General features: G+C 42.7%; 2 protein-coding genes and 1 long non-coding RNA gene across 5 annotated transcripts; 2 read left to right on the forward strand and 1 right to left on the reverse strand.

The window, feature by feature from the left end:
* Positions 1–4,873: 4,873 nt before the first annotated feature.
* pih1d1 (PIH1 domain containing 1) lies at positions 4,874–28,422 on the reverse strand. Of its 2 annotated transcripts, none has more exons than XM_043679626.2 (11): positions 28,291–28,422; positions 21,480–21,586; positions 20,825–20,891; positions 18,098–18,283; positions 16,577–16,638; positions 14,088–14,169; positions 11,139–11,235; positions 9,813–9,863; positions 8,364–8,454; positions 6,089–6,232; positions 4,874–5,626 (listed from the first exon to the last, which is right to left on the reverse strand). In XM_043679626.2, exons 2-11 carry the CDS (start codon positions 21,555–21,557, stop codon positions 5,591–5,593), a joined length of 894 nt encoding a protein of 297 aa, XP_043535561.2. In that variant the 5' UTR covers positions 21,558–21,586; positions 28,291–28,422; the 3' UTR covers positions 4,874–5,590. The 2 variants fall into 2 exon arrangements, with proteins under 2 accessions (XP_043535561.2, XP_043535562.2); XM_043679627.2 differs by lacking the exon at positions 28,291–28,422 and adding an exon at positions 25,349–25,994.
* Positions 28,423–28,558: 136 nt separating this feature from the next.
* aldh16a1 (aldehyde dehydrogenase 16 family, member A1) lies at positions 28,559–93,984 on the forward strand. Of its 2 annotated transcripts, XM_043679624.2 has the most exons (17): positions 28,560–28,697; positions 39,047–39,149; positions 42,436–42,562; positions 43,912–44,090; positions 47,351–47,428; positions 67,249–67,433; positions 70,905–71,057; positions 71,656–71,853; positions 74,860–74,958; positions 78,050–78,186; positions 78,566–78,671; positions 79,230–79,390; positions 79,485–79,652; positions 80,042–80,246; positions 82,429–82,614; positions 86,024–86,149; positions 93,357–93,984. In XM_043679624.2, exons 1-17 carry the CDS (start codon positions 28,602–28,604, stop codon positions 93,528–93,530), a joined length of 2,481 nt encoding a protein of 826 aa, XP_043535559.2. In that variant the 5' UTR covers positions 28,560–28,601; the 3' UTR covers positions 93,531–93,984. The 2 variants fall into 2 exon arrangements, with proteins under 2 accessions (XP_087834385.1, XP_043535559.2); XM_087978259.1 differs by lacking the exon at positions 70,905–71,057 and having other exon boundaries at positions 28,559–28,697.
* An 8,564-nt stretch (positions 93,985–102,548) lies between these two features.
* On the forward strand, positions 102,549–112,894 carry LOC148141207 (uncharacterized). Its single transcript, XR_015752556.1, has 3 exons — positions 102,549–105,854; positions 106,714–106,805; positions 112,711–112,894. It is a non-coding gene; the product is annotated as an uncharacterized LOC148141207 (long non-coding RNA).
* The last annotated feature ends 31,285 nt before the right edge of the window (positions 112,895–144,179 follow it).

Consider the following 144,179-nt stretch of genomic DNA (forward strand, 5'->3'; position numbering starts at 1 on the left):
ATTGTAGGCGATGCTACACTGTGTGAACTGTGGCAGTTCAAGAAGGCAGCTCACCATCACCTTCTACAGGGCAAGTCAGAATGGGAAATAAATGCTCCCCATATAGTGACACCCAGATCCTGTGAATGAATAAATGAAAAACCTTTCCCAAGATCTGCAACAGATTAGCCTACTATTCTGTCAGAGGAAAGGCCAGCTCACAATAGAATACATGACTAAAGACATTATACAAGTTTTGAGAAAATTTGTAGCTTAGCTTGAGGTTCTGAATGCAAGTTTGCTTGCTGAGCTCAAAGGTTCATTTTGCAATGTTTCATCACCATACTAGTGACATCATCAGTGAGCTTCCGGTGAAGAACTGGTGTTAGTGACCCACTTTCTATTTATGTGTTTCAGTTTCCTTGGTGGTGATGTCATTTCCTGTTCTTTTTCTCAGCAGGTGGTAAATGGGGTCCAAGTCAATGTGTTTTTTGATGGAGTTCTGATTGGAATGTCAGTGCAGTGAAATGTTCAGATAGGTTGTCAAAGGGGTAAGTAGCATTAGAGAGGCGCAGGAGAGATGTAGGGAGGGAATTCCAAAAATGAAGGTTTTGAAAGCTCAATGCACAAACACTAATGTTGGAGGGATTCAAGTTTCAGCTAAATAAGAGGTTAGAGTTAGTGGGAAGAGCATTCCACACTCCTCATGATTCTGACTGAGGAAAATTTCTCCTCACCTGTGGCTTATAAAGAATATACCCTATTCTAAATTATTTTCCTCCAGTTTTAGTTGACCCATGAATTTGGATTCTACTAGATGTCAAGGTGGGATCTGAATTCATGCTTCTACAGTTTTAGTCTGGGTATATGGATTGCCAGCTCAGTGTGAGCACCACTACACCAGATCGCTCACACAGATATCTTTTAGTCTACCACTGTATTCAGTGCAATAGTATTTCCAATAAGTCCTATACTCTTCAATGAAAGGGCACAGGTGTAAAGCCCACATTCAGGTATAACTGAAAAAGTCTGTATAGAAAAGACAAAAACATTAAGGCAGGGAGTTAACTGCAACTCGACTGTCACTGCAGTTTCTACATTTACATTTTTCATGTCTCAAAAAAAATCCAGTGTTGAACTTCCAAAGTAACTGCCTTTATAGCGCCACGTGTGGGCCAAGAACAGCAAATATACTTCCTACAGTTTTCCCTCCTCCACCTCCCCTGCTCTGTCAGCTTCTCCTTTGATTTCACTCAGTTCCCCAGAATAGTTACTTTCTATGGTTTTTTTCTCCCTCAAAAGGGAGCTTATCAATCAGAATGTCCCAGTGACGGTGGTTCCACTGTTAAATCTATTTTTCCAAGTTTCCCTGATTTCATAATAGTATTCCAGCCCCTTCTTACCCCACACTGAATATGCCTCCAGGCTAAAATCCAGACCAAGGTGTGACTGATTCACAGCTATTAAGTTATGCTGTAACGTGCTCATGTTGCAGAATATCTAGACTGAAACAATTTTACTGACATTATGCCTGTGTTGATCTTTATAGCAAATGTTGCTTATAGTTTTTCATTTATCTTTGTACATGAAGAAAATGCAAATAAAAGATGTAAAAAGCTGTATCTTCACTCATATTATCAAATCTACCTTTCAGAGATATACACATTTAAACTGTAGCATGCAGTATGTCAAACTTCTAAGTCAAAGGTTGTAGGTTCAAACACAGAGATTAGGCAGATACTGCACTACAATAAAGAGTGTGGGCCACATGAGATGTGAGCATAGGAACAGAGGAGACCTTTCAGTCTCTTGAGCCTGTTCCATCATTCAATAACATCATGGCCGATCTGTGGCATAACTCCATTTACCTGCCTTTGACCTTAACACCTTTGCTTAACAAAACAAAAATTTGATTTGAAGAGGTTAAATCAAGGCCTGGGAGACAGTGAGGACAAGGCAAAAGTGAGGACTGCAGATGCTGGAGATCAGACTCTAGATTTGAGTGGTGCTGGAAAAGCACAGCAGGTCAGGCAGCATCCGAGGAGCAGGAAAATCGACGTTTCGGGCAAAAGCCATTCATCAGGAATGTAGGCAGGGAGCCACCTGCAGATGCTGGAAACCAGAGTAAAAAGTGTGGTGCTGGAAAAGCACAGCCGGTCAGGTAGCATCGGAGGAGCAGGAGAGTCGACTTTTCAAGCATCAGCTCTTTATCTTTCTGATGAAGAGCTGATGCTCAAAACCTCAACTCTCCTGCTTCTCAGATACTGCCTGACTGGCTGTGCTTTTCCAGCACCACACGTTTTTGACTTAAATCAAGGCTTGCCTACTTGAGGGGGTTAAAATGATCCTAAAACACAGGGAATTCTGCTGCCTAAGCCAACATTCTCCCTTCAACAATTACTGCCAAGATTTGCTTTGAACAAACTATTTGAGCCAACAGTACTACAAACTATTTCAATTGACTGCCACGAAAACCATTCCTAGCAGGTCAAGGTCTATTCTTACTCACTCGAGAGGAAATTTTGGCCCGTTTCTTTGCTCTCTTTTCAGGTTATGAAGAAACCGAGCAACAAACCATATATGCAAACCTCTTCCCACACCTGAATTGGCATGACTCTGAAGGGGCAGAGCTCCTTCAATTAATGCGTGACACCTGATGCTGTTTAATCATAATTGTTACAGCACAAGAGGCTGCCATTCAGGCTCTCATGTCTGTATGGGTTCTCCATGCTTTGTGCTGTTCTCCCACCTTCACCCTCTAACCCTACAGGTTGCTTCCCTTCAATTAAGTCCAATTGCTCTTGATTGAAAATGCTGGAGATCACAGCTGGTCAGACAGCGTCCATGGAAAGAAAGCTGGCTTGCTCTCTCTCCATGGATGCTGCCTGACCCACTGTGATCTCCAGCACTTTTGTGTTTTCAGTGCAGATTCCAGGATCTGCAGTAGTTTGCTCCTCCCCTTGGTTGAAGCTGCCTCCACCAGTCTTGGGTAGTGCATTCAAGACCTTGACCAGCCCAAATATCTGAATCGCTCCCTCAAAACTAGATATTGTAGAGGTATGAGATAGGCCTAGTTACAAGGAGGTCTGGTTTGATTTCAGTTGTTTAATTTGTTTTTCTGTCATCCAATTCACAGGCACATGCATTATGTCCTCTGCCTCCATTCTTCCCATCAATCTCTCTCAATTACCAATAAGATACCCTTTGCATTAAAACATTGCAATTACTAATACAATCAGTTCTCAATATACACTTAATGGAAGGTGCTGGGGAGTACTGCTGAACAAAGAGACCTTGGAGTGCAGGTTCATAGTTCTTTGAAAGTAGTCACAGGTAGATGGGATAGTGAAGAAGGCATTTGGTATGCTTTCCTTCATTGGTCAAAGCATTGAGTACAGGAGTTGGGAGATCATGTTGTGGCTGTAGAGGACATTGGTTCGGCCACTTTTGGAATATTGCGTGCAATTCTGGTCTCCTTCCTATTGGAAGGATGCTGTGAAACCTGAAAGGGTTCAGAAAAGATTTACAAGGTGTTGCCAGGGTTGGAGGATTTGAGCTAGAGAGAGAGAGACTGAATAGGCTGGTGCTGTTTCCCTTGCAGCATTGGAGGCTGAGGGGTGACCTTATAGAGGTTTATAAAATCATGAGGGGCATGGTTAGGATAAATAAACAAGGTCTTTTCCCTGGGGTCGGTGAGTCCATAACTAGAGTGGCACAGTGGCTCAATGGTTAGCACTGCTGCCTCACAGCACCAGGGACCAAGATTTTATTCCAGCCTTGTCTGTGTGGAGTTTGCACATTCTCCCCATAATCCAAAGATGTGCAGGTTAGATGAATTGACCATGCTAAATTGCACATAGTGTTCAGGGTGTGTCGATTTGGTGCATTAGTTCAGGGTAAATGTAGAGTAATAGGTTTGGGGAATGGGTCTGGATGGGTTACTCTTCGGAGGGTCAGTGTGGACTTTGTTGGGCCAAATGGCTTGTATCCACAGTGTAAGGATTCTACGATCTAGATGGCATAGGTTTAGGGTGAGAGGGGAAAGATATAAAAGTGACCTAAGGGGCAACCTTTACACACAGAGGGTGGTGCGTGTAAGGAATGAGCTGCCAGAGGAAGTGGTGGAGGCTGGTACAATTACAGCATTTAAAAGGCATCTGGATGGGTACATCAATAGGAAGGGTTTAGAGGGATATGAGCCAATTGCTGGCAAATGGGACTAGGTTAGGTTAGGATATCTGGTCGGAATGGACATTTGGACTGAAGGGTCTGTTTCTGTGCCGTATGACTCTTTGACTATTAATGAAAGCTGCGGCAACTGAAAAAAGTGCTCAGTTAAGCAAGACTGCATTCTTATTGACTCTATGCATCATTTAGAAAACAATTTTACTGACATCAAATAAATGCAGGGCAGAAGTAAAACCTGATAGAATGATGGGCAACCAACAACTTGTTGCATTTGAAAATGCCTTAAGGAACTGCCTCACAATTTCACTCCTGTATTAGAAGAATTTCATGAATTGTCAATTCAAAGCAGGTCCTGAAATGTTATTTCTAAGCTGTGAAATGGGCATTAATAACCAGATGAAAAATGTGAATGCTTTAAATCCAAAATAATAACATAAAACATAGGTCTGTTAGTGTCCGTGGAGCTTAGGTTTTAATGGGACTTTCAGGCTGGACCTAAGGGTCTGTTTCTGTGCTGTATGATTCTGACTCGATGAATCTGGCAGAGGGTGATTCTCAAGCTCTTTCTTCCTCCGATCGGCTGTTTGCAATAAAAAACTGGCATCCACGCTTGTAATCATTACCCATTGTATGTTGCTGCAAATAATACCAGAATGGGGGAGGAGGACAGTGTTGCTGTGATGGACACCAATATCAAACAGCTTGACAACTTTCACCATAAAATTTTATTCATATGAAGAGTGGCGACTTAAAGATGCAGTAGCATCTAGATGATATAACTGAATGTTATGGGTCTACCTAAACTCCACAGGCTCCAGTGGTTTAAGGTGGCAGCTCCCCATCTCCTTCTCAAGGGCAATTAGGGATGGCCATAAACATTGGCTAACCCCTTAATGAATATTAAAGATGTAATTTAGAGGGTTCCAGAATTCAAAACCTGCCATGACAATTCAATAAGAACGTGGAATAAAAAAGCTATTGAGAGTAACCGAAAGTAAAGGGAGGGAACATGTCATCCTTATTTACAATGGCCTCTCCGACTCCAAATCCACTGTGGCTAATCTCTTAACTGCACTCTGAACTGGGTAAGCTGCTCAGGTGAACTCCGGACTATGGTTCACCACCACTTCAAGGACAATGAGCAATGAATAAACGCTACCCCTGATAGTGACACGGTCAGCCTGTGAACAAATATCAAAAAATCTTTGGGTGAGATACTAGACAGTATTGAATTTCAATTGTTTTTCAGCTTCATTCACATGAACGAGAAAGTGAAAAGCAAATTGATAGTGAATGCCACGTTGCTGTCACGTAAAGTGACATCACAAATATGCAGTGCTGACCACTTGCATGCTGGGAATGCACAGTCGTTCCTCTTATCCAGTTTCTGCGAGTAATGATCATCCTGGAAGCAACTGTGGTCTTATGCTGGCTGCACCGGCATCGTTATTGTCAGAACCTGCCAGGAAACAATGCAGAAACTGATTTTTCTCGGATTTTGGAAAATACACTGGCTTCCTTCTGATGGCACCTTTTCACCCACATGTATTCTGCCACCTTTCGCACAAACCTCTTTTGCCGCATTATCAAACAAACGCCTCCTGTTTAGAAATTTACAGCTCATCTGTACTTGTACACATTCAGCACTGGATAAAGAGGGACAATTCGCTTTGGTCTGATATGATATGGTAGGGTTACCTTTGCGCTAGCATTGGTACTTGTACAATAAACATAAGGTAAAACCAAACAATTCTAACCATACTCAGTTCTGAACACTTATTGCCAATGTCATCTTGTGTATGTGTACATTGTTTAAAAAACAAAAATATTTTCACAATAGCTTTTAAGTTTCTCATGCCGGTCACAGACTATGGGTATCAGAAGGAGCGATGAACTGCCTGAATGTTTAATTTATCCTTACCCTGGTTTTCCTGTTGAACTGAGAGCCACTTTTCTCCTGAACAATGTTAAATGGGATGTAAATATCTAAGTGATAAAGGTCTGGCCGTGCCCACAATACAATCCGGTCTTCTCCAAGGTCGAGCAGTAATGATCCCACTGACTCCTGTGGCAGACAGGAAACACAACCTGTAATCCAAGAATCAAACTGCGTAACAGGAGGTTACTCGGCTCATCAAGTCTGCATCTGCTCTATCAGAACAGTCATCCTTATCGTGCAAGTTTGCAACTCTTTTCCCACATTCGGCAATAATCCCCTAGCCAACCTGCAAATTTATTCAATTCCCCTTGGAAAAATTGCTATTGAATCTGTTTCCATCATCATAACAGATAGCTCATTCCAAATCTGAACCATTTTTTACCTAATAAAGTTTTGTACTTGCCTCCTCTTTGCTTCTTTTGCCAATTATCAAAAATCTGGGCCCTTTGGTTAACTTTCCTTCTGTCACTGGAAACAGTTAGTATCTGACTCCTTTATAACTTGGAAAGCCTGCTAACAATACCTTCCTTCTCTACCATTTTCTGTCAGAATACCTGCAGTATTGTTCACCACTGGTCAGGCATGGAGGCAGGTGTTGAATCTACCCCAACTGGAAAAGGGATCAAAAATCCTGTTGTTTGGCACTGATCTGATTCACACCTCCACCCAAGGAGTCAGAGTTGCTGTGGGAAAAACACAGAGTCTAGAGCTAAGGATAGTGATGGGGGAAGATTACAATCTCTTTCCCTCACATAACTCACCAGGAAACTCTCCTGTTTTTAATCTACCTGCCACTTGCAGGTGTTAGAAGAATTGGCAAATTGATACTCTCCCTGCTTTGCTGCATTATGATCACACCTGCCTTGACCCATCAAGTCCTGGAGTGAAACTTGAACTTGGAGCATGACCTGAACCTAGAGCTTCTGGCTCAGAGATAGGGACACTACCCACTACCACAAATGAGCTTATGGGTATACTGGCATGTACTATCTATACGATTCACTGCAGAAATGCATCAAATATCATTAGACAGCATTGTTAAAACCCATAACTCCTCCTATCTAGCAGGACAAAAGCAAGAGATACATCAGAATACCAGCACCTACAAGACCCTCTCCAAGCCATTCACCATCCCGACTTCACTGTTACTGAGTCAAAATTCTGGAAATCCCCAATGGCTTTGTGGGATAACCAACAGAATGTGGACTGCAGTCATTAAAGAAGTCAGCTCACCACCACCATTTTAAGGACAGTTAGGGATGGCCAATAAATGCTGACTCAGCCAATGATGTCCATGCCCCAGACATGAATTAAAAATTGGGTTCAGGTTCTGCCCTGAAGAGATAAGCTTCTTATACTGAACGATGGTTTCATGCGCAATGACCTCCAATCATTTAGAGGGTCTTTTGTCACATGGAAGCCTAAACCATTAGTATAGGCAAACATCTGAGAGTGGAGGGTACCAGAAACAAGCCAATGCTGTCTCCACCGGGCATTCACATTCACTCTTGTTAGAGGGGTAATGGGGATTACAAAAGAACCTAACTGAACTCAGAAAGGCTGACTGGAACGGAGACTAATTTTATTCGAATCATGACACCTCTGACAAAACAATACTCCCCGAGCACTCCACTGGAGCGAGAGCTTTGATCAATTCCAGCCCTGGAACCTATAGCTTCTGACATAGGAGATAAGACAAAGTAAAAGAGAAGTAAACACGAACAACAATCAAACACAAGCATTCCTGCTTGCTTAGCAGAATTTCGGAGCGGCATGGTGGCTTAGTGGTTAGCAATGCTGCCTCACAGTGCCAGGGACCCGGGTTCAATTTCTGCCTTGGGTGACTGTCTGTGTGGAGTTTGCACATTCTCCCTGTGTCTGCATGGGTTTCCTCCAGGTGCTCTGGTTTCCTCCCACAATCCAAAGGTGTGCAGGTCAGGTGAAGTGGCCATGCTAAACTGCCCATAGTTTTAGGTGCATTAGTCAGGGGTAAATATAGGTTAGGGAATGGGTCTGGGTGGGTTACATTTCGGAGGGTCAGTGTGGACTTGTTGGGCTGAAAGGCCTGTTTCCATATTGTAGGGAATCTAATCTAATACTTTGGTGCCACACTAGATGTACTTTTCATTGTCAGTCATGGGTTAAGAATTGGTCTGCATTTTTTTGTAACTTTATCCTCAAATCCTAAATCATGGCCCTCAAGAGCTACCCACCGTCCTCTCCAAAACGCAGCTGTATAGGAATTAAAAATACTAACCACTTTTGGTAAGGAGATTTCTGCTACCAGGAAGCTGGGGTACTCATCTGCAGGCTCGGCCACGATTGTGTATTCTGGCTCCACACAGGTACTGTCAGAGCAGAGAAAAAGACAACATTAACAACTCCAGCAATCCACACTCTTGGTACACAGTCCTATTGTTCTGCCTGAATAAATAAAACAGCTGGCCAAGTTCCTCACATGAACATAGATTGTGGCTCTGGCAATCGGCAATTGGTATTCTATTAATTAGAAGTCTTGGGGTAAAACCATAAGAAATAGGAACAGGTAATGATCATCTCCAATAAGCGACAATCTAAACATTCCCCTTTGACATTCAATGATATTACTAGCCTCACAATCAGCATCCCTGGGGCGACCATTGATCAGAAACTAAACTGGACTTGTCACATATACACAGTGGCTACAAAGAGCAGGTCAGAGACTACGAATACTGCGGTGAGTAACCCACCTCCCGACTCCCCAAAATCTCCATACCAAGTCAGGAGTGTGATGGAATATTCCCCACTTGACTGCAGCTCCAACAACATTGGAGAAGCTCGACACCAGTGAGGACATAATAATGCACTTGATCAGCATCACATCCAGAGTCATTCACTTCCTCCACCACCACTCAGTAGCAGCAGTGCACACTGCAGAAATTCACCAAAAATCCTCAGAAAGTATCTTCCATGACCAAACCTATAGTGGGACAGCATGGTGGCTCAGTGGTTAGTGCCAGATATCCAGGTTCGATTCCATCCTTGGGCGACTGCGTAGAGTTCACACGTTCTCCCTGTGACTGCATGCTTTTCCTCCAGGTTCCTTCCACAGTCCAAAGATGTGCAGGCTAGGAGGATTAGCCATGGGAAATGCAGGGTTACATGGATGGAGCAGGGGTGCAAGTCTAGCTGGGATGTTCTTCGGAGGGGAGGGTCAGTGTGGATTCGATGGGCCGAATAGCCTACTTCCATACTGTAGGGATTCCATGATTCTATGACCACTTCCATCTAGAACAAAAGGGCAGCAGATACATGGGAACACCACCCCCTGGAAGTTCCTCTCCAAGCCACTCTCTATCCTGCCTTAGAAATGCATCACCATCCCTTCAGTGCCACTGGGTCAAAATCCTGGAATTCCCTCATTGTGAGTCAACCGACAGGATGTAGGCTGCAGTGGTTCAAGAAGGCAACTTTCTACCACCTACTCAAGGAAAACTAGGGACAGGCGATAAATGCTGGGCCCAGCCAGTGAAATGCACTTCCCAGGAGTGAAAAAAACAACACAGGAGTATGTTATTTATCCCTCAAACCTGCTCTGCCATTCAATAAGACTATGGATGATCTGAAATTCCTCATGCCCACCTTCTTGCCCTTTCCCCGTGACTCTCGATTCCTCTCATTAGTCAGTCACTTTCTCCCAATCTGAATTCAGATGAAGAAATCTTACCTTGCTATTTCTGATACAAGGGGTTCAGTGCAGGTCCCTGGAGATGAAGTGCTGCCAAAATAAAATTAGGGTTTAGTTTTGGTCAGGATTTGACCTTACAGTTTCCACTAGTTAGAATCATTACACTTGTGGAATTTAGAAAAAGCAAAAAGATCCTTCAGCTGTCTGCCCCCTGTATAACAAGATCCAAGACAACGTAACGTGCTCCATACAGACCCTATCCAACATTGTAAACACTGCAGAGTGACAGCAATGGTTATCACCTACAAGATGTACTCCAATAACTCCCCAAGGTTTATTCGACAGCACCGTCCAAACCCACAGCCTCTACTGCTTAGGTCAAGGGCAGATAACTCATGAGAACCTCACTGCCCGCTACAAGCTCTGCTCCATTGTCCTGAATTGGAATGATATCATAGTTTCTTCACGGTCACTAGACCAACATCCTGAAACTCCTTTCAGAACGGCACTGAGCAAACAAATGGTTTCCTTGCCAGTGATGTTCACGTCCCAACAATGAAAACATAATTTAAAGTAGTAACAACAGTCTTCAGAGCCCCAGCAGTAGCCGTGGTTATTTCTCTCAGCACTGCAGGATTGTGCGGGAGAAAACTGATTGAATCGGTACCTTCGAAGAGGTGATAGAGGCAAGGTGGGTTGAATGGACTGCTGTTGGTAATGTATTCAGACTAGGAGTGGGAGTGCCATTCCAAGCTTACAGCCTCTCCTGCTCCTTGATAAGATCATGGCAGATCCAATTGGGGCCTCAACTCTGCTTGCCCATTGACACCCACCTCCGAAATTGACACCACTGGCAGTCAGAAATCTAAGCCTGTCTATCTCTGCCTTCAACACATCCAATGGCCCAGTCTCTGGGAAGAGGATTCCACTGCCAATGACCTCTGAAAAAAGGTTTCCCCTCTTCCCCATCTTAAATTGGAAAAAAAATTTTAAATAATGTCTTTTCTTTCTTTTTGCTCCTACAAGGAGAAATCTTCTTTCAGTGGCTATTTGGTCAAGTCCCTCAGTATCTTCCAAGTTCCATTAAGATAATAATAGAAGGGGCGTGGGGAAAAAGCAGGAGATTGGTGTGAAGTGTGCATGCTTGTTTCCGAATGCTGAGATTCTGAAGATTACTTCTTTTAAACCCTTTGGGGGCAGGGGGTGAGTGGGTGAGGGGGTTGCTGGCATGACTTGCTCAGTCTTTCCTTGAAAGATAACCCCTTCATAAAACATAATCACACCCTGCCATCAGTGTGGTAGGCAGATCTCCATTGCAATGTTGCACAAGGTGCTATATAAAGGCAAGTTCTTCAGTCACTTTACCTGGATTCCAGTTCCTGGATAACAGGTTTCGATTTTGTTCTGATGTTTTGTTCCGTTACAGATCCCAGAAATTTCCTGTTCTTCAGCATCCGCCATTCTAGCAACAAAATTGTTAACAATTTCAGCTGCAAACACTAGTCTTTCATCTCTCGAATCAGAACTCAGATACAATGAGAGCCTTTGTTCTTTACTGGACATCTCATCAGACCTGTATTAGGCTATTCAGGTCAGCCCTGGGGTCCTCCATGACCTACTCAGTTGGTAGCAAGCCCATCGGCATCTGTTCAACAATTTCCTAATAAAAATAGTGATATGCTCAAACATGGAGTGTTAGTTCTTTTCCTTTACCAATCCTGCTCATGTACCTAAACCCACTAGATAATATTAGGATCCTTACAACCTGCAATTAAATTGGAGAAAGTTTGCACGGGTCAGGCCTTTGCCCATTGGCATTTAGGAGAATGAGAGATGATCTTATTGAAGTTCTTGAAGAGATGTGACAGGGTGAATTCTGAGAGGTATTTCCCCTTGGAGAGGGACTAGAACTTGGAGGCAGTTTAAGAACAAAGGGGCCTCACTTTTAAGATGAAGAAGAGAACTTTTTTTTTCCCTGGAGGGTTATTAGTCTATGGAACAATCCTTCCCAGCAGAAGAGATACCCTGTTGCTCTGCCTAGTATTTATTCCTCAGTCAGCACCACAACTACAATTATCTACTCATTACAGAGAAACCTCAATTATCCGAATATCAATTATCCGAATTTCGGATTATCCAAAGGAAATCTCGAGGTCCCAATAGAAACATTACATCAAAGAGGTGTTACCAACACAGATTGCGTCTTTTGTTTACAATGATTAAAAATGAACTCAGCTTACTGAAATGCTGTTGAGAACAGTGCTGGACATCAATGGGAGCCCAGGTACTGTCTCCAAATGACTGACCGCCCATGCTTTCTCTCTCTCCTCATACTTTCCCTGGAGTTCTACACAGGGGTGTACCCTAAACCCCTCTTCCCCAGATAATCTCTCCAACATTGTCCTGTACAGGGCAAAGGTGGAACTTGTCAAAACGTTCCAGTAAAAAGCTGTGTGTGTGTGTGCGCGCTATTTTGAGACTCATCCCCCAAAGGCAGCAGCAGTCTTACCGTTGGTATCCAGTCCGGCTACCCTGGAGAGGGGTGGGGGGTGGACAGGGAGCTCATGGGGATGGGAGCGGGGTGGTGGCAGCTGGGTCAAATGGGGGTGGGCGGGGGCATGGATGTGGGGGGCAGATATGGGTGGGGGCGAATGGGAGCGGTATTGGATAGGGTGGGGAGGCACGTGCTGTGTGCTGCTGCCTAGTCTCCTGAACGGGAAGCGGACTTAGCAAGTGCTTGCTGTGTCAATCCCATTGAGCTGATTGGGGTGGTGGCAGGCTTCACCAATGCTGCAGGTCCCTTACACACAAGTGTGTGTCTGCTCCGAAACAAACCCTGACACAGAGAGAGGGAGCAAGGAAATTTCAGAAAATTTCTAGCCCCAGAGGAGAGGTATTGAATCAATTAACCAAGTAATCAATTACCGGAATGAAATAGTGCCCACCCATCTCGTTCGGATATTCCAGGTTCCTCTGTATATCATTGCTGTTCACACGTTGACTGGTGCGTTTCCCATATTACGGCAGTGACTATATTTCAGGAGTATTTCACTGGCAACAAAGCACATTGAGACGTCCTCTAGTTGTGAAAGGTGGTATACAAGTGTGAGATCTCTCCACGTTCATTCAGCCCTGTGCTAACCCTGGTCAAGCCCATCATCTAGTGAGTAACTGCAGAATGATGCCAGAAATCAGCCCAATTCCTACCTGTTATAAAAAAAGGTAGGTGGTAACCAAGTATGGTGGGAGGAACATAAACACCAGCACAGATTTTTAAAATTCGTTCATAGGATGAGGGCTTCACTGGCTAGACCAGCATTTATTAACCATAACAGTCAACCACATTGCTGGGTGTCTGGAGTCACATGTAGGCCACATAAGTACAGCAGCTTCCTTCCCAAAAGGACAATAGCGAACCTGATGAGTTTTTACGACAATGGATTCATTGTTAGATGCTTAATGCCAGAATTTCATTGAATTCAAATTCCACCATCTGCCGTGGCAGGATTTGAACCTGGGTCCCCACATCATTACCTAGGTCTCTGGATTAACAGTCCAGTGATAAAACCACTAGGCTGTAGTCTCCCTGTAGTTAAGCCGAATGAAACAAACACAGAATGCTGAAGGAACTAGGCCGGTAGCATCTGTAGAGAGAAATAGAGTTAATGTCGAGAGCCTGGTATGACTCTGCTTCAGAAGAAAGAAGAGGAGCCATACCAGACTTGAAAAAATGAATTATTTCTCTCTCCACAGATGTTGTCAGACCTGCTGAGTTTTTCCAGCATTTTCTGTATTTATTTGATTTCCACCATCCACACCATTTCACTTTTATCTCAGCAAGGCCAAGTGGTTTGATTCTCAGCTGCAGATACTTCAGTGGTTGCACAAGGTGTTATATAAATGCAAGTCTTTCATTTCTTTCTTTAGCCAGATAAGACAAGGTAGCCCACTGACACAGAACACTGGCAATCTCCCATCTGGTGACTGGTAAATGGGAGAAACAAACCTCTTTCACACTTCCAGAAACAACAGTTGGAAAAAGTATTGGGCAGCTGACTCTCTCTGTCACCTACCAGCATCAGAGTGTAACAACCTAGGCAGGCTTCCTGGAAGGAGTCTCAACAATGAAGGAAATTTTGACGGAATGTTGGGTTGGTCACCTGGGGAGTAGCTCATTCTGCTCAAGTACCTTATCATTGACCCAAGCATCAGCAACTGTAGCTCAGTATTTGCAAGATCTGCTCAAAGTTTGGAAGGAGGTGGGATCTAAGTTTAGATGCAAGCATCAAACAGAGTGAATATTCAGGTAGTTACCTCGGGAAAGTTCCAAATTGTATTTGTTTTCCAGCCCCTCAAAGCCGATAGTAAGGAAGAATTCCATGAAGAGCTTGTTGTTCTGTGTCGAGAAAGTAAACACTTGGAATGAAATTACATAATCATTTTGAAAGGAAAGACGACTTGCATTCACTTGGTGCCTTTCATCACTTCTGGGACGTCCCAGAGTCCTTTCCAACCAATGCAGTGCTTTTGAAATAGAGTTACTGCTGCCATCTAGGTAAAGTGACAGCCAAATGTATATACAGTAAGGTTCCATAAACAACAACTTCGTGATGACCACTAATGGACAGGGAAAAACAGAGTTTTAAATCATTAACTCTGCTGTTCTCTCCATGATGCTGTCAGATCTGCTGAGTTTCCACAACACAGTTTTTAATTTCAAACTTCCAGTATCCACAGGATTATACTTTCATATGGACAAGACCTGCTTTTACAAGGGTAAATATTAGTCAGGACGCCTGGAAGAACTTGCCTGCTCTTCTCCAAAATTGTGGCAATTGCTTATTAAATGCCCTCATGGGGCAGGTAAGAATTTAATATCCGATCTGAAATCAATAGTAATTGACTTGCAAATGAAGATGATCAACAGAACTCACTAGGTCTAAAACAAGTTGGGACATGCAGAGGATGTGAAAGGCACTATGTAAATGCAAGTTTCTTTGACTCTTCACAATTCAAATAGTTAAGGGTAAACAAATCCTTGAATCAAACACTTCCTAAAGGAACACACATATGGCAGGAGAATAGTAAGCAACCAGACACAGTACTCCACAGAGACTAGAGCCGAGGTCACTGCACTGGTGAAACAGGCTGGAAACTGACTGTAAAGACTATCAACGGTGCTCAAGTATCTCACTGCTATTTTACACCTGTCCTAAAATTATTGGTGAATCCCTCTGGCGTTGCTACAGTTGTACGACCACAATAGACGCAATGTATTGTTCTGCTTTCAAGGCGCATTTGTATTCAAGAAGATCCACTCACCAATGCCACAAGTACTAAATAGTCACACATTCAGTGTTAGAAGTTAACCTAAGTTTAATGGACCTTTGCATTTAGAAGACATTTGTAAATTTGTGTCAGTAAAATATAACCATATTATTTCTTTATGCTTTTGACACGGTGCAAATGTAACTTATACTCTGAAAACTGGTATGCAGAGAAGCTTAGATGTATACACATGTGCACACACATGGATCACCATATATTATATATCACTCTTGGTAACTCTGCCTTCAACTCCAGAGACTCCATCTCAGGAATCCCCTCCATAAACCTCTCCTACCCCTTTTGTTCCATTAAGATTCTACCTAAAATGTACCTCTTTGATAAAGCTTTGGTCAACTAACATTATATCACCTCATGTGTCTCATTTTAATTTTTGCTCTGCAACTCCCAACTCTGCAGCTCAGGGCTAAACCTACACCAAGTCCTGTCACTTATCACCCATGTTCATTAAACTACAGTGCCTCCTGGTTGAAACCCTCCATTTGAGAGTTTAACTTTATTTCTATGGCCCTGCCTCTGCCCATCTCAGTCCCCTGTTCCAGCCTTACACAATAAACCTCCAAGGCGGATTTGTATTCAAGAAGATCCACCCACCAATGCCACACGTACCTCTAGCTATTGCCTCTTGCTAATCTTCAGCTTCAATCACTCTAAGCTTTGCCACCATTCTTCTGCCTGCTGCAGAGTTAGCTTCTGGAATCGGTCCCCCAAGTCCCTTCTCCACTCTTCTTTACAATGCTTGTTAGAATCGCCTTCTCTGATTGAACCTTCTGCTCATCTGTTTCATATCTCTTTCTTTAACCAAGTATCAAATGTTGTTTGACATCATTCCTGCAAAGTACCTAACATTTTATAACATGAAAAGCTGCAACATAAATGCAGGTAGCTATTGGTGATATCGTTCACCATACCCTCTTAAAACAAAAGCACGTGTGAAAGATATATCAGAACGTAGGCAACATACACTGCTCAATCTGAGTAATTTCTGAGATAGTTGTGCTGGGAAACTTCAGAGGGCATTACAAGTCAGCTGGAAAAGTGTGGATTGGATTCACAAGACTGGGTGGCAAATTTCCTTCCCTAAAGGGCATTAATGTGCCAGTCGTATTTCAAGGACAAGCCATCAACCTCATTGCTATTTATTTCAATGCCAAGCCTGACAAAATATCCAGGCTGAACTAGGGAATCCGGGATTATGGAGGTGGACACAGAGAAACTGGAAAATTGGAGTTGAGGGCACAGCCAATCAGCCATGAATCTGTTGAATCGCATAGCAAGCCTGATAGGCTGAATCGCCAATTCCTCCTCCTTTTTCTTATTATCTCCAGAATCCAGATGTCACAAAAACAGATTTACCAGATGCCACAAAGTGCAGACATCACATTTTCTGGCTTAGTGCTATAACCATGACACCAATTACATGGTGAGATCTATCAATACAAACCATAAGGCTGTACCTGAATTTTGTTGTAAAATTTTGAATTGATGACTATGTCATATGCAGTGCATCCATTACCACCTGTGAAAACAAGACAATTCTAATCATTCACAATCCAGCATTGTCACCCCCCCCCTCACAATTAATCTCTTTCTCACTCATAACAGTTGCCTTCCAGTACCTTGCCTAAAAGGACTTACTGTGAATTTGAGAAAGAAGGCCAGGAATCACTACCCAAGCTCAGTTTTGTTCTCACTAGACATTTACAGTAAATGTATGAGGGGTCTGGACAGAACAAAGAGATAAATTATTCCCATTAGTATAAGACCCGAGAACCAGATCAGTGACATGAGGAAACAATCATATGGAGTGAGTGGCAACTGAAAGCAGACTCACTTGTCACTTTTAAAAGGGAATTGATTCTTTATCTGGTGGCAAGGGGAACACGCAAGGAAGTGGAACCAACCATGTTGCTTTTGCAGAGACTCAGTAGGACATAGCCCCCTTCTGTGCTGTAGATGTTCTATAGTTAGCACAAACCAAGCCCCAAACGTCTTCAGCCACTTTGTCTACGATGCTCCCTCCTCATAAAGTCTGAGGATATTTGCTGATAATTGCACAATTTTCAGCTACATTTTGTCTCCTCAGGTATTGAAGCAATCTGTATCCACATGCAAAATACTGGACAACATTTAGGCTTGTTCTGACAAGTAACTTTGTGCCATACAATGACCATCTCCAACATGAGAGAATCTAACCATCACCCCTTGACATTCAATGGCTTTACTGTTGCTGAAATCCACACTATCTACAGTCTGGGGGTTACGGCTGACAAGTAATTAAAATAGATTAGTCAAACAAATACAGTGGCTACAAGAACAGGTCAGAGGTTGGGAATTTTGCATGGGATTGCTTACTTCCTAAATCTGCAAAGGCTGCCTACTATATGCAAGGCACAAGTTATGTGGATGATGGAATATCTAATCTTGGCTGGTTGAGTAGCAGGGGTTCCAGCTCCAAAATCACTATTCAGAATAAAACAGCCCACTTGTTTGGCATCCCATTCACCACTTAAACATTCACTGCCAACAATTGCAAGGTGGCAGCAGAATGTACCAGCTACAAGATGCATTGTAGCAATTCCCCAAGACCCCTTCAAAGTACCTCACAAATCCGTAATATCTACTATCTAGAAGGACAAGTGCAGCCGATGCCTGGGAACACAACGACCTGAAAGCTCGACTCCAAGCCACTCACCATCTTGACTTGGAACTATATCACGCTTATTCACTGTCACTGGGTCAATGTTCTACCCAATAGGACTGTGCAGGGCATAACAATCTTTGTGTTTGGTTGTTGCTCCTATATCTGAGGTTCAACCTCTCAAGGGTAATTTGGGATTATTTTAGGCTGGCCCAGCGACCCCACAACCTGTAGGCTCCAGAACATAAGCATTCACCACACCCCTCCCACCCCAGCCAGCAGACAGGGAAGAATTTAATTCGGGCTTCCTTTTTTTTCCCATTACACAAACACATACTGTTGTCAATTTCAGCGTGCGGTTCACCGAGGCTCATAGGAATTCTGTATCCGGAAGGATCATCGGATTCCAGCAGGGAGACCAAGCCCTCCTCAGAGAGGTCTGGCGGAGGTGGAATCTGATCAGACTTGCAAATATTAATGAAAACCTTTTCATTGGTCTTCGTCTTTGTCTTCACACAGAAGCCTGTGAAAAAGGTAATTTTTGTTTGCAAATGATTTAGCATTATAATGACACGAAACAGTAAGGTTCTATTCTTTGCAGACAGAGAGAACATGCACAGACATTGCATCTGTTTCTACTCAATTAAACAATTGACTGCCATTTGCTGGTTCATTTCTCGGGGGAATGTCTTGACCAGAGTCAATTGGCTTGGGTTAAATTTGAACAAAGCTTGGCAGTTAATTGTCAGTCATCTAACTGGTGCATTCTCCATGGAAACTCAGAATTCCATACAGTGTGGAAGCAGGCCATTTGGCCCATTGCACCAACCTTCCAAACAGCATCTTACCCAGACCCAGACCCAGACCCAAACCTCTCCCCTAACCCTGTAATCCTGCACTCCCCCTGGCTAATCCACCTAGCCTGCACATTCCTGGACACAATGAAGCAATTTGGAGTTGCCAATCCACCTAACCTGCATATCTTTGGACTGTGGGAGGAAACTGGAGTACCCAGAGGAAATCCATGCAGATATAGGGAGAATGTGCAAATTCCAGACAGTCGTCCGAGGCTGGAATCGAAACCAGGTCTCTGGTGCTGAGAGACTAGCAACTCCTCTTCTAATCAAATTTTACTTGCAAACCAATCACAATTTCATCCCTTGGTCGTAAGCTCAAGTCCCACTTCAAGGATCCAAACAGAAAATCTCGGGTGGCACTTCCAAGGCTGTACCTCGCTGACAGATACCATCTTTTGGCTTGGGTTTCAAATGGAGGCCCTGTCTGTGTTCTTGGGTAGCTTCAAAAGAGCCCATGATATTACTTTAATAACGACAAAGGAGATCTCCTCTGTGTCTTGTCTATTGTTTATCCACTGACAAATTTAACTAAATAGAAACAACCTAAGAATTCTCAGATTGTTGTTTGTGGGAACTTACTGTGAGTAAACTGGTTGCTGCATTTCCACAGTACAACAGTACCTACACTTCAAGAAGTTTTTCATTGATTGTAAAGTGTTTTGGGACAGCCTGAGATATGGAAGGGTGTTACATCAATGCAAGTGTTACTTTCGTTCAACTAGAGGGACTATAGCACAGCACGGACAATTGACTTCAGGAGAAGAAAGGACAAAACTAGAGGAGGTAGATGCAACAATGACACATGCACACACAGCATCTCACAGAAAAACAATTGCCTACATAGCTTTTACTTTTATTCATTTACCCCAATGTGGGTGTCACTGGCTAAGGCAGCATTCATTACCCATTCCTAATTGCTCAGAAGCAGCTAAGACCCATTGCTGTGGTTCGGGAGTCACATGCAGGCAAAATCAAGTAAAGATGGCATCTTTTATCCTAAAGGACATTACTGAACTGGATGGGTCTTTTTAACAATCGGCAATGGTTTCAAGGTCATCAACTTTAGATATTTATGGAATTCAAATTTCACCATCACCTTCCCCAGAGCAATTAGATATTGCTAATACTTGCTGGCTTAGCCAGTGAATCTCACATCGCAAAGGCTGATGAAATAAAAACATCTGAAACCGCTTACTGGGATATTATTTGTCTCGGAACACATCCTATAAACACAAATAATAGTTTTTACGGAACAAAACACAGCAGTAACATACATTGGTGGTTCTGTAAATTATTGACTAATACGGTAATGGTACAAAGAGATTGAAACATAGAAGACATGACAGGTCATTAGCAGACACAGACTGGAGGGCAAAGTGCAAGACAGATTACAAAACAATTACACTTCTGTTGACTTCTGCCAACAAAGAGCATATTGCAGCTTGTAAGGTAAAATGAATCACTATGTAAAGTGTGTCTGGAATCTACATACAGCATGTTTTTCTCCCCCTCCAACCTTATCATTATCACACATTAATACTTTGTAACATTTCAACGATGTCTTATTCCAATTGCTTGTTTTTACTTTCACTTCTTGAATTAAGAATTTGCAAGGAGAAAGTGAGGACTGCAGATGCTGGAGATCAGAGCTGAAAATGTGTTGCTGGAAAAGCGTAGCAGGTCAAGCAGCATCTAAGGAGCAGGAGAATTGACGTTTCGGGCATGAAGAAGGGATCATGCCCGAAACGTCGATTCTCCTGTTCCTTGGATGCTGCCTGACCTGCTGCGCTTTTCCAGCAACACATTTTCAGTTAAGAATTTGCAACTCAGACACAAAATGGATTTCAAATTGAGAACCAGCTAATCACTTCTGGAAAGAGGAGCAGTGTAAAGGAGAGAGACAAGATAAAGGACATTGTGCTAGAAAAACTCAGCAAGTCTGCTGGGACCTGTGGAGAGAGAAACAAACTTAATATTTCAAATCAAATATGATGCTCCTTCAGAACAGTTCTAAAAACAGGTGCCACGTTTCACTTGATACGCTAACTCTTTCTTTCTCCACCAATACTATGTTTTTCCAGCACTTTTGCTTTCTATTTTAGGTTTCCAGTATCCACAGGGTTTTGCTTTTACTGAAGGGAACAGTGCTGCTTGGTGTTTTTGTGGATTGTCACAGGGGGTGGAAAATGGAAGATGAGAGAGCCTACCTGGTTGTGGTCTGATCTGCTTGGATTCCTGTGCCATTGGAAGTTGATTCTGCATCTCTTTTGCAGCCTGAGGAAAAAGAAGAAAGCCATAATATTCAAAGGTCATACAGCATGGATATAGACCCTTTGATCCAACTCGTCCATGCTGACCAGATTTCTGAAACTAAACTACTGCCATTGACTGTGTTTGTCCCATATCCCTCTAAACCCTTCCTATTCATCTACTGTCCAAATGTCTTTTAAATGCTGTAATTGCACCCGCTTCCATCACTTCCTTCCATATACGCACCATCCTCTGTATGAAAAAGTTGCCCCTCAGGTCCATTTTAAATCATCCTTTTTCACCTTTCTATGCAGTTAACTATACACGTGTATAAAATCACCCTAGTAGTTGTACAAGCCCCCAGCAATTAGGTGGTACATAACATCTCCCCACAACTTCCTATTCCTCCAGTAAACAGTCCCTCCCATCCCCCTAAACCCAGCACCCAACTCCCCCCCAAACCCATCCCCAGCCCAGCTTCCACCTGACCGGACGGTGTGCGCAAGCTTCCAAAACACCCCGAGAACACGATGATCCACATCACTAGTCCCAATATTCATACTGAGAGCACTGAGTTTCAACGAGGATGCAAGGTGAGTTAGGAAAGCCTACCTGCAGTAGAAGCTGCTCATACAGTGCCTCTTCATTGTTCATCTCAGTCGAGAGCAGGCTTCCATCTGTTGTTGTCATGATTCAACTTGCTGAGAATGCCAGGTATGCTGTCAAAAATGGCCAAAGATGTGATCAACAAGGTCGAGAGGACTGAAAATTTATTTTCCATGTGAACATAGAAGTAGAACAGGAGAACGTGAGGACTGCAGATGCTGGAGATCAGAGTCAAAAAGTCATAGAGATGTACAGCATGGAAACAGACCCGCCCGTCCAACCCGCCCATGCCGACCAGATATCCCAACCCAATCTAGTCCCACCTGCCAGGCCCCGGCCCATTTCCCTCCAAATCCTTCCTATTCATATACCCATCCAGGTGCCTTTTAAATGTTGCAATTGTATTAGCCTCCACCACTTCCTCTTGCAGCTTCTATAAACGTACCACCCTCTGTGTGAAAACGTTGCCTCTTAGGTCTCTTTTATATCTTTCCCCTCTCACCCTAAACCTATGCCCTCTAGTTCTGGACTCCCCCACCCCAGGGAAGAGACTTTGTCTATTTATCCTATCCATGCCAATCATGATTTTATAAACCTCCATAAGGTCACCCCTCAGCCTCCGACGCTCCAGGGAAAACAGCCCCAGCTTGTTCAGCCTCTCCCTATAGCTCAAATCCTCCAACCCTGGCAACATCCTTGTAAATCTTTTCTGAACCCTTTCAAGTTTCACAACATCTTTCCGATAGGAAGGAGACCAGAATTGCAAGCAATATTCCAAAAGTGGCCCAACCAAAGTCAATGGTCCTGTACAGCCGCAGCATGACCTCCCGTCTCCTGTACTCAATATTCTGACCAATAAAGGAAAGCATACCAAACGCCTTCTTCACTATCCTATCTATCTGTGACTCCACTTTCAAGGAGCTATGAACCTCCATTCCAAGGTCTCTTTGTTCAGCAACATTCCCTAGGACCTTACCATTAAGTGTATAAGTCCTGCTAAGATATGCTTTCCCAAAATGCAGCACCTCACATTTATCTAAATTAAACTCCATTTGCCACTTCTCAGCCCATCTGATCAAGATCCTGTTGTAATCTGAGGTAACCTTCTTCACTGTCCACTACACCTCCAATTTTGGTGTCATCTGCAAACTTACTAACTGTACCTCTCAAGCTCACATCCAAATCAATTATACATCTGAACAGGTTGATTAAAAATCTCTGTAAGTTCTAATTGGTGACATTTTGGTACTGCGTTAGTGTATCCATCTCTGAGCCAGGAGACGCGGGTCCAAGTCCCACTCTGCCAGAGGTGTATAATAACATCTCCGAACAAGTTGCTTGAAATATATCTAAAAGTTATAATTGGGGGAGATGGTGCCATCGTGGTAATGTCTCAAGCTTGTGATCTAGAATCATGGCTGAATGATTTGGACTATGGCAGGTGGTGAAACTTAAATTCAATAAAAACCTAGAAGTATGCACTATCTTCATGTTAATTATATCCTCCATCATGTTCATGTGGTACTACCACTGTGCTTAATGGGGTAGAATCAGACTAGATCTAGCAAGTAAGAATTCGGCATGCATGATGTGCAATGTGCTATCAGCAGCATCAGAATTATATTCAATCACAATATGTAACCTAAAACGGCTTCGCAAATCCTGTACGCCACCTTTACCATCAAGCCAGAGTACCAATCCTGATTCAATGAGAAGTGCAGGAGAGCCCTCCAGGAGCAGCATCTCGCATACAGTCAGTTCTTCGATAATGCAATGGTTGCATTCCTGTGCAACCCCTTATTATAGAAAAACCGTGCTGTAGAAACAGTATTTAAAGTGTTGGCACTGTAATCATGTTACAGCCAACATAAATTTAAGTTTGAAACAACTGCAATTCGTCAATTGTCTTACAGCGAAACATGCATTATACAGAATGACCTAAAGTGCGGTGATGGAAAAGCACAGCAGGTCAGGAGGAGCAGGAGAGCAGACCTAATGAACGGCTGATGCCCAAAACATTGACTCTCCTGCTCCTTGCATGCTGCCTGACCTGCTGTGCTTTTTCAGCACCACACTTTTTGACTCTGATAAAAACAGAACAACCTGATAAAATTTTAGTTCACCTTTCGTTTGACATTACTTTTCTTTTGAAGTTGTTTTTGTTTTTGTTTCCTATTGTGCATGAGGAATGCAACAATGACAAAATGACTCCTGTCTTATAGATTATTCCTGATCTAACATCTAGCTGCTAAAGCTGATCTTTAGTTTAAATTTTAAATCCTAAAAGTTTGACCTTAAAACTTTCATCCCAGTTCACAAATCTTCTCAAGGCCTCATCCCTTCCAACTTTTTTACCATCTCCTCCAGCTACAAAAATTGTTAATATTCCAAACAGCCCCAACTTCACCTGCTTCATCATTGGCAGCCATTTCCTCACTTTCTTGGATTATAATCTCTGGGAGTGACTCCCTCAACTCCCTTTTGGAGTTCTTTAAATCCTACTCCAAGAGTTCACCTTTCCCAAGATCTTCCGAAGGGATTCCGTATTAAATTTTGTTTAATAAGGTTCCTGTGAGGCAGCATGGGATAATATATTACATTTAAGGAGCTATACAATTATAAGTTTGATTGTTTTTTCTGAACTACTCTTGTAAGGTCTTAGCTCAAGTACAATCTGGAGGTAAGTATTTTAAAGAAGTACAATTAATTCAATTAGTTCAGATTACTTTCCCAAATAATCATTCCAGATTAATCTGTTTTTCAGTTCACTCAGAGCATCCATGTTGCTGTGGTAACAAACACTTTTTAAACCTTTATGTTGCAATCTTGAGTTATAGATAACAATGCTGGAGGCTCCAATGTTCGTTTCATCATCATGTGGCTGACTAGGAATCTATTCAACTCTTACCACTTGCTGTTGGCACCTTGGCAAGATTTGCAAATTGATGATGAACTTGTTTGACTGCATTATGATCACCAATTCCTGGTGTGTGAATCAACCCAGAGCTTGTAGCTCAGAGGTAGAGACACTGCCATGAGACCTCCAGCACAGAATTAGTAGCTGCTTATAAATCCCCTCATTTAGAGAAATAGGCCTCTCAATCTAGCAAGGATTAACAGAAAATAGTAGCGCAGGTGCTTTTCATTTAACGCGTATATTGTTGTATAAGGTAATGGTTCTGAAGAGTTTCATGTGCATGTTATACTGTCTCCACCCATTTTATTGATGTCATACACAGTGTGGGTAGAGACAAGGAGTTCTATTCTAGCTTTCAGAGGGAACTGATGTAACTGTATCAGCTCCTCAAGGTCCTTGTAATTATACCTGACCAAATGTTGCTGTAATCCTAATCTGCGTTATCTGTGGGGGAAATCCAGGCAGAGATTGCCTGCAGGTAACATAAACCTGCTAATAATCCCCTATTTATCCTGACAGATCCAGAGGTACTACGCCATCCACTAGTACGTGTCAGTCATTGAGGTAAAAAACACATTAGCAGGCCAACCTTGTGAGGAGGCGGGCTCCATGCATAACAAGTATCAAGTATTCTATTTGCCGTCATGTCCTAAACATTGCTATCTGTACATAGTCAACAGCAGCATATCCTCCACCAATCAGGAGATAGTCCAAAGACAAAGGAGTATTGGTGGCAGCAAACGAGCCTTAACCAGTTCCACCAAGGTGTATACAATGTTAAGTGTCTCTCTGACAATCTTCTTACTGTGTGAGAAATATCATTACAATTCTAATTAAGCAACTTAGAAATGACAGGAATGCTTTCTATACTGTTTGGAATTGCTCAACCTCTGTCCCTTCTTCTTACTTAAGTCCATTGGAGTAGGATAGCTGGGGCAGGGGGAGGAGAATGGCCCACCTTAGTTTATTCTTTACCAGAAGAATCTTGCAATCCATCACCACATGAATGGTTCTGAAACAATTCTACGAGCACTGTTATCATTACTCAGACAGGTGTTGGTTGACAATCTTTGCTTTGAGTTTCCCAGCAGGCTTTAAATTTTGTCTTTATCACTTATACCATATGATACTCAGTCATACAGCATGGAAACAGAACCTTCAGACCAACTCATCTATGCAGACCAGATTTCCCAAACTAGATTCATCCCATCTGCCTGCATATTGCTTTAAACATGTCCCTATTCATGTACTTGTTCTAAATGTCTTTTAAATACTGTAATTGTGCCCGCCTCTACCACTTTGTCTGTCAGTTCATTCCATATACGCATGATCCTCTGTATGAAAACGTTGTATCTCAAGGACACTTTTAAATTTTCCCCTTTCACCTTAAAGTTATAGCTTTTCTATGCAGTTAGTTGTACACAAGCATATAAAAGTTTTACAAGCCTCCAGCAAGCAGGCAGGATACACTTTGTCCCCACAAACAATCTTTCCCCTCCCCCTGAGACACAACGCGAATCTCTGATGGAGAGTTGCCTAGACTTGACATGTTAGTTTGCTTTCGCTCCATGGATGCTGCCAGACGTGCTGTAATTTCCAGCATAATTTTGTTTTCAGTACAGATTCCAGCATCTGCAATAATTTGTTCTATCCCCAGTACCCAAACCCCATCCCCAGCATCCAACTTCCCCATCCTCCTGGTCCCCAGTACCCACACACCACCCTCCACAATCCCCACCAACCAATCTCCACCCTCGCCCACGATCCCCATCAACCAACCTCCACTCCCCCACCCATGATCCCCATCACCCAAACTCCACCTACCCCACGATCCCCATCAACCAATCTCCACCCTCCCTACGAACCCCATCAAACAACTCCACCCCTCCATCACCCACAATCCCCATCAACCAATCTCCACCCTCGCCCACGATCCCCATCAACCAATCTCCACCCTTGCCCACGATCCCCATCAACCAATCTCCACCCTCGCCCACGATCTCCATCAACCAATCTCCACCCTCGCCCACAATCCCCATCAACCAATCTCCACCCTCGCCCACGATCCCCATCAAACAACTCCACCCCTCCATCACCCACAATCCCCATCAACCAATCTCCACCCTCGCCCACGATCCCCATCAACCAATCTCCACCCTCGCCCACGATCCCCATCAACCAATCTCCACCCTCGCCCACGATCTCCATCAACCAATCTCCACCCTCGCCCACAATCCCCATCAACCAATCTCCACCCTCGCCCACGATCCCCATCAAACAACTCCACCCCTCCATCACCCACAATCCCCATCAACCAATCTCCACCCTCGCCCACGATCCCCATCAACCAATCTCCACCCTCGCCCACGATCCCCATCACCCAATCTCCACTCCCCCACCCACGATCCCCATCACCCAATCTCCACTCCCCCACCCATGATCCCCATCACCCAAACTCTACTCACCCCACGATCCCCTTCAACCAACCTCCACCCTTCCTACGAACCCCATCAAACAACTCCACCCCTCCATCACCCACGATCCCCATCACCCAACCTCCACCCGCCCCACGATCTCCATCAAACAACCTCCACCCACCCCACGATCCCCATCAGCCAACCTCCACCCCCCACCCCACGATCCCCATCAACCTACCTCCACCCACCCCACGATCCCCATCAACCAACCTCCACCATCCCCACGATCCCCATCAACCAACCTCCACCATCCCCACGATCCCCATCAACCAACCTCCACCCACCCCATGATCCCCATCAACCAACCTCCACCCCCCACCCCACGATCCCCATCAACCAACCTCCACCCCCCACCCCACGATCCCCATCAACCTACCTCCACCCACCCCACGATCCCCATCAACCAACCTACTCCCTCCCCACGATCCCCATCAACCAACCTCCACCCACCCCACGATCTCCATTACCCAACGTCAATCCCCCCCACGATCCCCATCACCCATCCTCCACCCTCCCCACGATCCCCATCAACCAACCTCCACCACCCCCACGATCCCCACCAACTGACCTCCACCCCCCCCCACCCACGATCCCCATCAACCGACCTCCAGCCTCGCCCACGATCCCCATCAACCAATCTCCAGCCTCGCCCACGATCCCCATCAACCAATCTCCAGACTCGCCCACGATCCCCATCAACCAATCTCCAGCCTCGCCCACGATCTCCATCAACCAATCTCCACCCTCGCCCACGATCCCCATCAACCAACCTCCACCACCCCCACGATCCCCATCACCCAACCTACACCCTCCCTACGATCCCCATCAACCAATGTCCACCCTCGCCCACGATCCCCATCAACCAACCTCCACCACCCCCACGATCCCCATCACCCATCCTCCACCCTCCCCACGATCCCCATCAACCAACCTCCACCACCCCCACGATCCCCACCAACTGACCTCCACCCCCCCCACCCACGATCCCCATCAACCGACCTCCAGCCTCGCCCACGATCCCCATCAACCAATCTCCAGCCTCGCCCACGATCCCCATCAACCAATCTCCAGACTCGCCCATGATCCCCATCAACCAATCTCCAGCCTCGCCCATGATCCCCATCAACCAATCTCCAGCCTCGCCCATGATCCCCATCAACCAACCTCCACCACCCCCACGATCCCCATCACCCAACCTACACCCTCCCTACGATCCCCATCAACCAATCTCCAGCCTCGCCCATGATCCCCATCAACCAACCTCCACCACCCCCACGATCCCCATCAAACAACCTCCACCCCCGCACGATCCCCATCGCCCAACCTCCACCCCTCCCATGAACCCCACCAACCAAGCTCCACTCCTCCATCACCCACGATCCCCATCACCCAACCTCCACCCTCCCCCCATTCCATGACCCACCAGCTGAAGCTCCGATCCGTTGCTATGCGCAACCTCCCAAGCCGCTCCGCGAATAACACACACCCTGAACAAAAGGGCCGGCGTCGAGAGTAAAACAAATAAAGGTGGGGCCACACTCCGCCTCCCCCCGCGAGCTACCTTAAGGAATGAAAATGGAAATTAACGATCTTGGGCTCGAGGGTTAGAAGGGGGAACCCTGGTCAGGGTGCGCTTTGACCTTCTCCCGGCGGACGGGGCCGGTGATGGAGGGCGGTGCCGTTGACCTGCTTCCGGCGGATGTGCCCCCGGGGGGCAGGCAGCGGGAGGGTGTCATGGCAGCAGGCGCCGCGAGCGAGAAGCTGAGTGTCGCTGAGATTTTCAGCACCATGAGCTACGGACCGGCCCCCGAGACCCCCAAGAACGCCCAGGTACGAGACGGTGGGGGGGATCTGGCCTCCTGTCGGCTTTGTTGTCGCAAATTCTGGTGAACTTTGCCCGTGCAAAGAGGGAGGGGGAGAACAGCTGTCACGTGCAGGGCGTCTGTCAAATTCAAAACTCTTCTCCTCCAAAGGCGGCGAAGGGTTTGCAGACCCCGCTCTGCCGATGCTTTGTTGGCTCTCCCTTTGTTCTGAGTGTCGTTGATTTTTGCCGCAAAAACGATGGCAGCCTGGTCCAGTTGAGGTGAATGGAAGGGTCTCGCTGCCCTTGTGGAGGAATGGTGTGGAGGTGCCAGTGTTGGGCAAAGGTTTAAACAAAATTCACTCAACACCAAGGTTATTTGGGAATACAAGCCTTTCAGAGCGCTGCTCCTTCGGCAGGTAGCTAGCGGGGCAGGATCATAGGGCACAGAGTTTATTGTAACTGAGGAGAAAGTGAGCCCTGGAGATCAGAGTCGAAACGTGTGGTGCTGGAAAAGCATAGCAGGTCAGGCAGCATCTGAGGAGCAGAAGTGTCGACGTTTGGGGCTTTCTGTCCCACCAGCTACCTGACGAAGCAGTACTCCGAAAGGCTTGTACTTCCAAATAAGTCTGTTGGACTATAACCTGGTGTTGTGATTTTCAACCTTGTAGGGAAAGACTTTGTGCGGCATCTTTTCCAACCCCTGGGGGCATCCTAAAACTCTTCTCTAGCAACAACGTATGGTCACTGTTGTAATTTCGTATTTGCGGCATTTAGTTGAGCACAGTAAAAGCTTCCTGCCAACAGCAATGTGATAATGAATATAATCTGTTTTCTGTGATGTGGGTCGATTGACAAATATTTGACCAGGACGTTAATCAAACTCTCTCGTCCACGTCTCTGAAATAGTGCTGTGAGATGCCTTAAGTTCACCTGAGGGGGAGAATGGGGTCTTGGTTTAATGTGTCATCTGAAAGGTGGCCCCTCTGATAACACAATGCTCCCTAATTGTAGTGTCTCCCAAGGCACCTGTGTTCTGGTACAGGAGTATTGCATGAGTGATAATTTCCGTCTTGGAGACAAGTGTTATCAACTGAACGATGACCCACCAAGAAATTTAAGTTCCTTTAATTCTGGCCTCTTATATATTCTTAGATCTATCTGCCATGTTGTTCATGTCTTTACATGCAAAGGTGCTGACCTCTGCTTTTAGTTTTCTAATTGGGTGTTGACATTTCAGAAGCTTCATAAATACATGTAGTTGTAATGCTGTTGACTAACTAGGGAAGTATTCTGTGAGCACAAGGTGCAATGTTAGACAATCTTTGAAAATACCTTTTTCACAATTCACTCATGATTAAAAAGAATCAGTTTGAAAGGATGGTGAAAGACTCAACTAGTTCATCATTTACACTCTTGAATTCTATTTTTCAGTATTACTGTATCCATTGAAGTTAAGTTAATTTTGGATCCATATACATTCCCAGAGCTGATCTGAATGAAGCCGAGCATAGAATGCACTCTGCCTTGACTTATCAGCCTTTGGTTGTATAATTAGTTAATAAATCACAAGACTGAGAGAACTAAGATTACTTGCTACTCAAGGTAGTTAATTTGTGTGCTCAGTGGAATTTTGATCATACTAGAGTTATACAAATATATGGAAGCATTTCATAGGGACGAAGTGATCAGAGTTTTGTTTCAGAGACTATTTGCTGAGTATATCCAGCTGGAACCCTGACCTGCTACTCCAGGAATAGGAGATTGAGTACATGAGGTAGATATGGAAGTGTTACAGTTCAATCAGGGAGTCTATAGGAGTGCTTTTTACACACGTACTTTGACCAGAGAGGATTGGTTAGCTCGGTTGGCTGGATAGCTGGTTTTCAGTGTAGTGATGCCAACAGTGTGGATTCATTTTGTGTTCTAGCTGAGGTATCTTTTCAACTTCTCCCCTCACTGGAGGTGTGTTCACCCTCAGATTAAATCACCACCAATTATCTTTTTCTAATGAGAGAGTCGCCCTATGGTCCTGAAGCACTTTTGTGATTATCAAGTCTGCACTGCCACTCAGTGGCTGACTTGACCTCAGCTTCACTTTCCAGCCTTTTCCCCTTGGTTTCCTGACATATTTTAATCAGTCAGTCTCAGCCTTGAATATACTTAATGACCTAGCCTCAACAACGTTCTGTGCGAAAGAATTCCATACATGCAACGCCCTCAGAAAACAATTCCTCCTCATCTCTGTTGTAAATGGGTGATCTTGGATGCATATTTCCCCATTGTTTCCCTTTTCATATAGTCTCAACCAATCTCTCCTCATCTACTCTGTCAAAGATCCCAATAATCTTTTATGTTTCAATAAAGTGACCTCTCATTCCTCTAAACTCCAGTAAGTTTGAACCCATTTCTCATCAGAAGAAAATCCCTCTGTACCTTCTCTGGACTGTCTCCAGTTCCAGTCTAAAATGGTTCGGTGTTCCAAACATAATCTGACTATTGCGAGATTGTATTGCTCCATTTCCTTTAAAATAAAGATCAACACTTCCCTAGTGCTTGTGTAACTTTGTGCATGAAGCAAAGCTAGCATCAAGTCCCTAAATGTCTATGTATTACAGCTTTCTGCAGTTGTTCCCTATTTAAGTAATCTTCCGGTCAGTGATTAACCGCACCACGTGATATTGCATTCTTTCAAGTTCTTGCCCACCTACTTAACCTGTCTAGAACCCTCTGTAGACTGTCAAGCTCACTATTTGCCTTCCCAGCTAATGTATCCCTTTACGCAGTTTGCCTGTGGCACAGATAGTAACCTTGAGATCATTACCTTAGAGATCCTGCATTTTTAGTTTAGCTCTTGACTGTACAAAATATTTCAGCAGAATCTCCTTTCTAGTCCTATAAATGTCAAATATACCAATTTAGACAATGACAAGTAGACCCTTGCCTTCCGTCTCAAAGTTCCTCTCCAGCCCCTGGTATCCATAATCATGGCTCCAGGCAGATAACAGCCTTTGAAACTGGTGCTCATTTCTGTAAAGAATGATACCTACCCTAATTATGCTGCCCCTTCACAACTGATACATCACTGCTGTCTCTGTGTCTCTCTATGGTGTCCAGCAGCTGATCTACTATCTGAATCTTATATTATTTAAATTATTAATTTTATAACACTTGTAACCTTGCTCTTTATGGCTGAAGAATTCCCACTGTTTACATTTTAGTGTAATCTTTTCCTTTTTTAATGCAGTGGGATCAATCTTTAAGAAAAAGAGGAAAAAATGATACGTACTAAACACAACTTAAACATTTCTTACTTTTAAAAACTGGAACTATTCATCAACCATCAGCTTTGTTTAGGCAAAACTAAGCATCTCTTCCTTTTGTTCAAATATTCTTCTTGAGACGCTGAACTCCGGAATTCTATTGTAAGTTGCACTAAGTTGGCCACTATGCATCCAATATAAAGGACATATCTGAGTTAGTTCATAAGGATCCTATTTCAACCAGTTCTTAATGAGGCTTCTTTTTCAATGTACTCCTTGAAAATAAACCTGCTCAAAGCTCCCAGTCATGAAATTTTAAACAGATTTCATTTTATGCCAACTACAAATTACAATCAAAATAAAGTAAATTAGACACTTTCTTATCCAGCAAGTGCACACACTCAGTTCAAAGTTTTGTACTCACGCCAACTGGCAGACCTAGAATCTCTCTCTCATTATTGATGTGTACTTAGAGGATTTGCAGGATTGAAATTTAACTTGTTTCATCATGTTTCTCGATTCTTGGGGTGTCACTCAAATGCTGAGCTTCTGCTTCAGAGGCAGGGATGCTGATCACTGAGCAAACTATATATAAAGAGTAAAATAAACATTGTTTCCTCTCCCGATTTGTAATTATTCACTGATGCTCAGTTTGGGTTCTCTCAGGACTACTTGATCTCTGACCTTATTACAGCATGGACCAAAGAACTGAACTTCTGAGGTGATGATGACTGCCCTTGTCAACAAAGTGGGTGTAGTATCAAGAAGTCCAAGCAGAACTGGAACCAATGAAAATTGTGGGAAAAGCTAATTGCTGCCTGGAGTCATACCTGGCCCAAAGGAAGATGGTTGTGTGTGTTGGAGGTCAATCATCTCAGTCCCATCACTCCTTTGCAGGAGTACCTCAATGTCATGTCCTAGCCCCAACCACCTTTAGTTGCTTCATCACACTCCTTCCCTGTGTCATCAGGTCAAAGTGGGGGTATTCCCTGGTGAGTGAACTGAATACATTTGACGACTACACCCGTCGGTATCCTATGCAACAAAACCTTCATTGATCCAGGCTTGGGGTGATGAGTGGCACGAACAACTCATTCTCCACATTTGCCATGCAATTACAATCTCAGACAAGAGAATCTGACATTTTATGGCATTAACCATCTGTGAATACACCATTATTGACAACCTGGGGTAACCACTAGCCAAACTGAACTGGGCCAGTCATATAAATTCTGTGGCTGCAAGAACAGGTCGAACTCTGGGAATTCCACAATGTGTAACTCATCTCCTGACTCTCCAAGGCCTGTCTCCCATCTTCAAGGTACAAGTCAGAAGTATAATGGAATACTCCCCCCTTGCCTGGATGAATACAGCTACAACAACACTCAAGAAGCTTAACACTATCCAAGACAAATATCCTGCTTGATTGGCACATCATTCACCACTTTCAACATTCACTCCCTCCACCGCCAATACACCGTGTCAGTAGTGTACACAATTTGCAAGATGCATTGCCAGACCTCACCAAGGCTCCTTCAATAGAACTTTCCAAATCCATAACCATCGCCATCTAGAATGACAAGGGCAGCAAATGTAGAGGAACACCACTACTGGTAGGTTCCACTTTTTGTACCATTCTGATTGGAATTGTATTGCTGTTTCTTCTGCCCCTTGCAGTGTCAGAATCCTGAAACTCCCTCCCCAATAGGACAGTACCTCACACAGATTGCAGTGGTTTAAGGAGGCAGCTGACTACCACTTTCCAAGACCATTAGGAATGGGCAATAAGTGCAAGCCATGTTCTCATGAACAAACAAAATTGCATTTAGAATTTTGCTTTCAGTGATTTAAAGCTATGCCTGTACGCTGTATATTTGTCTGTTTATGCAAAGGCACATTGTAGAAGTAGGCCATTCAACCTATTGACTTGCTTTGCCGATCAATGAAATCATGGTTGTTCAATGTCTTTTCAGACACTATCGCCATATCCTTTGTCATTGGTATTTAGCAATCTGTCAAGCTCTGCTTTACGCATACTCTGTGTCTGAGCTTCCACAGCCCTTTATATAAATCACGTCTATTGTATTATACCTTTCTTTTTGTACCTTTAGAATTACTTTTGCAACTATTGTCATGATTCAGTCATGGTTTTGTGACAGTAGGTAATGCCTAGAATTAGTGATGTTTGTGTTATTTTGTGTAAGTTGTAAAATACCTGTTCAGTCCTCCCACCACTGATGGTGCAGTGGCATAAGGCATCCAGCTCCACTTGCCATTTTGGCTTGTTGCACCAATCACAGCTAGAAGCTTTATTGCCACTCTGTGTCCTGAGGAATTTACCTGTTTGAGGTCTTGCAATGCATTCTGCAGAAATGTCAGTCTTGCCTCTTGACATCCCTGTTTAAAAATGCAGCGAGCAGCACCACTCACTAAGAATTTAGTGGCGTCAGCTTCAGTTAACCAGCAGAAAATAATTCTGGTCATCTAATTTTGCAAAGCTTCAAACCAAAGAACCAATACGAAAGGCGGCAATTGTCTTTTCTGCTTGTGCCGCATCTTTGAGAGCTATCCGAGCTCCATCCCATAATATATTTTGACTCTCTCAGCTCTGCAAATTGCTCATTTTCAAAGATGTGCCCAGATTATTTTGAAAGTTTGATTCCATCACTTGCTCATTAACATGGTAAGTTTTGGATCTTCATCTGCCTTTGTGTAAAAATAATATTTCTCATTTCCCTCTTGTTCACTTGCCAATTATTTTGAAACTGAGCTAGTGTCCCTACTAGAACCTGGGTTCAAGTCCCACCTGCTGCAGAGGCGTATAATGACATCTCTGAATAGGTTGATTAGAAAATACCTGTGACCTTTGGTTGCTGACTGTACTTTCTCTTATCAAAATCCCTGATAATTTTGCACATGATATCTTCCCTTAATGTTCTCTGTTCTAAGGAGTCCATTTATAAATTCTCAATTTTCCCACTTAACTTGTGACCTTGCTGGGAGTTCAGCATTGACACTTGTTCTTCCAAATATACAATCTATAGATTGTAAAAATACATTTCTGTGCAGTGTATTTTTCCTTGCATTCGCTTTCCATAAAGGGCTTTAAAGACCAAGTTTTAAGTCAAAAAGAATTGGAACTGAACAGTACTCAGCCACACTTATTACCTGCAGACCTGGCTCTTTCCTACTGACTGCTTTCTAACCTTTAGTCCACAAACCTAAGGTCACTTAAACTCTTGCCTGTATTCTCACTTGTACCAAGTCCTTTAAGTGGCTTAGTGTCAAACTTTGTTAACACTAAGGTATCTTGGAAAGTTTTATTGTTCAAAGGTGCTACAAGGATACAAAATGTTATGGCATGACACTCTAGTCTGTCTTCTGCTGGGCTATCATTGTAACCGTGTGACTGATTTGTTATATTTTCAATTAAATTGAATTTTAGACGTTTGCAACAATTTGACATCTGCAAATCCTCACAGCAACTTTTTAGATGTACATTTTACTTTACTTTCAGATTTGGAGCTACAAGTATTATCAATTCCAGCCTGATTTGACGATTTCAACTTCCTTAGCTCCAATAGTTATTTATACTTCAAACGGAGATTATCATCTGAAAAGCTTTGTTCTTGAGATCAAGAAAGGGATCAACAACTTTCTTAAAAAAAATAATCAGCTTTTAAAATACATTCTCAGGATGAGGGCATTGCTGGATAGGCCAGTATTTATTGCCCATCCTTAATTACCCAGATGGCGGTTAAGAGTCAACCACATTACTATGCATCAGGAATCACATGTAGTCCAGACTGGGTAAGGATAACATGTTCTTTTCCTAAAGGACATTAGTGAACTTCAGATAGTCAGTCAGTTGTAGGAAAAACAATGGATTTGTGGTCATCGTTGGATCCTTAATTCCAGATTTTTATTGAATTCAAATTCTACCGTCTGCCATGGTGGGATTTGAATCTAGGTCCCAGAACATTTTGTGAACAGTTTGATATTTTGACGCGTTGTCAGTGAGGACAGTGCATTTTTAAATGTGTGAAAAATTCTTCCTTTTTACAGGACTAAGGAAGGCAAATTGACCATTTGACTCACTCTGTTAGGGTTGAAGTGATAAAGGAGTATAAAATGAACAGCAGGCCATCTAATATTTGTGAAATGTCATATTCTTTTGTGGTAGTGATGTATTACCATTCACTCAATTTGTGATGTTGTGGCAGTGTAAAGTTTTTTTTTCCATTGTCTGCACTGGTGCTCTGCATAATGATGTTAGAGGCTCCAATATTCTTTGTCACCTGGCTGATCAGAGATTTCTCCAACTGGTGTGCGTTGCAAAGAATTGCAGGTTGGTACATCAACTACTTGGTTGTATTACAAACGCATCTTCCTTGGCCAAGTGATCCTGGAATGCAGTTTGAACTCGGGGCTTGCAGTCTCAATGCTACTCCCTGCCCCACAAGAACTTCAGATTGTCTTGTATCTAAGGATAAAATTTGGGTTGAGATCCCATCTGCAGTGGTTTTCCTTTTAAAGGGCTGTTGGCCACTCTTAGAATTGATGTCAGAATTTTTTGTTACTGGTGAAGACTTGGGCATCTACAAGCTGATTTTTGTTTTAACTGCAGAATCTGATTCCGATCTAATCAATGTGGGACTGATCATGCCAGCTCACTGGAGTCACTCATTAAGCAAATAGATCCTGTGACCAGATGGAAAACCTTATTGGGCGAGCATACAAGTGATCTGTTAATTTTTCTTGTCTCTCCATTCAGCTCCAGGTCTAAGTGCAGGTTTTTTGGGTTTGGAGGGGTCAAATAATTAACACAACATGTGGAGAAACAATCACCTTTTGAAGGCTGTGTAGTTGGCCTCTGATGATTAAACCTTTGAAAAAGACTTGTTCATGGGCTGTGGAGTTTGCTGGCAGGGTCAGCATTTGTCCACAATCTCCTGGAATGTGCCTTTTGTCTGGAAAAAGATGCAGTGGTTTTTGGCGCGGTTCATCCTGGTGAGAACTCCGTGCTCTATGGGCTGTTCCCCATGCCATACACAGAGACAAACATTAAACTGTTCCTGGAAGATCATCATCTCGGTAAAAGATGCTCTTTGATCTGCCTGAAACTTGTTGGTCTTCCAGTTGAAAGAGTTAACCCTGACCGAGTGTTGAGGACTGGCACGTTCCAATGTCCAGGACCACATGCTGAGGGACGCACTAAAGCCTGGGGCAGCTCCCACCGAGACACAGTGGGGAAAGGCCACCATCTGAGGTCATTCTGCCAAAGCTCAGCAGGGATGCATTCAGTTATGGAATCTTCTGATGCCTCAGATACAGTTAAGTGGTTGTTAGAAACCAAACTTAATTAAGAAATGCCTTTAGATTATTTGTAACTATTGAGAAAGTCAAATCCCAGTGTTTGTTTTCTTCTTATGCAAAAACTGTATAGAAATGAACTGATTCAGTAACTGTTTCCTTTTCCTATTACTACTAAAGTATATATTTGCAAAAAACAGGTCAGTTGCCCATCACTAATTGCCCTTGAAATAAGGATAGTTAAGAGTCAGACATGTTACATGTCAGCTCGACCATGTAGGGTGGCAGATTTCCTTCCCTAAAAGATGTTAGTAAACCAGATGGGTTTTTTAAAAGCAAAATGCGATGATAGTTTTGTAGTCACCATTCCTGAAGTTAGCTTTCAATTCAATGTTTATTAATTTAGTTTAAAGTCCATCAACAGCCTTGGTGGGATTTGAACCCAAGTTCCCAGAACATTAGCCTGGGCTTTTTAATTTGAAATTTGCCACTCTTAATTGGTTCTCCAAGTGCACAGGTTTTTGTGTTTCATCACATCTTGAATTTTCCTCCATGTGGGATGAGAAACCTAGCAGAGTTGTCCGTTGTGTTTTTAAAAAAAATCCTAAATCTTGTTCCTGATTTATAGAGCTGTAATATTGACTTCACAAATCACTCATGATGCAATACTGTAAATACATTATTTAAGGTTTTTGGATGAGATGGTAAAGCAAAGCTCCAGATTGCCCCTGTAATGGATACATAAGCTCCCATGGATATAGCTAATGTCCTGACCTATATTTAGATTTTATACATTCAAGTAACTTTACTTATTCAAGGCTGAGTTAAGCAACTTGTTGGTCTATCAGGGAGTCTGGTTTTATGAGAAACAGTCAAGTGGGATCAAGGCCATAATCATGAGCTATGATCTTATTGAATAGCAGAGCAGGTTCAAGGGGCTGAAGGGCTACCTCCTGTCTCTTCTTTAATGTTCCTGTTCTCCAGCTGCTATCACAGAAAATAAATTATTCGGCAATTTGTATTCGTAGGAGCTTAGTGTAGAAAATTTACTACTTTGTTGCTTACTTAACTGTAAAGCATTTTGCAACATCCCAGCGTCATGAAAGGTGTTATATAAATGCAAATCTCTTTAACAACAATTGTCCTAACTCTGGCCTCATAATTAAGCAATTCCTCAGTTTATCTAATTACCCACAGTGTGAAGGCAACATTTGATGTGGCTTTCAGAAAGGAGTCAATTAAGACAAGACAAGACAAGACGTGAGTTCTGATCTCTGGTTAGTGCTGAGTTGACTGATCTCCCTGTGAGGTAAAGAGTCAAATAAAAGCAGCCTTTAGCCATAAAGAGGTGAATCTCAACTTGCTTTCCACCCCGATCATCATTTGGTGTTTCTTGCTAACAATTTGGGGCATGCTTAGATTTGTTTGTCAAAATATTAACTTTGTCAAGGATAGTTGAAGGCCCCAAAAATATAGACGGCTTAGAGGGATTTCAGGAGAATTCTTTTCACCCAGAGATTGGTATGTACCTGGAACTCACTGTCTGAAAGAGTGGTAGAGGCAGGAACCATTCCAACATTTAAGTAATGTTTAGATGCACACGCGAAACAATGTAGCATACAAGGCTACGGGGCAGATCCTGGGAAATAAGTAACGGATGGCCAGTGTGAACATGATGGGCCAAAGAGCTGCTTGTTGTGTTGTAAAACCTGTCTTTAAGTGTTGGTGTCGAAGGATCAGGAGAGTAGCTCAATGAAGGGATGGAAAACATCTTTTTATTAAATACAGTTTTTTTGCATCAGGCCTGGCTGGATTATCACACACGATGCTTCGGTCATTTCATTGGAGGCAAATGGGTGAAGCCTGAAAACCGTAAGTTCTCCACATCAAAAAACCCTGCTACAGGTAAGAAGCACTTCTTTTCTCCAAATAGAAGCATACCACAACTTCCCATCTGCATCTTCATCTCTTGTCATTGGAGATTATGAAAACATTCAGTCTTATTTGCTGATTCCCCCTTTCTTCAACCAGTTACTACCTTTTTAAAAAAAAAAAAAATTTCTTCAAGGGGATATAGCTGGAAAAACCAGCATTTCTTATTAGAACTAAGAACAGTACAACACAGGAACTGGCCCTTCGGCCCTCCAAGCCTGCATTGATTCAGATCCTCTATGTAAACCTGCCGCCTATTTTCTATGGATCTGTATCCCTCTGCTCCCTGCCCATTCCTGTATCTGTCTACATACATCTTAAATGATGTTATTGCTCCCACCCCTACAACCTCCGCTGGCAATGAATTCCAGGCACCCACCACCCTCTGCATGAAGACTTTTCCGTTTGGCGGCACGGTGGCACAGTGGTTAGCACTGCTGCCCCACAGCGCCAGAGACCCGGGTTCAATTCCCGCCTCAGGCGACTGACTGTGTGGAGTTTGCACATTCTCCCCGTGTCTGCGTGGGTTTCCTCCGGGTGCTCCGGTTTCCTCCCACAGTCCAAAGATGTGCAGGTCAGGTGAATTGGCCATGCTAAATTGCCCATAGTGTTAGGTAAGGGGTAAAGGTAGGGGTATGGGTGGGTTGCGCTTCGGCGGGGCGGTGTGGACTTGTTGGGCCGAAGGGCCTGTTTCCACACTGTAAGTAATCTAATCTAATCTAATCTAATCTCCCCAAAACTTTTCCCTTCTCACTTTGAACTTGTGTCCCCTAGTAATTGAGTCCCTCACTCTTGGGGGGGAAAAAGTTTCTTGCTATCCACCCTGTCTACACCTGTCATGATTTTGTAGACCTCAATCAGCTCACTTTCCCCCCCCCCCCCCCCCCCCCCCCCAAAATCTCTTTCTTTCCAATGGAAATAATCCTAATCTACTCAACCTCTCCTCATAGCTAGCATCCTCCATACCAGGCAACATCCTTGTGAACCCCCTCTGCGCCCTCTCCAAAGTATCCACATCCTTTTGGTAATATGACGACCAGAACTGTACGCAGTATTCCAAATGTGGCTGAACCAAAGTTTTATACAACTGTAATATGGCCTGCCAACTGTTGTACTCAATACCCCCTCTGATGAAGGAAAGCATGCCATATGCTGCCTTGACCACTCTACTGATATGCGTTGCCACCTTCAGGGAACAATGGACTTGAACACCCAGATCTCTCTGTCCATCAGTTCTCCACAGGACTTTTTCATTTACTGTATAGTTTGCTCTGGAATTGAATCTTCCAAAATGCATCACCTCCCATTTGTCCAGATTGAACTCCATCTGCCATTTCTGTGCCCAACTCTCCAATCTATCAATGTTCTGTTGTATTATCTGACAGTCCCCTTCAATATCTGCTACTCCACCAATCCTAGTATCCCTAAATTGCCCTGGAACTAAGTGGCTTGAGGGCGATGACCAGTCAACTGTATTGCTGTGATTGTCTGAAATCACATGTAGGCTAGAACAGGTAAAGATGGCAGATTGCATTCCCTTAAGGACGTTAGTGAACCCGTTGGGGTTTCATAACAATCTGATAGTTAGTCACCATTTCTGAGACGAGCTGCAGTACCTGATTTATTTAACTTGCATCAGCTGCTGTGGCAGAGTTTAAATCTGTGTCCACTGAGCATAAGCCTGGGTTTGCCTCTAGATTACTAGTCCAGTACTAAGCACTACAACACTCCTTCCCTCTGCCTTAGGCAGGCAATAAGGTGATGGTACAGTGAGGCTTCACTGGGTACAGGGTAATGGTATTTCTTTGCCACTCAACACTTTATATGTTCCTGGAACTTACACCCTTCAGGTCTTGTGCATAGCTCGTGCTTCAGTATGTGCACTTGGTGAACAAAGCAATTTTTTCCTATTTGGCATTGTTTCACTTAAATGTGATTTTGTATACATTTGTATTGACACATAATACACAGTTAAATCTCCATACCAGCTCCCTTACTTGGATAGTTGATAAAGAGAGTAGTGGAATCCTGTCTTGTACTGAAAAGCCAGTTTGAGTTATAGTATTAGCTCCCATATATATTTTGAGTAGCCTGTGGTTGCTTTCCTGAGATTGTAATAGACAGTTTGGAATGCAATAATTTGTGCTACATTTCTTGGAGAAGGAGGAAAATGGCTCATTTCCGAGTCGGAAGTTTGAGAGGTCAAGTCTGTCATTCCTGGACTTGAGCACGTAGTTAGATTAACACTTCAGTGCTGTGCAGAGGGAGTGCAGTGTTGTCATGCCAGTGCTGTGTTTCTAACATAATAAATCAGATATAAATGTATGTCTGAAAGCTTCAGTGATAGGTGAATGGAACAGTGTAAATTAGGATATGGACATGTTTTAATTAAGTCATATTTGTACAGCGTGGACGACAGAATGACATTTATGGGGAACGTCAGAAGAGTTGAATCTGGAGGCAACAAAAACATAGATATGGATTTCAGCAGCAGAACTTAGTCATCAAACTCCCACAATGTGGAAATAGGCTATTTAGCCCATCGAGTCCGTAGAGACCCTTTGAAGAGCATCCCACTCTATCCCATAACCTGCCATTTACAATGGCTAATCCACCTAACCTGCATATCCCTGCACATTATGGGTCTACCTTAGTTGCACATCTTTGGACTGTGGGAGGAAACTGGAACACCCAGAAGAAATCTACACAGACACAGGGAGAACATGGAAACTTCACACAGTCACCTGAGGGTGGACTGGAACCCAGGTCCCTGGCATTGTGAGGCAGCAGTGTTAACCATTGAGCCCCCATGCTACCAACAATGGGATGAAATACAGGAGTAGATGTTCACTGCAGTTCTTTCATGAGCCATGTATCTTGTGATTAAGGGAGTATTTTAAAGGAATTAGTAGGGTACTTAGGGGAAAAAACACTTTATTTTGCTTGTGGCAGAGTCTAAGATAAGATGATAATGACAAAATGTGGTGGATGTGTAGAGCTCTCCTAAAAAATGCAGAAGCTGCTGGATAAATTAACCATCCTAAATCTGTGATAGACAGATATTTGCTAGCTGTGTGTCTGACAGAATGAGGGACCGAGGCAAGTAGATGGAGTTGCAAAGTGGCTGAAGCTTTGACAAAAATAAAGCATGATTGCATCGACTGGTGGAATAGTCCGCAGGGGCTGGCCACCTCCTGTAACTGTGCTCCTATCCAACCAAGGCATCAAACTTTCATTGAAAATATTTTATTCTTTCAAGGGGAATCTTTGGCCGACACTGTTGAAGGTGAGGAAGCAGATATAGAGCTGGCGGTGAAAGTTGCAAAGAGAGCTTTTGAGTCCTGGAGTAAGCTGCCTTGTCACGTGCGAGCAAGATATCTGTACAGGTATGATGCGCAGTGTCATGTTCCAGAAAGTAACTAAGTCACAGTGTGGGATGTGGGTTTGAATTACTTCCCCAGGCTATGGCATTGCAAATTACCCTTTGTTCGCGCAGAGGTGCTGTTTAAAATAAATTCAGGCAGTCTCATGTTGGCCTTTAGATCACAGCACAATGAACATTTAGCCCTAAATTTTGCAGAATCTGGGAACTGAGTCAGCAGCAGCAGCAATGACTCCATTCAGGCCCAATTGTTATCAAAATTTTAATTTGGTTACAAAAGCAACAAATTCTGGAAACACTAAACTGGTCAGGCAGCGTCAGTGAAGAGAAAAACCGTTTGCATTTCAGGTCAATGATCTTTCATCAGACCCGTGACCTTGATGAATGTGACAGCCCTGCTGAAAGATCATTGACTTGAAGGATTTACTGCCCTTCCCTGTCACCCCATGTTGACTGGCCTGCTGTTTATTTTAGCATTTTTAGCTTTTCTTGCATCTACAGTATTTTGCTTTTATACCAGTTTTGTCCAGGTTCTGCTTATTGTGCAAAGGATATTTTTTCAACTTTCAGCTTTGCTAAGCACTGTCTTGGTCACTTGTCTACCTAATTAGTGTCTCTGCACTGTTCTCATTAGCAGGCTCTTCAGAGATTTATTTTATTGGACATATAGGAAGAAAAGTTGTGTTTAAAATGTTTCAGTGCTCAACCATTTTACAAAATCTCATTAAAATAATTGGCTTTCAGTTCTGGGCAGATAATGAATCTCAAATCAATCTAGGTCATTCAGTAGAGGTATCAGCTCTCGGGTGATGAAGTCGTTGGTTGTTTATAAGAAACATAGAAGCAGGAGGAGGCCATTCAGCCTTTGAATCTTGACATAATCAGCAATTGAGGGACGTCCAGTTGTGCTGCGGAGCCAGTTATTCATTATACTAAATTATTGGGCTGATGGCAGTATCACAGATGCCATTAACAACTACAGTAAACTTGTACAGTATTGCAAATGTTAGGCACGTGCTGATCAGAGTTCCAACTGTTACATCCATTGATTTCCAGTCTTAATATGTGAAATGAGGCTGCAGTGTGCATAGAACTATGGAAATATTTGGCTTCCACCATTTGAGGTTATTAATGGTAAGTAATAGCCATAGCAGTCATTCAAATTTCCTTCTAGATTATAATGCATTTTTTGAATGGGTTTGGCTGGAGCCATTCTTGTATGCTACTATTAAGTTATTTTTTAAAATCCTCTCAGCACTGTGCATGTCATAACTTGCAAACTGTTATGTGAGTGGTTCAGGAACATATATTTTGGAATGCTGCAGACTATGGTGTGGTGTTCTGTTTTTGCAGTGTTGCCAGAAATGTTCAGAAGCACCAGAGACTATTGAGCGTGCTGGAGAGCTTAGACAACGGAAAGCCAATCCGTGAATCACGAGACTGTGATGTCCCGTTGGTAGTGCGACACTTCTATCACCATGCTGGCTGGGCACAGCTCATGGATGTTGAAATGAAGAACTGGAAGCCAGTAGGTCAGTATGAGTTCATCAGCAGACACACAAGCCACTTTGACAACAGATCTGCAAAAGCATGGTACTGAGGATGCCAGAAATCTGATGTGAGAGAAATGCATGAAGTGGCCGACAGGTGTGGCAGCAACTGTTGAGGGGGACACAAAGTTAATGTTTCAGCTCAGTGACCTTTCTTCAAAGCTGTTCCACCGACGTCATTTCAGAACACTGTTTGTTGTTTGAACAGACCTCTCTGTGGGTAGCACACTTGTTGCTGAGTCAGAAGCTTCAGGATTCGAGGCCCATTCCGTATTGTTGACCACCTAACCCAGGACGGAATGCAGCATTGAGCGAGTGCTGCACTCAGAGGTGACATAGTCACAGAGGTGTACAGCACAGGAACAGACCCTTTGGTCCAACTAATCCACACTAACCAGATATCCTAAATTAATCTAGTCCTATTTGCCCCATATCCCTCTAAACCCTTCCTATTCGTATACCCATCCAGATGCCTTTCTAATGTTGTAATTGTACCAGCTCCCTCCACTCCCTCTGGCAGCTCATTCCACACACGCACCACCCTCTGCGTGAAAAAGTTGCCCCTTAGCTCCCTTTTTAAATCTTTCCCTTCTAACCTTAAACCTATTCCCTCTGGTTTTGAGCTGCCCTACCCTGGGAAAAAAAGACCTTGATTATTCACCGTATCTATGCTCCTCATAATTTTATAAATCTCTCAAAGGTCATCCCTTGGCCTCTGACACTCCAGGGAAAATAGTCCCAACCTATTCAGCCTCTCCCTATACCTCACACCCTCTTTTCGAAACACTTTCTAGATGAGATGGTAAATTGAGACCACCCATACCAAATGCTTAAAATAGCTTGTGACATTATTTTTAAGAAGGACAGTGGCGTTACCCTCTATGTCCTAATCAATATTTATCTCTCTCCCTACATTATTAAAGCAATTTACTTGATCACAATGCTAATTATGAGAGTTTACTGTGCATTGCTTGATTGTAACATTTCCTACATTGGAATAGTGACTACATTTTTAAAAAAAGTTTTATTGTCTATAATGTGCCTTTAGCATCACAAGGTCAGGAAAGATTCTGAAAGAAGTCTAATTGGAATGAATCGTTTATCAAGCTCTCAGCTAGGCAGAAGACCATTTCATTGTGGAGAGTCATTCAGTACTTTATAATGCACACGATGCCTGTGTTTCCAAGGCACCTCCTTTTAATTGTTCTCTCTCAATCTGTACAAATGATACCCGGCACTGGGCCCTGACCTCTATGGAGATTTCCTAAATACCTTTTGTGCCATGTGTCATTATTCTATCCTACCACTAGGTGGAGGTAACAGACTGTGTTTAAATAAAAAACAGGAGGGTATAGTACAGTATTTTTGAGTCCGAGATCTCAAGCTTCAGAACTCAGTTTTAGTGAGGTCATTAAGTGAGATTAGTACAAACTCCCACCCAAAGCCCTTTTCAGATTTCCACATCACATCCATGAAATGCTGTTTATTTCTTGGTGTACTGCAGTGTATTGTAAACTGGTGTGCAAAATGAGATTGCACAAAAGGCACTGAATGTTGGAACACATGTTAAAGGCTTGAAAGGGGGAAAGACTTGGTAGTATTTTTGCTGCAAATGGCAGAGCCAAAACAGTTGGCATTCGATTCGATTCCCGACAGTGTGGAAACAGGCCCTTCGGCCCAACCAGTCCACACCGACCCTCCAAAGAGCAACCCATCCAGACCCATTTCCCTCTGACTAATGCACCTAACACTGTGGGCAATTTAGCATGGCCAATTCACCTAACCTGCACATCTTTGGACTGTGGGAGAAAACCGGAGCACCCGGAGGAAACCCACGCAGACACGGGGAGAACATGCAAACTCCACACAGAAGTCGCCCGAGGCTGGAATCGAACCTGGGACTCTGGTGCTGTGAGGCAGCAGTGCTAACCACTGAGCCACCGTGCCACCCATTGTGATGTGGTTGTTTCAGCAGAGGAGGAGACAGAGTCCTCAGGGCACTGCCTGACTAGCAAATTACTACCAACAGTATTTTTGTTGGTTTAGTTCTGTCAAATGTCCTCCTCCTACCTCCGTTTGAAGGCAGAGAGTTGTGTTCGAGTGGACTGTCACATACCAGTGATCCAACAATGCACCACATTCAAGTAGCCACAACTCATTGGAGCAGCAGTAGGCAATTCGGCCCATTTAATCGGCTCCACCATTCAATGAGTTGGTTGATCTGATAATCCTCAATTCCATTCTTCTGCCTCATCCCCAATAGACCATAAGATGAAGGAATAGCAGTAGGACTTACAAATGCCTGAGGTGTGTAGGGTTTGTTGTCAAACTCTTTGATCATGAAAGAAAAGCACCAAAGCTAAGCTGGGTTGTGTCATGTGACCACCCTCAACCAAACCTGACCTTTCACTTTCCACAAAGGCATCAGTAGTACAAACCCCTGCAACATGGACTTAGTTAGAGTCAAACTCTCATTACATCATATTCAGCAAAGACTCACAGAGCAGCCACTGCATGGGGTTTAGATACAGAATAAAGTTCCCTCCATGCTGTTCTCATCAAACACTCCCAGGGAAAGTACAACATGAGCTGAATACATAGCGTTCTGTCATCTCCTAGCTTAGACTCCGATAAAGTTACCCTAGACAAAGTATGATTTAGAAATACCAGTAATCTCCTTTTATACTGCTCCATTTAGGACTCCTAGATCAGCAGCAACAAGTGATACACACAATTAACTTGACCTCATCAAGCCTACTTGGATCATGCATAGTTTTGTACATTCCACCTAACCTTGGAGGAGCTTGCCTGTTCTACCAGTGCTATCCATGCCATTTTCCACACCATGCTCCCTTATGGCACCTTCATGGTGCTGGAAAAATGAGTATCAAATTCAGTTGAGTAAGTGTATCTACAAGGAGGTGGGATATCTTAAAACTGAGCATTTTAAGAACATAAGTAGCATTCATCACCTAAAACTAGTTTAGATGAGAGGATTATTACAGACAGCAGAGATGCTGTATTCTTTTTGTAAAATCCTCTCTGCCAACTATCTCCCATTTGTGTAATCTTAAATCAATTGCTTTTGCAGTAGATAGTTTTTCACCTTTGACGAAGGTTTATATGCTATGCAAAAATGTCATGGTTCTGCACAGTGAAGGTTGCAAAATCTTTGAATGTCCTGTCCTGTTATGTTTTGTTACACCGTTTAATGACAAACCTTTTCCTTCCTCTTTATTCAGGTGTTGTTGCAGCGATTGTTCCGTGGAACTTCCCTTTGATGTTGCTGACATGGAAAATTTGTCCAGCTCTCGCTATGGGTGAGACATGACACCTTAAAGGCATCTCTAGCTAGCAGCGATCATAATATAATCAGAATTACATCCCGTTTGGAAGGGAGAAAAGGGGTCTATGATTAAAAATTAAACTTAAAAAGTCAACAATTTGGGCATGAAAGCTGAGCTGGCTGAAGTGAAGTGTGATTTGAGACAAAGAGATCAGTAGAGAATCTGTGGCACACATTTTAAGGGATATTTCAGAATAAGTACCTTCCTAGTATAAAACATTCACCCATCATCTGTGAGGATCTAAAGTTAATGAGAGCATCAAACTTAAAGAAAAAGTATATCATTGTGTGAAGGGAGTGTCCGGTCAGATGACAGGTCAGAACACGAAGAGCAGAGAAGGACTAAAAGGACAAATGAATTAAAGCATGAGAGAAAGCTAGAAATGTGAAAACAGTAAGTAAGAGTTTCTACTAGTATCTAAAAGGGAAGAGAGTAGAGTGAGTGTTGGCCTTCAACAGAAGTTGGTAAGGAAATGGCAGATGAAATGAACAAATATTTTCCCTCTCTGTTCATATTAAAGCATGGAAAAGCATCCCAATGAAACCCATATATCAAAAGGTTGGTGGAAGAGGGGACCTTGTTGAAATCATCACGAGGGAAGCAATACAGAGCAAACTAAAGGAGCTAAGGTTGATAACTCTCTGGTTCCTGATGGATTCCATCTTGTGGTTTTGAGAGATGTGGCTAATGAGGTAGTGGATGTATTAGTGGTAATTTTCCTAAATTCACTAATTATGGAAAGTTCCATGAAACTTGAAAATAGCAAATGTTACCTGTTTATGGAAGCAAAGAGGGAGCAAGGTGGGTATAGCCCAGTTAGCTCAAGGCCTATCATGGGGAGGGTGTGATAATGGCCACTTGGAAATAATCAAAGTAACCTGGAAGAGTCAACATGGTTTTGTGAAAGGAAAATCATGTTTAACCAATTTATTGGATTTCTTTGAAAGGTTAAAATGTGCTGTGGGTAAAGGGGATCCCATTGTCGGACTGCACTAGGATTTTCAGAACGTATTTGACAAAGTTCCACATATAAAGTTATTGCGCAAAGTAGGATCTCTTGGGTTCAGGGGTAAACATGTTAGCATATTCTCTATTTTCTTTCAACTTGGCTGGTTGAAAGAAAATAGAGAATATGCATAGAGTCGTAGAGATGTACAGCATGGAAACAGACCCTTCGGTCCAACCCGTCCATGCCGACCGGATATCCCAACCCAATCTAGTCCCACCTGGTAGCACCCGACCCATATCCCTCCAAACCCTTCTATTCATATACCCATCCAGACGCCTTTTAAATGTTACTTCCTCTGGCAGTTCATTACGTACAAGTACCACCCTCTGAGTGAAAAAGTTGCCCCTTGGGTCTCTTTTATATCTTTCCCTTCTCACCCTAAACCTATGTCCTCCAGTTCTGGACTCTCCCACCCCAGGGAAAAGATCTTGTCTATTTATCCTTTCCATGCTCCTCATGACTTTATAAACCTCTGTAAGGTCACCCCTCAGCCTCTGATGCTCCAGGGAAAATCGCCCTAGCCTATTCTCAACCTCTCCCTGTAGCTCAAATCCTCCAACCCTGGCAACATCCTTGTAAATCTTTCCTGAACTCGTTCACTCCAATAGGAAGGAGACCAGAGTTGCATGCAATATTCCAAAAGTGGCCCAACTAAAGTCAATGATCCTGTGCAGCCACAACATGACCGCCCAACTCCTGTACCCAATACTCTGACCAATAAAAGAAAGCATACCAAGCATCGCCTTCACTATCCTATCTACCTGCAACTCCACTTTCAAGGAGCTATGAACCTGCACTCCAAGGTCTCTCTGTTCAGCAACACTCCCTAGGACTTAGCAGGATTTATACACTTAATGTTAAGATTTGCTTTCCCAGAATGCAATACCTCACATTTATCTAAATTAAACTCCATCAGCTACTTCTCAGCCCATTGGCCCATGCATAAATGGGTCTTTTTCAGATTGGCAGGATATGATGAGTGGGGTCCCACAGATGTCTGTGTTGGGCTCTCAACCTTTAATAATTTATTTTGATAATTTGGATGTAGGGCTTGAGGACATGATTGCTAAATTTTCAGATGACGCCAAGACAGGTTGGAAAATATATTGAATATGACACTACAAGTATGTAGACCAGTTAGACTCATTTTATGTCAGTGGGCAAAAATCTGGCAGGTGGAATATAATGGAGAGCGAAGTGAAGTTGTTCATGTTGATAGGAAGAATAAAAGAATAGCATTGTTTAAATGGTGAGGAATTAGAGAATTCTGAGGGACGGAGGATCCAGGTTTTTGACTGCTTAAGTGACAAAAGTTAATACACTAGTGCGGCAAGTGATAAAGAAGGCCAATGGATTTCTATCCTTTATGACTAGAGTAACTGAATATAAGAGTTACTTATATAGGGCGTTGATGAGACCACATCTTGGTCACTTTGCATAAGGAAGGGTGTAAAGACATGATCTTCTGATGCTGCTTGGCTTGCTGCTTTCTTCCAGCCACCTGCTTGTCTACCTTGGATTCCAGCATCTGCATTTTTTTTTGTTTCTGTATAGATTGATTACCAGATTGATTCCTGGAATGAGCAGATTGTCGTGTACGAAAAGATTGGGCCTATTTTCATTTAGTTCAGAACAGTGAGAGATGACATTATTGAATTATGTAGGATTCTGAGCGGTCTTGACAAGATGAATGTGCAAAGGACTTTTGGATCAGTCCAGAATTTTGTCATCCTTTTAGAGTAGAGATGAGGGCATTTTTTTGATGTAATGTGACTTTGAAACTATGCCTCAGAATGAAGCACAAGTGCTCTTATTGAATATTTTAAGGTAGATATTGATAAGTTCTTAAATGGAAACAGAAGTTGCTGGAAAAACTCAGCAGACCTGGCAGCATCGGTAGAGAGAGATCAGAGCTAATGTTCTGGGTTGTGACCCTTCCTTGGAACGTTAACTCTGATTTCTCTCCATCGATGCTGCCAGACCTGCTGAACATTTCCAGCAATTTCTCCCTTTTTGTTTCCAATTTACAACATCTACTTTTTTTTTTAATGTAGGTAAAGTTCTTGTTAGTAAGGGAGTCTGAGGCAATGAGGATGAATGAGAACCAAGAGGCCTATTCCATTTGTGTGTTCCACCACTTTGCTAAGGACTGAGAGTAGACAAGAGCAGTAATTGACTCGGTTGAATTTGTCCGACGTTTTGTAGACAAGGCATAGCTGGGCAATTTTTCACATTGTTGGTTTATGTGATTGTTGTAACTGCACTGGAACAGTTTGATTAAGGGCCCAACTAGTTAGCGAGTTTTGAGAAGATTTGCAACTCGGGTTGAGGTTCGGGATGTACGTTTGCTTGCTGAGCTAGAAGGTTCGCTTTCAGACGTTTCATCACCATATTAAATAACAGTGATGAAGCACTGGTGGCATGGCCTACTTTCTATTTGTGTTTCAGTTTCCTTGGGTGAGTGATGTCATTTCCTGTGGTGGTGCCATTTCCTGTTCTTTTTCTCGGGGTGATAAATGGGATCTAAGTCTGTGATTGTTGATAGAGTTCTGGTTGGAATGCCAAGCTTCTAGGAATTCTCATGTGTGTTTCTGTTTGGCTTGTCCTAGGATGGATGTGTTGGCCCAGTCAAAGTGGTGTCCTTCCTCATCTGTATGTAAGGATACTAGTGAGAGTGGGTCATGTCTTTTTGTGGGGAGTTGATATTCGTGTATCCTGGTGGCTAGTTTTCTGTCTGTTTGTCCAATGTAGTGTTTGTTACAGTTCTTGCAAGGTATTTTGTAAATGACATTAGTTTTGTTGTCTGTATAGGGTCTTTCAAGTTCATTAGCTTGTGTGTTGGTGGGTTTGTGGGACACCATGATGCCAAGAGGTTTGAGTGGTCTGGCAGTCATTTCTGAGATGTCTTTGATGTAGGGGAAGAGTTGCTAGGGTTTATGGACGTGTTTTGTCACATTGTTGGGGTTAGTTCCTGAGAAATCGGCGGACTGTGTTCATTGGGTACCTGTCCTTTTTGAAAACACTGTCTAGGTGATTTTGTGGGTTGTGGGTGTTGGAATGGTTGCCTCTGCAGTTCTGTATTTGGTCCGTATATGTTGTTTTCCTAGAGACGCTAGTTTGAAGCTCCCCATTGGCTGTTTTCTCTACTGTGACATCTAGGTTTGGCAGTTTGTTGTTTTCCAATTAAAGAATTCCAGAAAATGAAACCAGATGGGACCGACACCCCACGGTTCTACGGACTATCAAAAATCCATAAACCAGGAGCCCCCCCTCAGACCCATAGTCTCACTACCCGGAACACCAACTTACAGACTGGCCAAAGAACAACACGCAAGACTGAAATACCTCGTAGAAGTATCACAGCACTCCATCCACTCCACCTAGGAATTCCTAAAAATCATCAAAAACACCAAAATAGAGGAAGACGAAACAATGATCTAATTCGACGTAACAGCACTGTTCACCTCCATCAACATCGACCTGGCAAAGGAAACACGTACCACACTTTTAGAGGAGACCATCACACACACACCCCAACTGCCATCAATCACATTACCAATGAAAACATCATGAAGCTAGAGGACCTGTGCCTCACCACCCACTTCACCCTCAATAACATAATCTACAAACAACCATCGGCACACCGATGGGATCTCCGCTATCAGAACTCGTAGCAGAAGCTGTAATGCAAAGGCTAGAACAAACAGCCCTACCAACCATAAAACCAAAAATCTGGGTCCACTACGTAGATGACACCTTTGTCATCACAAAACAAAACAAGATAGAAGAGATATTTAACATCACCAACACCCTCACAGGCATACAGTTCACCAAGGAGGAAGAAACCGACAACAAACTCACATTCCTGGACGTCACAGTCGAAAGAAAGGACAACTGAGAACTACAAACCTGCGTATACAGAAAACCGACAAACACTGACCAAATACTTAACTACACCAGCAACCACCCCAACACACACAAACAAAGCTGTATCAGAACACTATTCCAATGAGCCACCACACACTGCAGCACAGACGAACTTCGGAAAAGAGAGGAGAACCACCTGTACAACGTATTCAAGAAGAACAGATACTCAAAAAATACAGTGCGCAGATTCCTGAAGGACAAACCACGACAAGCAGACCAAACACAGCCAGAAACCCTAACCACCTTACCATACATCAAAGAAGTCTCAGAAATGACAGCCAGACTACTAAGACCCCTCGGAATCCTAGTAGCACATAAACCCAGCAACGCTCTCAAACAAAAACTAACAAACTTAAAAGACCCAGTACAACCCATAGAAAAAAACCAACGTCATCTTCAAGATTCCATGCAAGGACTGCCACAAACACTACGTAGGACAAACAGGAAGAAAGTTAGCCACCAGGATACACTAATACCAGCTAGCCACAAAAAGACACAACCCTCTCTCCCTCGTAGCCCTACACACGGATGAAAAAAAACACCATTTTGACAGGGACCACGCATCTATCCTGCGACAGGCTAAGCAAAGACATGCCAGAGAATTCCTAGAGGCCTGGCACTCCAACCACAACGCCATAAACAAACACATAGATCTAAATGCCATCTATCAACTCCTCAGAAAACGAACAGGAAATGACAACACCACAAACCTCAGGAACCCCATCCAGGAGAAAGGTAGAAATAGAAAGCAGGAGACAACCGCTTCGCTTCTCTAGGACGTTGCCACTGGTGTTACCTAGCCAGGTAATGAAACGTCTGGATATCAAACCTACAGCTCAGCGAGCAAACCTACACCCTTTCCTCCTCTTTAGTGAATTTTATGATAGTAAGGGTATTGTTGATGGTCTTGAAGATTTCCTCTAATTTGTTTTGTTTAGTGATGACAAAGGTGTCATCCACGTGGTGGACTCAAAGCTTGGGTTGGATGGTTGGCAGAGCTTTTGTTCGAGTCTCTGCCTTACTACCTCTGCTTAAAAACCCTGATATTGGAGATCTGATGGGTGTTCCATTGGTTTGGCTGTAGGTTTTGTTGTTGAAGGTGAAGTGGGTGGTAAGGCGTAGGTCCGCTAGCTTGACGACATTGTCCTTGCTGATGAAGTTGGTGGTGTTTGGTGTATGTCTTTGGTTCTTCTAATTGCGTAGTCAGTGTTTCCTTGGCCAGGTTGTTGTTGATGGATGTGAATGGTGCTGTTAGGTCAAAGGAGACCATTATTTCATCCTCTTCTATATGTTGGTGTCTTTGGTCTTCAGGAATTCTTGGGTGGATGGATGGAGTGGAGGGCGTGAGTCTTTAAGTCTTTTAGTCTTTGGTGTAACTCGTTGACCAATTTGTAAGTTGATGTTCCAGGTAGCGAGACAATGGATCTGAGGGAGGGCTCCTGATTTGTAAATTTTGGGTAATCTGTAGAAACGTGGTGTGTTCGATCCGTCTGGTTTCATTTTTTGGAAGTTGGTCTTAAGTATTGGTCCAGATTTCTGAAGTTTTTTTGAGTAGAGCTGTGATTTGGTTCTCTAGTTATGGGGTTGGGTCTATCGCCACTTGTAAGTGTTGGTATGTGGTACCAGGCCTGCCAATCATCCAACCCAAACTTTGGGTCTGCCACGTGGCTGACACCTTTGTCATCACTGAACAAAACAAATTAGAGGAAACCTTCAAGACCATCAATAATATCCTTACTGGCATAAAATTCACTAAAGAGGAGGAAAACAACAACAAATTGCCATTCCTAGATGTCACAGTAGAGCGAATGCCAAAGTGGGAACTTCAAACCAGTGTCTACAGGAAAACAACACATTGTGACCAAATACTGAACAACAGAAGCAACCATCCCAACACCTGCAAACAAAGCTGCATTAGAACATTATTTCAACGAGTCACCACACACCGCAGCGCAGAGGAAAATCACCTCTACAGCATATTCAAAAAGAATGGGCACTCAATGAACACAGTCCACAGATTTCTTAGGAACAAACCCCAACAACAGACAAAACACGTCTAGAAACCCTAGCCACTCTCCCCTACATCAAAGACCTCTCGTAAATGACTGCCAGACTACTCAGACCTCTTGGCATCGTGGTGTCCCACAAACCCACCAACACACTAAAACAGCAGCTACTGAACTTGAAACACCCTATACAGACGACAAGCAAAACTAATGTTATTTACAAAATACCTTGCAAGAATTGTAACAAATACTACATTGGACAAACAGACAGAAAACTAGCCACCAGGATACACTAACATCAACTCGCCACAAAATGACATGACCCACTCTCATTAGTATCTTTACATACAGATGAAGAAGGACACCACTTCAACTGGGACAAGGCAGCCATCCTAGGACAAGCCAAATAGAGAGAGACACGAGAATTCCTGGAAGCATGTCACCCAACCAGAACTCTATTAACAAACGCATTGACTTGGATCCCATTTACCACCCCTGAGAAAAAAACAGGAAATTACATCATCAACCCAAGGAAACCTAAACACTTAAGTAGAAAGCGGGCCATGTCACCAGAGCTTCATCTGGAGGCTCACTGATGATGTTACCTAGTATGGTGATGAAACAGCTGAAAACAAGCCTTCCAGCTCAGTGAGCAAACCTACATCCAGGCCCAACTAGTTCTAGAACACAGATCTTCATTACGATGCCAAAGTATTGTCAGGGGCTATTTCCTTTTTCTTGATGTCATGTGGAGAGAATCAAGTTGATCAACTGTTGACCTAATTGTTATTTATTGTTCAAAGGGCGATTGTTATCTGAAATGCTTTATCACTCTATAAACTGATCTGCAATTCATCTTTATCGTTTGCATCAGTTTATGGCATTTAGCAGGGCAAACGATGAAGTAATTTATTCCAGATAATGTGCTTCCATTTGTGTGAAAATCTCTTCTTTTTTATAGTGCCAAAAGAGGAGAAAGTGAGGTCTGCAGATGCTGGAGATCAGAGATGGAAATGTGTTGCTGGAAAAGCGCAGCAGGTCAGGCAGCATCCTGAAGAAGGGCTAATGCCCGAAACGTCGATTCTCCTGTTCCCTAGATGCTGCCTGACCTGCTGCGCTTTTCTAGCAACACCTTTCCATAGTGCCAAAAGAGGCAAGTTGACCACCAAGCACCAATGTCCAGGCTGATGCTTCTCCACAGTGAACACACACATATTCCTCACGCCTTCACTTGGTTGCAGTCCCTAATTTGTGCAAAGTGTGATTGAAGTTTATTGATGCTAGTGTTTAAGGACCCAAAAGCTAGTTGCAGGTTGTACAATATGCATGAGATAGCAAATCTTGTATCTCTGCGTAAATCTTCTAGCAATTTCCTTTCAATTTGAAGGTACTGATAGTATTTGTATTGTCTTTTTAAGATCATCTTCCACTGTTACAAAGAGCCACTTAATTAGGTTACAGCTCATCTTTTGGCTCAACTCCACCTTTCTGCTCTGCCCTTATTCCTTGATTGTCTGACTGTCTAAAAAGTATTGCAGTCATATTCCTGAATACATACTAACTATGTACCGATCCTTCTGTGAAGAAATTTCTCCTCATCTCAGTCATAAAGTCATGATCTCTTGCATTTGTTCAGTTTTATTCATCAACTTACCATGTGATATACTTTCTATCTGCTTACGGTTTAATTAACAGACTGATCCCTAATGTCAGAAAACAGACATATGAATAGATCTGGAATGATGCTCAGCATCATTCATGACTCCTCGCATACTGAAGCAGTCCCTGTTCATAAGCAGAAAAACCGGGATGAAATTCATGTTTGGGCAGCTCTATTGCAATTAGAAATTGCCAGGGAATGATCATATCCAACAAGGCGAACCAATTGTCACCCCTTGCTATTCAATAGCATTACCATCACTGAATTTCTCACTATCAACATCTTGGGGGTTACCATTGACCAGAAACTGAACTGGACCAATCATATAAATATAGTGGCAACATTGGGAATTCTGTGGTGAGTAAATTGCTGCTGACTCCCCAAGTTGTCCACCATCTGCAAGACACAAGTCAGGAGTTTGATGGAATAGTCTCCACTTATCTGGAGGAATGCAGCTTCAACAACACTCAAGAAGCTCAACATCATCCAGGACAAAACAGTTCATTGATTGGCTACCCATCTAACACTTGCAATGTGCATCCTCTCCACCACCAGCTCTCAATGCCAACAGTGTGTTTCATCTACAAGATGCAGTGCAACAACTCACTAAGCTGTGATCAAAAAAACATTCCAGACACATGATCTCTATTCTCCAGAAGGGCAGGGGATGTGTAGGAATGTCATCACCTGCAACTTCTCCTCCAAGCCTCTTGTCATTCGAGTTGGAAGTAATCACCATTCCTTCAGTATTACTCAATCTAAATTCTGGAACTCCTTCCCCAGCAGCGTTGTACGTTTACTTAGACCATGTGACAGCTGCAGTTCAAAAGGACAACTCCCACCAACTACTTGAGGGTAATTAGGGATGGGCCATAAATGCTGATCTAGCCAGTAATACCACATTGTATGAATTATTTTTTGAAAAAGTGGTCTACATTATCCCTAGAAAAAAAATGACTTTCTTTTCTTTATGCTAGTCTTCATGACTTGGAGAATCCAAAATACTTTCTGCCCAATGAAGCACTTTGTTAGGTGGTAAACGCAGCACTGAATTTGTGCACAACAAGATCCCATGAACATTAATCTTAATAGATTTATCTAATTTTACCATTAGGGCTCTGAGGAGAATTCCACAAGTATGGTCTGGCTCTTCTCAAAAATACGTGTCATAGGATCTTTCGCAATATCTGTGCGGGCAAATGGGATTGTTAATAAACCAAAGGCAATAAAGTTAAATATGTAACACTCCAAGTTGTACTGGGATAGTTGGAGGAGAGAGTGAATGACTCAGTCGCTCACTAGTTAGGAACTTAATCATGTGCATTTGTTCAGGAGAAGCCACTAATTTAATTCAAACCAGAGCCATTATTGGGCATGCAGAGTACAATCTACAAATGTGTTTCCAGTTAGTGGTATAAATTCGAGATCCAGGAGATAGTTTGGAGGTACTTGGCAAATTCTTGCCCTAATTGTTATTTCTAGTTCAAAACGAAATTATCATCTTTGGTTTAAAGACCTGAAGGGACAAATCAGCAGCTTATCTTTATTTTTTGAATCAGTTTCTGTATTTAAAACAGCAAACAGTAAAGATTTTAATTCCAGATGGTATTCTTAATTGTGTAAAAATCTCTCCCGTTTTGTTAAGGAAATTGAATTGATCATTAGACTTAATGACACGGCTGAGATGTACATAGTGGAGAAACAAGGGAAGTCCATTGATCGAGGTTAAGGAGCCTAAAGCAGCTACAGGCGATGCAGTATACACAAGAAAGCAAACCTACCTTATACAGCGTCTCAGTATGTCCCATAGCAATTGCCTCTTAATTGTTTACTGCTGTTGGCATTTTTGTTTTCTTTTTCAGAAAGTCTTTCACTGCTACAAAGAGCTCGTATTTATTTCCATAATATGATATAGAGGAGTAACCAAATAGTTCCATTTGCCACTTTTTTTATTTAATGTGGTTATAGTTGTCCTGTTACCTCTATTTCACCTTCCTGCCTTACTTCATATCACTTAGATTAGATTACAGATTACATTACAGTGTGGAAACAGGCCCTTCGGCCCAACAAGTCCACACCGACCCGCCGAAGTGTAACCCACCCATACCCCCACATTTACCCCTTACCTAACACTACGGGCAATTTAGCATGGCCAATTCACCTGACCCTGCACATCTTTTGGACTGTGGGAGGAAACCGGAGCACCCGGAGGAAACCCACGCAGACACAGGGAGAACGTGCAAACTCCACACAGTCAGTCGCCTGAGGCGGGAATTGACCCGGGTTGACCTTGGTTGCCGGAGAATCCAAAAAGTATTAATTTATTATCTGGAGTAGAGTTTTGAAGATTCGCAAGTTTGAGTGAAGGGGGAGATAATGGCCCAGTGGTATTACAGCTAGACTATTAGACCCAAGTGATGTTCACAGGACCTCTGTTCAGATTCTGGCATGGTGATGGTGGGATTTGAAGTCAATAAAAATCTGGAATTAAGAGTCTAATGTCCATTTTTCAGAAAAATCCTTCTGGTTCACCAGTGCCCTTTGGAGAGGAATCTACCTACATGTGACTCCACACTGCGTGGTTTACTCTTAACTGCCGTCTGGGCAATAAATAGCCACATCCCGAGAATGTTTGTTTGTTTGTTTTTATTTTAAGGAAAAAAGTCTCCACATTTCAGTCCTAAAGGCTAGATCACTTGCAAGCTGAATGTGAGAGATATTTAATCCTTGAAGGCAGTGGAGAAAAAGGCTAGCAATATCCTTTATCCTTCCTAAAGCCAGATATTGGATTTCGAGCAAAGTCTGAAGAAATATGGCCCGTTTATCTCTTAAAAAGTGATGACCTAAAGAACGTAGAACAGTGCAGCACAGGAATGAGCCTTGCAGCACAGGAATGAGCCTTTCAGCTCATCGTGTCTGTACTGACTGTGATACCATTCTAAGCTAATCCAACTTGCCTGTGCACAGTCCCTGTTCCTCTATTCCCTGATTGTTCGTGTGTCAGACTAAATCCCTCTTAATGTTTTTGTTGCCCAACTCCTTCTACCCGCTGCACCAGGGTATCTGGACGAGGGAAAAAGTGAGGACTGCAGATGCTGGAGACCATAGCTGAAAAATGTGTTGCTAGAAAAGCGCAGCAGGTCAGGCAGCATCAAAGGAGCAGGAGAATCGACGTTTCGGACATAAGCCCTTCTTCAGGAAGCAGGACGAGGGAGCAAGCCACTTGGCAACTCCACAATTAGGATCCTCGTCACACTTTACATTTCATTTGGGAAGAGACTAATTTAGTTCAGACCATCTGGCACGCGGAGTACAATTTGCAATTGTGCCAGTTGAGGCTATAAATTCCAAGCCAGTGAGAGGGTGCAAAGATGTTTGACCAACTCTTTGGCCTAATTGTTATTTCTAGTTCAAAGGATGATCACTATCGCTCCTTTTTTTTTGTGGTCTATAAACTGATTAGCAGCTTATCTTTGTCTTTTTGCATCAGTTTACAGCTCTTAGAGCAATCAGTGAAGGTGTTTACTCCAAATAATGTATATTTAATTGCACACGAATCTCTTCCTTTTTACAGTGCCAAGAAAAGCAAATTGGCCATTAGACTGGCTTGATGGCAGTGTTGAGGTATTCACGGGAGAAATGAATCCCTATCACCTTCGCTCAGCTACAATTGCTATTTTGTACAAAGCAGTGAATGAAGGTCATTTGAAGTTAAAGTTGGAGGAACTCAAAGCTAGCTGCAGGCTGTGGAATATGCACGCGATAGCAAACTGCCTAGTATCTTAGAGTAAATCTTGTAGCTATTTCCTTTTAATTTGAGACTACTGACAGTATTGCTGTAGAAACTTCATTTTGTGATGGCTTTCGAATCACTCTCAGAAGTGCTTTTGGAAAGTCTACAACTGCTACAGACAAGGACTTGTGTTTGTCTATATAAGGGCAAGAAACAGAAGATACAGGTCTGTGTAGCCCCTGGAGGCTGCTCCACCATTCAACTGGTCACACCTTTTTACCACAGCTCAACTTGTCTGCCCTATCTCAATAACCGTTGATTGCTAGATTTTTGTACAATAAGACAATCTCATTCATTGCATCGTAGGTTTCTGAATTTCAAAGATTCCTAACAACGAGTGAAGAGATTTCTCCTCTCCGCTTTTAATGTGGTGTAAATTTAATGCAGTGTTTTCTGTAATACACCCAGGCATATGTTATTTGTCATTTGGGCTGGAGGCCATGACACAATGGAGTTGTTGCTGAACTAGTAATTCAGAGGCCCAAGTGTTGCTCGCCACCAGGACCACCTCAAGATTGTTCAGCACCATTGTGGTCTTATGAGGGAAGGCTGAGGGACTTTAGGTTGTTTTTGTTAGAGAGAAGAAGGTTGAGAGGTGACTTAATCGAGACAATATAATCACACTTAGATCGGTTGGACAGTGAGCCTTTTTTCTCAGATGATGATGGCTAACACTAGGGGACATAGCTTTGAATTGAGGGATGATAGATACAGGACAGATGTCAGGGGTAGTTTCTTTATGCAGTAGTAGGGCCGTGGATCGCCAACTTTAAGGGCATTTAAATGGTCATTGGATAGATATATGGATGAAAATGGAATAGTGTAGGTTAGATGGGCTTCAGATTGGTTTCTCAGGTTAGCGCAACATCAGGGGCCTGTACTGTGCTGTAATGTTCTACTATTGACTGAGCAGTTGAGTCCTAAAAGGCATAGTTGCTAGACTGGGTGTGTTGTAGGTGGTGAGGAAATCAATAAGAGGGAAAAACATGTTGGATCTCATTCTCACCATTCTATTTGGTACAGGTGTGCTCGTAATTGTATTGGTACGACTGACCACCGCACAGTCTTAGTTCCAATGAAGTGCCATCTTTGCAATAAGAATACCTTCCATTGCGTTGTTGGCATTACCTATGTCTGAATGGGATAGATTTCAAATAGATCTAACCATTCAAATCTGGGCATCCATGAAATGCTATGAGTTATCATTATCAACAGAATTGAACTCCAATGCAGTCTGCAGCCTTATAGCTTGGCATACTCCCTGTGTCACTTTGCCATCAAAGGAGTCATTTGTGGTTCAGTGAAGAGTGCAGAAGGGTATGCCAGGAGTAGCATCTGGCATTCCTAAAAGTGAAGTGTCAACTCTCAGTGAAGCTGCATTGTTAGACTGCTTGTGTATCAGAGGACATAAATAATGTGTGATAGACTGGACTAAGGATTCCATGAGTGATAGGTCCGATTTAAGCTCTGCAGTCCTGCCACAACAAGTTGTGAAAAGTGGTGAACAATTAAACAACTTAATGGCGGAGATGGCACCACAAATATCCCCATCTGAATGATTGAGGAGCCCAGCACATCAGTGCAAACAATAAGGCTAATGATGCATTGAAATAATCTTCAATCAGATGTGCTAAATAGATAATCCATCTCGACCTCTTTAGAGGTACCCAAAAGTGGAGGTGCCAGTATTCAGTCAACTTGATTCACTCAATGTACTATAAAGAATGGCTAAAGGCACTGGATCAGTGTAAAGGCTGTGGCCCCTGACAATATTCCTGCAACAGTCATGAATGCTTGTGCTGTGGAACTTGCCATGGTCTGATTCAAATAAATCTGCAACAGCAACATCTACCCAGCAATGTAGAAGATGGACTGGGTATCCCCTGTAGATAAAGGTAGGGTGATAATTGGCCAGGTGGGGTTATTTTTATTAGTCTATCCCGATCATCAGCAAAGTGATTAAAGGGGCCATCAATAGTGTTATCAACCAACAGCTTCTCAGCAAATTCTGCTCCGTTTGCATTCTCCCAGCCTCACTCAGCTTTTGACCTCTATACAGTTTTGGTTCAAAAATGGACAAAAAGGCTGAACTCTGAGTGTGAGTGTGACTGGTCTGGACATTGTAAGATGTCAAAAGAAGAGTCATATTGGATTCAAACCAGAAACCTTGTTTCTGTCCCAATAGGTGCTACCAGACCTCCCATGTTTCACCAATATTTTCTTTGTTTGCTTTTGAGTCAGTGGTAATTGGGGGAATACTCCTTCAATGTCACTGGGACAAATTCAGAACTCCTTTCCAACTAGCACTGTGGATATATCTACAATTAATGGTTGGTTCAGGAAGGCAGTTTACCTCCACAAGGGCAATTAGCGATGGACAATAAATGCTGTCCTAGCCAGCAAAGCCCAAATCGCCTGACTAAATGTCAGAGTGAAACTGGGTATGGATATTGTTGCATTGAAGAGTCCAATTATCATTTATTGCAACTAACTATTGAGTACAAGAAAATATTCTGAGGCACATAATTGTCTCGACTCATTAAGCCAGTACATGGATCCCTGATTTATGAACATCCAACTATTGAAAGCCTGTACTTACAATTGCAATCCCATATGTGGATGTAATTTTGAAGACCCAAGGTAAGAACATTTCATTTAGGAACAGCTGCTTTACATGGTCTTGTGCTGTGTTCCCACTTGCATACAAATTGACTTGCAAACGGACTCCAGAATGCAACCTGTTCACAACCCAATGACTTCCTGTAGTTTAAACAAAGCAACAAGCTTTCAGTAGAGTGTCGTGCCTCACATAACCTAAAGCAAGATGGAGTATGCAACCTCTATACCCTCCAATCTAACGTTATGTAGAGGGCATATCTCTTAAAGGTATACTGATGACGAGACAACACGACAAAATTTTTATCTCTTATCCTAAGATTGTGATGTAGCTTTAGATTACATTCCCTCTAATTTTCCCTGAGACCATGCACACTTCGCAAGGTTAATGCATCCACCCATTGATCATCCACCAAGGGGCTTTGCAGCTGAGAGGGAATGTTTGGTTGTAGACACCATAAACATGGGCAATAACCTCTTGGGATATAGAGGATAGTCAACTTCCCCAAGTTGTTTGACAGGAGCGTTATCAATAAAGGATATTCTAATTTATCAAAATTTGATAAAGAGCCGCATTAGGAGATGTTAATATAAATGGTTAGGGAAGGATTTTATGTAGTCTTTTTTTAGTGGAGGGGGAGGTGATGGAACTTAGAGAGATGACTCTTTGGATCAATATTTTAAGGTGACCTTAATGGCTGAAAGGGGATCTTACTGATATCGGGAGAGGTACCTATCCAGAGATTTGATCTTTCTAAGATAGCAGAGGAATGCTAAGCGATAGGCAGCAAAGGATGATAGATGAGAGACTAGCCAGTATAGTATTGGAATAGCTGTGTCCAGAGATTGCTCCTGAATCTGCTATACTCTGGCTCTTGGTGATTGGAGTTCAGCTGCCTTGTAACAGTAGGAATGCCATCAATATAAAGCAAGAAGCAAGTAAATTAATCCAGAAAGCGCATTTCTTTTTGTAATGCACAAATATGGAAATATGAATTTAGAATGGAAAACATTGACAGAAGACAACAACAGGATGCAAGGTTTTATAGAAGGGGTGTGTGCAGATAGGCAATTAAAAAGTGTGAAATGATAGTTCAAAATGATGGAAATAATTTGAAGCATGTTTTTCAATAATTCTGCTTGCTTTATGTTTTTACATCATCTCTTTGCTGTTCCCTACACTGTAATGTTTGTTTATTTGAGAAAGCTAACTTTAAAATTGTTTTTGTGTGCCCACTTTATTCATACTCCTGTTGTCCCATTAATTTTGAAAACATTTTGACCGGGGGAGAGGGTTCCATAATCAGTTTTTGTCGGTGATTGGTTGCTCAGTGTTGGCTCATTCACTTCGTAGTAAGAAGATTGGTGCTTCCAACCCAGTTCCACCGTGGTTAAAAAGGGGTTTAGCATGCTTGCTTTCATTCTCAGTCTGGAAATAGGAGTTGGGAAGTCATGTTGAGGTTGGTAACATTGGTGAGACCTCTTCTGGAGTATTGTGTCCAATTCTGGTCGCCCAGTTATAGGAAGGATGTTATTAAGCTGGAGAAGGTTCAGAAGAGATTTACCAGGAGATTGCAGGGATTGGAAGATTTGAGTTATAAAGAAGTGCTGGATAGACTGGGACTCTTTTCACTGGAGCAAAAGAAGTTGAGAGGCAACTTTATCGAAGTTTATAAAATAATGAGGAGTATTGTTAGTTAATGGTAGATGTCTTTTCTCTAAGATGGTGGATTTCAAGACGAGGGGGTGCATTTTTAAGATGAGAGGAGAGAGATTTAAAAATGTGTGGGGGCAAATTTTTTTACATAAGGTGGTTTGCATGTGTAATGACATCCTGAGGAAATGTGGATGTGGGAACGATTACAGCATTTAAAAGACATTTTGGATAAGTACATAAAAAGGAAAGGTTTCAAAAGTTATGGGCCAGGGGTAGGCACATGGGAGTAGTTTAGTATGGGATTATGTTCGGCATGGACTGATTGGACTGAAGGGTCTGTTTCTGTGCAGTATGACTCAATGTTATAGAACATTACAACACAGTACAGGCCCTTGATATTGCGCTGACCTGTGAAACCAATCTGAAGCCCATTTAACCTACACTATTCCATTCTTGTCCATATGTCTATACAATGTTCATTTAAATGCCCTTAAAGTTAGAGAGTCTACTAGTCTGAGTAAAGAAACTTCCTTTGTCCTATATATATCATCCTTTAATTTAAAGATATATCCCCTCATGTTAGCCATCACCATCCCAGGAAAAAGGCTCTCGCTGTCCACCTTCTCTAACCTTCTGATTATCTAATGTCTCAATTAAGTCACCTCTCCACTTTCCATCTAATGAAAACAGCCTCCAGTCTCTCAGCCTTTCCTCATAAGATCTTCCCTGCATACCAGGCGATATCCAAGTAAATCTCCTTTGAACCCTTTCCAAAGCTTCCACATTCTTCCTATAATGTGGTGACCAGAACAGTACGCAATACACCAAGTGTGGCTGCACCAGAGTTTTGTACAGCTGCAGCATGACCTCGTTGTTCCAAAACTCAATCCCTCTACCAATAAAGGAAACCGTATGCCTCCTTAACAACCCTATCAACTTTAAAGGATCTATGTACATGGACACAGAGATCTCTCTGCTCATCTACACCATCAAGAATCTTACCATTAGCCCAGTACTCTGCATTCCTGTTACCCCTTCCAAAGTGAATCACCTCACACTTTTCCACATTAAACGCCATTTGCCACCCCTTAGCCCAGCTCTGCAGTTTATCTATGTCCCTCTGTAACCTACAAAATTCTTCGGCACTATCCACAACTCTACAGGCCTTAGTGTCATCCGCAAATTTACTGACCCATCCTTCTACGCCCTCATCTAGGTCATTTATAAAAATGACAAAAAGCAGTGGACCCAAAACAGATCCTTGCGGTACATCACAAATAACTGAACTCCAGGATGAACATTTCCCATCAACCACCACCCTCTGTTGTCTTTCAACTAACTAATTTCTAATCCAAACTGCTGAATCACCCTACCGTGGGGATCCTTAGCAGACGCCTTACTGAAATCCATATACACTATATCAACTGATTTACCCTCATCCATCTGTTTGGTCACCTTCTCTAATAACTCAATAAGGTTTGTGAGGCACGACCTACCCTTCTCAAAACCATGTTGACTATCCCTAATCAAATTATTCCTTCCTGGATGATTATAATCCTACCTCTTATAATCCTTTCCAATACTTTACCCACAACCAAAGTAAAGCTTGCAGGTCAATAATTATCAGGGTTGTCTCAACTCTCCTTGAACAAGGGAACTACATTTGCTATCCTCCAGTCTTTTGGCACTATTTCTGAAGACAATAATGACATAAAGATCAAAGCCAAAGGCTCTGCAATCTCCTCTCTGACTTTCCAGAGAATACAAGGATAAATCCCATCCAGTCCAGGGGACCTATCTATTTTTACACTTTCCAGAACTGCTAATACTGCCACCTTTTGAATCTCAATCCCATCTAGTCTAGTAGCCTGTATCCCAGTATTCTCCTCGACGACATTGTCTTTTTCTAGTGTGAATACTGACAAAAAAATTCATTTAGCACTTTCCCATCTCCTCTGACTCCACATGCACAGATTGACTGATTGACAGAAATAACTTGGATTTATAAACAAAGTTAAAGGTCTGGATGTATGAGCTGACTCTTCAGGGCAGAATGAAGGGAAGCACCTTTGGAGGTGCTCTCTTTCAGGTGAGAGGTTAAACCAGGCCTCTATCCTGAAATCGTTGAGTTAGAAGGATCCCATCATGAATGAAAAACAGCAACATTTCATTGGTGTCTTGTCCAACATTTATCTCTGAAGCACCATCATCTAAACACGTGGTTTAACCATTTATTCCTTTGCTCTTTCTTTGTTTTCTGATTACCTGTGTTCAATTCTGGTCTCCCTGCTGCAGGAAAGATGTTGTGAAACTTGAAAGAGTTTAATAAAGATTTACAAGCATATTGCTGAAGCTGGAGAGGTTGAATAGGCTGGAACTATTTTCACTGGAGCATCAGAGGCTGAGGGGTGAGCTTAGATGTTTATAAAATTGAGAGGGGCATGGATAGGGTGAATAGCCAAGGTCTTTTCCCCAAGATACAGGAGTCCAAAACTAGAGGGCATAGGTTTAAGGTGAGCGGGGAAAGATGTAAAAGGGTTCTAAACGGCAGCATTTTCACGGAGGGGGTGGTGCATGTATGGAAGAAGCTGTCAGCAAAGATGGAGACCGGTACAATTTCATCGCCTTATTTGCTGTTATAATTACAATCAGAACAGCATCTGGATGGATACATGAATATGAAGGGTTTGGAGGGATGTGGACCAAATGATGGCAAGTAGACTATGTTGATTTAGGATATCTGGTCAGCACGGACAAGATGGACCGAAGGGTCTGTTTGAGTTGTACACCTCTATGTATTTGAGCTGTGAGCACGTTTTAAATGGGACTGACCTAACTAGGTGCAAAATGCTTTGGAACTGAGATTATGACAGATTGTATATAAACCCAAGTTATTTCTTTCAATCAAAGTCAAAGGTCTGAAGGCAGGGCATTGCTGCATCATTAATGTGACACCTCCAGATTTATTAAATATATTTAATCTGTAGTGTGGTGAAGATTGATGATTAAGATTTTTAACTATAATGAATGTTAATCTGAAATGGCATTGGTGAAGATCCTAAAGAAATGTGGAAATGCTTTAAATGCCCATCTCTAGCCTGACCTGCTTCCCCTCTCCATCTCAGGTAACACGGTTGTATTGAAACCTGCCTCATATACCCGACTCACTGCCCTACTGTTTGCTGAGATCTGTGCAGAGGCCGGCCTCCCACCCGGTATGTTCAATGTGGTGACCGGAAATGGAGCATTTGGCAGCAAACTGGCGATGCATCAAGATGTGGACAAGGTCGCTTTCACTGGCTCCACCACGGTACTGCATTGGATAAATTCTTAGAGATGTTTCTATTGGTTCTGTTTATGTGACCCCACCTCACCCTGTCTCAATATTAAAGTGCTGTGGTCTTTCTGTCAGCCTTCTCCCTTACTGCATTTACTTCCAGCCCTCCAAAATAAAAGTGTCAACCTGCTGTCAATGTTACTTTGTGCAAATCTGACAACGTTTAATCATGACGGTGAGTTGCCTGTCACTTGACCAGCTGACAAATGGATTTGATCCACTGATAGCTATGGGGAGAAAAGAGGCCAGCCTTTTGAATGGAGGTACCTAATGCAGTTATTTGAGCACTGGTTTGTGGTGCTTTCAGGATCCTTAAGTAATTTCAGGGCTGAGATTCCAAGATTTTCAACTCTTAAGGGAATCAAGGGCTATGGGGAAAAGGAAGGAAAGTGGAGTTGAAGGTTATCAGATCAGTCAGGATCTCATTGAGAAAGCTCCGCCATTCAATAGGCTGAAAGGACCAGAACCTGGCCAATGTCTTAAGGCTCCAATCAATCAGCAAATGTAGTTGCCTTGGAATAGAGGCACTGCAATTTTATTACTCAGCTCATACAAAATAGCAATCCGGTTTCATCTGGCGTTCCATGGAGGGTGGTAGAAAGGGTCATGGCACTTCTTACTGGGTGCCAGGTGTTCCCCTCTGCTTATGGCTAATAGTATCCTATCTCAAAATTGCAATTAATGTTCAGACATTTGAGACCTTTTAAAGTGGTTGTTTCTCGATCTCAACAACCATGTCCCTGATAAATGGAGTGAGCCAAAGCCTGTACTTTCCTAAATGGTCCGATTGTGCTTATTGGAAAACCACTTTATTTGCAATTCCCAGTGTGACGTTAACATAAATGAATTGGCTGTGTTTTGCCAACATCACTTGTAACTCTTGCGTTTTAAATGTTTTGCATTGAAAGTGCCTGTCAGCTAACATTTAAAAACCCTAAGCGTTCTTGTGAACATTAACAGAAACCCATCCTGCATCAAATCTGTACTGAACCTGTTCTGAAAGTACAGGGAGTCATTTATTCTTGTATGTAACTCATACTGTACTGGGAGTACTTCAGTTTAGAAGATGTTTGTGTTCCTGATCTGTATCTAGCTAGCTATCCAACCTGAACTGAGCTGACCTTACTTGCTGGACCAAGATGGAGGAGTTGTTGGCACCCATTAATGGGAAACAGTAATACTCTTTACCTCTGGCACAAAAGCATCAGAAAAGTTAATATGCATTCTGCTGGGTTTTGCTTATTGCTGCTGCGTTTTGATTTTGGCTTGAGACTTAATGTTCTTCCTGTAAATCACAAACTGGCTTTAAATGAAATAACATTGTGCTTCTGATTCTGCTGCTTTAACTGTGTAGAAATTGACATCTTTGATTGGAAGAGCTTTAGTGAAGAAGCAGAAAACAAATTGAGAGGGAGAATTGTGCGTGTCCAGTTTTGAGGGGATGAGTGTCTAGCGTAATTATCTTGCTGTTCAGATTCAGCGCCTAACTGACTTCATACCAGTCATCCAAGACGAAACCTGTTAGCACATTGTGTTTCAGTGTTGGAAGATACAGAGCCCACTGTAAAACAGAGTAGTGCATTCCCTTTGGTCCTGCAGTGACCTTCCAGCTGCTGACAAAATTCTTTTGACTGATGGATGTGAGCGATTGTGTTAAAATCCCCATTCTGTCCATTGTGGCATGATCCCCAAGCCAGAAACATAATTAGTGTTGGGAGCTGTGCAACTCCATCTGGGAGTCAGTGAAATGGTTTGCAGTTATTCACCAGCTTTTCCTGATAATCAGTGTTTAGAATACTTAGTGTGTTGCTAGGCTGAACAGAACAGCTGTAAGCTTTTGGCCTCTAATCTGAAATGAATTTATTGAGCCAACACTTTGTGCACTCTAATTAATCTCAGCATCACTGAACAAGCGGTGCAGGAGGAGAAATACTAACCAGAGTACCAGCTCCTGATTCCTTTTCGCAAGCAGACCTTGAATAGAGGGTAGCTAGTCTTCCATGAATAAATGTTCTGATTCTGTCACGTCATCTCTCCCACCTCGAGCAAGTTCTGAGGCAATGTGCTGAAACACTGGCCATGCTCATGGAACTATGGCAGAATGAAAAATCAGTGTCTTCAGGCAAGGGACAAAATTGTAAAGGGAAAGAAACTTGCTGTAGCAAGCCTTCAGAAACTGTCCACAAGGAACTAGTTGGTGTAAGAGGACCTCTGTGGAGATGTGTACTAGCAGGAGATGGTTATCGAAGGGCAAAGAACTTGCTGATTTTTGTGGGAATAGCTAGTTGCTCTAGCCCATCCCTGTAGCACAATCCTTCCAGTTCTCTGCTAACAACTTCTATGGGATGTTGGGCATTTCTCTTTTTACGAATGTGCAGACTATGTGGTGACCTACTTGAGTCATAGGATCTCTATAATGTGGAATCAGGCCATTTGACCCGTCAACATTGACCCTCTGCAGACCATGCCATCCAGACTCACCCCCCTATCTTATCTCAATAATACAATGGTCTATCCACCTAGCCTTCGCATTCTTGGAAACAATGTGCAATTTACCATGGCCAACCACCTAACCTTCATGTCTTTGGACTGTGGGAGGAAACTGGAGCATCCAATGGAAACACAGACATCGGGAAAATGTGCAAACGCCACACAGACGGTGGTTGAATTAGACCCAAGTCTTAAGTGCTGTAAGGCAGCCGCGCTAACCAGTGTGCCTCTGTTCTGCTCCCGAGGTTTAACAGATTTTGAGAGAAATTGAGAGAAAATTAATCCTGACAAATTGTCCTTCTTTGCAAAAGGTTAAGAATGGGAAGTTAGGAGTAAAAAGGAAAGTCAAGAGTGAATGTTTTCACCCAAAAGGATGATTGATTCAAGAAGCAGGCTACTTGAAAAGGCTGTGGAATGCAGCGTAACTGGCTTCAAGATCCCATGTTTCGAGAACCATCATGACATGGAGGGTAAACCTGAATAATTGGGTCACCTTCTGGTGTGATGATTAAAGTTTGAAGCTAATTGTTTTTTTTTTTTGAAAGGTGAAGATGTTGGGTTTTGTGTCTTTTTAATCAGGTTTTAATAAGAACAAAAGAAGTAGGAGCAGGAGTAGCCCATTCAATCCCTGGGCCCTACTCTGCCACTCCGTATAGTTTGACAGATCTACTAAATTCCTACTTTCTTCCCTGAACCCGATATCTCATGATTTCTTGAGAGACCGAAAATTTATCTTACTCTGTCTTTACTTGATGGAACATCCACCGACCCCTGGGTTAGGCCATTCTGAAGATTCACAGTGAAGGAGCTTCTCTTCAATTTGGCCTTTATCTCGCTGTTCAATATTTCCTAGCCAAGGGTATGAATCTCTGCATCCACCCTGTCGAAAGCCTTATAAATCCTACACGAAACTCCTTTGATTCTGATTACTGACCCTTTTAATGTAACATGCAGGTTGGCCAGCTCCTCCGTCGATCTACAGCTGGCACTGGCAAGAAACTATCACTGGAACTTGGTGGGAAATCTCCTTTCATCGTGTTTGATACAGCTGATTTGGACAGTGTGGTGGAAGGCCTTGTGGATGCCATTTGGTTCAATCAAGGACAGGTGAGAACAATGGCTCAGAGTTTAGATAAGGCATGTCATATATTTTCCAAACAACACACCCCCACAAGTATGCGCCGTTGTCACCCAGTTCAAACATTTGGTGCTTTTGGCAGTATTTGTTTCATTATGTAATAGCATACCTCTGATGGCAAGGATTGCAAGCAAGGCTGTGTAAAAGACTATGATGATGATGTGTCAAGGATCCTAAGCAGGATGACCAAGTGTATTAGTTTGACTGGTGGAGAAATCAGTTCCTGACTCTAGTCAGTGGCCTCTATTGATAAGTGCCACTGCATGGATGTCTTTGATCAGGACAGGTAGTGTTTAGTTGCAATAACCCTGTCCCCAACATGAAATAACCTTATCCAAACTTTTGCATCAGGGCTTTGTAGTGACTGACATCAGTCCTGAATTTGGTTGGTACTGAGCAAGAGGAGCTTTACCTCTAATCTGTCAAGGAAATCTACAATCAAACACTAAATTGAAAGTGTTTTCGCACCCCAGTTTTTGTTATCGCTCGCCTTGAGTATTCAACAGTGATAGCTAGAAGATAAATTGCTGTAGGTCACTTCAGGATTTTGGTGTTTCTCTGTTGTAGGTTTGCAGTGCTGGTTCTAGACTGCTAATGCAGGAATCAATTGCTGACAAGCTAATTGACCAGTTAAAGCAGAGGATGCAACGCCTGCGTGTAGGAGACAGCCTGGACAAGGGCATTGACATGGGTGCATTGGTGGATGAATCACAGAAGAAGACGATTATGGAATATGTAGAGCAGGCGAGGAGTGAAGGAGCAGAGGTAAGAGATTAAAAATTATACATAATTTTAAAAAATTTGTTCCACGGATGTGGATGTCACTGACTGGACTAGCATTTATATCCCATCCTTAATTGTCAATGAACAGTTAAGAGTGAGCCATATTGCTGTGGGTCTGGAGTCATACGTGTGTCAGAAGAGGTGAGGACAGCAATTTCCTTCCCTAAAGGTTTTAGTGATTCAAATTGTCTGAAAAGCCTATCCACAATGGTTTCATGGTCATTATTGGACACTTAAAACATAGAACGGTAAAGCACAGGAATGGCCCCAACCTGTGATGTTGTACCGAACATGACTGTTCAGGTCCTGCCATTAACTGTATACTTTTCCTTAACATTTCCCTCAACAATTGATTCCAGATTTTTATTAGATTCAGAACATGATGTGGATTTATGAATTAATAGTCTCGTGATAATGCCACCCAGCCATTGCCTCCCCCTTAAATTCAGTTCCATTTCCTAATAGTCAGCTCTTGCTCCTATTTCATATGTTCAGCTCCTACATACTAAGGTGGCATTAGTCTGTGAGCAATTCCTACATTTGCACTTAGGATTAGATTACACACAACTTGATGCTAGCTGGTACATTAAGCAGATCATCTATTCAACACCTGCACATAGGGAAAAGTTCTAAATAAAGCACATGCATTGAGATTTAATCTATTGAGTGAAGATTTTCCACTGCAAGATATTATTCCATTCTGTCCCATTCAGAAAGGAAAGGATACATGCTTAGAGTAGTCTCATTCATTCTACTGAGGGTTGACATTTTGAACTGGCCAATTCAAAACTGGATGGGCATCAATCCTATGTCCTTCCTGTAAAAATTCCCTGCAGATAACCTCAAGAGATATGATAAATGAGTGGTAATCCCAGCACTACTTTCTGCCTGTGAGTGGAGTGGAATTGAGGTGCTCTCTTTTTTAAATTTATTCTTTCAATGAAGTTGGAACTTGCATACCTCCCTCAATTATTTCTTGCTCCTATAATCTTCAAATTCTTAAGACCCAAAAAGTTGCTATCATCAGATCTGTTTGATCCAGTCTGGTGATCTGTACTGTGAAAGCTAGCTCTGGAACCTAAAATTAATTCAATAATTGGATTGGCAAGTTGCCAGTTTGAACATCTTTTGTTTCAGTCCAGAATGATTGCATTGATTATTTCTCTTTCCAGTATCTCCTGAATGCCTTGCCTGATAGTCCAATTGGTGTTGTCCAACATCCAAGATCTCACTCAATTCTGAAGACGATTCATTGGGTTTGAAGCATTCATTCTGATTCTCTCTCCACAGCTACTGCTGAGTTTCTCCGGTATTTTTATTTTTCATCCTGTTGCCTGCCATGCATATGCAGACTTTTGACAGTGAATATTAGGAGACGGTTTTACTTGTGGGGAAGTTGCAGCCAAGCCTGGTTGCGTCATCAATCACGTGGAAACATGTGGTTTCAGTTGTGGTCTGCATTATCATATCTAGATGCGTTCTGTTTCTCACCCTACATTTCCTGCCTGGGCTGTTGAGTCTAAATGTGACGCTACCACTTGAGATGGATGAGATAACACAACTCAACAAAAAGCAGGGATTGCAACACTAAGTTCATTTCATATTGTAAAGATTACAGGATCTTAAGGAAAAGCTTTTAGTGTCAGATGGAAACTTGAGATTGGGAAACACTTTTTCTGAACAGACTCCAGTGCACAAATAGCTACACTAACGACAACTTAATATAATTAATCGAACTATAAGCGACATGCATTCAAGGGGGCAGCTCAGTGGTTAGCACTGTTGCCTCACAGTGCCAGGGACCTGGGTTCAATTCCCACCTTGGGTGACTGTCTGTGTGGTGTTTGCACATTCTCCCCGTGTCTGCGTGGGTTTCCTCTGGTGCTCTGGTTTCCTCCCACAATCCAAAGACATGTAGGTCAGGTGAATTGGCCATATTAAATTGCCCAAGGTGTTAGGTGACTTTAGTCAGGGGTAAATATAGGGTAGGGGAATGGGTCTGGGTGGGTTACTGTTTGGAGGATCGGTATAGACTTGTTGGGCCGAAGGGCTGTTTCCATACTGAAGGAAATCTAATCTAAAATTGCAGGGATCCATTCCGTCCTAACAAAAGGATCATGTTCAAGCTTTTTGGCATTTTTATATTACTTGGAAGCTTGAGGATCTTAATTCCCCACTTATCTCTTAATAGCAGTACCTAGATGAATAAGGGCTGACTTGCCAAGCATTTGGCACCCTTTTCATCTAGACTATAAATTGTTGTGATCATTTTTAATTGAGCATTCTTGCATTTTTGTCTTGAGTGAAAGACAAAAATGCTTTGATAACTGGTGTCTCAACAATATACAAGCTTATATTTATGTAATTTTTGTTTATTTGTAACAGTGGAGAAATTTGGCTGAATACAACTGAGGGGAAAGATTGGATGGACTGTGATTCTTTTCCTTGGAAGTAGAGGCAGAGGAGATATTTTGTTGAAGTGTATAATATTGTCGGGATCCTACAGAGAATGAATAGAAAGGACCTATTTCCCTCAGTCAGGGAGCCTAGCATGGAGTTAATTTGTGGTAATATGTAGAAGGTTTAGAAGAAAGTTGAAAACAATTGTTTTCATCCCTGGGGTGGCAGGAGTCTGGAATGGGTGACTGAATGGGTGGCAGAGACAGGAACGCTTGTCATACTTACAAAACAAAAGTTGACACTGCATCTGCGGTAATCTATAGGACTACAGATCATGAGCTGAAAAGTGTCAGGGTGGCTCTCTTTTAGGGTGGCACAGGTATGATGGACTGAATGGCCTCTTTGTGTGCTGAACTTTATTTTTCTGATTTAATGACTGACGAAAGGTTGGCAGTCTTCATTTTCCACTGCCCCCATCTTTGACACAGGAGCTGAATTATGGTTTTCTCTTTGCTGGACTTTTAGCAAACTTTGCTGAGAATTTCACCCCTCTCTCTCTCTCTCTCTCTCTCTCTCTTCCTCATGCAGGTGTACCAGATGTGTGAAGGAATGCCTCAGAAAGGTATCTTCTACCCACCCACACTTATCACCCACGTGAACACAGTCTCCCGTGTTGTCCGTGAAGAGGTAACTGAAATCCTTTGAAAGCTCACTTTTTATTTACTCATGGAGCAACTCGTTTAATGGGTGCGACCTTTTCCTTTCAAACCTTTTATTTGCAAGATTGTAGAGTGTTAAGAAGAAACATTTGTACTTTACAAATAAAGACTTTTGAAATGTAGTCACTAATGTGATGTAGTAGCTGTGTTGCACTTGGCAAGCTTCAACAAGCAATGTTGTGGTGAAGACTGAATAATTTGTTCTTTGTGGTGTTGTCTAGTAATATTAGCCAACACAGGCCAACTTCTAGGAACGAATTACTAATGATGCTGGAATCTGTACTGCAAACAAGAAATGCTGGAGATCACAGTGGGTCAGGCAGCATCCATGGAGAGGCGGCAAGCTAACATTTCGAGTTTGGGTGACTTTTCATCAGAGCTGAAGTAAAGTGTGGAAGGGACAGCATTTATGCTGTAGTTTTTTTTTATGGGGAGGGGTGTAGGTGGTTGGGGGTGATGCTGAGTGTTTGGGGAGGATGGAGAAAAGTTGTTGATCATTCAGATTGATTGGCTGAAATGTGAGAATGGTAGAACAATGGGGCGTCTCCTGCCAGACTTGAATGGACAGTTGTGTGGTGCTGGAAAAGCACAGCAGGTCAGGCAGCATTCGAGGAGCAGGAAAATCAATGTTTCAGGCATAAGCCCTTCATCAGGAAACTGGGGTGGTGTGGAGGGAAGGACATGATAACAAATGAAAAGAAAAGGAAGAAATGTTCACAATTTGAAGGTATTGAACTCTAATATCAAGTCCAGTTTGCGCTGGGATTCACTGGAACACTGCAGCATGCTGTGGATAGACGCATGGGAACGTGAGCAGGACACTGTTAAAGTGACCGGCTGCAGGAAGGTCAGAGTCCTGCTTGTGCATAGACTGGAGGTGATGTGACCATGTAAACACAGAACAGTACAATACAGGGACAAGCCCTTTGGCCCACCATGCCTGCGCTGACCATGATGCCATTCTAAACTAAACCTGTTTATTTGCACATAGTCCCTGTCCCTGTCTTCCCTGCATCTAAATGTCTCTTAAACATTGCTATTGTACCTGCTTTTACCATCTCCCCATGCAGTGTGCCCCAGGCACTGACCACCCGCTGTTTAAAAAAAAAGTTCCTATCTCCAAATTTTCCCCCTCTCACTTTAAACCTATGCTGTCTAATATTTGACATTTCCACCCTGGGTCAAATACTTCAACTACCCACCCTATCCGTGCTGCTTGTCATTTTCTATGTATTTCTATCAGGTCGGCCCTCAGCCTTTGATGCTTTAGCAAAAACAATCAGAGTTTGTCCAACCTCTTCAATCCAGGCAACATCCTGGTCAACCTTTTTTGTGTCCTCTTCAACGCATCTACATCCTTTCTGTAGTGTGGCAACCAGAATTGTGTGCACAGCTCCAAATGTGGCCTAGCTAAAGTTTTATATGGCTGTAACATGACCTGCCAACTTTTATATTCAGTGCCCTAAGCATTGAAGGCAAACATGCTTTTTTACCATCTTTACCAGGAAGCGATCGACCTGTAGCACAGACCCATGTGTTTGTCAGTGCTTCTCAGGATCCTGCCATTTACTGGATACTTTCCTGTTGCATTTGACCTCCCAAAATGCATCACCTCCCACTTATCCAGATTAAGTGCGATATGCCAATCTCTGCCCAACTTTCCAATTGATCTATCTCCTGCTGTATCCTTTGACAACATCCCTCACTACCACAAACCTACCAAATTTCATGTTGTCTGCAAACTTACCAATTAGTCCATCTACATTTTTATCCAAATCACTTCCTCCATTCAGAAAAACACCCCTCCACAACCACCCTTTTTTATGACTAAGTTGATTTTGTATCCAACTTACCAACTCACTTTGGATCCTGTTTGACTTAATATTCTGGACTAGCCTGGTGGGACCTTGTCAAATGCTTTAGTAAAGTTCATGCAGACAACATCCACTGCCCCACCCTCATCATTCATTGAATTTCTTTGAGAATGTGACAGTCAAATTTGTGAGACCAGACGTTCCCTTCACAAATCCATGCTGACTATCCCTAATAAGTCTGAATGTGAGTAAATGCTGTCTCTAAGAATCATCTTCAATAATTTTCCTATCACTGATGTAAGGCTCATCTGCCTGTAATTTTTGGGCCTTTCTTAAACAATTGAGACAACATTGGCTATTTTCCAGTCTTCTCGGACTTCACCTCTGGCTAAAGAGGATACAAAGATCTCTGTCAAGACCCCAGAGGACTGTAGATGCTGGAAACCAGAGTCTAGATTAGAGCTCCATTCCTGATGAAGGGCGTTTGCCTGAAACATCGATTTTCCTGCTCCTCAGATGTTGCCTGACCTGTGCTTTTCCAGCACCACTCTAATCTAGACCCCAGCAATTTCCTCCCTCAGAATCCTAGGATAGATCCCATTAGGTCTGGGGGACTTATCCACTTCAATATTTTTCAAGGTACCCAACACCACCTTCATCTTAATTTCGACGTGCCCTAGAATATCAGCACCCCTCCATAATCTTACCATCGTCCATGTCCTTCACCTTGGTGCATACCAATGTAAAGTACTCATTAAGAACCTCACCCACTTTCTGTGGCTCCACAGAAAAATTCCCTCCATTGCTCTTGAGAGTCACTGTGTCAATAATGTCTTGGGGAGTTACCAAGACTCCTTTGTATCTGTCTCGAAAGCATTTACTACTTGATTTGTGCTCTGGGAAGTTTGATTGAAGTATATTGCCCATGTTTACCACATACTAATTCTAGGTGTGTATGTATTGCAGATTGTATAACTGTTCTAATTTGTAGAGAAGTGTATGGTAAAACCGTGCAATCTTGTGGCTTTGATTTCTTAATCTCATGGATCTCACTTGTCTGTTTTAAGAATAAACGTTACTGGTCCCTAATCAGATTTGGCTAGTCTTGTCTGGGTTCATAATAAAGTTGGTGGTCTGGCCTGGGCTCAAAACACAGGGATTAACTGCTTCTGGGCAGCGGGGAGAAAGTGTTACAGATCTTTGGTGCTGTAACATTTAATAAGTAATCACCTCTTAATTCTTTAGATTTTTGGACCAGTTTTGGTAGCTCTGACGTTCCGAACGGCAAAGGAGGCTATTGCTTTGGCAAACAACTCACCGTATGGACTTGCTGGCAGTGTCTGGACTGAGAACCTGCCATTGGCACTTGAGGTGGCAATGAGGTAGTATTATCCGTGTTCGTTGACTGGGGTGGCATGTGGCATCTTGCCTGATTGTTCTCCCATCCTTTCTTGCATACTACCTCCACATCTCTGTATTCTTCCTTTCTTTCCAACTTGGGCCTTTTTTGCCCCTCCTCCATAATTTTGTTTTCTCTCTTCTACCCATCCTCGCTCTCTCTCGCTCTCTCTCGCTCTCTCTCGCTCTCTCTCGCTCTGCTCTCCTTTTTCTGTGTCCTTTGCCTCTTATACTTGCCCGCTCATCTCCTTAGACTTCCTTTATTTTTCTCACCCCTTCCCTCCCCTTCATGGTCCCTCATGATTCACAGTCTTCCTTCTGCAGTTACTCTTACAGATTTACTGACGAATATTCTTTCCTTAGTTTGAAGGCAGGAGCAGTCTGGGTGAACGGGCACAACATGTTTGATGCCGCAGCTGGCTTTGGTGGGTACAAAGAAAGTGGATTTGGACGGGATGGTGGAAAAGAGGTCAGTGTTGGAGGATAGTTTGAGTCAAATTTTATGACCAGTTGTATTGTTCTAAAGATTAAATTGCATTCCCAATAACTAATAAAACAAAATTTTGGCAAATATTGTTTGTTGGGTGCAGTAAAAATATCAATATTCCACAATAGAAGTTGAGGATTTGCCTCCAACTTGGAGGTGGAGTGGGGAGAAGTGTATCAAGGAAAACGGTAACTAATCAAAAGACCACAAGAAGGAAATCTGGAAAGAAAACTACTGTACTGTCTTTCTGCATGACGAATGTTATCCATTCTCTGTGTACTTGAATATGCAGCTTGTATAATGTTTTACTGGAATGGTTTAGTTCCATATTGCAATGATACAGTCTTTAATGTACAGAGGGTGTTCACTATGTGCCAATGTGGGGCCTATACAGTTTGCAAAACAAGGCTTGTCTTCTAGGATCAATTTTCCAGTTGGTTGTGGCACGCTGCATTCCCATAACCTTGGGTGGGAGCAGGAAGATCATTTTGTTATTGATTATTGCTGACCTTTCACCCTGTAACCCACTGTCCTGTTTAGGGCTTGTATGAGTATGTGAGGCCCACCTGGGAGGAACGACCCCACCCAAATCCAGGAGAAATCCAGTATAATACATACGCAGCCGCACATGGAGCAGATCTTTCACCAATACCAGGCCAAATGGCAAAACCCAAACTAGTCCGGGCTGATGCAGTTCCGAGGTGAGAAAACATGTGAATTTTGCCATGAAACCCTGTATAAATGGGGCTGTCTTCATTTATACAGTTGACTTGCTGGTGTTTTATTTACCTGCAGCATTGACCGTACATACAAACTGTACTATGGAGGCGCTCAGAAGAGGCCTTACAGCATGTACTCGCGGCCCATATTCGACCACTGTGGCAAGGCTGTTGCCTATGTCAGTGATTGTAACCGGAAAGATGTCCGGAATGCAGTTGAGGCTGCTCACGCAGGAGCACCGGGGTAAGTACTTGTAAAGGTTCTGCTCAGTGATGAGTCCATGTGTCGGAGGGTGTGATTCTCCATTTCTCTGTTTCAAGCCAGTCTCAGTTTGTGTACTATGTGGCTGAGAGTCAGGAGCTTTGCTGTGAAATTGCTGCAGACTGAGTGTAGCAGGGGCTGGGAGAAAGATTTGAGTTTTACCTTACAACTGGACGAGAAGTCATTACAAGATTACCCAACGTCCAGAATAAGGTCCCCTGGAGAAACCTGAAACCTGAGACCTGATTAATTTGGCCTACGCTATTGCTCCTGACTCTAGGAAATTGTAGACTGACAAAGCAAAACAGTGTGGTTTTGGGGTGAAGGATCTAAGACAGGGGAATGAAAGTGTTGTCATTTGTTCCCTGCAGCTGGGGGAAGCGAGCTGCCCATAACAGGGCTCAGATTGTTTACTACATGGCAGAGAACCTAGAGCAGCGACGGGAAGAGATGGCACAAAACCTTAGCACACTGACTGGTGTCAATATGGAGGAAGCTCTATGTGAAGTGGATGCCTGCATTGAGAGACTTTTTTACTGGGGTGCTTATTGTGACAAATTTGGAGGCACTGTCCAGGTGGGTAAATTGATTTGAAGGTTTTTGTTCCCTCCCTGCCGCTGACGGCCTACTGGATAAATATTCAAGCTGGTATAATGAAATCAGTTCTGTCTCCTTCTCCCAAGCTCACTGTGGATCCCCTTGTGATTTCACCTTTTGTGTCAGCCTGCCATGATGAACCTTGTCAAAAGTCTTGCTAAAGTCCATGTACAAAGTATCCCCCACCCTGTCCTCTCAAATCATTTTTGTCACTTCCTCAAAAAAAACTCAATCAAGTTTGTGAGACACAACCTCCCCTGCACAAAGTCGCGTTGTATATCGTTAATAAATACATTTTTTTTCCAAATGTTAGTAAATCCTATCACTAAGAATCCTCTCCAATAATTTCTCTACTACTGATGTAAGGTTGACTTGACTATAATTTGCCGAAATTATCCCTGGTGCCCATCTGAAGCACAGGAAAGATATTGGCTATTCTCCAGTCCTCTTGGAGCTCTCCTGTGATTAAAGAGGATACAAAGATTTGTCCAAGGTACCAGAGTCCCTTGTGTCCTTCAGGATCTATTCCAGAATACTATCAGGTCCTGACTTGTCCACCTTAATGCTTTTCAAACATCCGAAACCACCTCATGTAATTGTTCTATCCTGCGTGGCCACATAAACCAATCTAACACCTACTTTAAACCCTTCCATAGAAAACAATAACAGGGCAGTCACAGGAATTCTGATGCCAGCAGAGGTTAACATGAAGGACTCTCCTTGTCAGCCCTCCCCTCATCTGAGCATGGTGACTCTCAGGTTAAACTGTCACCAGTTTTCTCTGTCTAATGGGAGAGCAGCCAAGTAGGATTATGTCGACTGTATGCTTTACTCTTTGTGTGGACCTTAAAGTCTTATTTGTTAAATTTATGTTGTTGGCATTAATGGGACAGTGGCAGTCTGCATACAAAAACCATCTGAGGGACTGAAAGCAGAGAGTTGTGGTGAAAAATTCTTTATTGGTCTTGAGTGAAGTAAAGTGTATTGGTGACTTGTGGTTGGTATCACGACCTCTACTTTTTCCAATAACAGTTAATGATCTGGACTTGAATATAAAAGGATAAAATTTCAAAGCTTGCAGATGACAAAATATGGTAATGTTGTGATCTTTGAGGAAAATGGTAACAGACAGAGAAGACAGGAAGGTAGAGACAAATCAGGGAAATGTGTAGACATGTGCCAGATGAAATGTTAATGCAGAGATATGAAGTGACATATTTTGGTAGCAAGAAAGTAGTGAAATGCCACGTGATATAATTTTACATGGTAGTGCAAGATCAAAGATAGATCTGAGGGCATACACACTATAACCTTCAAAGGTAGCAGAATAACTTGAGGCAGATGAAGCACTTGGGACTTTGGCTCAATAAGCAGAGGATATACAAAAGTGAAGCTGATATGTTGAGCTGAATTCCTGCTTAGATCCCGTTGGAAAATTGTTTCTAATTCAGCGCTCCATGTTTTCGGATACTTGCAAGTATGGATGAGGGATTATAATTGCACGGAGAAATGAGAGAAACCTAGGACAGCTTTCGAGCAGAGAAATCTAATGGGAGAGTTAATAGCGATATTCATATTTATGAAGGGTTTTGCTAACTAAATAAGTTGCCTGTGTAGCCGAATGCAAATTTAAGATAATTTGCTAAAGCACTCGAGACACGCTGTGGAGATTTATTTGTTTTATGGAGTGCTATATTATGGTCTGGATTGCGGCGTCTGAAAGAATGGTGGAAGCAAAATAAGTAAAAACTTTGTAAAGGCAATTACTAAGTACTTGAAGGAGCAAAACTCAAGGATATGGGGAGAGAGCTGGTGCTTGAGACTGATGGGTAGTTCCTAAGTGGGATTGATGTGATGAATGACCTCTCTGCATTGCATAATTTTATGGTGAAATGTGACTTTGCTGTATAATTGCTGCTACTCAGATCATTATTGAGTTATTCTGCATTCGTAGATTAAAAGTTTCTTCATGTAAGCCTGTGAGTTTCATGCTATTTTGCTTTGGATGAAGTTGAACTCAGAATTCCTCTATTTGCTAGAATTGGTGCTAGTATCTTGTGTGCTATCCATTCAGTGGTGTGAGGGCTTCTCGTAGTGTAATTTTCAAACTGTTGTGGTGTATTGACAGTAAAAGCACTAACTCTGTCTGTGTCCCTTGAAGGAAACCCAGCTTTATGGTGCCACAGTCATGGTTCGGGAACCGGTTGGGGTGATTGCCATTGCGTGCCCAGATGAGAACCCCCTGCTCAGTTTTGTGAGTCTCTTTGCTCCAGCCATTGTTCGAGGAAATGCTGTCATCATTGTCCCCAGTGAGAGGTATCCACTGCCAGCGTTGGAACTTTATCAGGTACAGGCAAGATTTTGAAGACATCCATGCAGAAATGAGAAAGAATGTTTTCAATTGCCCTTATGTAAAACTCCCAATCTCTTTCACATTGCAACAATGATATTCTCACTATGTGAGTTTCGACACATTTAAAATTTTTGGATATCTTGATCCTTCTAATCTAACTAACTTTACAGACCAGGAATGGGATGGGTTAAACTGCTTGTGTATGCTGAGCTAACTGATCTCTGAGTCATTGTTGGAAGAAGAAAGGGAGGCAGAAGGACAGGAAACTACAGACCCATGAGCCTGACTCTGGTCATTGGTAAGCTACAGAGTCCATTATTAAATGTGAGATTGCAGAGTGCTTGGAAGTGCGTGATCAACTTGGGTTGAGTCACCACAGCTTTGTTTTGAGTAAGGAATGAGCAAGTTAGATAATAAAGAACCAGTGGACATGGTATATTTGGATTTCCAGCAAGTCTTGGACAAGGGGCCACACAGGAGGCTGTTAAATAATCTAAGAACCCACAGTATCAGTGGCTAGATACTGGCATGGGTAGAGGATTAGCTGATCAGAAGGCAGAGAGTTGGGATAAAGATGACCATCGGTGACGAGTGGGGTTCTGAAGGGGTCGGTGTTGGTACTTTTGCTATTCACGTTATGTGTTAATGATCTGGACAAAGAAATTCAGAGCATTGTCACTGGGTCTTTAGATGACACCGAGACAAGTGGAGGGTCAGTTTGTTTTGAGGAAGTGGGGAAGCTACAGAAGCAGTTGAATAGACTAGAAGAGTGGGCAAGGAAGTCGGACATAAAATACAATGTGTGCAAGTTTGAGGTTATTAACTTTGGTAGGAAGAATTGAGGCTCAGACTATTTTCAAAATGGGGCGAGGCTTTTGAAATCTGAATCACTAAAGGGCTAACGAGTCTTAGTTCAGGATTCTGTCAACGTTAACCAGCGGGTTCATTTGAAATATTGCAAACAGTTTTGGGCCCTGTATCTAAGAAAGGATGTGCTGGCATTTGAAGGGGTCCAGAGGAGGTTTACATGAATGATTCTGGGGATGTAGGGCTTATCACATGAGAGGTTTAGAAGGATGAGTGGGGGGTGGGAGCGATCTCATTGAAACCTGCAGAAACCTGCAGAATATTGAGCCACCTGAATAGAGTGAGCGTGGATAAGGTGGTTTCACTTATAGGAGAGACTAGGACCCCGGAGCACAGCCTCAGAGCAAAGGGGCCATCCTTTAGAATTGAGATGAGAAGGATTTTCTTTCAGCCAGAGACTGGTAAGTCTGTGGAACTCAGTGCTGCAAATGGCTGTGATGGCGAGGTTATTGAGGGTATTTAAGGCAGAGATAGAAAGACCCTTGATTAGTCAGAAAATGTGGTTGAGAACCATATCAGCCACGATAGAATGGCGGAACAGACTCAAGGGGCTGAATGGGCTAATTCTGTTGCTGTATCTTATGGTCAAATAGCCTGGTGCCTGAGTTCACACAGGAAGACTGGGTACTTGGGTGAGTTATTAGCAGTCCCCCAGCGCCATAGGAGTTGGTACCACAATCAACTGTGAACAGTGTGAGGAAAAATGATCAGTTTCAATGGATAATGAAGTTTGGCGTTAGTTTTAAATATGTCATAGGAATGTTGCAATGGTAGGTTTTTGGCAGTTCTTGCGCTTTAGATCAGGCACACCAATCTATAGCTGCCTGTTGATCATAGAGTTTTCTTTCTGTATAATTCTCTGAAATGGTGCACAGCTTTGAGTGGCAGAGCTGTTTGTCATGGCCATCAGCAGATTGTCTGCAGCATGGTGGCTGCTAAGCTCTGGACTGCAATCAGTAAATAGTTATCTGTGAATGAGGATTGACAAACCTTTCGAGGAACCTGACAAGCTGTGAAACAGTCAAATACTGTAGGCAGCGTTTCGCACTTTGCTTACGTGTTACTAAACATGACTAAACATGGATTCTGCACGTCACCAGGTTTCAGTTTTATGCACCGTTTGTTCTGAGAAATCCTGCACCCCTCATTCAAATCGATTTCCTGTGCTGTTCCAACATCTGGCAACATTACCTTTGAATGACTTGCTTTTGAATATCCATGGTGGCATTGAAATGATTGTTCTCTCTCAATAATCCATTCATATGCTTGTTTAGGTGAGGATTGATAGTGCTGGCATTTGGAAGGCTATTATTGGTGCCAATCATCCAGACAGGTGTCATTTATCAGAAATTGAATTCACCTTAGTCTTAAAACATTTTAAGTGCTGTCTCCACATGCCCAGTTTTATGGTCCAGACTTGTCCATCTAATTGGTAAATTTAGTTGTGTTTCACAGGAGCAGTAACTGGTGTTTCTGTAGCATTCCTAACGCTACATTGGGCGGCACTGTGGATCTGTGGTTAGCACTGCTGACTGACAGCACCAGGGACCTGGGTTCGATTCCACCCTCAGGTGACTGTGTGGAGTGTGCACATTCTTCCTGCATCTATGTGGATTTCCTCTGGGTGCTCTGGTTTCCCCCCACCGTCCAAAGATATGCAGGTTAGGGTGGATTGGCCGTGCTAAATTGCCCATTGTGTCCAGGGATGTGTAGTTTGTGGATTAGCCTTGGGATATGCAGGATTACAGGGATAGGGAAGGGGGATGGGATGACCTTCGAAGGGTTGGTGTAGGCTCAATGGGCTGAATGGCCTGCTTCTAACTGTAGGGATGCTATGAAAAACAAACTTACTCCCCAATGAGCAAACAATTTGATTGGAGTTGACCTAATGACGAAAGATCAAGTTGATGTTAATTGCTTATCTCTATGGTGTGAACTTGAATAATCCTATCTTTTACATCCCAGATTCAAAGAAACAATTTGGCCTCCTTTTTTTGAAAAAACTATTATGGGGGGCATGGATAGGGTAAGTAGGCAAAGTCTTTTCCCTGGGGTCAGGAGTCCAGAACTAGAGGGCAAGGTTTGGGGTGAGAGGGGAAAGATACAAAAGAGACCGAAGGGGCAACTTTTTCACACACAGGGTGGTACGGGTATGGAATGAGCTGCCAGAGGAAGTGGTGTAGGTTGCTACAATTGCAACATTTAAGAGGCATTTGGAAGGGTTTGAACAGATATGGGCTAGGTGCTGGCAGGTGGGACTAGATTGGGTTGGGATATCTGGTCGGCATGGACTCTTTGGACCGAAGGGTCTGTTTCCATGCTGTACATCTCTATGACTCTATGACATATGTCTTTATGAAATTATAAGAGGTGGAACCATCCTTCCCAATGCAGGGCTGTATTGGTGACAGTTTACTGATTGGAGCAGTTTTAATAATTTTGAAACATTATCTTAGCTTACTTCTGGATTAAAGTTGGGCTAATTCTCATGGGCATTACACTTTTCAACCAAAGAACTTTTCTTTTGTTTCTGTAGGTCTTTGAAACCTCAGATCTTCCTGCCGGTGTTGTGAATATTCTGACCGGATGCCGAGATCACCTCAGTAAATTCCTAGTTGAGCATCAAGATGTTCAAGCCATGTGGTATTTCGGATCTGAAAAGGTAATCTGCGGATGTGTCAATCCTGTGAGAAAATGTTTAGCATTCTGCATTTTAGGTGTCTACTGTACTGGGTCACAGAGTGGGAGGGGGGAAAGTATCCACTGCAAAAGCAGGGCCAATATACTTTAATGGTCACAAATGGAGATTAGTCCATCTTCACAAGCTTCTGTTGAAGCTTTGGCTCATAAGACAAAGCAAATTTAAGTTACAGACTGGAATCTATTGTTGACTTCCTAATGTTTCATATGGAAAACAGCCACAACTTGCATTTATGCAGTCCCTTTATTGATGTAACCAGTTCCAAGGCACTTGACAGGAGTGCTCTGTCAGAATTTGACACCAAGGACTTTAGGAAAAATGACCAGAAGTTTAGTCAAAGCTTTAGATTTTGAGGAACTATTGGAATGTTTGGGGAGGGAACTCCTGAGCTTACGCCTTTGGTAGCTAAAGGCAAGATAGCCAGTGGTGGAGCATTGAATAGCAAAGATATGCAGGTGAGTCCAGAATTACAGGAGAGGGATATCCGAGGATGATAGAATAAAGAAAGGCAAGGCAGTGCTTGACATTGGGAGCATGTTTGATTAGATTAGATTAGATTAGATTACTTACAGTGTGGAAACAGGCCCTTCGGCCCAACAAGTCTACACCGCCCCGCCGAAGTGCAACCCACCCATTCCCCTACATTTACCCCTTACCTAACACTACAGGCAATTTAGCATGGCCAATTCACCTGACCTGCACATCTTTGGACTGTGGGAGGAAACCGGAGCACCCGGAGGAAACCCACGCAGACACGGGGAGAATGTGCAAACTCCACATAGTCGCCTGAGGCGGGACTTGAACCCGGGTCTCCAGCGCTGTGAGGCAGCAGTGCTAACCACTGTGCCACCCATGTGTTGGTCACAATGGATAAATGGGACTTAGTGTGGGTTAAGATGGAGGCAGCAGAATTTTGGATGACTTAAGTTTATGGAGAGAGGAAGATATGGCAGTTAAGAGTGCATTGGAATAGTCAAAAGTAGTGGTAACGCGCATATGAGAGTTTCAGTAGCAGGTGAGCTGTAGCAACTGTGGAGGCTGGTGCTGTTTTAAAATAAAGTGGAAATAGATGGTCTTATTTATGGCATGGATGTATGGTCAGAAGCTAATCGTGGCGTCAACTATAACACCAAGGTTTCAAACAGTCCGGTTCTACCACAAGCAGTTACAGATTCCAAAAGGTGGAAATGCAATTGAGAGTTTCTATGTACAAAAGCAGATACTGGGAACTGAGATCTTACAGGTGGTTTCTGTTCAGAATTGCAGAAACCAGGTATTGAGAAATGGGTGAAATACCTGTAGAGAATTCCTGAAGGTTTCTATCTTGCAAAACGGAAGAAAGTGAGTGAACGAAAGTGCGGTTGATGTAATTTCCTACATAGAACAGGAACAAGGAAGTAAACTCCAGTCTATTATTCAATGAAATGCTTTGGATGGTTTCTGAAACCTGGTACCTGAAGCAGTTTTTGGGCTGAGTCAGTTCAAGGAGTTTGCATTACAAAATACGTATCAGGGTTTTTTAGGTTTCTCCTACATCATTGATCTTGGTGAAATGTGAAGGCCTTTCCTAATGGAATGCATTAAGTTTGTTTGTTTTATGTGGAAAATTCTTTAAAACTCTGTTTTGATTAAACTTCAAATAGACATGAGACTGCCAGAGCAACTTGCAAAGAAGACCAAGTCATCCCCCCTTTGTTTAAACTGCTTTTTCACATTTGTGTTAGCCACAGTGACCACAGATACTTAAAATGCAGGTTTTGCACAAGTGAGCTTGAGTTAATGAGTAAAGTTGACGAAAGCATGATGTGAATAATTTCAGTGCAGTACACTGACCAGTTCCATTTCACCTTTACTGGTTGCTGTGGTACATGCTTATATGTGCTTTCTTAAAACCTTGCTAACACAAGTACATAAGTTTTATTGTTTTTTAAAGTGTTAATAATGGCCACTTTTTAATGGTTAGCAGCTACACAGATGTGTAAATTGGATGATTTGACTTATGACACATTCTGCAACAAAAAAACAATCTTTTGATCAATAAATATTATCTATGACCGACCAGAATTTATTTTTGACCTTTGGATCTTTGCCAAGTTAAGACTTTGAGTTATTGATGTTTTACCATTCCTTATTTTAAACTCTGAACATCTTACCGTCTAGGAAATGGATCTTTTTGGTACTTTTACCATGAAATGTTAACTGCAACCCAACAAGTATGTAGCTCATTTGGTTTAGTAGTGACTAATGCATAGTGGGCTGGATAGAAGCATGCAGAATGTATACCAGGGCTTTTAATTGTTCCATTATATTCCTTTGAAGTTTTCTTGGGTATGGTAAAAATAAATGCTGACCTCAATTCGTTTCAGTGTAATTGATCAAATTTAAATATTGGAAACTCTAGATACAGATGGAATACATTGACCTGCAGCAGCAGTCACTATTTCCGCACAAGAGAGGTTGTGGGATAAAGTGCATCAAAACTCCCTACTGAACCTTGCTGCTGAGCCTGTAGCTGCCTGCAGCCAACACCCTCTCACTTTCCGTAGAGGGGAAATGGCTAGAGAGTGGCATTGTGTGTTCGTGACACCACTTCTGCTTTGAAACAAAAAGAGAAGCAGTATATTTACGCCCCCTCTATAATTCTGACTGTTACTGCTCAATATGACTCCCTCAATTTAGGTTTGAGGAATAGTTCGAGCAGTTGGGTCACTGACCTGGATTAATTTAACAATAACTATTTTCATTGAGGAAATGTCTGCTGTCTTTATGACTTCAAAGAGGGCAAATTGGAGCAAAGGAACCTCCTGCAAAATGGATATGTGAAGAGAGGGAGTTTGCCCGCCAGCTGCACTTTGAAATTTTGTTTAAAAAATGATGTAATTTGCCATTTGATCGATTTGGATAAAGTCTGTGTCAGTGATGAGGTGGTGTTAGGCTTTCATAACATCTAATTGTATTCATCAGTTGTCCTCTATAATGTGCCTAGCTAGCCCTGTTGCACATTCTTGATTCATCATTAGCTTTAAAATGCAATAGTGGGATTGAGCAGGTACAAGAGGGGCAGCTCATTGGGTAACAAGATAAGGGTTAATATTGGAAAAATTGACACTCCCAAGCAAGAAAGACACCAGTCCCTGGTGGTTCCTTAGAATGCTGAGGCAAGTCAGGGAGGAAATAATAAAGACCAAGACTATCATCTTCAAAAATCAGAAGACCATAAGAGGGGCAGAAATAAGGCCATTCAGTCCATTGACCCTGCTCCGCCATTCAATCATTGTTGATAAATTTCTCAAGCCCATTCTCTCACTTTCTCCCTGTAACTCTTGATCCCTTTGACAATCGAGAATCCATCTATACTTCTTTGAAATGTAAGTTCTACCAAAGCAGTGATGTGGTTTATGCAAATCTTTTCTATTTACACAGTCGGGAAATGATAAATAATCTTTATTGAGCAATAATAAAACAAAATACTGCGGAAATTTGAAAGAAACACAGAAAATGCTGGAGAAACTGAACAGATCTGGCAGCATCCATTCAGAGAGAAACAGTTGACGTCTCAAATCCGAAATCACTTTTTTTAGAACACGGTAACTCTTCAAACTCTACTTGAAGTTCTGTGTTGTGAAGAAATCGTAAGACAATTAGAGTAGTTTATTCTAAAAGACGAATCTAAGGGTTCAGACAATTTGTCAGGAGGGAATGGAGCATATCGATTAAAAACGACTGTGGTTATCTGGAATATAGGTTCGTAGGTCTTTCAGAGAATTACCAAAGTGTTAATGGACTGATTGGCCGCCTTTGTTGCAATATCCCATGATCACAACTGAAATTGCCATTTAAATGTGAAGGTAAAGTTGATTTGCTGTTGGAGTGTCAAGCTTTATTTAAAATACAAAGCCAGCCTCATTTTTTCATGATGTTTTTGAATCTTGATTTTCATCTCCAAACAACTGCAGATCGAAACTGCAGTTACGAGACGGCCCTCATCTGTGTTGGTGATGGTGTCATCCCAATCTTGACTCCTTTAAATGTGCAGTTGATTAGATTTTAGTGATTGTGACCAGAATGTTGAACAAAATGTTGTCTGTATAAATGCTGTCTTGAATTTCTCAAGCAATTTGTTTTTTTTTTTGGTCGAGCAAATCCTTGTTGTAAATTTTAATTAATGCCAATGGGGTCTTTCAACATCTGACCAGATAGGTCAGATGTTGAAAGACTCTGATTAGACTCTGCTCAGCTCTGAAAGACGGTGTCTTCAACATTGGAGAATTCCCAGACCCCACACACAGATAATGTCAGCTTAGGTCAGTAGTTCTCAAACTCTGCTATATCAGCCTCTGATAATCTCCCAGGGGTCTTTAATATGGCGAGAGAGCTTGGCTCCATGTCTCATTTATTCTACTCTCACCCATTTACCTGCCACTATTCCTAATAACCCCCGTACAATCGCATTTTTAATACATAGGAGGTTGAAAATCAAGTGGAGGGATCAGCTGATGTGAGATTAGAGCTCTCTACTTTGGAACCAGACATCACCCCGTTGGTGTATTATCAAAAAAAAAACCCAGAGTTTCTTTCCCCCAGATTTTCTTTTTGGAATAGGAAGTGAAAGTGTGTGGGATAGGACCAATAGGTGATCCACAGGGTCTTTTATCCCACCTGAGTGGTCCATGGACAAAATATTTGAGAGCTCCTGGCTTAGATTGCGTGTTTCAGTTTGGAAAGAGACATTGACTGCAAGTAGGCTTTGGTACTAACTGAATCAGATGAGCACTTAATCTAATTGCGTACTACCAAAGAAATAGTTATTCATTGCCCACCTGGAGCAGTTACCCTGACATCACATTCCATTCTATTCCCTCACCTTTGACTGCAAAAAGAGAACACAAGTTCCATTCTCCACACCCCCCTGCATTGCAAGGGTTGTCAAGGAAGACACTCTGCTTTTAATGACACATGCAGAAGTACGAGGTGGTTGCTTGCAACACACAACCTAATTGTTGCATTTGGTTAATCAGTTCACTTACAGAACTTGCTGATACCTTTGTGGTATTTAGTACTTTTTAAATCATGAAAGGTATTGCTTGTGCTTATGCCCTGTTTGGGTAATCCCCCTCGCTAGAGTTGACACAGAGGCTAAAATAATTATCCTGTTGCAATGTAGGTCAATAACTGAGACTTGAGTGCTGATATTTAACCTCTTGTGCACAAAGTAGTGGAGAGTTGCCAGGAGTTTCAGCAGCTCCCTGGGCGAGGTAGTTGGTTAGAGGCATCACCGGGCAGACGGGAAGAATATGTGCTTGAGTTTGAACAGAGTTTGCTAAACAACAGGGGAAGCACTGTTTGGATCTTATCAGCTAGGAAGAGGGTGAAACCAGCCAGCAATCCGTATCCTGTGACCTGTGCTCATGAAGCTGTGTATGGGAGATGATATTTAAGTTCTTTAGTGGAATGCAGATATTGCTGGCAGGACCAGCATTTCTTATCCATCTCTTAAGTGGCTTTTACTTAAATGGCTTTCTCAGCCATTCCAGAGAGTAGTTTCTTCTAACCTCATCCATCAGGCAGAAGATACGAAAGCTAAAAAAACACGTACCAATAGATTCAAGAACAGCTTTTCCCCCGCTGTTATTAGGCTTTGGACTAGACCTCTCAAATTTTAAATTTAATGTTGATCTTGCTGTTTGTTCACCTTCTTTGCAGCTGTAACATTGCTCTGTTCTATAACGCAAATGCACTTTGTATGGTATAATCTGCCTGTACTGCATGTAAAGCAAAGCTTTTCACTGTATCGAGGTACATATGAAAATATATCATATTAAAAAAGAACAATATTGCTAATGGTCTGGTGTCACATGTAGTCCAGACCAAGTAAGGATGACAGATTTCCTTCTCTACAAAGGGCGAGTGAACCTAATAGGTTTTTAATGACAGTTGCAGAAGGTCGTCCGGGTCACTATTACTGAGACGAGCTTTCAATTCCAGATGTAATTATTTCAATTTCAATTCCACCAGCTGCCATGGTAGGATTTTTTATCCATGTCCCTCTAAAATTAGTCTGGCTTTCAAATCATTGGTCCAGTGACACTTTGCCAACATCACTTCAGTGATTCATTCCCTGGTTGAACTGCTCGCCAGAGGCTGTTATCTCGGCATAAGGATAGGGAATGACCATTTGGACAGGGAGTAGAGGAAAGCAGGTGCCAATGGACCACACTTCAACATCGTTTAAAGAGGAGAAAACTGGTATGTTCATTTCAGACTGTCAGCAGTATCAAAGCTAAATATTTTTGTGTTAAAATAAGTTAATGGTATACAATTACATAGATGTTCTGATGTTGCACGTGCAGTCTGTGTAGTTAGGCTTCTTTCAATATAAAGACAGTACTGATGTCTTTTTGACAGTGGAGCCCTCCCTCAGCCTGTGACAGTAAACATATGAATTTGGAGCAAGGAGTAGCCACTTGAATCATCCAGTCTGCTTATTCTATTGAGTGGGCACAAATTATTCCATGACAGTAATTGAAGAAAAACAGGAAGTTCTCACTGATGTTCCCTAAAACCATGCTAACCTTTTAGCTCATTGTTGCTTGTGCAACCTTGCTGTGTGCAAATTGGCTTCCACTTTTCTGATGTTCCAACACTGGACAACACTTCCAGAAGTGCTTCACTTTATTGTAAGGCAGTTTGGAGCACTCTATGATTTTAGAAAGATAAATCCAAGGGCCTTTTTATTCTTTTTGATATCCTACAGGTTCATACAGCTGTCCTGTGGGTGGCACGGTGGTTAGCACTGCTGCCTCACAGCGCCAGAGACCCAGGTTCAGTTCCCGCCTCAGGCGACTGTGTGGAGTTTGCACATTCTCCCTGTGTCTGTGTGGGTTTCCTCCCACAGTCCAAAGATGTGCAGGTTAGGTGAATTGGCCATGCTAAATTGCCCATAGTGTTAGGTGAAGGGGCAAATGTGAGGGAATGGGTCTGGGTCGGTTGCGCTTCGGAGGATTGGTGTGGACTTGTTGGGCCGAAGGGCCTGTTACCACACTAAGTAATCTAATCTAAACTAGACAAGTGATATCCTGCATCACAGGCTGTGCCCATCATTATGGTTCCTATGCGCTAATATTCAAAGATATATATTAAAATGTTACCTTTTTCTTGTCTTCTACAGGGGTCAAAGTTTGTTGAGTGGTCATCAGCTGAAAATGTAAAGCGGACCTGGGTGAACTATGGTGTCCAGCGAAACTGGTGGAATCCTCAGCAGGGCGCAGGCGAAGAATTTCTGTACCAAGCCACACAGTGCAAGAACATCTGGATTCCTATGGGAGAAATTTTTGCAAACTAGAGACAGCCAATCCAGAGTTAACAGACTGCAGCGCTTTTAGAGTGTATTATTCCTTCAGGAAGGGATCAATCAATGATTTTCAAGAAAGGAGTTCTGTTGAGCTAAATACACGTGCCTTTTCCGTTGTAATACGGGTTTTGAGTTAGATGATAAACAGTAATGGTTTCCAATCTAATTGGTCATGGATCTGACCTGTTCTTTGTCTTGGGTTGGCGGGATGTCTGATAAATGGGAAATATTAATCAGTAGCTATCAGCAAAATCAAAGACCAAATGGCTATAAATTCTAGATTTCAAAGTTGCACAAGTTGGGGATCAGAAATGGAGTGCAACTTAAATGAAAATGAATGAGTTTATCTTTCATTGTAGCTCATTGCATTGTTGACCAACAAAAATCGAACTGGATTTCCCATTTTGTTCTATTGTCATTCTATAAAGAGCTGACTACCAACATACCTTGCTCGTCCTTTCCATCTTTTGCATTCCTTCTCCTTTTGTGCTTCCATGCTGAAGATCGCTCTCTAAACTATGAAAGTACGTTCCACCCAGTTCACTTGTGTAAGGATAGGTCAATATGTAATCCTTGTTCCATGATATTTCCTAATCGTCAGCTAGCTGATGTTGCTAACTCTAAATCAGGAATCTAGGTGCTAATTTCATCAATTCACTTTTTTAGAAGTCTTACCTGCCAACATCACTCGTCAGAAATATTTCCTGTTAGTTCATGCTCTGCTGTCCACATTTGGCTAGCAACATGCAATTATCTTTTTTAAAAGAAAGAAATCTTAAGAATGAGAAAATGTCACAAAACATGCTTGCCACAGATTTGCACAGCAGTTTCACTACCCTCGATCAGATGTGATCTTGGGGGTATCATCCCACAATGTCTTTGAGAATCTGTAAATTTTTTGATGTGATGATTTTTTTTTAAAATCAAACATCAGGCGAAATGAAGGAGTCTTGTACAAGTTGAATCTTGACTGAATCCACCATGAATTTCCTGGATGGTCCAATCTTGCAATTTTACTGATAGGAATCTGGGATGAATCCAGATCAGTGGGAACAAACACATCCCTCCTTTGCTGCCTTCAGGTGGTTAATGTGAAGTTATTTCAGTGCAATGTGAACACAGTTCTTCAAACTAAGTCTGTTAGTGCCAAAAATGTCCATTGCTTTTGCGCTCAGTTTGGAAAGTGTTAGAAAAGTTAGCAGGGATGATTGAGCTGAGTAATAAAAATACCATCTAAATCTTTTTGCAGCAAAAATACCCATCCTTTCCAAGTTGAAGCTGGTGAACAATAGAGTTTGTGTTTCTTATCATTGAAATAAGAGTAAAATTCTGAAAAAATAATGGCCTTAGTGATAAAGATGAGGTATGAAACCAGGGAATAAGGTTGTAAAACTATAAATCTTTGAGTAATAACTTTGTACCTGGCGTATGCTTAGCCCCTCATTCATCAGGAATGTATTTATTTTATAATTATATCAGATTGCAACTGGGAATATAGGGAGGCAGTCTCTAATAAAAAAGAAGACTGGTATGTGTTTCTTTAAATTCTTATCAGATTTGAGAGATGTTTTAAAAGGCTTCACATATACTTTTACTGCTCTGATAATAAATTCAGGTGTAAAACTTGAGTAAGAAAACAAAGCAGATGTGGAAACAACTTGGTTTAGACAAGATAAAAGATCATGAGGTCTGGGTTAATATTATTAACGCCAAATTTGTCAACAAACAGGAGACACAGAGAAGGGCTAGCCAGATCATTTTCAGGTTGGCAGGCTGTCACTAATGGGGTGTGACATAGAACAGCTCTGGGCAACTAACAATCCTCAACAATGGATTAAATCAAAGAACAAATATAACACACCCAGTTTTGTTGGAGTTATGGAGTGAGCTGGGAAAGTAAACTGTGAACAGGATCTAAGAGAGTCTGCAGGTAGAGAGGTTAAGAAGGTGTCAGGTGGAGTGTGTGTATGTAGGAAAATGTGAGGGTATTTACTTTAGGACGTAGCAAACCTTTTTTTCCCAAATAGTGTGTTCAGAGGGATTACGATGTCTTTGTGCGCGCAACTCAGAAATTGAATATGTTGGTGCAGCAAGCAATTGGAAAGGCAAGTGATATGTCAGCCTTCGTTGCAAGCAGGTTGGAGAATACCAGAAAAGAAGTCTTGCTGCTATTGCACAGGCTTTTGCTGAGATCTCACCAATTCACTGGTGAGAAGATCAAAATGAGAGCGTAATTGCCTGAGTATGCCACAGAGATTCACTGGACTAATTGTTAAAATGAAAGGGTTTACATGTGAGGAGATGCAATTGAAAGAAATGAAAGGTGATCTTATTGAAACAGGGGAGATTCAGCGACGGGATTGATGCTAAGAGGCTGTATTCCCCTGGCTGGAGAGTCTAGAAGTTGTGTATCAAAGCCCTTAGGATGAGGAGTTGGCCATTTGGAACAGAGATGTGATTTTTTTTTTGCCCAAAGGATTGCAAGTTTTTGGAATTCTTGGGGTTTTGAATTCTGGAGTTCAGATACTCAGTTGTGAAGTTGATCAAAGCTGAGAGTGAATGACTTTTGAGCTATAAGGAATCTAGGAGGTTGGGCAGGAAAGCCATGATCTTATTGAATGGCAGACCATGTTTCAGTGGATGTGTGGTCTCCTGCTCCTATTTCTTACATTGATCTGAAACAAAGGAATTGATTTCAATCTGGTCATTAACATGGTATGCAATCATAAAGGTTTTGTAATATTAAGCAATTAATTTATAAGCATAGCTTTAGTGATTTAGGTTTAAAATACTACCTTTTTTCTTGTACTCACTATAAAACCTGCTGGCTCCTTTTGCACCTCCCCTGGGCGTAACTTATTCCAGTTCATGCCTTTAATGTTTCACGCACCTTATGCCAATGGAAATTATGCTAAAGCATTATTATATTTTCCACAAGCTAATTGTCTGCAGCAGTCTTCAGTGCAGTCCCTATTCACAACTGGAATTGAAGAAAATCTATTGCTACTATATAGAACATAGAACATAGAAGAATACAGCGCAGTACAGGCCCTTGGGCCCTCGATGTTGCGCCGATCCAAGCCCACCTAAACTACACTAACCCACTATCCTCCATATACCTATCCAATGCCCTCTTAAATGCCCATAAAGAGGGAGAGTCCACCACTGTTACTGGCAGGGCATTCCATGAACTAACGACTCGCTGAGTGAAGAACCTACCCCTAACATCAGTCCTATATCTACCCCCCCTTAATTTAAAGCTATGCCCCCTTGTAATACCCGACTCAATACGCGGGAAAAGGTTCATACTGTCGACCCTATCTAACCCCCTAATCATCTTGTACACCTCAATCAAGTCACCCCTAAACCTTCTTTTCTCTAGTGAAAACAGCCCCAAGTGCCTCAGTCTTTCCTCATACGATTTTCCTTCCATACCAGGCAACATCCTGGTAAACCTCCTCTGCACCCGTTCCAATGCCTCCACATCCTTCCTATAGTATGGCGACCAAAACTGCACACAATATTCCAGATGCGGCCGTACCAGAGTCTTATACAACTGCATCATGACCTCAGGACTCCGGAACTCAATTCCTCTACCAATAAAAGCCAGTACGCCATATGCCTTCCTCACCGCACTATTTACCTGGGTGGCAACTTTCAGAGATCTGTGTACATGGACACCAAGATCCCTCTGCTCATCCACACTACCAAGTATCCGACCATTAGCCCAGTACCCCATCTTTTTGTTATTCTTCCCAAAGTGAATCACCTCGCACTTAGCTACATTGAATTCCATCTGCCACCTTTCTGCCCAGCTCTGCAGCTTCTCTATATCCTGCTGTAACCTGCCACATGCTTCCTCACTGTCAACAACTCCTCCGACTTTCGTGTCATCCGCAAACTTGCTCACCCAACCTTCTAACCCCTCTTCCAGGTCATTTATAAAAATGACAAACAGCAATGGTCCCAAAACAGATCCTTGCGGAACACCGCTAGTGACGGCACTCCATGAAGAAACTTTGCCATCAACTACTACCCTCTGTCTTCTTCCATCCAGCCAATTCCTAATCCAAACCTCCAACTCACCCTCAATGCCATATCTCCGTATTTTCTGCAGTAGCCTACCATGGGGAACCTTATCAAACGCCTTACTAAAATCCATATATACCACATCTACCGCTTTCCCCTCATCAACCTCCTTCGTCACCTTTTCAAAGAATTCAATAAGGTTTGTGAGGCACGACTTGCCCTTCACAAAACCATGCTGACTATCCTTGATCACATTATTCCTATCTAGATGTGCATAAATCCTATCCCTTACAATTCTCTCTAAGACTTTGCCCACAACAGAAGTGAGACTCACCGGCCTATAGTTACTAGGGCTATCCCTACTCCCCTTTTTGAACAAGGGAACCACATTTGCTATCCTCCAGTCTTCTGGGACTACTCCTGTAGACAAAGAGGACATAAAAATCAAGGCCAATGGCTCTGCAATCTCCTCCCTTGCTTCCCAGAGAATCCTAGGATAAATGCCATCAGGCCCAGGGGACTTATCTATTTTCACCTTTTCCAGGATTTCCAACACCTCTTCTCTACATACCTCAAAGCCATCCATTCTACTTATTTGTGCCTCAGTATTCTCATCGACAACAATGCCCTGTTCCTGAGTGAATACTGAAGAAAAGTATTCATTCAGTGTCTCCCCAATCTCTTCCGCCTCCACACGCAACTTCCCCCTACTATCCTTGACTGGACCTATTCCTACCCTAGTCATTCTTTTATTCCTAACATACCTATAGAAAGCCTTAGGGTTTTCCCTAATCCTATCTACTAAGGACCTTTCATGTCCCCTCCTTGCTGCTTTTAGCTCTCTCTTCAGGACCTTCCTGGCTACCCTATAACTCTCAATCGCCCCAATTGAACCTTCACGTCTCATCTTGAGATAGGCCGCCCTCTTCCATTTAACAAGGGATTCCAATTCCTTATTAAACCACGGCTCCCTCGCACGACCCTTTCCTACCTGCCTGACAGGCACATAATTATCAAGGACACTCAATAGTTGCCCCTTGAACAAGTTCCACATATCATTTACACTCTTGCCTTGGAGTCTACTTTTCCAAGCCACACATCCTAAGTCATGCCTCACCGCATCATAATTTCCCTTACCCCAGCTATAATTCTTGCCCTGTAGTACACACTTATCCCTCTCCATCACGAGTGTAAAAATCACCGAATTATGGTCACTATCCCCAAAGTGCTCACCTACCTCTAATTCTAACACCTGGCCTGGTTCGTTACCCAGAACCAAATCCAGTATGGCCTCACCTCTTGTTGGCCTGTCTACATATGTTCCATGTCCGGTTTGAGTACTTACCATTGATTCCATTTCATCCTTCAGTTTGGGCAGTCTGTATTTGTATGTGATACAGACACAAATTGCTAGAAAAGCTCAGCAGGTCTGGCAGCATCTGTGGAGAGAATCAGAGTTAATGTTTTGGGTCGAGTGACCCTTCCTCGGTTCTTTTCAAGTAATTTCTATTTTTGTTTCTGACTTACAGCATTCACAGTTATTTGTTATGTGATAGTTTTATTTATTTTCATCCATACAGGCTGTACAGGACATTGGTTAGGCCACTGTTGGAATATTGCGTGCAATTCTGGTCTCCTTCCTATCTGACAGATGTTTTGAAACTTGAAAGGGTTCAGAAAAGATTTACAAGGATGTTGCCAGGGTTGGAGGATCTGAGCTATAGGGAGAGGCTGAACAGGCTGGGACTGTTTTCCCTGGAGCGTCGGAGGCTCAAGGGTGACCTTATAGAGGTTTACAAAATTATGAGGGGCATGGATAGGATAAATAGACAAAGTCTTTTCCCTGGGGTCAGGGAGTTCAGAACTAGAGGGCATAGGTTTAGGGTGAGAGGGTAACGATATAAAAGAGACCTAAGGGGCAACTTTTTCACGCAGAGGGTGGTACGGGTATGGAATGAGCTGCCAGAGGAAGTGGTGGAGGCTAGTACAATTGCAACATTTAAAAGGCATTTGAATAGGTATATGTGTAGGAAGGGTATGGAGGGATATGGGCCGGGTGCTGGCAGGTGGGACTAGATTTGATTGGGATATCTGGTCAGCATGGACGGTTGGAACGAGAGGTCTGTTTCCATGCTGTACATCTCTATGACTCTATAAGTACCTTTTTATCCTGGCTTCTGCTAATTGTACTAAATGCCCTTACCTCATTAGGGTACCTTTTTGCAATACTTTGCTGTGCAGAACTAGGTCAAGTCGAGCTTACTACTTTGAGTTTGTTCAGTTCAAACAATGCACTCAAAAAATCTTCTCTTTCACTACACAAATACTTTCCTACCACAATCTCTATTTTTGGTCAATTAAAATCTGTGGTTATGACTCCATCATTAATACATAGCACTCTATTGCACAGTCTAATTGTTCTATGTTCTACCTGTTCTCCTATATTCAAATGATGACTTTATTTCAAAAGTGCTTCATTGATTATAAACTGCTGTCATTATTGAGATTGGGAACTGGGCTATCAAAAGATGCAAGTCTTTTCTTTGCCATGTTGTCTTAATATTGTGACCAATTCCTCAGCCCAGTCCATAGAAATTCTTCTTGTATCATTTTTTATTTTTCGTTCACAAGATGAGGGTGTCACTGGCTTGGCCAGCATTTATTACCCATCCTTAATTGCCCAGAGCAGGGCAGTTAAGAGTCAACCACATCACTGTGGATTAGGAGTCACATTTGCAAGGTCAGGTAAGGGTGGCAGTTTTCTTTCCTCCAGGACCTTATTGAGCCAGATGGATTTTTCCTCAACAATTAAAAATGGTTTCATGGTCATCATTAGATTCTTAATTTCATATTTTTATTGAATGCAGATTCTACCATCTGCCATAACAGGATTTGAACCTGGGTCCCCAGAACATTACCTGGATCTTTGGATTAACAGTCCAGTAAAAATACCACTAGGCCATTGCCTCCCCTCATCTCTAACTGATTATGGTGTGTCTCCATTATATGTTCCTCCCACTATACTTGCAGAAAATAGAATATGGAAGTTTTAATTGCCAATTCTGACCATTTGACAGCAATTTTTGGTTCTATTTTAATCAGTGACATAAATTCTCATTGTCATAGAGATGTACAGCACAGAAACAGACCCTTCAATCTAACTCATCCATGTCATCAAATATCCTAAATTAGTCTAGTCCCATTTGCCAGCACTTGGCCCATATCCCTCTAAATCCTTCCTGTTCATGTACCCATCCAGATGTGTTTTAGATGTTGTATTTGTACCAACCTCTACCACCACCTCGGGCAGCTCATTCCATACACACACTACCCTTTGTGCGAAAAAATTGCCCCTTTGGTCCCTTTTAAATCTTTCCCCTCTCACCCTAAACCTATGCCCTCTAGTTCTGGACTCCCCCACTCCAGGGAAAAGACCTTGTCTATTTACCCTATCCATGCCCCTCATGATTTTATAAACTTCTATAAGGTCACCCTCCGACACTCCAGGGAACACAGCGCCAGCCTGTTCAGCCTCTCCCTGTAGCTCAAACCCTTCAACCCTGGCAACATCCTTGCAAATATTTTCTGAACTCTTCCACGCTTCACAACGTCCTTCCGCTAGAAGGGATACCAGAATTGAATGCAATATTCCAACAGTGGCCTAACCAATGTCCTGTACAGCAGCAACGTGACCTCCCAGCTTCTGTGCTCAGTGCACTGATCAATAAAGGAAAGTATACTAAATGCCTCCATTAAGGTATATGCCTTTTTGTTTGCATTCATTTTGTTAGCTGTTTATTTTTGCATCCTGGCTCTCAGCTTTTTGTGGTATTCACCCATCGTGGTTGCTTTCCCATTTATTTTTACTCATTTGTTCCGTTTAACTTCATTTGGTCTTTTTAAATACAAATTGAAACCATTTGCAAGCCATTCTCTTTCTTTTACCCCACCTCCCGGCCATATGCACAGAAACCTATCCTCAAGCCAGAAGTGGGTAATTACCCAATGAAGGAGATTGTGCTTATTGTGATTTTGTCATTAATTAAGTAACAGTTCAAATTAAATGTAAAGCTCTGAAAAGAGCTAAGAAATTAAGCAAGAAACAAAAAATCCACGTGAGAGGGGTTTTGATGGCGGTTGGGTTTTTTCTGTTTACAGCCTTCTCTTTTGTTCTGCCTTAATGTGCTGGCTAGAGATTTAGGAAAGACATCTTTTTCTCTTGAGGACAGCCTTCTTCCCTTCCAAACACCCGTTAATATACCTAGCTTCTAATGGGTGCTAGTATACTTTATACCAATCACTTTTTTGATCCCATCAGGCCGAAGACCAGAGGACAGATAGCCGAGATATCTCTTTCCCTCTCCCCTTCACTGGCTTATAGCCATCTTGCAACTTATCTCATGCTTTGTGTTGTCCAGTAACCCCTATTAGATGGTTATTTAGGTGCATCTTTGCAAGTATAAAGTTAAAAATCACACCGTACCAGGTTATAGTTCAGCAGGTTTATTTGGAAGCACTAGCTTTCAGAGCGCTGCTCCTTCAGGTGGTTGTGGAGTATAAGATCGTAAGGCACAGAATTGAAAGCAAAAGTTTACAGTGTGATGTAACTGAAATTATATATTGAAAAAAGACCTGGACTGTTTAAGCCGCCTCTTTTGGAATGAACATGTTGGTTTCAGTTCTTTCATATGTAGATCGTAGAACATTTAAAAGTTATATTCTCAAATGACTTTAACAATTGGTGTCATGTTGGCCCAGATAATGCATTGAAGTGTGAGGGTCCTGTGTGAGACTGTCGGTGCCCCAATGTTTAGACTGATTCTAATCTAAAAAATAGATTTATAGAATCTTACATGGATTCATGCAGTTTTTGAACAAAATAAAATGTAATTCTGCAAGTACAAATTCACCCTACAAACTCTGTGTGTGTGTGTGTGTGTGTGTGTGGGGGGGGGGGGGGGGAGAGAGAGAGGTTATGAATGTCTGTGAGAGTGTATGTGTGAGAGAGAGAGTGTAAAGGGGTATAAGTCTGTGAGAAGGTGCGTGAGAGTGTGGGAGTGTATGTGTGAGCGTATGAGAGAGAGCTTGTGTATGAGGAAGGATCTGTGCGTGTGTGTGTACAGTGCAGTGGGGTCACCTGTAGTGTGACATGAAACCAAGGTCCCAGATGAGGCCATCCCCATGGGTACCAAACTTGGCTATCAGCCTCTGCTTGGCCACTTTGCGTTGTTGCCTGTCCTGAAGTGTGCCTTGGAGGGCGGTCACCCGAAGTTCTGATGTCGAATGTCCCGGACTGCTGAAGTGTTCTTCTGTCTGTTTATTGTTATGCAGTGTCCATTTATCCGTTACCGCAGCCACTGCTGTGTCTTGCCAATGTACCATGCCTCAGGACATCATTGCCTGCAGCATACGAGACAGACAACGTTGGCTGAACACATGAGTACCTGCCACGTACACGGTGGGAGGTATCCCCACGTGTAATGGTGGTATCTGTGCCGACACTCTGATGTGACAAAGTTTTGTATGGTGTATGTGCCTGTCTTTGGCTGCTGAGAGAGAGAGAAGGGACAACATTCTTTCAGACAGGCTCATACCTACCATTATCATCATTATTCCTTGTTATTCTTAAAAATAAAATTTCTTACAACTGAATGATGCTCTTACAATGGTTCCAAGTAATTGAGGGAATTTGCTTTTCCATAAATATGTAGTGCAGGCATTTAAGGAGGTGAACGAGTCATGATTTATTGGCGCTGATATTTAAAGGAGTTATAATGATGGTTTGCAGCAACATTCTCATGGGGACTGTGTTTAACTTCTTCTCTTAGCATGTACCATCAGGCATCTCCCTGATGACTACCAGACAATTGTGACAATTTTGTGGTCTCTAAGTACAAACCAGTATTCCAAGTGGAAAAGAATGATTTGACACCTAGAATTGGTTTATTTATCAGTTGCTTAGTGACTTGAAAACTGAAACTTTTGATATATGTACTTTTGTTCTCTTCATCAGCAATTGTGTATAAATTCAGTCCTACCTAATGTTTTTCTGCTCACAATTCCTTCTGTTCAGTTGCGTACTGAAATAACTGCACAGAGGCTGGTATCCCATCGCCAAGTCACCCATTATTTGCTTGAGGACAGTACTTTGGCTGTAGCCAGCCAGCTTGGAGTCAGTCTGTCAGCTGAGGGGATTCATATTGCTCAGCCAGGGCTTTCCTGATTAGACTAAGTTAACAACCCCAATCAAGGGGTTATTAACAAGAATAATTGTGATCTCATCAACAAGATCCATCTGGTTCCAATCACTGCACATTTTATGATTAGGCTACGATTTTGTTTCAGATGTGTGACCAAGTCCATTTGGATTTACGATTTGTGTTATCGTATTCTTGTTTAATTTAATCCCTGTCTGTCCCATCAGGTAGACATAAAATAATCTATGCACAGTATTTGAAAGAACAGAGGAGAAATTCTTGCCAGAGTCCTGGCCAATATTTACTCTGAACTCAATGTCACTGAAAAGGGTTATCTGATCTTTCATGACATTGCCATTTGTGAGAAATTGCTGTGCATGATTTGGCCACCAAATGTTCTCAAACAGTGATTAGATTACAAAAAAATCATTCACTAACTTAGGATGTTTTAGAATAGAAAGGCGCATGCTAATTAAATTGAGAGATTTTGGAACTCTAAGGTACAGAGGATCTAGTTGTACAGATACATGAATCTCACAAAGTTAGTATACAGATACAGCAAGTGATTAAGAAGACAAAAGGAATGTTTATTGCAAGGAAATTGAAATATAGAAGGAATATTTGCAATTATAAGGGGTGTCTGTGAGATAACATCTACAGTACCACTCAGTTTGGTCTCCTTATTTAAGGAAGGCATTAGGAGCAGTTCAAGGAAGCTTCATTCTATGTTTTTCATTTATTCATGGACATGGGCATGTGGAAGAAAGCAATTATTGCCCATCCCTAATTGCCCAGAGAGAAGGTGTTAATGACATTGTTGTGGGGCTGGAGTCACGTGGAGGCCAGATATGGATGGCAGACTATTGACGAAACGGATGGACTTTTATAACAGTCAACAATTGTTACATGGTCATCTTTATGCCAGCTTTCATATTCCAAAATTTCTATTGAACTTAAATTTCACCATGTTCCTTAGTGAGATTTGAACCCATGCCTGGGCTTCTGGATGACAGTAACTGATTCCTGGGTTGGGACGGTTGGACAAATGAGAATGTGTTCATTGGCTTCTGGAAGAATGAGATGTGATCTTACTGAAGCATTTAAGGTCCTGAGGTGACTTGACAGGGTGGGTACTGAACAATGCTTCACCTTGTTGAAGAGAATAAAATTTGGGGGATACAGTCTAAAAATAAGGGGTTTCCTAAATTGATGGCCTCATATTTCTGAAGGTCGGGAGTCCATGGAGCAATGGAGGCAGAAATCCATGAACTCCTTTTCCTCAGAGAGCAATAGAGGCAGAAATATTGAGTATTTTTAAAGTGGAAGTGGATCAATTTCTTTGTTAGTCAAGAATCTAAGAGTATAGGAGTAACCAGGAAAGTGGAGCAGAGGCTGTAATTTGATGAGCCATGATTTTGTTTAATGGTCGAGCAGACTGAAGAGGCCAATTGGCCTCCTGTTCCTAACCCACAGGTTGTTTCGGAAGTCCTGACATTGAGACAGCTGCTATATAAAAGATAATTTCACCAGTTTGGCATCTGCGCCTTGGGCGAATACTGGGCAAAATATCACCCTGGGCTTCTAATTTTGTGGCGGAGTGGAGGTTATGAGTAAGCTTTGCTAATTTAACTGTTGTGATTGAAACACGATAACACTCACTCACTATCCAGGGTCAGCCTTTAAAGTCTTGTCAGTGGAATAAGGCACGTGAGGATAACTGCAGCCGATGAAGGACTATACCAAAGCCATTGAACACCTTAAAGAGAAAAGAAGAAAAATGGATGGGAATTGGAAGATGAAGCTCCAGGGATTACTGGGAACTAAAATGTTTCAATGCCACTTTCAACCAAGTAAGCTAATGGAATCCAACAGCCCAGCGATCAAACCTCAGGGAATGGTGATTATGTTCCAAAACACAGTTTGGCAATTTGTCACAGAATGTTAATGTACTTATCAGAAGTTGTTGCTAAACCAATTTTCCCATTACTAAATAACCTCCAACATTATTCAAACTGTGACTTCTCTGCTGTGTTTGAAACTTGGTCATAGCTCCTCGGTGCTGGAAGGCAGCTTCTCCTCCAATACAAAGGTAGGTCCTTTTTAAAAATAAAATATATTAAATCTGTTTTTAAAAATTTTACCAGAATCAAAGTTTGGTTCCGTTCTGATGGTTTAGCATATTAAACCCTGACGTTAACTGACCGGTCTCTGGAAATGCATTATTTGGCAGGGAGTTGAGAATCTGAACTCATTGTAACTTGGAAGTGTGAATTGCATAAGGCATCTAAGTTGCAAGCAAAACCTACTGGCTAAAAGCTAACAAGGCCTAGTCTCATCTAAAATGTTTGAAGTACCGAGTCATCCATTTTCTGGTTATATTCACTCGTTTGTAGTTTCAGTAGAAAGTATATTAAATCAATCAGACCTGATTCTCAGCACAATGTCAAAACGCCAGAAAACCTTTAGGCTGCATAACTAGAATGGAATTTCACCCATTGGATCAATCAATCTGTTGCCTCTGTTCTCCTTTAATGTGTCTTTGGGATATGGGCCCCTGATTTAGAGGTGAGGAACTGCTGCCTTGAACTTCTGAGGTCTGTGTGGTGCTGGGGAAGGAATTCCAGGATTTTGACCCAGCATGTCCCCAAGTCAATATGCTTTGCAATGTACAGAACTGTGGAACATGATCTCTGAACTGTTTGTTAACCAATGTAATAAAAATAGGTGATTTAATCTTCTGTCAAACCTAAGGCCTTATAAGTGGTCACTTATCCTTTACAGCAATAGACCATGAAACTGAAACTTGACTGACTGTCTTTTGCAGGATGTTTTTGTGGCATTCAAACAATGTATTAAATTCTAATACTTCCTGTTCCAAGAAGCACTGTTTTTAGAATTTGTAAATTCAATTGTGTCACTGTTAATCACTTAATTCCATTTAATTTCAGCAATCTCCCACCGTCAGAACCAGAGCTGGCAAGTAATCCATAAAGTTTTATGCTTTGTAACAAGAGTCAAAATTACTCTGGAGAGGGTGGACGTAAGTAATAATTGAGTTATCTCTCTCTCTGGTTTTTATGTTTCAACATTTCTGCTCCCTATGGATCAAATCTAAATGAACTATTGCTCAATCTTTAATTTTGTCACAAATTTTCCAACTCATTGAATTGAATTTATTGTCACATGTACCGAGGCACAGTGAAAAGCTTTGTCTTGTGAGCAAAACAGGCAGATCACAGAGTTAAATAGCATAGATAGTAAGTAATAGGTAAACAGCGGCAAATAAAACACGGGGACAGGCAAATGCTAAGAGTTTGAGAGTCCATTCAGTATTCTGACAAAAGTAGGGTTGAAACTGTTTCAAAACCGGCTGGTGCGTGTGTTCAGGCTTCTGTACCTTCTCCCCGATGGCAGTGGTTGTAGAAAAGCATTGCCAGGGTGGGATAGATCTTTGAGAATGCTGGCGGCCTTTCTTTGATAGTGGGCCTGGTTAGATGGGTTCTGTAGATGGGAAGTTGGCCTTTGTGATTGTCTGGGCCGAACTCACCATCTCCGATCTTGAATGGTACAGTTGCTATACCAGGAAGTAATACATTCCGACAGAATGCTCTCGATGGCACAACTATAAACATTGGCAAGGTTATTTGCCGACATACCAAAGTTTCTCAGCTGCCTGAGGAAGAAGAGATGTTGTTGGGCCTTTGTAACCGGTGCATCCACATGAAGAGTCCAAGAAAGCTTATTGTGGATGACCATTCCCAGGAGCTTGACACTCTTCACTCGTTCCACCTCCGTGCTGTTAATGTGTAGGGGGAGCATGAGTAACATTCTCCTGAAAGTCAATAATGAGATCCTTGGTTTTGCCGGCATTGAGAGCTAGGTTGTTCTCAGTGCACCATTTTTCCAGGTCTTCCGGGTAGTCTGTTTCATTACCATCTGAGATTTGACCGACTATGGTGGTGTCAGCAGCAAATTTGTAAATGGCATTAGTCCAGTATTTGGCGATGTTGTCATGGGTATACAGTGAGTAAAGTAGGGGGCTGTGAGTACACACCCCTGGGTGGCTTCAGTGTTGAGTGTGAGTGAGGATGAAATATTGCCCCCAATCTTCACTGATTGTGGCCTGTGGGTCAGGAAACTGAGGATCCAGTTGCAGAGAGTGGGGCTTAGTCCGAGGTCACTAAATTTACTAAGCAGTCTCGAGGGGATAATAGTGTTGAAGGCTGAACTGTAGTCAATGAGTAGGATTCTTACGTAGCTGATCTTGGTGCCAAGGTATTCTAGGGAGGAGTGAAGGGCAAGTGATATGGCATCTGACGTGGATTTATTGGTCTGATAGGCAAATTGGCATGGGTCAAGAGTAATGGGGAGGCTGGAGTTGATTAATGCCATGACCAACCTTTCAACGCACTTCATGTCCACTGAGGTTAGGGCCACTGGGCGGTAGTCATTGAGACATGCTGCATGAGCCTTCTTCGGCACAGGGATGATGTTGGCATTCTTGAAACAGGCAGGGACAGGGGCCTGCTGTAGGGAGAGGTTGAAGATGTCCAAGAAGCCCTCTGCCAGTTGATCTGCGCATGCTCTGAGAGCACGGCCTAGTACTCCATCTGGTCCCATCACTTTTCTAGGATTCACACCAAGGAAAACTGACCTGACCTTTGAGACAGTGACTGTTGGGATAAGTTCGTCAGGACTTGTCAGAATAGGTGTTACCTCTCTGCCGAAATTCTGCTCCAAGCGAGCATAGAAGGCGTTAAGACAATCTGAGCGGGATGTGTCATTGTCTGCTACCTTGCAGTGTCTCTTTTTCGAACCTGTGATGTCATTCGGTCCTTGCCGTAGTCGTCTGGTTTGGATCGGTATTAATCCTTGGCTGTCTTACTGGCTCTGCATTGCGCTAAGTTGTCAGCTGTGGTTCAATTGGTAGCACACTCAATTCTGAGTCAGGTGGTTGTGGTTAAATTCCTACTTCAGAGACCTGAGCACATCGACTGAGTCAGAGTTTCCATGTTGGGAGTGCCATCTTTTAGATGCCTCCTTAAACTGAGGTTCTCTCTGGTAGATTTGAGTGTGTCTCGCCATCATCTTGAAGGACGGCATAGGGAACTAAAATTCATGAGTACACTGGTGTGTGTGAAGTGTTTCAGGACATGGTTTTGATTTTGATTTGATTTATTGTCGCATGTACTTCGGTACAGTGGCAAGTTTGTGTATGACTTGCCTGTGCTGCATGCAAGAAAGTATATAAGGCTAATGGAACAGAGTGAGGAATACAATGTTACGGCAGAATAGAAGGTGCACAAAGAGTGAGGTCAATATTAAACTTAAAATTTCAGAGGTCCATTCAGAAGTCTAATGACAGTGGGGAAGAAGCTGTTCTTGAGTCTGTCGTATGTGTTTAAGCTTTTGTATCTTCTGCCTGATGGAAGAGGTTGGAAGAGATTATAACTGGGGCGGGAAGGGTCTTTGATTTTGGCTGCCTTTCTGAGGCAATGATAAGTATAGGTGGAGTCAATGGATGGAAAGTTGGCTTGAGTGATGGACTGGGTGGTGTGTACAACTCTCTGTAATTTCTAATGGTCTTGAGCAGAGCGGTTGCCATTCCAAGTCATGAAGCTTCCGGATAGAATGCTTTCTACAGTGCATCTATAAAAATTGGTAAGTCTTTACGGACATGCTGAATTTCCTTATTCTTCTGAGGAATTAGAGATGTTGTTGTGCTTTCACATCTACATTGATGGACCAAGACAGATTGTTGGTGATCGTCACTCCTAGGAACTTGACGCTCTTGACCATCTCCACCTCAGCTGATATATAAATGGAAGTTCTTCCTGGTTGAATTAAATAGCTGAAGTCAGAGATGTTGGCACTGGAAATTAGATTAGATTAGATTACTTAGTGTAGAAACAGGTCCTTAAGCCCAACAAGTCCACACCGGCCCTCCGAACAGCAACCCACCCACACCCATTCCCCTACATTTACCCCGTCACCTAACACTACGGGCAATTTAGCATGGCCAATTCATCTAACCTGCGCATTTTTGGACTGTGGGAGGAAACCCACTCAGACATGGAGAGAATGTGCAAACTCCACACAGTTGCCTGAGGCGGGAATTGAACCCGGGTCTCTGGTGCTGTGAGGCAGCAGTACTAACCGCTGTGTCGCCCGCAAAAATGGAAATGGGAGCATTCTTTTTCTCCTCGCCACCCCCTCCTCTTCTCCACTCTGTCATTGAACATCAGCTGGAAGCACTTCAAGATCAAGTACAAGGTGAAGTAATATTGAATAACACTATCCTTCCTGTCCAGCTGAGTGTTCCCTAGTCAGATACAGCACACTGGTTAGGTGAACCAGTAAAACTCTTGTCTTATTCAATACAGATTGGGTTTCTTGCATCTTTTCTGTGTCAAAGAGGAGGAGGAAGGATTTGTTGAATGCCAATACACTTGGCTGTATTTTAACCCATGAAGTGAAGGAATAGTTTCCAAATCAGTGAAGAGCCCAGCTCTCATAAAGGGCTCATCTCCTGTCGAAATTTCATATTTTAAGAAACATTTAGACAGGTACATGGATGGGAGAGGAATGAAGGGAGGCGCGCCAAACACAGGCATATAAGACTAGTGTAATTGTGAAAACTGGGGGGCATGGCAAGTTGTGCCAAAGGGTCTGTAGACTCTGAGTTTGGACTAAAAATAAATTTGCCAGAACCAACAAACATGGAAAATACAGAATGATCTAAATGCGGAATAAAATAGATTGGTCAAAAGAATTCCTGTTGGATCATATAGTCAGTTCTTGCCAAGGACAAATCCATGTATAGGCTTACCAATTTTGATACCTGGAAGTGTCATGAGTCAGTTTCTAGCTTCCAATAGCCTTTTTTCCTCATCATTAAATCAGTAAGAACAAGTCCTTTCACCTTCCTGCACAATTGTGAATTGATTAGATTAGATTAGATTACAGTGTGGAAACAGGCCCTTCAGCCCAACAAGTCCACACCGACCCGCCGAAGCGAAACCCACCCATACCCCTACATTTACCCCTTACCTAACACTACGGGCAATTTAGTATGGCCAATTCACCTAACCTGCACATCTTTGGACTGTGGGAGGAAACCGGAGCACCCGGAGGGAACCCACGCAGACACGGGGAGAACTCCACACAGTCAGTCGCCTGAGTCGGGAATTGAACCCGGGTCTCTGGCGCTGCGAGGCAGCAGTGCTAACCACTGTGCCACCGTGCCGCCCACTAATTGAACAGAACTATTCTTAATTACACAATTGCATGATGTCTGACTGAGCAGGTATTTTTATTCCATCTTGCAACATTTTTGTAACGAATAGATGAATGTACAAAGAAACAGGGGAAATTCCGTTTTTATTCATATCCTTGTAGGATTACTCTGGAAATTAATCTTTGATTTGTGGAGGCTTGGCAACATTGTCCATGTACAACTTTGTGTAAATATTAACTTAGCAATTCAATCTTAAGAACAAAAGACTCTTAATTGTTTTTTTTAAAAACCCAGAAATTGCTGGAGAAACTCAACAGATCTGGCAGCATGTGTGGAGAGAAAGTAGAGTTATCATTTGGAGTCCAGTCACCCTTTAGATTTCCAGTATGCAGTTCTTTGTTTTCCTTGGCAATAATCATGCATGTTTAATGTTCTGTTAGGCACTTGTAATATAAGAATATTAGATGCCTAGTGGCATGTTTTTTTTACTTTTTAAAAAATTAGTAAGTATTGTTTGAATAGGAGTTCCAACAAATGATTTTTGGAAAGCTGTCCTTGTTTTGCTGCATATTGATATCACAGCATGTCCTATGATTAGCAACCCTTCAACATCAGACAGAAAGACAATCATATGAATGGGAAGGGGTTAGCCCAGACTCAGTATATACAATGGGAATGGGGAGAGTTGCATATAAATGGGTGGAGGTGGTGATTTCAGTCAACTAATAATCCAGAGACCCAAGCCATTGTTCTTTACATGGGTTTAAATAGTACCGTGGCATCTGCTGGAGTTTGAATTAAGTTCATAAATCTGGATTATACAGTCGTGGTGATTAAGATGGCCATCGTTAATGGTTGTAAAAACTCATCTTGTTTAACATTAGGGAAGGAAATCTGTATGTGAGCCAGAAACTCGTGATTGCCCTCTGAAGTGGTGTGGCATGCCACTCGGTTTGCGGGTACAAAGTTAAAAATCACACAAAACCAGGTTATAGTCCAACAGCTTTCGGAGCTTTCAATTAAACCTCTTGGACTATAACCTGGTGTTGTGTGATTTTTAACTTTGTACACCCCAGTCCAACACCGGCATCTCCAAATCATGGTTTGGGGGTAATCAGAGAAGGGTAACACATGCTGTCATATCCACATCCCATGAAAGAATAAAGGAAAGAGGAACCTCTGGCTTCATTGCATTTGTTGAGGTCTCATATGAAATGCTTTGAAGGAATTGTTAGGATAAGCATTTGTGAACTGAAATCTTTTTCTCGAACATTCTTCTGAATTGAGTTTCGGAAATCTCAACCTGTGGTTTGCAGACTTGGATCGCAAAATCCCCCAGAGTATGTGACTCGTTGTAGCTTGAGCCAAAAAAAAAACCCCTGCTATTCTGAAATTGGTGCAAATGTACTTTGTTGGAACAGGGTAGAGGCAGTTATGGCATGTAATAATTTCATACTGCATCTGGCTTTGGCGATCTTGTTGGGGACGTATATAATTTGCATCCGATCTCTGCTGCATTTGGTTTGTTAAAGAGTACACTCTTGTTTTCTAAATAGATGTAATTTTAGTACGGGCATGTTCTTAAAGATCACTTCCAAAACTGTTACTAGCAGCCGATGAGTGAACTTGGTTTGTTGTCTTGTGATATTAAAGGAGTTGTGAATGTATGTAAAATTCACAGCTTGGCAATTTTTATTCATTTATTTAGGATGCAAGCTGCTCAAACATTTATTGGCCACTCCCATTTTCCCTTGAAATTCTTCCCTTCCGGAATACAAGTGAATGATTTCTTCAAGGGGATTTCAGAATCAACCACACTGCTAAGGGACTGATGCACCATGAAGACCTGAAGAGACCTTGTGAACCAATGTGTGTGTGATTTTTTTTCTTTGAAAATAAATCAACAAAACACCATTACTCATACAAGGTGTTTACTCCAGATTTGTTTAATTAACTGAATTTAATTCCTCAGCCCCACCATGGTGGGATTTGAACCCACATCTGTGGATCATTAGTTGCCGAGTAAAAGCACCACCAAGCTACTGCAACATAATGCTATGGACTGAGTAACACGATACTGAGTGCATCTGCCAGTATCAGTAACAATCATTTTTAAGTTCTTGTATTTTGCAAATGTATATTGACGTTTTGACACGGTATCATCTTTTCCCAGCAATGTTGTGGTTCATGACAATGGCGTGTGTATCTCAACCAAACTGTATCTCCACAATCAAAGACTGAGACAGTCGTTAGGTTTGTACACGTTTTATCCAAAGTGCTGACTAAGTTTTGCTCGACTCTTGAGGAACGCAATCATGTTCATTTAGATGTGGTTTACAAATTTCATTTTCAGACGGTAGCAAGATGGTTTTAGAACGAATACCACAGCAAGCAATCTTGCTTCACTTCAATGGAAATGATACCACAGGCTGCGAGCTGAGAAAAAAAAATCTGTCTGTCTTCATACTCGAGCAAGCATGTTCTTTGTAACCTGACACTTAACCCTGGCTAAGGCTAGCCAGGAAATGTTTAGTCGAACTATACATTAGATCCAACTTTTTCTTTACTTGTTCAGAGTGTGTTTCACATGGCAGAGAAACGGAGTTTACGTTTAACCTGAATTGGGATTGTATGATAACTGCTGAACCTGAAGCCCTTGGAATTGGGTGGAATGTTAGTTTTATATCCTGCTTGAGTTTACTGGTATCAATTGTGACCCAGTTGGTGACATCTGATTCTTTTTATCAGAAGTTTATGGGACTTGAGCACACCACCTCGAGTGACCCTCTAGTACAGTCTCGAGGGAGTGCTGCACTGTTAGAGTTGCTGCTTTTCAGAATAAGGCATTTTACTGAGGCCCTGTCTATCTCCTCTGGTGAATATTAGATATAAATCTCATGACTCTTTTACCAAGAAGAGTTTCCCTGTTTGTCCCAACCACTGTTTATTCCTCAACCAATAGCATTAGATCTGATTATTTTCTCACTGCCTTTTGTTTGGGGTTTGCTGTGTGCAAATTGGTTGATGCATTTCCCACATTTCAGATTTCAAGTTATTTGACAATGTAGCATTTTGGAACATTGAAGACATGAAAGGTACTACATAAATGCTGCGAGAAAAAGTATAACATAGCAAAAAAAGTGGGGAAAATGGAGGACTGGGAAGCTTTTAAAGAACAACAAAGGATTACTAAGAAGGAATTACGCAGAGAAAAAATGAGGTACGAAGGTAAACTGGCCAAAAATATAAAGGAGGATAGTAAAAGCTTTTTTAGGATTGTGAAAGGCAAAAAAAGGTTAAGACTAAAATTGGGCCCTTGAAGACAGAAACAGGGGAATATATTACGGGGAACAAAGAAATGGCAGAAGAATTGAATTAGTACTTCAGATCTGTGTTCACTGGGGAAGACACAAGCAATCTCCCTGAGGTAATGGTGGCTGAAGGACCTGAACTTAAGGGAATTTATATTTGCCAGGAATTGGTGTTGAAGAGACTGTTAGGTCTGAAGGTTGATAAGTCTCCGGGGCCTGATGGTCTACATCCCAGGGTACTGAAGGAGGTGGCTTGAGAAATCGTGGATGCATTGGTGATTATTTTCCAGAGTTCGATAGATTCGGGATCAGTTCCTGCAGATTAGAGGGTGGCTAATGTTGTACCATTTTTTAAGAAAGGTGGGAGAGAGAAAGCAGGAAATTATAGACCAGTTAGTCTGACCTCAGTGGTGGGAAAGATGCTGGAGTCTATTATAAAGGATGCAATTATCACACATCTAGATAGTAGTAACAGGATAGGTCAGAGTCAGCGTGGATTTATGAAGGGGAAATCATGCTTGACTAATCTACTGGAATTTTTTGAGGATGTAACTCTGAAGATGGACGAAGGAGATCCAGTAGATGTAGTGTACCTGGACTTTCAGAAAGGTTTTGATAAAGTCCCACACAGGAGGTTAGTGAGCAAAAGTATTGGGGGCAAAGTACTAACTTGGATTGAAAGTTGGTTGGCTGACAGGAAACAAAGAGTAGTGATAAACGGCTCCATTTCGGAATGGCAGGCAGTGACCAGTGGGGTACCACAGGGATCAGTGCTGGGACTGCAACTGTTTACAAGATGGTATTAGTAATAACATTAGCAAATTTGCTGATGATACTAAGCTGGGTGGCAGGGTGAAATGTGAGGAGGATGTTAGGAGATTACAGGGTGACCTGGACAGGTTAGGTGAGAGGTCAGTTGAATGGCAGATGCAGTTTAATGTGGATAAATGTATGGTTATCCACTTTGGTGGCAAGAACAGGAAGGCAGATTACTACCTAAATGGAATCAATTTAGGTAAAGGGGCAGTACAAAGAGATCTGGGTGTTCTTGAGGGATTGAGTATAGAAGCAAAGAGGTTCTTCTGCAGCTGTACAGGGCCCTGGTGAGACCACACCTGGAGTACTGTGTGCAGTTCTGGTCTCCAAATTTGAGGAAAGACATTCTGGCTTTAGAGGGAGTGCAGCGTAGGTTCACAAGGTCAATTCCTGGAATTGCGGGACTACCTTACACTGAAAGACTGAAGCGACTGGGCTTGTATACGCTTTAGTTTAGAAGACTGAGAGGGGATCTGATTGAGACATATAAGATTATTAAAGGATTGGACACGTTGGAGGCAGGAAACATGTTTCCACTAATGGGTGAGTGCCGATCCAGAGGACACAGCTTAAAATACGGGGTAGACCATTTAGGACAGAGATGAGGAGAAACTTCCTCACCCAGAGAGTGGTGGCTGTGGGTGGAATGCTCTGCCCTAGAGGGCAGTGGAGGCCCAGTCTCTGGATTCATTTAAGAAAGAGTTGGATAGAGCTCTCAAGGATAGTGGAATCAAGGGTTATGGAGATAAGGCAGGAACAGGATACTGATTAAGGACGATCAGCCATGATCATATTGAATGGTGGTGAAGGCTCAAAGGGCAGAATGGCTTACACCTGCACCTATTGTCTCTTGTCTCGCTGTTTACTTGATATCCATTGGCTTCAATACGATTCCTAGCAGACACAGTAAACATTTGGCTTGAAGAGTTCAGAAGATGCCTTTGAAATGAACCGGCAACTGTATCGTGAGTATAGTTGGATGCGCTTTTTTTTAAACATGCTCTGTGATCACCAGCCAAAATGTGGAAATCTTGGCAATGAGGGTTTGAAATCCTGACACAAAGTCTTAACTTTGTTTTGACCCCATGAGTAAATTACAAGTCTGGTTTTCAGCCAAGGAACTTTGATGGGATTGCAGTGTTGCCTAATATTTGCAACAATTTAACTTACAAGAAAAAGTCTGAAGAATGAGGGGATTTAATCTTGTCGCACAGTTGGATTGTATAGTTGTAGAAATATTTCTTCCTGGGCTGTTTTCCCTGGAGCGACAGAGGCAGAGGGGTGACCTTATAGAAAATTATAAAATCATAAGGGGCATGGATAGGATAAACAGGCAAGGTTTTTTCCCTGGGCCGAGGAGTCTGGAACCAGAGGGCATAGGTTTAGGGCAAGAGGGGAAAGATATAAAAGGGACCTAAGGGACAACTATTTCACGCAAAGGATGGTGTGTGTATGGAATGAGCTGTCAGAGGAAGTGGTGGAGGCTGGAAAAGGAAGGGTTTAGAGGGATATGGGCAAGTGTTGACAAATGGGACTAGATTAGGTTACAATATCTGGTCAGCATGGACGAGTTGGACCGAACTGTCTGTTTCTGTGCTGTACATCTCTGACTCTATGATGTACAGTAATGCAGTGGGATGAGAAAGATCTGTCCAAGTCCATATCCTTGCCCAAGAATGGTTGAAAAGTGTGTTGCTGGAAAAGCGCAGCAGGTCAGGCAGCATCCAAGGAGCAGGAGAATCGATGTTTCGGGCATAAGCCCTTCTTCAGGAATGGAGGGTCTCTAAGCCCTCCGCTTCTTCCTTTCCCGCCGACCCAACCAGTACCCTTCCACTGACACCCTCCTTCAACTGACTGAACTGGTCCTCACTCTGAACAACTTCTTTTTCCAATCCTCCCACTTCCTCCAAACCAAAGGAGTAGCCATGGGCCCCAGCTATGCCTGCCTGTCTCTTCATCGGATATGTGGAACAGTCCATCTTCCGCAGCTACACTGGCACCACCTCCCACCTTTTCCTCCACTACATCGATGATTGTATTGGCGCTACCTCGTGCTCCCACGAGGTGGTTGAACAGTTCATCCACTTTACTAACACCTTCCACCCTGACCTCAAATTTACCTGGACCGTCTCGGACTCCTCCATCCCCTTCCTAGACCTCTCCATTTCTATCTCGGGCGACCGACTCAACACAGACATTTACTATAAACTGACCGACTCTCTCAGCTACCTGGATTACACCACCTCCCATCCTGCCCCCTGTAAAAACACCATCCCATATTCCCAATTCCTTCGCCTCTGCCGCATCTGCTCCCAGGAGGACCAATTCCACTACCGAACAACCCAAATGGCCTCCTTCTTCAAAGACCGCAATTTCCCCTCCAACATGGTCGACGATGCTCTCCACCGCATCTCCTCCACTTCCCGCTCCTCCGACCTTGAACCCCGCCCCTCCAATCGCCACCAAGACAGAACCCCACTGATCCAAAAACAAAAGATTCCTGAAGAAGCACTTATGCCCGAAACGACGATTCTCCCGCTTCTTGGATGCTGCCTGACCTGCGCTTTTCCAACAGCACGTTTTTCAGCTCTGATCTGCAGTCCTCACTTCCTCCAAGAATGGTTGGAATGAAACCCTAATCTACATGTTGGGTTATGGTACCATAGTGATTATGTCATTGGAGATGGCAGTGCGGTGAAGTGTCACTGGGCTAGTAACCTGCTCAGGGGGCACAGGTTCAAATCCAACCATAGTAGCTGGTGGTATTTGAATTTAATTGGCAAATCTGAAATTGGTAAAGGTGGCCATGCAACCACCATTGATTGTCACAAGAATCACTTGGTTCAGGTCTCTGTTATTTTTCTAGGAAACCTAGTCTACATGTAATTCTCGGTCCAAACCAATGTATTTGACTCTTAATTCCCCCGTGAAATGATAAGGCAGTCCATTCAGTCAGAGGGCAGTTAGGGCTGGACAACATCTACTGGTCTTGCCTTTGAAATGATTTTTAATAATAAATGGGCAAGTTCTAAAAGGTCTGGACTAATGGCTTGCATTCAAATCCCACCAAGCCAGCTGACAATTTTCAATTCAATTATTTAACTGAAATGGGAATGAAATAAACAGCGTCTGAAATGATGACTTTGAAACTACTGGATTGTCATGGAAGCTCAACTAATTGGCTTTACCGCACTTAATCTGTAGTCCTTATCCAGACTGACTTGTGAGAGACTCCAGACCCCCAGCTGTGTGTTTGACTCTCAATTGAACTCTGCAATAATGACGCATATTCAATGATGCTACAATTTTGGGAGCAATTAGGGAATTCTGGGCTTGCCAGTGGAACCCATATTCTGTGAATTAATTTTAACATTTCTGTGGAGGTTAAATTCAAGGCAAGTCATTTGACGTACACATTAGATTAACATCCCAGATTGAGTCATAGAATAATAAAGAATAGAAACAGACCCTTCACTCTAACTAGTTACTGCTGACCATGTTCCCAATCTAAACTAGTCCCACTTGCCTGTGTTTGACCCATAACCCTCCAAACCTTTCCTATTTACGTACTTATCCAAATATCTTTTTAAATGTAACTGTGTCTGCATCCACCACTTCCTCAGTTCATTCCACACATGAACCATTCTTTTCTTTTAAAAAAAAAATTTTGCCCCACACATCGTTCCCCTCTCACCTTAAAAACATGCCCCTACTTTTGAATTCCCCCCCCCCCCCCCCCATTCTAGGGAAAAGGCCCTTGCTATTCACCTTAACTACACCCCTCATGATTTTCTATCCCTCTGAGGTCATTCCTCAACCTCCTATACTCCAATGAAAATAGTACCAGCCGATTCAGTCTCTCCTTATAAGTCCAGCCGTCCATCCTGGTAAATTGTTCCAGAACCCTCTCTAATTTAATAACCGCATTCCTTTAGCAAGGTGACCAGAACTGCACACAATACCCCAAAGTGGCCTCACCAATGACCTGTACAACCGCACCATGATGTCGCAACTCCTATACTCAAAGGTCTGAACTATAAAGAAAGACGTTCTAAACGCATTCTTAACCAGCTTGTCGACCTGTGATGCAAACTTCAAACAGACATATCTACTCTCATATATCATGCTGACTCACAAATTAGTTCATTTTTGGATCACTGGAATCTCTTCTGGGGTAGAAGTGACTGTATAAGAAGGACGGATTGCATCTGAATTGGAAGGGGACTAATATACTGGTGGGGAGACTTGCTAGGGCTGTTCAGGAGGATTTAAACTAGCGGCGGAGGAGCCAGGAAGATAATGAGGAAAGAAATCAATCTGAGACTGGTACAGTTGGGAAAAGGAGCAAGTCAAACAGTCAGGAACAAATAAGATGACAAGGTAGGTCTAATAAATTAAACTGCATTTATATCAATGCAAGAGGCCTAACACAGAAGGCAGATGAACTCAGGGCATGGTTCGGACCATGGGACTGAGATATCAGTAAATGTCAGTTACTTCATGAAAAACTAACACAACTGGAAAGTCTCTAATTCTTCGTTACTGTCTTCCCCACTGTCTCAACACAAGTGACCAAGGTGAAAAGCCAGTTTAACTCACTGCATCACCCAAGCCACTGTTAGGTTTGCCTTTGTTTAAAACTATCTTTTTATAACAAAAAAAAACTTTCCCTCCCTCCTGCGAGGATACAGGAATGCTTTCAGCACAGTTTAATTGACATGCGCTTCTTTCTCATTTCATCATGACCGTGTGGCACTATTCCAGTCTCAAAGTAAACTCTCCGATTTCAGCACGTCTCTAGACAAGTCACTGCTTAACTCATCGATGACCCTGTCACTACTGACAGACCCTCTATGGGGTTTGTACTCCAGAATAAAGAGCTTGAATTTCAGTCAGTTGGTGCCAACGTTGTTTTATCATTAGGTGTAATTTTGAATATGAGGCAATGTCTTCAACAAAATAGCTTTAAGCGCGCTACAAATAATTTTGAGTCTTCCTGTAGAAGCTTTACTGAGAATTCCTGTTTTGACGATAATGAAGATCATTCTAAATTACAAATTTAGAATTAAAATTACCTTTTTCAAGGAGGCATGTTTGACCATGAATAATGTGGAATCACTAGAGTCATAGAGATATACAACACAGAAACATACACTTCAGTCCAACTTGTCCATACTGGCCTTCTATATTCTACTCCTTCTCCATTCCATTCATCATAAAATCCTTACAGAGTGGAAGCAGGCCATTCAGCCCGTAGAGTCCATATCGACCCTCCAAAGAGCATCCCATCAACATCCAACCCCCTACCCTATTTCAGTAACCTTGCATTTCCCATGGCTAGCCCTGGACACTTGCGAAAATTTAGCATAGCCAATCCGCCTAACCTGCACATCTCCAGGCTGTGGGAGGAAATCAGAGGAAACCCACGCTGACAGTCACCAGAGGTTGGAATCAAACCTGGGTCGCTGGCGCTATGAACCACTGTGCTGCCCACATTTCTCCCAGTGGGGTGAGTTTGTGTTTATCAAACATATCTAAATTACATCTACCACTTCTCAGGCCATTGGCCCATCTGATCAAGATCCCATTGTACTCTGAGTTAACCACATTCACTTTCCACTACACTTCCAATTTTGGTGTCATCTACAAACTTACTAACTACACTTCCTATGTTCGCATCCAAATCATTTATATAAATGACAAAAAGCTGTGGACCCAGCACTGATCCTTGTGGCATACTGCTGGCCTCCAGTCTGAAAAACAACCCTCCATTACTACCCTCTGTTTTCTACCTTGGAATCAGTTCTGTATCTAAATGGCTAATGCTCCTTGTATTCTGTGCAATCTAACCTTGCTAACCAGTCTACCTCGATGAACCTAGTCAAATGCCTTACTGAAGTTCATATAGATCATGTCCACCATTCTGCCCTCATCAATCCTCTTTGTTACTTCTTCAAAAAACACAATCAAGTTCACGAGACACTTTTTCCTATGCACAAAGCCATGTTGACTATCCCTAATCTGTCCTTGCCTTTCCAATTACATGAAAATCCTGTCCCTCTTTCCATCCAACAACTTACCCTGGAACGTTAAGCTGCCAGTCCTGTCCATCCTGAGCCATGTCTCTGTAATTGCAATGATATCTCAGTCCCATGGTCCGAACCATGCCCTGAATTCATCTGCCTTCTGTGTTAGGCCTCTTGCATTGATATAAATGCAGTTTAATTTATTAGACCTACCTTGTCATCTTATTTGTTCCTGCCTGCCCTGACTGTTTGACTTGCTCCTTTTCCCAACTGTACCAGTCTCCGATTGATCTTTTTCCTCATTATCTTCCTGTCTCCCCTGCCGCTAGTTTAAATCCTCCTGAACCGCTCTAGCAAGTCTCCCCACCAGTATATTAGTCCCCTTCCAATTCAGATGCAATCCGTCCTTCTTATACAGTCACTTCTAACCCAGAAGAGATTCCAGTGATCTCTGATATAGCATTCATCTGCTCTATCCTCCTATTCATATCCTCACTAGCTCGTGGCAGTGGGAGTAATCCAGATATTACTACCCTCGAGGACCTGCTTTTTTATTCCTGCCTGACTTCCCACATTCTCTCCTCGAAATCTCATCCTTTCTCTTCCTATGTTATGTTCCAATGTGCACAATGACCTCCTGCTAGTCCCTCTCCCCTTTGAGAATATTCTGCACCCTCTCTGAGATATCTTTGATCCTGTCTCATTGTCAGGGCTGCGGAATCATCTGTCTGTGCCTCAGACTAGAGGATCCCCTACCACAATTGATTACTTGGAACCTGGCATACCCCCCGTTACATTACAGCCAGTCTTGGTAACTAATTAAGTTTTTCAAAGTATAGTGAAGAATTTAAACCATATCCCATTCAAATTGCATTGCATTTTGAAACAAAATATCAGAATTCCTGTTCAATCTCCTTTTCATGAGTCAATTGGGAAATTATTCAACTGCAGCAGAGGCTGGAACATCATCATTATTCTCAGAATCCTGAGATAAGTGGTCAAAATTAGTTTCAAGGTGCAGAATATTCCAAGCGATATGAATGTGCTTCAACTCGCTACTGGCATCCTGCAATTGTGAGCAGAATGTCCAAGCCCATTGATTATAGGCGGTAGGATTTCAAAGAGGATTTTTTTGGGGCTTTATACTGAGGCACTTCCTCAATGATGCCTGAGCATTGTGTTACAATCTTTTCATCCAGAGGCAAAAGTGCTACCAACTGAGCCACTACTTATTCCGCAATCAATATTGTGAAAACAGATTTAATAGAACAAAGAGCTGAAGATGCTGGAAACCTGAATTGGAAAGGGGCCAATATCCTTGTGGAGGGATTTGTTAGTGCTATTCAGGAGCCTTTAAACTAGTAAATGGGGGAGGGTGGGGACCAAAATGATAGTGAGAAAAAGAAAAGTCTGATGCTGGTACAGTAGATCAGGGAAGCAAGTCAAATAGTCAAGGCAGACTAGAGCTTGGCAGAGAAAAAGGTAAGACTGATAAATTAAGCTGCATTTATTTCAATCACTTCAAATAAGGACATGGATAGGGTGAATAGCCAAGGTCTTTTACCGAGAGGAGTCCAAAACTAGAAGGCACAGGTTTAAGGTGAGTGGGCAAAGATTTAAACGGGACCCGAGGAGCAACGTTTTCACGCAAAAGGTGGTGCATGTGTGGAACAACTGCTAGAGGAAGTAGCAGAGGTGAATACAATTACAGCATTTAAAAGACATTTGGCAAAGTACTTGGATAGGAAAGGTTTAGAGGGATACTGGGCAAGCGTAGGCAAATGGCATTAGTTTAGTTTAGGAAACCTGGTTGGCTTGAATGAGTTGGGCCGAAGGGCTTGTTTCCGTGCTGTATGACACCAAGCCTCTGCCGGATTCCACAACATCAATGATATTGGTGATCAAATCATATAGTTCTCTCTGGTTGCAGGGTAAAATATTGGCCAGAGCACTGGGGAAAAATCCTTTGCTGATCTTCGATATGATGTCATGGGATCCTCCAAGAGACTAAATGATGCCTTGGTTTAACATCCTATCTGAAAGCTGACTACTTGGATACTCCCTCAGCATTGCACTGTGAAGTGTCAGCCTAGATTATGTGCTGAAATCTCTGGAAGGGGACTTGAACTCACGACATTTGACTCTGAGGCAAAAGCACTTCCTGCTTTAGGGCGGCACGGTGGCTCAGTGGTTAGCACTGCTGCCTCACAGCGCCAGGGACCTGGGTTTGATTGCAGCCTCGGGTGCTGTCTGTGTGGAGTTTGCACATTCTCCCCGTGTCTGCATGGGTTACCTCTGGTTTCCTCCCACAGTGCAGGTTAAGGTGGATTGTCCATAGGCGCCAGCATGTAGGTTTACGTGGACTAGCCTTGGGAAATGCAGGGTTACAGGGATAGAGTAGGGGTTGGACCTTGATGGGATGCTCTTTGGGGGGTCTGTGTGGACTCGATGGACCGAATGGCCTGCTCCCACACTGTAGGGGATTCTATGATTCTATACAGGCTAATACACTCCAGAAGCAGTAACCAAAATGATTTTTTTTCCTTCCTAAATATTTGAGGCATATAAGACTATTGGCCAAGTGCTGACAAATGTAGTTGCCTAGGTGGTTGTTTTGATTGGTGCAGACTCTGTGTTGTAGATCTCTATGACACTAATTTGAGAGACCTGTAATTGGGTGTATTAAACAGAACATTGCTAATTAAAATGTAAACTTATTAAGTTTCCAAATTGGATCTCAAATTCATTATAATTAGATGATGGAACTGATATAGGAGCACTACAGAGAATCACTAGCGGCAGTACCAAGAAAAATATCTTACCGGCATCACTCATTTTGTAAAATTATCAATGTCAGCCTGAGGCTTGTGGTTTTAGAAATGTGCAAGAGGAGGATGAAAATGAGGAAAGTAAAAATGAAGGGAGAAACCTCAGGAAGTATCTAACCATATTTCTATAAACCGAAGTTCCAAACCAAGGGACATATTTTCCAGATGGAATTTCACTCTGTTTGTGGTGAAATTGTGTGGCAGTTCCTTGGAATAAGAATGATACCTACTTGTAGTGGGCATTGAGTATTTTAACATAGGGAGGCTGTTGCACTGAAGCAGTTCTGGCTGACCAGGCCACTTTCCTGTTCTTACTGACTGCCGTAGACATTACAGAAACATTTACAGATTGATGGGTAATCTGAATAGCCGCATTATAAATGCACCTTCTGAAATAACCCTACAGAGGCTGATATCCCATCAACAAGTTGTCCTTTATTTGCGCATGAACAGTCCTTGATTATAGTCCTGCCTCATACAGAGTCAGGCACCAAAGTGTCAGTATCCCAACCACTTTTATGTCAGCCAGAGCTCCCTGATTGGGTCAGATTAACAGCCCCAGTCAGGAAACTTCTATTCCGTCAGGTCCAGCTGGCTGACCTTGTTACAATCACCACACCTTCCAATACGTTCTGAGGTGGGACTTGAACCCGGAGTTTCTGACATCGAGGCACCACCAGCTGTGCCACAAGACCTCCCATGGTGGGATTACTGAAAGTTGTACTTTGCTAAACCTTTGACTTGCTGCCACATTCTTGTGGCAGATTCCCAGTCCTTCTAGCACCAGGACTTGAAGGGTCATGGGAGCAAAGGGAGCACATGCAGTCCTTGAAGCCCGTTCTCATGCACGAATGATTTACGACTGTCCACCCAGGATGGGCTTCCCGTGTGGCTGACAAGCCCAACCCTAGAGCCTCATCTCCGGCCACCCATTTTGGCAGGTTTTTCCAGGAGGTGGAATTGGTCCTTAGCCTTGAGATTCTGGCATTCCTTTCTCCGGTTCCTTTACCATAATTGTCAAAGGATGTTTTCGACAGACAGTGTCCCTTCATCCAGGAGGTTCCTCCAATTTGGTATCTTCTTGAGGAAGATCTTCCATGCTACCATTCAGTTAGATTATGACGAATTTGTATCTTCCCTCCATGCGCCCACCTCAGTTCTCTTACCCTTAGTCACCTTAACCAGTGAAAGCCTTGGGTCTCAGTTTTGATATTCCCAATTGGCCCTCAGCCTTCTCAAGCTTCTGAGAAAGAGTTCCAAATTTGCAGTTGTCTTTTTGTGAAGAAGTGCTTGCTGAAATATCCCCATTAATTTGAAAGTTATGCCCTGTTTTTCTGGAATCCCCCTGTATACTCCTGACATTTCTCACTATCTAACCTGGCCATTCTTTTTATCATCTTAAACACCTCAATTAGCTCACTCATAATCTTTTACATACACCAGAATGAATACAAGCAATTTATAGTCCTCACAATTTACAATTGTCGAATAATGACCTATGGTTATTTGCATTATCTGTGTCAAATTTTCTGTGTACAAAGTAAATGCAGGAAATTCCCTTGGATAAGGCAAAAGTCTGTTCTTTCTGAAAGGGAATCCAAGAAACTGATTAAAATAAAGCAAATAATCCGGGTCAATGCCACCATGCCATCTCTGCAACTCTCTCCCTTCAGTGTTCCATTCGAATCTAAAACAAACCTTTCCTCTGCCCAGTTCTATTTCAATTTTCACCTCATGTTGCTTTCACAAAGCGTTTCTGTTACCTCTCAGGTTTCAAACATCAACAGCTCTTTAATGTTGACTTTTGGATCCTCCTTTCCCTTTACTTTCTTCTGATCTTGTTCCTTCTTCCAATCTCACCCCCCTTGATATGTCTCCACCCCGTCCCCTCTGACGGTCCCCTCTCTTATCCAGAATGATTGGTCTTTGGTAAAGATCTCATTCATCCCTTTTGCATTATATTTTGAACTTTATGCAGTGCTGCGTTCTCTTCTCTTTGCACTGCCTTCAGCAGAGGGTCTATCATTACCTGTGCCTTTCCCGTCCCATCTCCAGAGCTCTTCCTCTACTTGCATCCTTCCCTCTGATTTTTTTGCCCTGCTTGGACCTTTCGTTGAACACTTGCTAGCCTGAGATTGACCATCTCAATTTGTCTGCTGCCTTTTTTTTTACTGTTAAAGACCAAAAGAAAACGGCTGATGCTGGAATCCAAAATAGACAGGAGGCTGGGAGAACACAGCAAACCAGGCAGCACCAGGAGGTGGAGAAGTCAACGTTTTGTGTGTAAACCACCTTCAGTGCCTGAAATATCAATTCTCCTGTTCCTCCTGACCGGCTGTGCTTTTCCAGCACCACAGTTTCGACTCTGATCTCCAGCGTCTGCAATCTTTACTTTCTCCTAGTTGATTTCCACCCAAATCATCAATGTCGCCACCTCCCAATGCTGCCTGGCTTGTTGTGTTCTTCCAGCTTCCAGCCTCCAGCTGGTCTCCCTTTTTCACTGTGCCTACCTCCCACCAAACTTGCGATACACCATTCTCTCATGTCTTGTCTTAGCCAGCATGCCCATATACTGAGAATTATTATTTTTTTAATCCTGTCGTCTTTGCTCCGAACTTTATGTCTGTGTTTGATTGAGGAAAATGGATAGTTTTAGAATGTCCTTGACCAGCATCTGTTGGGTCCTTTAAAGGAAATGTGTCATTTGTTCATGTATTTAAGAATCTTGTTTTCTCTCTACATAGAATTGAAAATTTATTGACTCGCACAAAAACTGAAAGAGTAGGTTTAAGGTGAGAGAGGAAAGATTTAAACGGGACCTTGGGCAATGTTTTCACCCAGAGGGTGGTACGTGTATCGAATGAGCTGCCAGAGGAAGTGGTGGAGGCTGGTACAATTACAGTATTTAAAAGGCATCTGGATGGGTATATGAATAGGAAGGGTTTGGAGGGATATGGACCGGGTGCTGGCAAATGGGGCTAGATTAGGTTAAGGTAGCAGGTCAGCAAGGACTGAAGGGTCTGTTTCTGTGCTGTACAACTCTGACTCTAAATAACAATAAAAATGTTGGAATTCTCAGCAGGTCGGGCAGCATCATCAGGAGATCTTTCATTTCCTCAGGAGCTCACACTGACATTGTCAAATTGAAAGGCGTTGCGTGTAACTTAGGTAAATTGCTCTAGTTCCAGAGAATCATAGGCTGCTTTCTCATCAGGGATAAATGACTGGTGGTGCTTTAATCTGAGGGCCATCATGCTTCAGGCGAGAGGTGAGGCTGAGAAGGTGGGACCTTGTTGGTGGCTGCTACCTTCTACGCTTAAAAAAAAATATTATTGCTACCATCCATTCTGAGGGAAAGATCAATGGACCCAAGACGTTAACTCTGATTTCTCTCCACAGATGCTGCCAGACCTGCTGAGCTTCAGCATTTGCAGTTCTTTTGTTTTTTACATCAGAAAGCATACTCGACTCCAGTCTTTAGTTCTCTCATTCTGTATGTGCTTTGAGTACAGTTCCATTTAATGAGCATCTCTTTATCAGTTGTTAGTTTTATGTCCTTTATTGCAAGGTTTATGAAGGTTTGTAGCTCAGGTTGAGGTTTAGGGTGTAGGTTTGCTCGCTGAACTGTAGGTTTGATATCCAGATGTTTCATTACCTGGCTAGGTAACATCATCAGTGGCGACCTCCAAGTGAAGCGAAGCTGTTGTCTCCTGCTTTCTATTTATATCTTTCTCCTGGATGGGGTTCCTGGGGTTTGTGGTGATGTCATTTCCTGTTCGTTTTCTGAGGGGTTGATAGATTGCATCTAGATCTATGTGTTTGTTTATGGCGTTGTGGTTGGAGTGCCAGGCCTCTAGGAATTCTCTGGCATGTCTTTGCTTAGCCTGTCGCAGGATAGATGTATTGTCCCAGTCGAAATGGTGGTTTTTTTTAAATCCATGTATAGGGCTACAAGGGAGAGAGGGTGTGGTGTAAAATTATGTCCCAATACATGTGTGAATCATAATGCAACACATGTATTGGGCCAAGCAGTGGAATGTGGTGAAAGGGTTAAAATTGTGTCCCAATACATGTGTGAATCTAACCGAAAATGGAAGGTGTCGCTTAGTCCCGTGTGAATCTTATTATACACCTTCCCGTGTGAATCTTCTTATAACCAGAATGGAATGTGTTTTTTAGCCTTGCTCTGCTGTTCACATGAATGTTTATATCTGGAAAAGAGTATATCAGCTGGAAAAGTCTCCAGTTCGGTAGAGTCTGCTCCGGGGTTGCGTTTAACCGCCGAGCGTGGGTTGTTGGCAACCGCTCTACGAGAACTGACGGCTCCCAGTTCCGGTAACACGTAGAGTGAGTATAAACCAGACCCGTTGTAAGTACGAGACCTGGTTGTGGCGACGCTGCGGGGAATAAAACACTTATATTCTAGCAGACTCGCCTCTTGGCTGTTTGTTCTGTGTCAGACTACTTTCCTGCGAGCCTGGTCCTAGACCTTGAGAATTTTTTAAAACAGAGGGTCGTGTCTTTTTGTGGCTAGCTGGTATTCGTGTATCCTGGTGGCTAACTTTCTTCCTGTCTGTCCTACGTAGTGTTTGTGGCAGTCCTTGCATGGAATTTTGTAGATGACGTTGGTTTTGTCCATGGGTTGTACTGGGTCTTTTAAGTTTGTTAGTTTTTGACTGAGAGTGTTGGTGGGTTTGTGTGCTACTAGGATTCTGAGGGGTGTTAGTAGTTTGGCTGTCCTTTCTTAGACTTCTTTGATGTATGGTAAGGTGGTTAGGGTTTCTGGCTGTGTTTGGTCTGCTTGTCGTGGTTTGTTCTTGAGGAACCTGTGCACTGTATTTTTTTGAGTATCCGTTCTTCTTGAATACGTTGTACAGGTGGTTCTCTGTTTTCCGAAGTTCGTCTGTGCTGCAGTGTGTGGTGGCTCATTGGAATAGTGTTCTGGTACAGCTTTGTTTGTGTGTGTTGGAATGGTTGCTGGTGTAGTTAAGTATTTGGTCAGTGTTTGTCGGTTTTCTGTATACACAGGTTTGTAGTTCTCAGTTGTCCTTTCTTTCGACTGTGACGTCCAGGAATGTGAGTTTGTTGTCGGTTTCTTCCTCCTTGGTGAACTTTATGCCTATGAGGGTGTTGTTGATGATGATAAATGTCTCTTCTATCTTGTTTCGTTTTGTGATGACAAAGGTGTCATCTACACAGCGGACCCAGATTTTTGGTTTGATGAACAAACCACGACAAGCAGACCAAACACAGCTAGCCACAAAAAGACACGACCCTCTCTCCCTCGTAGCCCTACAAACGGATGAAAAAAACCTTTTCGACTGGGACAGGCTAAGCAAAGACTTGGGGGTCGCCACTGATAATGAAACGTCTGGACATCAAACCTACAGCACAGCGAGCAAACCTACACCCTAGTTTTATGTCCTTTTGGTGTCTGAGAAAGGTAATTTTACTGAATAAACAGAACAGTAAAGGAACACATTTTTATTGCAGTCATAATCTTTTAAATTACTCACAAATGATAACAATTAGTGTCTATCATGGAATGCATTCAATTTGTAAAATACTAGTGTCCTTCACCTACATTTCTCAGTTTTAAACGTTTAGTACATGGTCAGGTTATGGATATCCTTTATTCTTCTGCATCACCACGATTTTTCTGACTTGGGTGCAGCAAATAGGGCTTATTCTGACTTCCAGGACACAGCAGTCTGCCTTGATTGGCACCACATTCACTCCCTCCACCACCAACACTCAGTAGCAGCCGTGTGTACGATCTACAAGATGCACTGCAGAAGTTCACCAAAGATCCTGATACCTCACAGCACCAGGGACCCGAGTTCAATTCCCACCTCGGGTGACTGTCTGTGTGGAGTTTGCACATTCTCCCCGTGTCTGCATGGGTTTCCTCCCACACTTCAAAGATGTGCAGGTCAAGTGAATTGGCCATGCTAAATTGCCCATAGTGTTAGGTGCATTAGTCAGGGGGAAATAAGTCTGGGTGGGTTACACTTGAGGGTCGGTGTGGACTTGTTGGGCCAAAGGGCCTGTTTTCACACTGTAGGGAATCTAATCTAATCTAATCTAATCCTCAGGCAGCACCTTCCGAACCCATGATCGCGTCCATCTAGAAGGACAAAGGCAGCAGATACATGGGAACACCACCACCTTCAAGTTCCCCTCCAAGCCACTCACCATCCTGCCTTGGAAATATATTACTATTGCTTCATTGTTGCTGAGCCAAACTCCTGGTATTCCCTTTGTAAAGGCATTGTGGGTCATACCTAAAGCACACACAGCAGTTCAAGAAGGCAGCTCACCACCACCACCTCAAGGGAAACTAGGGTGAGCAATAAATGCTAGCCCAGCCAGTGACACCCATGACCCATGAGTTTTGTTTGAAACAAAATCCTGTTCTCTCTATCTAGTTCGTAAATATTGGTCAAAACACAGTGAATTATTTCTTTGGAACTGATCGCGGTACACCAATATCGAACATGTTGGTACAATTACAACATCTAAAAGGAATCTGGATGGGTATATGAGTAGGCAGGGCTTACAGGGATATGGGCCAAGTGCTGGCAAATGGGACTAGATTTGGTTAGGATATGGTCAGCATGGACGAGTTGGACCGAAGGGTCTGTTTCCGTGCTGTACAGCTCTCTGACTCTACGTTGGCACGATGACCTTTGATAATTTACCGAAGTGGTCAAAGTAAATCAATTTAACATCTTGAATGAAGGAGCCTCATTGTTTATATTTAAAAAATTCATCACTGCCAAAAAACTGAAAGGAAGCATTTTTAAATTGACTTGTTGGGACATGTTTAGAAATATCTCTGTGCCAAGTAAGACTTGAACCCAAAATTTCTGGCCAAGAGGTCGGGACATTGCCAATGTGCTGCAGTATCCCTTGTGTGTTGCTGGTAGTGCCAGCATATTGCTGACCATATCCTAACCAAGTCTAGTCCCATTTGCCAGCACTTGACCCATAGCTCTCTAAGCCCTTCCTACTCATATACCCAATGACCCAATCTAATTGAGGGGGTAGTGGTGAGATACTTGCATGACTAGCTAAGCCTTTTTGGAATACAGTTGAGTCACCTACAACACTGCAGATTTGGAGTCATGTGTCAGAATGTTTCTTTCTCTAAGGTGGATGAGTGAACCAGATGGATTTTTCCAATTCAGCTGTTTCATGATCATTATTAGGTAGATTAGGTACTTAATGAAAGCTAAATTCCTGTAGCTATGTTGGTGGGGTTTGAACCCATTCCTGTAAAGTATTCATTCAGGCCTCTAGATTGAGAGTCCAGTAACAGTACCAGCACATGGTCATCCTAGGTATGCAGGTTAAGTTAATCTGGGCTAATTCAGGCAACAGTATCCTCGTTGCCTGAAAGTTAAATTCTAATGTGCAAATTCTAAGTAGGTCATGGCGGGGGGAGGAGGGGGGCATGTCATGTAGTGGTTCCTTTCCAGGGACCCAATGTGACGCAACTGCAATGGTCAGAGAGGAATTTGAGGGGGCGAGGAGAAAACCAAACTGTTGTTTAAAAAAAAATTTCCAAGTGAATCATTGCCAGAGATCTACAGTGCCTTTAGTGGACTGCGGTAGGTAACTGGGACACAAATAGTAATTCCCCTTCATAGTACTGTAAACCCCTCTTTGATCACTTTCTCACTAATGCCTCTGCAAAGCAGATGGGCTGCTCTCATGGCAAAAGTAGGACAGTTAAGTTGCAACAGTGTTTTTCACTTCCTGTCTGTTATTATTTCTAACTGACCTGGGTAGTGTGTGTTCATGCATGTTGTGGGTGCGTGTGTGCATTTGTGAATGTATGCTTATTTGGGATGCAAAGTTGAGACCTGAGTATCACCAAGATCATCTTGTTTATGTGCTTTCGTTCCTGTAAAGTGTTTCAACTGGCAACAAGGTCAACATAGAGAATGCAGCTTTAAGATAACTGGCAGTCAAAACAGAGAGGAGATAGGGTGGCTTATGTTTTCATGATGAGGGAGAAAGATTAGCAAGCTCACATGGTGACATCAAGTCTAGTTTCCAGATTGTCCTTCCTAGTTCCTTTCCCAGTATTCCCCATCCAGCTCAGAGGGTGTCTGAGCATATGCACCTTACAAAATAGAGTGGTTTCCCCAGTGCAGGGCATTGTGGGTATACAAATATGCCATTGCTACCTCATTGGTTTTGCTATTTGAAATATTGATTAGAAAGCAGGGATAGAATTCAGACAAATAAAGGATTCCCACATCCCAGGGAAGAATTTTAAAAACCCACAGGATGACCTTATCAGTGAAAATAAACTCCTCCCTTGACAAATTCTAAAATAATGCAAAACCCTCAAAGCACCATTGGCTCATAGGTTTCACTTCAAGCTTTTGATTGACACCTGGACACAAATGGATGGTAATGGAATAGTGTAGGTTAGATGGGCTTCAGATTGGTTTCAGAGGTCGGCACAACATCGCGGGCCGAAGGGCCTGTACTGCACTGTTATGTTCTATGCTTCTGTTGCCCGCAAGACTCGCCTGGCATGAGATGGCAGGCAGTGTTGCTGTTTAACAACTCATTTGAAAGGCTGCACTTCTGGTGGTGCAATTTTCCTTCCTGCATCTGGGCCTTCACTGCTGCGAATGTCAGCCAGGATGTCTTTGCTCAAGGTTCTGCAGAAGGAACCCATGACTCAGAATGACAAAGACTTCCCCCACCCAACTCCCACCTCCCACTGCTGGATGACTCGAGTTCCCAAAATGAACGAATCTGCTAAAAACGATCTAATCCTTTCAGAAATGACTGAGGCAGGCTTTCCAAGGTTACCTTTTATGATGATGTGGAGGAGTCAGGGTTGGACTGGGGTGGACAAAGTTAAAAATTTCACAACACCAGGTTATAGTCCAACAGGTTTATTTGGAAGCACTGACTGATGAAGCTACCTGATGAAGGAGCAGCACTCCGAAAGCTCATGCTTCCAAATAAACTTGTTGATTATAACCTGGTGTTGTGTGATTTTTAACCTCTTATGATGCTGACGAACATTCCATTGGCAAAAAACTCAAGTACAGTGAGCGAAATTAGACAACCTGGCCTCTTGTTTAAAGAGAAATAAGAAGCCTAAAATGACCATTAGGACCATCGTGTCTGCTCTGCTATTCAATAAAGCAATGTTTGATCTTCTTCCTCAATTCCACATCTTTGCCCTACTCTCATATTCCTCAATATCCAAAAAATCTTATCAATTTCAATCTTGAATATGCTCAATATTTGAGCGTCCACTGCTGTCTGGGCTTGATAATTCCAAAGATTCGCAACACTCGGAGTGTCGGAATTTCTCCTCATCTCAGTTCCAAGTGGCGATGTCTTACTCTGACACTTGGCTCCCATGCACTGGACTCTCCCACCACAACTCTCAGTATCCACCACGTTAAGCCCCTGAAAGAATTTTGAGTTTCAACTAAGCCACTTTATGTTCTTATAAATTCAAAGTTCAACAATTCCTGCTTCTGCTCTGCTTGACATCTGACCTTTAAACCTGGGCATATCCCACAAAAAAAATCCACAAATTGACATTTAATCATCAAAGTAACAATAAAACATAAGGAATTGCAAGGCATGTAAGGTTTGATGAGGGCAGGGTAGTGAATGTCGTCTACGTGGACTTTAGCAAGGCCTTTGATAAAGTCCATTGCGGCAGGCCGATACAGAAAGTGAAGTCACATGGGATCTGTAGTGAGATGGATTCAGAACTGGCTTGGTCATGGAAGACGGAGAGTAGCAGGAGGAAGATATTGTTTTTGACTGGAGATCTGTGACCAGTGGTGGGACCCCTGTTATTTGTAATATATATAAATGATTTGGACGAGAATGGAGATGGTCTGATCAGAAAGTTTGTGGATGACCCAAGGATTCGAGTAGCTGTGGATAGTGAGGAGGATTGCCAGAGGACACAGCAGAATATAGATAGGCTAAAGACTTGGGGGGAGAAATAGCAGATGGAGTTTAATCTGGGGACATATCTGAGGTGATGCACTTTGGAAGTAAGTAAACAGTAAATGTCAGAACCCTTAACGCACAGAGAGATCTAGGTATGCAGGTCCCTGAAAATGGCAACACAAGTGCATCAGGTGGTCAAGATGGTCTATGGCATGCTTTCTTTCATGAGTCAGGGCACAGAATATAAAAATGGGCAAGAAATGTTGCAGCTGTGTAGAACTTTAGTGAGGCCACATTTGGAATGTTGCATGCAGTTCTGGTCACAACACTGCCAGAAGGATGTGGAGGCTTTGGAGAGGGTACAGAAACGATTTACCAGGATGTTGCCTGGTTTGCAGGGTATTAGCTATGAGGAGAGGTTGGGCAAACTTGGTTTGTTTTCACTTTAATTCAGAGGCTGAGGGGGCGACCTGATAGAAGTTCACAAAATTATGTGGAACATGGATAGTCAGAGTCGTCTTCCCAGGACAGAAATGTCAATTACTTGGGGACATAGGTTTAAAGGAAAAGGAGGAAAGTTAAAGAGGATGTAAGAGTTAGGATTTTTACACAGGGGTTGGTAAGTGGCTTTAGTGCACTGCCAGAAGAGATTGTAGAAGTAGATACAATAGCAATGTTTCAAAGGGATCAATGCAGATGTATGATTAGGCAGGGAATAGAGGGATACAGACCATGTAGAGGCAAAATGTTTTAGTTTAGAAAGGCATCGCGTGGCATCTTAGTGGGCCGAAGGGCATGTTCTTGAGCTGTACAGATGTTTGAACAGGACGAGGAGTATGTCACAATCTCTTGACCCTGCTCCACAATTTGATAAAACAATGGCTAATCTGATCTTGACCTCCCCTTTTCTTTTCTATCTGGTCCCCATAACCCTTGGCTTGTCCATAGTTCAAATATCCTTCTATCTTGGCCTGGTAAATATTCGATGCATAACTCTCTGGGTAGAGAATTCCAAAGACTAGCAACCCTTTGGGAGAAGAAATTCCTCCTCAATACTGCATTCAATGGACAATCCCTTATCCTGAATCTGTTGCCATTCATTCTTAAGTTTCCCCATGAAGGGGCAACATTCTCTTGTTGTTGAACCTGTCAAAACCCATATGCTGTCCCACATGTTTCAATAAGATCACTTGTGCACTTTTGCTTTTCCTTTCAACAAGCGATGGAGTAAGAAAGTTTAGTGTAGATATGATTCCATGCCCTCAGTGAGGAAACTTCTCTCAAAGGCATCACAGGTTGGAGGGAGCACCCTAGGACTGGCCAGTGTTAGGAACATTGGTTAGTGTTAGAACATAAGTTTGTTTGTGTGCCATTACATCGACATTTTAAACCTTCCCTTTCCAAGTTGCTGACAATGGATCCAGTTAGACCACACATGATGATGTAGTAGTAGGAGTAGGCCATTCAGCCAATTCAATAAGATATTGGCTTCTATGATAGCCCTAACCTCTACTTTCCTGCCTTATCCCTTGTCTCTTTTTCAACAAAAACAAATATTGCTGGAGAAACCCAGCAGGTCTGGCAGCATCTGTGGAGAGAATGGACCCTCGTGATGAAGGGTCACTGGACTCGAAACATTAACTCTGTTTCTCTCTCCATTGATGCTGCCAGACTTGCTGAGTTTCTCCAGCAATCTTTGCTTCGGTTTCAGATTTCTAGTAGCCGCAGTCCTTTGTTTTATTCCCTTTGATCCTTTCCTGATGAGAAGAAAACCTCTCTCTCTCAGCCTTGGATATTCTTAATGGTCCAACCTCAATAGCCACCTGTGGTAAGCAAAAATTCACAAATTCTCTACCCCATGAGAGAAAAGTAATTCTCCTCATCTCTATCTTGAATGATTAGATTGGATTACATACAGTGTGGAATCAGGCCCTTCGGCCCAACAAGTCCACACCGACCCTCCAAAGAGCAACCCACTCAGACCCATTCCCCTATATTTACCCCTTCACCTAACACTATGGGCAATTTAGCATGGCCAATTCACCTAACCTGCCCACCTTTGGACTGTGGGAGGAAACTGGAGCACCCAGAGGAAATCCACCCAGAGGAAATCCACACAGACACGTGGAGAATGTGAAAACTCCACCCAGACAGTCACTCAAGGTGGGAATTGAACCTGGGTGCCTGGAGCTGTGAGGCAGCAATGCTCTGAGATTATGCTCTATGGTCCTGGACTCTCCCACAAGAGGGTCTATCTACCCTGTCAAGCCCCTAAGAATCTTGTGTGTTTTCCATTATGTGACCTTCCTGCCACCAACTGCCCTATGACCTCCATATTGGTCACCAGCTATGTCAATCTATCCAGCCCATACTTCCCTTGCTAATTAGAAACCAAATGCTCAACATTTTTTTTTATATACATTTTAAATGTTTCCACGATATCCCTTCTGGATGAATCATAGGACCCTAGAATCCCTACAGTGTGGAAACTTTGGCCCAATAAGTCCACACTGCCCCTCCGAAGAGTGCCCCTCCGAAGAGTATCCCACCCAAACCCATTCCCCTACCCTATTAGTCTACATTTACCCTTGACTAATGCACCTAACCTACACATCCCTGTACACCATGGGCAATTTCCCATGCCAATCCACCTGACCTGCACATCTTTGGATTGTGGAAGGAAGCTGCAGCACCCAGAGGAAACCCATGCAGACACTGGGAAAATGTGCAAAGTCCACGCAGAAGTCGCTCATGTCTGGAATCGAACCTGAGTCCCTGGCGCTGTGAGCCACTGCACCGCCCTGTCTGTGTTGTTGACTGTAGTGTTTTCAAGATTAACCTTCAATCCCTGGAGACATAATGGAAACTCTAATCAATGACCTGCATTTGTATAGTGCTTTTGATACAGTAACATATCCCGAGATAATTGTCACCTTGTTACCTCTGCTGTTGCTCAGTGAGGGAGTACTTGCACCTTTGAATCTAGAAGATTGTAGGTTTGAGATTCACCCCTGGAACCTGAGCACAGTGATCTAGGTTATCATCTAGACTGGACTGAGGGAGTGCTGCAGTGTCAGAAGTGCCATCTTTCAAATGAACCAGTAAAACAAGGCTCCGCTTGCCCTCTTAGATCTTTTACCATTTGTTCATGGGACGTGGAAATTGCTGACAAAACCAGTATTTGGTGCGGACCCTAATTACAGTCACAAAGATCTACAGCTAGAAAGTGGCCCTTCGGCCTATTGAGTCTATGCTGGTCAAAAACAACCACCAAACTATTTCAGTCCCATTTCCCAGCACTTGGCCCAAAACCTTGTGTACTTTGGCATTACAAGTATGCATCTAAATCCTCTTCAATGGGATGAGGGTTTCTGTCTCTCCCACCCTTAGTCAGCGAGCTGCAGATTCTCCACCACCCTCTGGGTGAACGCTTTTTCCTCACATCACCTCTAACCCCTTACCTCCAATCTAGACTCTCTGGTCGTTGTTCCCTCCTGCAGGGGAAATGTTTCTTCCAGCGTACCCCATCTATGCCCCTTATAACTTTATACTTCTCAGTCATGGCCCCTCTCAATCTCCTCTGCTGGAAGGAATGTGACCCCAGTCTGTCCGATCTCTCTTCATAACTAAATTGCACCAGTCCAGGCACCATCCAGGTTAATCTCTTCTGCGCCTTCTCCTGTGCTATGACATTCCTCTTATTGTCCTTGAACTGAGGAGATTGTTAGCCTTTGCCAGGGCAGTTAAGAGTCAACCCCATTGCTGTGGGCCTGGAGTCACATGTAGGCCAGACTAGGTAAGGATGGCAGATTTTCTTCCCAATTGGGAATGACAGAACTAGGTCGGAATTTATCACAAGCAACAATGGTCACCTTTAGAATTTTTTTAAAGATTCCTAAATTTATTGAATTCAAGTTCCATTGTCTGCCATGGTGAAACTTGAACCCATGTCCCCAGAACATTAGAGTTTTGGATTACTTGTCCAGTGACAATATCACTACTACCACCACCATAACTCAGAGGGAAGGTTGTGTAAAAGATCCCAAGAGGATACTTCCGTGAGAAGTAGAGAGGTTTCTCTAGGTGTCCAGGTCAGTCTTTATCCTTTTAGAGAACTTCATGAAAACGGGCTGTTCCCTGATACAGTCATGGAGTCATACAGCACAAAAACAGACCCTTAGGCCCAGTCTGTGCCGACCATAATCCCAAACTAAACTAGTCCCACCTGCCTGCTCCTGATCCATATCCCTCCAAATATTTCCTATTCATGAACTTATCCAAATGTCTTTTAAACCTTGTGACTGTCCCCGCATCCACCACTCCCTCTGGAAGTTCATCCCACACATGAACCACTCTATGTATAAAATAATTGTCCCTTATGCTTTTTAAAACTCTTTTTCTTCGCACCTTAGAAACATGTCCCCTAGTTTTGAAATTCCCCACCCTAGGGAAAGGACACCTGCCATTCACCATATCTATGCCCTGTCATTATTTTATAAACTGTTATAAAATTAAAGATCATTAACCTATCGCTGTTTGAGGGATCTTGCTGTATGTAAATTGGCCACCATGCTCCCTCCTTTACAACAGGGAGAATACTTCCAAAGTACTTCATTTGAGGTTGTGAAAGGACCTTTTATTAATGTAAGTCTCTTTTTAACTTCCTGCCACTTTTAATTTGATTTGAATTATTTATTGTCACGCGTACCTAAGTACAATGAAAAACTTTGTTTATGAGCAGTACAGACAGATCATGGTAAGCAAGGATTCTCCCTGTGTCTGTGTAGGTTTCCTCCGGATGTTCCGGTTTCCTCCCACAATCCAAAGATGTGCAGGTTAGGTGCTAAATTGCCCATAGTGTTCAGGGATATGTAAGTCAGCTACATTAGTCAGGGATAAATATAGGATAATAGGGTAGGCGAGTGGGAGGTTCGGTGTGGACTTGTTGGGCTAAAGGGCCTGTTTCCACACTGCAGGGATTCTATGAACGTCTATGACATGCAGATCATAGGGTGAAAAAAAACCTTAGAGGCAAACTGGTTATGTCGCACAGGGTGTGCATTAGGCAAGATCAACGTTAGCAAGCTCAACATTATTTGAAGAATAGAGAGTCCGTGCATCAGTCTGACAACAGCCGGGAAGAAGCTATTCCTGAACCTGCTGGTGTGTATTCAGGCTTCTGTACCTTCTGCCTGACAGAAGAGGCTGTAGGAGAGGGGTGGGATGGGTTTTCGATGATGTTGGCAGCTTTTCCGTGGCAGCGAGCCTTGTAAATAGAGTCAGTGCATGGCAGTTTTGTTTCTGTGATGGTCTGGGCTGTGCACACAGCCTTCTTTGCATTAGAATGTAATATTCTTAATGAGATCAGGTATCCATGACTGTTTCTGCTGCGGTTTAAGCAAAACTGATAGCTTATCCAGTGTCAGATGTCAGTACTACAAAGTTCACTTCCACCCCTGGCTTATGTGGTTGGTATTTTGAACTGAATCAGAGAGAATTTTCTTCCTCATTTCTGCGTGGCATTTGGAGTCTGAATGGATGCGCTAGAGACAACAATGCGATTGGAGTGATGTTGCAAACTCGAACCTCATCCCAGGTTTGATGTACAAATAGCTACAACACCCGTCCACTGATGCAGGGAATCCAGTCCACATCATCACTGTTCATTGCTGATAGGATGTATGAGTGAACACAGAAGCTTAAACACATGCACCGACAGGCTCAAGAACAGCTTCTTCTCTGCTATTACTAGACTGCTGAATGGACCTCTCTAACTTCAAATCTAATGTTGATCTTGCTTTGTGCACCTCCTGTGCAGGTGTAACCCAATATGCCTCGCTCAGTCTAAGCACTCAATGATCTGTATGCCCTTGTTGGGGTGGCACAGTGGCTCAGTGGTTAGCACTGCTGCCAGGGACCTGGGTTTGATTCCAGCCTTGGGTGACTGTCTGTGTGGAGTTTGCACATTCTCCCCATGTCTGTATGGGTTTCCTCTGGGTGCTCTGGTTTCCTCCCACAGTCCAAACATGTGCAGGTTAGGGTGAATCGGCTGTGCTAAGTTGCCCCATAGTGTCCAGGGATGTGTAGGTTAGGTGCATTAGTCACTGATAAATGTCGAGGAATGGGTTTGGGTGGGATACTCTTCGGAGGGTCAGTGTGAATTTGTTGGGCCGAAGGGCTTATTTCCACACTGTAGGGATTCTATTCTATGATTCTTCTTTGCTATGATCTGTCTGTACTGCTCACAAAACAAAACCTTTTATGTACTCAGATACACTACAATATTGTCTACAATAAATCATAATCAAATCAATTGAAGACATAGTCCTCATAGAGCTCAATGTGTTGGCTAATAAAATAAGTAACACCAATAATTCCTCAGCTGATAAACTCTAATACTCCCAGATCCAAATATTTATTGATCCCAACACATCACATATCATTCTGTGGCTTTCGTTTCTGATTTGTGTTAGTCGTATATTATGAATGTATTATGGTAAATGCATAACTGGATCATAGAGGCTAATTTTAATGACTCCTGCATTACAAGCCCACACTGAGTTCAAATACCCTCAAAATGATAGTATAAAAACCCAAGACATAATTTTTCTGTTATCTATATAATGCAGCATTGTTTGATTTTGTGCTTTTAAGCACCACTCACGTCTCCGGTGAAAACCTGTAATTCAAGCTTAACTCAGTGGCCGATCACTGAGAAACTAATCTTTCAACAGTCTACCAAGCTGAGACAAGTATTTCAGCAGGCATGACATCTAATACTTTCTTATGTCGTTTAGAATTTGCTCAGTGTCTTAGTGTTGGTTGGCCTTTCTCTGTAAACTCATAACATTGTAAAGACTTTTTTTTCAGTCTCCGTGATTGTGGACACATGAATGGATCTGGATACTGTAAAAGGGTAAACAGGGTTAGAGATATGAATGAATGGCTGAAGGACTTGTGTGGGAGAATTGGGCTCTGCTTTATGGGGCTCTGGCACCTATACTGGTGTGATGATTTGTAGCTGAGCCATACTCAGACTGGTGTTCTCGTGAACTCCATAACCTGGGAATTAGAGTGAGTTTTAAACTAAAATATTGGGGGCGAGGGCCCAAATTTGGTGAGGAGCAGTGAGTCAGAGAGTGGGGAAAATGCAACAAGAATTAATGTGGAAAGTGATAAATAGACAATGACAGATGGGATGGGACAGAGAAAGCAAAAGCAGAAATCGCCGGAGAAGCTCAGCAGGTCTGGCTGCATTTGTGGAGAGAAATCAGAGTTAATGTTTTGGGTTGAGTGACCCTCCTGAGATCTGAGGAAGGGTCACTCAATCCAAAATGTTAAATCTGATTTCTCTCCACAGATGCTGCCAGACCTGCTGAGCTTCTCCGGCGATTTCTGTTTTTGTTACTGATTTATAGTTCTTTCACGTTTTTCTTTACAGAAAATGCAATTCTACGGCAGGTCGACAGGTCAGACAAGAGGTTACAAAAATAATAAAAGGGAAATAGTGTATTTAAATGCACAGGTGAACTAGTAGCAAAAATTGAGAAAAGTAAGTACAAGCTAGTGGCCATGACTGAGACTTGACTGTCGGCTGACGTAGATTGCAACTTGAATAGGAAAATAGGAAAGGATGGAGGAATGGCTGTATTCATTAAAGATATTCGCACATTAGAGAGGTATGAACCAAATTCAGGAAATCAAGATATAAAGGTTGGAGATGAGGATTGATAAAAGCAAGAAGTCACTAGGAGTCATAGATCTATTCCCACCTGCCAGCACCTGGCCCACATCCCTCCAAACCCTTCCTATTCATATACCCATCCAGATGCCTTTTAACCAGATCCCCCGGAGGAAACCATGTTGCAATTGTACCAGCCTCCACCACTTCCTCTAGCAGCTCATTCCATACATGTACCACCCTCTGTCTCTTTTATATCTTTCCCAACTCACTCTAAATCTATGAGCTCTAGTTCTGGATTCCCCACCCCAGGGAAAAGACTTTGTCTATTTATCCTATCCATGCCCCTCATGATTTTATAAACTTCTATAAGGTCACCCCTCCGCCTCTGACGCTCCAGGGAGAAAAGCCCTAGCATGTTCAACTTCTCCCTATGGCTCAAATCTGCCAACCTTGGCAACAGCCTTATAAATCTTTTCTAAACCCTTTCAAGTTTCACAACATCCTTCCAATAGGAAGGAGGCCAGAATTCCATGCAGCATTCCAACAGTGGCCTAACCAATGTCCTGTACAGCTGCAACATGACCTCCCAACTCCTGTACTCAATACTCTGACCAATAAAGGAAAGCATACCAAATGCTGCCTTCACTACCCTTTCTACCTGCGACTCCACTTTCAAGGAGCTATGAACCTGCACTCCAAGGTCTCTTTGTTCAGCAACACTCCCTAGGACCTTACCATTAAGTGTACAAGTCCTGCTAAGATTTGCTTTCCCAAAATGCAGCACCTCACATTTATCTAAACTAAACTCCATCTGCCACTTCTCAGCCCATTGGCCCATCTGATCAAGATCCCATTGTAATCTGAGGTAACCTTCTTTGCTGTCCACTACACCTCCAATTTAGGTGTCATCAGCAAATTTAATAACTATACCTCTTATGCTCACATCCAAATCATTTATGAAAAGTAGTGGACCTAGCACCGATCCTTGTGGTACTCCACTGGTCACAGGCCTCCAGTTCTGGTCGCCCTGTATTTGGGAAGGATATTATTAAGATGAAAAAGTTCAGAAGAGATACTATGTTTAAAAGACATTTAGATAAGTGCATGAATTGGAGATGTTTGGACGGATATGGGCCAGGAGCAGGCAGGTGGGACAAGTTTAGTTTGGGATTATGGTCGGCATGGGCTGGTTGGACCGAAGAGTCTGATTCCATGCTGTATGACTCTACAGGACTCTATCTGAAACACACAAAAACAGAGTGCTGGAGAAGCTCAGCAGGTCTGGCAGCATCTTGGAAGAAAGAGAAATGGAGTCCTAAATGGCTTGGCTTTTATTCTGAGACCCTGCTTTGAGAGCCCACATGAGGTGAAACGTCCTTCCTGCAACAAATCTACCTTTCCCTTTATGAACTTTTGATGTGGAGGTGCCAGTGTTGGACTGGGGTGGACAAAGTTAAAAATCACACGACACCAGGTTATAGAGCAACGGGTTTATTTGGAAGCACTAGCTTTCAGAGCACTGCCTGATGAAGGATTGAAGCTCTGAAAGCTTGTACTTCCAAATAAACCTGTTGGACTATAACCTGGTCTTGTGTGACTTTTCACTTTATGAACTTTGCTAGCCTCTATGTGATCTCCTCCCATCTTTCTAAATTGCTGAGAATACAGATCCAGAGTTCAATCTCACCTCATAGGACACCATCCCTGGAATCACTGTTATGGCAAGAATATCCTTCCTTAGACAAGGCAAGACAGAACAGCACACAGTACTCCAGATGCAGTCTCGCTAGTCTTCTGTACAACTGGAGTGAGACTCCTTCACTCCAATCCTCTCATGGTAAAGGCTAACATACCTCTTCTTCCACCTCACCCAGGCAGCGTAGCCACTTGTGGTACCTCAAGCTTGGCTCTCGCAACGTTCCTCTGGGTTCCTGTTGATGACTATGGTTTAGAAAGGAGCTTAGTTAAAGTCATATCAGACTCAAAACATTAACTGTTTCTCTCTTGCCAGACTTCTCCACTTTGCCTTTAATTTTATCTTAATTTCTTCTTCTAAAATATAGAGTAAAGCAAACTATTCACATATAACACGTATTTAGAGATTTTGAAACATCTGACAAATTCTAATCCCATTAATGCCAATGGCGCTCCTTCACAGTAATCAAACTGAGAGTTCCCGCTCGATCATACAGATGGTTTGATTAGTTGTGGTTTCAATTCCCCAGTCTTGAGAATCTGATTGCCTCTCCCTTGAGCTTTCCTACCAGTGAGCTTAGAGCTTTTCCTCCAGTTTGCATTATTCCTTTAATATTTTAACCAAACACTTCTGGTCTGGAACTTTTAAAACTAAACTTTTGTACACCAAAGAATTCAATAACAGCTCAAAATGACCTTCCTTTCTCAAGAGCAATTGTTTTATACATTTGGCTTCAGCTAAGACTTCCTCAAATTCAAATAGAAACCCATAGGATTTTTTCACGGTGCTTCCCCTAATCATAAAAAAAATCTAGAACCTACTAAACTTATGTCATATGCACTATATTGTTTACCTTGTTCAGTCACCA

This window comes from Chiloscyllium plagiosum, unplaced genomic scaffold (assembly GCF_037043375.1).
Source record: "Chiloscyllium plagiosum isolate Xiang-an unplaced genomic scaffold, Cpla_swu_hap1 HiC_scaffold_33, whole genome shotgun sequence".
NCBI lineage: Eukaryota > Metazoa > Chordata > Chondrichthyes > Orectolobiformes > Hemiscylliidae > Chiloscyllium > Chiloscyllium plagiosum.

What these genes read in the sequence shown, in the direction of transcription:
- pih1d1 (XM_043679626.2), bottom strand. Translation starts at nt 21,557, where the DNA reads ATGACAACAACAGATGGAAGCCTGCTCTCGACTGAGATGAACAATGAA. An exon ending in CTTGTATCAGAAATAGCAAG is followed by an intron (nt 8,455 to 9,812) that starts GTAAGATTTCTT and finishes CTGCTCTGACAG; the next exon opens with TACCTGTGTGGAGCCAGAAT. An exon ending in AAATCTCCTTACCAAAAGTG is followed by an intron (nt 6,233 to 8,363) that starts GTTAGTATTTTT and finishes TGTCTGCCACAG; the next exon opens with GAGTCAGTGGGATCATTACT.
- aldh16a1 (XM_043679624.2), top strand. Translation starts at nt 28,602, where the DNA reads ATGGCAGCAGGCGCCGCGAGCGAGAAGCTGAGTGTCGCTGAGATTTTC. An exon ending in CCCGTGTTGTCCGTGAAGAG is followed by an intron (nt 74,959 to 78,049) that starts GTAACTGAAATC and finishes TTAATTCTTTAG; the next exon opens with ATTTTTGGACCAGTTTTGGT. An exon ending in GGTATTTCGGATCTGAAAAG is followed by an intron (nt 86,150 to 93,356) that starts GTAATCTGCGGA and finishes TGTCTTCTACAG; the next exon opens with GGGTCAAAGTTTGTTGAGTG.